Source organism: Anolis sagrei, chromosome 5, assembly GCF_037176765.1.
Source record: "Anolis sagrei isolate rAnoSag1 chromosome 5, rAnoSag1.mat, whole genome shotgun sequence".
Classification (NCBI taxonomy): Eukaryota; Metazoa; Chordata; class Lepidosauria; order Squamata; family Dactyloidae; genus Anolis; species Anolis sagrei.
The window spans coordinates 73,765,855-73,882,729 of NC_090025.1; the positions used below are offsets into that span (position 1 = coordinate 73,765,855).

The window sequence follows — 116,875 nt, forward strand, 5'->3', positions numbered from 1 at the left end:
CTGGGGAAAGTGGAAGGTAAAAGGAAGAGGGGCCGACCAAGGGCAAGATGGATGGATGGCATCCTTGAAGTGACTGGACTGACCTTGAAGGAGCTGGGGGTGGTGACGGCCGACAGAGAGCTCTGGCGTGGGTTGGTCCATGAGGTCACGAAGAATCAGAGACGGCTGAACGAATGAACAACAACATTTTGGAAACTAATGAAGGAAGAAATGCTACAGGCTTGATTCTGCTTTTTGAGCATACATAATTGCCCTTTATATAGTTGTCCTGACATTGGCAGCCCTTATAATACAATCACCAGAACTGCCCATGATGTGTCATCTTCCATGTGCTATTATTCATTTAGTAATCATGTCCTTTTCTATCTCTGCCTCATTTCCCAGCTACTATACATTGTACATCTTGACATTCTTCTCTTCTGCAACATTTCATAGGATTAGGTTGGAAATTATTTACTCTTTGCCAAAGTTAAAAGGAAATTACATGGTTTGGAGCACTGCACTATCTGTACAGGAAAAGGAAGTCTGCTCCAGCTTCCTGTAAGTGTCTCTTGGGTGATGACTTTCATGGATGCTTACATTAGAGACAATTTTCCAATGCAAAAAAGACCATTTTGAGGCCCAGATGTGGGGGGGGGGGGCAGAGGGAGGGAGAATATCTGCTGCCCCTTCCCTTCTATAACCCAAAATTCAGGGGCCTCTCCTTGACTTTTTGGGGGTCAAATCACTGTACCACACACTTACAAATTTGGCTTGCATTTAATGTCTGAAAATGCTGTAGGAACTCAAGGTCTTTGGTTTATTTGGAAAATCTACTTTATAATATTAACATCTCCCTGTTTGGTGTTATTGTCTCCATGGGAAGATAATAATAATAATAATAATAATAATAATAATAGATCACATCCTCAGCTGCTGCAAGAAGATTGCACAGAGAGACTACAAGCAGAGGCATTATACCGTTGCTCAGATGATTAATTGGAATGTGTGCCACAAATACCATCTGCCTATGACAAAGAAATGGTGGGATCACAAGCCTGAAAAAGTTACAGAAAATGAACACATCAAACTACTCTGGGACTTCTGAATTCAAACTGACAGAGTTTTGGAGCACAATACTCCTGACCTCACGATCGTGTTAAAAAACCAGGTATGGATCGTCGATGTTGCAGTCCCAGGTGACAGCAGGATTGAAGAGAAACAACTGGAAATGCAGACACAATATGAGAATTTAAAGATAGAACTGCAAAGACTGTGGCACAAGCCAGTCAAGGTGGTCCCATTGGTGATCGGCACACTGGGTGCAGTGCCTAAAGACCTTGGCCTGCACTTAAACACAAACGGTGCAGACAAAATTACTATCTGTCAGCTGCAAAAGGACACCCTACTCAGATCTGCACACATTATTTGCTGATACATCACACACTTGGGAAGTGTCCGACGTGTAATCCAATACAACAACCAGCATAGTGATCTTGTTTGATGTGGACTCATCTTGTTGTGTTTCTCATAATAATAATAATAATAATAATAATAATAATAATAATAATGATGTGTATTTATTGTTGATTAATATGAGGTTGGAGATGGACTAATTGTGGGATTTATAAACTAGGTAATACATATATTACAAAATGTAGATGTGTGATTATACCATATTTCTTAAAGGAAGTAGTCAGAGGACTAAGGACCCTTCTACACTGTCATATAATCCAGATTATTAAAGCAGACCACCCACATTATCTGCTTTGAACTGGATTATATGAGTCTACACATCCATATAATCCAGTTCAAAGCAGATAATCTGGATTTTATATGGTAGTCTACAAGAAGTTTTGAAATTTGAAAAACAGAAATGCATTACTATACCATTGCTATGTTTATTTCAACACTTTATGCCCATCTGAACAATAATAATGCAATATTTCTTGATGTTTAATCCACATAGTGTTGAAGAACAAGACTTGTATGTTTTTCTGATAAGGAGATGGAGAACATGGTGCCTCCAGATGTTGAATTTCAATTCCCATGCTCTCTCACCACTGGCAATACTAACTAGGGATCATGGGAGTTGCAGTCCAATATCCAGAATGTTACATGTTCTGTGCCCCATATCTTAAGACACCCTCAAAATAGATGTAGTTAATTAGCCAGATATGGCAATCCATCAGTAACATAAACTTTGAAGGAAAGAACCAATTTTACTAGCATTCTTTCCTGGCTAACAACAGCAAAATTAAGCCAATCCTTCCTGTAACTAAATGTGCCTCAAAAACAAAAACAGCAACAGAAAGGTAGCAATCTTTAGTAATCTTGATCCTTAGAAACCAAGATGACTAAACTGTGACTGGCGTTCTTTGGTGATATTATGAGAAAATAGGACTCGATAGAAACAATAACAATTCTTGGCAAGATAAATGCAGTAAAAAAAGAGGGAAGCCCCATTACAGGTGGATGGACTCAATCAGGAAAGACACAGCCTTGAGTGTGCATGACTTGAGCAAGGTTGTTAATGATCGGGTGGCCTGGACATCTCTCATTCATGGAGTCACCATAAATTGAAGTTGATGACAATTAACAACAACAACAACAACAAAGGAAGATCAATAGCACAGTACATATACGGAAAAGGGAACTGTTGTCCCTAAGTACTCAAGAGGCTTTTAAAAAATCAGTTGTAAATGAGAAGCCATTTATATTGCCTTCCTATTGCAGAAATTATAAGGTTGTCTATCAGAGAGGCACTTCTGCTCCAAGAGATCTTTCTTACCAGCCTGCTGTTATTTCTAACCATTAAGGAAACAAAAGGTCTGCTCTTGCCGTTGCCTCCTGCCTGCTCCGGCCAGACTCCTTCAGCCAGACTGTGTCTGTCGGTGAGGTGCCAGTGGCAGGTCTGGGGAGAGAAGTCGTGACTGACTCCGGAGGTGCCGCAGGAGGGGGAGAGGTGCCCTGGGAAATGACTGGGAGATATCAGCCTTTTTCTCAGAAGCTTTGGATCAATTTCCAAGTTCTGATACTGCCTTAATTAAGATTTTATCCAGGAAAGGAAGGAGCAGAAGAAAGATCAAAACAAGGTGTGTTGTCGAAGACTTTCATGGCTGAAATCACTGGGTTGCTGTGAGTTTTCCAGGCTGTATGGCCATGTTCTAGAAGCTTTCTCTCCTGATGTTTTGCCCGCATCCATGGCAGGTATCCTTTCCAGCATGGCTCGAGGCAGAAGTGCAGGTCCTTTATTATTATTATTATTATTATTATTATTATTATTATTATTCATTTTTAATCCAATGGAGCTCAAATTTTCTATCTCGGAAATGAATCCTTCAATGTCATTTTTTTGGTGCTACCGTACGAAGACACAAAAAGTCATTATGAGACAACTCAAAGGATGTTGCAGGTTGAGAAGTAGTAACAGTATTTTGCAAGACAAAGCTGTTTACATGTCATGTGGAATTCCTTTCCTCTTGTCCCAAGTGCAGTGAAAAATGCTATCCTATCAGTACTGTTCAACTAAAACTCAATGGGGATCTGGCCAGCCTCTGTACAGTGGAACCTTGACTTAAGAGTACCCCGACTTAAGAAAATTTTGATTTAAGAGAAGTTGTTTGGTCCAGGCCTGCTTTGACATACGAGCAGCATTTTGACTTAAAAGCTAGTGCCAGAGGGGGCCGCTAGTGCAATAATATAGGGCTTTAGGGTTTCAAGGGTGCAGCCTCTGTGCCTCATGCTCTTATCCGTTTTGGGAGATTGCTGTCCATTTTGAGGAACTTTGAGTTAGTTTGGTTTGGTTTTTATTCCTGGTATGTTTGGCTTCATGAAGAGAGGGAGAGCAAGAGAGGGAAGGAGGCTGGAATGAGTACAGCAAGAAGAAAATTATGCTTCTGGCTCTTCACTTTATGGCTTCCTTGCTACAATCTTGTGCTTCTACTGTTTTAAAGTTGAGCTTTCTCCCTTTTACTGTTCCATGTGAAAGTGCACAATTTTACTGTGCTATTATATACAATGGGATTTAAGTATCCATGGATGTTGGTGCCCATGGAGTCTTGGAACCAAACTCCAATGGACACCAAAGACCTACTCTACATGTTCACATAATATGTAAGCACTGAATGTTTTATTGTCTCCCTCCCCTTCAAAATAGCTTTTATATAGCTTCAGCAATGTGAAGAGAGAAATTGAACAAGAGCAGAATACAGCATGGTTGCATTCTTGTTGTTTCTGCTGGAGGTAGTATGTCCTTGTAACCCACACTGCAGTTAACTATATGCCATAAGCTTAAAATGCTCTAAGAGGAGCTTTTTTTTACCTGCTGTACAGTTGTTCTGTACAGGACTGGCTTTCCATAAAGCCAAGGATGGGAGTAATATGGCTCCCCAGATATTGTTACCCTGGCCAGCATAGTCAATAGAGAGACATGCTGGGAGTCATAGCCCAACAACATCTCTGCTCTTGCATTTGGCAGAAATATGACTTTTTCAACTAGAAGGTCATCAAAGACCACTAAAGGGAAGGAAATAGTACTCATATAGCAGGCTATTTTTTATTTTATTTTTAGGTTGATGTGATGTGTTTTCTTGAAATTTAGGACTGAAAATGCACACATACACATGCATAACCCTTTTCAGTCTGTGAACTGCCTTAGAGAATGAAGATAACCAAACGGGAGAACCAAACATACAATGTATTGTCGAAGGCTTTCATGGCTGGAATCACTAGGTTCTTGTGGGTTTTTTTGGGCTATAGAGCCATGTTCTAGAGGCATTTCTCCTGACGTTTCGCCTGCATCTATGGCAAGCATCCTCAGAGGTTGAGAAGGTCTGTTGGAAGTAGGAAAAATGGGTTTATATATCTGTGGAATGGCTGGGGTGGGGCAAGGAGCTCTTCCCTGCTGCAGTTAGGTGTGAATGTTTAGCTGATCACCTTCATTAGCATTTGAAGGCCTGCCTGAGTCTGGGAAAATCTGTTGCTGGGAGGTGTTAATCTGTGCCTGGTTTTTTCCTCTCTGTTGTTTAGCTGTTATAATTTTAGAGTTTTTTTAATACTGGTAGCCAGATTTTGTTCAGGCCTTACATTCACACCTAACTGCAGCAGGGAAGAGCTCCTTGCCCCACCCCAGCCATTCCACAGATATATAAACCCATTTTTCCTACTTCCAACAGACCTTCTCAACCTCTGAGGATGCTTGCCATAGATGCAGGCGAAACGTCAGGAGAAATGCCTCTAGAACATGGCTCTATAGCCCGAAAAAACCCACAAGAACCTACAAACATACAATGTCTTAAGGACTTTGAGCTAAAAATTTCACCTGATCAGTATGAAAAAGTTATTTTTGGGTGACATAGAAGAAGCAGGTTTTGTGAGAGGGTTAGGAGCTCAGTTTTGATACAGTGTTCCCAATTCACCCTGTAAACCACCCCAGTTGTGTTCCTTTCGTTGACTCTTTCAGACACACCAGTGGCAGCTCCTCCTCCTGATATCAGTTGAGCTCTGAATTTGCTCTTACCTTGAATGCTAAAGGTTCTGTCCAAGGTGCTGAACCATACCCACACATTGTTGAACATCTTGCATGGTTCCTTTGAAGTTTGGACTAAAGCACAGAGCAGATTTACCATTCTACTGATGCTGGAATCACCAGCCACCTATGGGGGTGCTGCGTGGTACTTGAATTGTTTTTAACAATGTTTACTATATTAATTTTTAATAGTTTTTACCATATTAATTGAAGTGACTGGCTTGACCTTGAAGGAGCTGGGGGTGGAGATGGCCAATAGGAAACTCTGGCGTGGACTGGTCCATGAGGTCACAAAATTTTGGAAGCAACTGAATGAATGAACAACAACAATAACACCATATTAATGAGATTTTAAATGAATCATTTTCATAATTGTAATATTTAATTATATTTTAATATTGATATTTTGTTTTTTTTATTGAATAATTTTAAGCTGATTTAGTTCTCAATCCAGAGGGAAAAGTGGGTGAAGAAGCATTAGCAGCAGCAGCTAACCCAGGCATGAACAAATTTCGGCCCTCCAGGATGTTTTGGACTTCAACTCCCAGAATTCCTAACAGCTGGTTAGGAATTGAAGTTCAAAACATGTGGAGGGCCAAAGTTTGTCCATGCCTGAGCTAGCCTGCCCATTCAGCTATCACAGATGTCACTCTCTCATCACACTACACACTACATAATACTGTTGTTCAGATGATCCACTGGAACTTGTGCCACAAATACCTGCAATCAAAAACTGGTGGGATCACAAGCCTGAAAAAGTTACACAAAATTAATATGTCAAACTTCTCTGGGACTTCCAAATTCAGACTGACAAAGTTTTGGAGCACAATACTTCTGACCTCACGATCGTGGAAAAAATCGAAATAAGGATTATCAATGTTGCAATCCCAGGTGACAGCAGAATTGATGAGAAGCAACCAGAAAAGCCAGTAAAGGTGGTCCCAGCGGTGATCAGCACACTGGGTGCAGTGCCTAGAGACCCTGGCCTGCACTTAAAAATAATTGGTGCTGACAGAATTACAATCAGCACCAATTGTAGGTGTTCAGCACCAACCTACTTGGATCTGCATGCATGAGGAACGAGGGAGAGAGCCTTCTCGGTGGTGGCTCCCCAGGTCTGGAACTCTCTCCCTAGGGAGATCAAACCGGCTCCCACCCTGTCTTCCTTTCGCAGTCAACTAAAAACCTGGATGTCCCGGTGCGCTTTTGACTAAGAAGCTCACCAGTAACTTTCTTGTCCCTACTTGAAGTTCCGCACTTTACACTGGCCTGCATTTTACACTGGCATACGTTCTACCAACAGAAAAAATTGGGAGGGTTTGATGCGCACTGACTTTGAGTTTGGGAGTTCCAGTTCGCCTACATCAAGAGTGCGCTGTGGACTCAAACAATGATGGATCTGGACCAAACTTGGCATGAACATTCCATATGCCCAAATATGAACACAGATGGAGTTTGGGAGAAATAGACCTTGACATTTGGGAGTTGTAGTTACTGGGATTTATAGTTCACTTACAATCGAAGAGCATTCTGAACCCCACGAACAACAGAATTGGGGCAAACTTCCCACACAGAACCTCCATGACCAACAGAAAATACTTAAGGCCACCCAGTCCAACTCCCTTCAACAGAGCAATAAAATGTAATCAAAGCCCTACTGATAAAGAGCCATCCAGCCATAGATATAGATAGATATATATGATTCACACATACAGAGAGAAATAAAGTATCATAGATTTGAAAGGGACCCCTCAAGAAGGACAATTATATGTTGTGTGTTCCAGAGTAGGCAAACCAAACAATCTCCACATCAACACTGAGAAAGAAATAACAAGAAATATTGTTTACACACAAGCATAAAGAAATTACATATATCAGAAACCAACACTTTCTCATTACTTTATTTTCCAGATCACCAGGATGGGCCACAGCAATGCGTGGCAGGGGACGGCTAGAACAATATATTATATTATATTATATTAGCCATCCCCTGCCACGTGTTGCTGTGGCCCAGTCTGTGTATGTGTGTTTTGTTTGTGTGAGTATATGTGTGTGTATATTTGTGTATATGTGTATATATGTGTGTCTGTGTATATACATGTGGTTTTGCACATGCGTTGTAATTTTTAATTTTTGGCTTTTAAAGTCTCTTCTGTTGTGTTTTTCAGTGTTTTTGTGAGTGATAGTCATTCGTTGGCCTGATAGGTCCCACAAACAAACATTACATTTTTATTTATATAGATAGACTAGCTGTCCTCTGCCATGTGTTGCTGTAGCCCAGTCTGAGTATATGTGTTGTGCGTGTGTGTGTGTATATTTGCATATATAAGTGGTTTTGCACATACATTGTAATTTTTTTATTTTTTGGCTTTTTAAGTCTCTTCCGCTGTGTTTTTCAATGTTTTTATGAGTGATGGCCACTCATTGGCCTGATAGGTGTATTGTGTCCAAATTTCATCCAGTGGTTTTTGAGTTATGTTAATCCCATAAACAAACATTGCATTTTTATTTATATAGACTAGCCACCCCCTGCCACGCATTGCTGTGGCCCACATGGGGGTTCTGTGTGGGAGATTTGGCCCAATTCTATCGTTGGTGGGATTCAGAATGCTCTGTGATTGTAGGTGAACTATAAATCCCAGCAACTACAACTCCCAAATGTCAAAATTCTATTTTCCCCAAACTCCACCAGTGTTCACATTTGGACATATTGAGTATTCATGTAGAGTTTGGTCCAGATCCATCATTGTTTGAGTCCACAGTGATCTCTAGATGTAGGCGAACTACAACTCCAAAACCAAAGGACACTGCCCACCAAACCCTTCCAGTATTTTCTGTTGTTCGTGGGAGTTCTGTCTGCCAAGTTTGGTTCAATTCCATCGTTGGTGGCAGGCCCGTAGCCAGGATTTTGATTCGGGGGATGCTGAGTTTGATTCAAAAAGGGGGGGGGGGGCTGAGGATCTACCCTAGCAAACCTTTTGTATCATTATCCCAATACCCCCATGCATATGGGATATATTGAGCATGGTGATCAGATCATGATATGAATAAACGTAACAGTTTAAATAATGTACCAGTAAGAATAAGAATTTCAAGGGTGGGGGGCTGAAGCCTCTCAAGCCCCCCCCCCCCCGCTACATGCCTGGTTGGTGGGGTTCAGAATGCTCTGTGATTGTAGGTGAACTATAAATCCCAGCAACTACAACTCCCAAATGTCAAAATTCTATTTTCCCCAAACTCCACCAGTGTTCACATTTGGACATATTGAGTATTCATGTAGAGTTTGGTCCAGATCCATCATTGTTTGAGTCCACAGTGATCTCTAGATGTAGGTGAACTACAACTCCAAAACCAAAGGACACTGCCCACCAAACCCTTCCAGTATTTTCTGTTGTTCGTGGGAGTTCTGTCTGCCAAGTTTGGTTCAATTCCATCGTTGGTCGCAGGCCCGTAGCCAGGATTTTGATTCGGGGGATGCTGAGTTTGATTCAAAAAGGGGGGGGGGGGCTGAGGATCTATCCTACCAAACCTTTTGTATCATTATCCCAATACCCCCATGCATATGGGATATATTGAGCATGGTGATCAGATCATGATATGAATAAACGTAACAGTTTAAATAATGTACCAGTAAGAATAAGAATTTCGAGGGTGGGGGGCTGAAGCCTCTCAAGCCCCCCCCCCCCCGCTACATGCCTGGTTGGTGGGGTTCAGAATGCTCTTTGATTGTAGGTGAACTATAAATCCCAGCAACTACAACTCCCAAATGACAAAATCAATTTTTTGAGTGATGGTAACTTCTTGGGTCAGTAGGTGTCTTGTGTCCAAATTTGGTGTCAATTCATCCAGTGGTTTTTGAGTTCTGTTAATCCCACAAACGAACATTACATTTTTATTTATATAGATTATATTTTTATATATTGTATTATAAGACACTGCAATGCCTGAAAATTGGAGCAGAATTCTAATGCTTAGTAGGTACAACACCTCCCCCCCCCCCCCCCCATAGAAAGACAAGGCTCCTACAGCTAAGTAGAGGGAACTCTCAAGGGGGGCGGGGCTTGGCAAGGCTCCTCCCCCTCGGAACGTAGAAGAAGCCCTGCGCCCTGTGATTGGTCCTCCCGGATTGGGAAAGCCCCGCCTTCCAGGCTCCTGTGGCTGGTCTGCGGGAAGGCACAGCAGTTTTCCAATTTCCATCTGCCTGAGCTTCTTCTCGGATTGAGCAGCGCTTGGATCCAAAGCCAGAGGGAGAGAAGCTGATGCCAGGGCGCTGAGACTGACCAGGATCCCTTCCTTCCCTGGACTCCTTTGGTGCTGCTCCGAGGACAGATGGAGCTGGGCGCCCCACTGGGGCTCTTCGTCCTGCTGTTGCTTCTTGCAGAGCCTTGGAGGGTCCATTCAGGTAAGGCAGGCACGAGCTGTCTGCTGTTATTGTCTTGTGAGGGGAGGCATCTATAAACACCCTAAAGGCAGCAGATCCCGTCTGAACTGGGATGCTAAGCAGGGTCGGCCTTGGATAGCACTTGGATGGGAGACCGCCAAGCCATACCAAAGATTCCAAGTGTCAATGATAACACTATGAAGTATGATTACCTTAAAGGCAGCAGATCCCCTTTGAGCTGGGATGCTAAGCAGGGCCGGCCTTGGATAGCACTTGGATGGGAGACTGCCAAGCTATACCGAAGATTCCAAGTGTCAATGATAACATTATGTAATATGATTGCCCTAAACACAGCAGATCCCCTCTGAGCTGGGATGCTAAGCAGGGTCGGCCCTGGATAGTACTTGGATGGGAGACCGCCAAGCTATACCGAAGATTCCAAGTGTCAGTGATAACACTATGTAATATGATTACCTTAAAGGAAGCAGATCCCCTCTGAGGTGGGATGCTAAGCAGGGTCTACCCTGGATAGCACTTGGATGGGAGACCGCCAAGCCATACCGAAGATGCCAAGTATAAACAATAGCACTATCTAATATGATGTTTGTTCTTGGGTTGTCGAGGCCATTTCCTGACTGGTTTTATCATAAAGGCATGGGAAAAGTTGATTAAACTGCCTAAACTTAATCCCGCAGCACAGGTTGCTCTCGCTTTTCAATGAATATCTCACAAGAAACTCAACCAATTTGACATATTTATTTACTATATTTGTATACCGCCCTTCTCAGCCTTCAGGTAACTCAGGGTGGCTTACAATGGCAATGATTCGATGCCCAAAAACATAATAAAACATTTAAAAACATTAACACATAATATAAAACCATAACAAGAATACTAAAAGCATACATCATTTGTGTCTCCTAATAAAAACATTGACATAGTTTGTAGCAGCCACAAAAAAACAAAGTTTTGGGAGTAGGACAACTCCTTTAAAAGTAAGTAAGCTGGAACGTGTCCAGAGGAGGGTGATTAAAATGATCAAGGGTCTGGAGAACAAGCCCTATGAGGAGCGGCTTAAAGACCTGGGCATGTTTAGCCTGAAGAAGAGAAGGTTTAGAGGAGACATGATGAGGACATGTATAAATATGTGAGAGGAAGTCATAGGAAGGAGGGAGCAAGCTTGTTTTCTGCTGCCTTGGAGACTAGGACGTAATTGAACAATGGCTTCAAACTACAAGAAAGGAGATTCCATCTGAACATTAGGAAGAACTTCCTGACTGTGAGAGCTGTTCAGCAGTGGAACTCTCTGCCGCGGAGTGTGGTGGAGGCTCCTTCTTTGAGTGTCTCTTGGTTTTTTTCACTCAGGGGATCCAGGGATTGGGTGGGAAGGGATCTTCCCTAGCCCTCCACAATCTATGGAGAAGGGACAAGAGAGCAATTTTTCCCTGGCAAGGAGTTTGGAGGGTTGGGAAAACCATAGGTTGTGTGCCATGCTTTGTCCTGCATAGCCCTTAGCCCAAGGCACATGAGTAGCATAGGCAGAAAAATCTCACTGTCAACATGAGTTCTTAGAGAGACCCACTAAGAAAGACCCAGAGGTTGTGAGGCCATAGGACCTCACAACCTCTGGGGGGATGCCTGCCATAGATGCAGGCAAAATGTCAGGAGAGAATGCTTCTGGAACATGGCTATACAGCTCGGAAAACTCACAACAACCCAGTCATAGGAGTGCTCTACTCCCGATGGGCAGTGTCAGTTCTCTAGCCATGGGTAAAGAGAGAGTGAAAAAAAGGAGTTTGATGTGCGTAGTGATTTGGGAAAAGTCTCCTTCTCCAAGCGATGTTGGTGCTGCTGAAAGTGACAAACTTCCTGCTGGATTTTCTCAAGGGTGGGATTCAGGGAAAGGAGGGAGATGACTCACCTCTATATCAGGGGAAACAATGTGGCCAAGGTTTAGATTACACTATATAACATGATTTTTGCTCCTGGGTTATAAATGTCATTTCCTAATGCAATCTGTTGTAGAAACTTGGAAAAAGTTAATTAAACTGCCAAAACTTTGTTTCTGTGGGTCATCCTGTGGCACATTTTGTCATAGTTTTTTTTAATAGTATTATACTACTACTACTACTACTACTACTACTACTAATAATAATAATATTATGATATAATTATATATTTATATTACATGTAATATTTCTAATAATATTACAATATAATGGTATACCACAATATAGTAATATTTAATACTGATATTGTACTATGCTAATAATATAATATATTGTATGTATATATATCTTGTAAGCCGCTCTGAGTCCTGCTCTGAGAAGGGCGGCATATAAATGTCGTAAATCAATCAATCAATTAATATAGTTTTTCAATGAATATCTCATAGAATCTCAACCAATTCAACACAGAGTTCTTCCAGACAGGCCCCATATCGCAGGATCCAGTCCCAAGTTTTCTGCTTTAAACTGAATTATATGAATCTGCACTGCCAGATAATCTGGGATAAACAAAAAACCTGGAATCAGATCCTGGGATAAATGACCTGTCTGGAATATCTTATATCCTACAAAAATGGTGTTTGTGGAGTATATAAACTACTTGCAAAGTCAGTACCACACAATTAAACAGGAAATAACACTTTCAATCCAGGATCAGATTTTTTAAAATTTTGTTACATAGTGTTATCAGCTCCTTTTGAAAGGGGAGCCTGTGAAGACCAATGAAGTGGAGGCTGTTGATCAATAACAATGTCCCACCCTTGTCAAAATATGTTGGTTTCTTCATCTTATTGTGAGTATGATCCAGAATTTAGCCTTTTTTAGACTGTCAGCAGGCGGATGATGGGAGTTGTAGTTCAAAAAAGTAATTTCCCAGTTCTAGACCATGGACAGAAGGAACATCAAGGGAAAGCATTGCCAGTTATCAAGGGAGAGAAGAATGGGCACAGATAATCTCATAATGTCCATAACATCAACACCATCATGGATGGTATTCTAGCAGAAGACATTTTATTAGATGTTGTGGTGTGCCTTTCTGATTTATGGAGACACCAAGGCAGTGTTTTTACAGGGTTTTTAAAGCAAGATGTGTTCTAAACAGTTTGGGGCTGAGAAGAGAAGGTTGAGAGGAGACTTGATAGTCATGTATAAATTTGTGAAAGGATGTCATAAGGAGGTGGGTGCAATCTTGTTTTCTGCTGCCCTGGAGACTAGGACTCTTAGCTATTGGTTCAAACTACAGGAAAGGACCTGAACATTAGGAAGAACTTCCTGACTGTGAGAGCTGTTCAGCAGTGGAACTCACTGTCTCAGAGTGTGGTGGACGCTCCTTCTTTGGAGGCTTTTAAACAGAGTCTGGATGGCCATCTGTTGGTGGTGCTTTGATTGTGCTTTTCCTACATGGCAGGGAGTTGTGCTGGATGGCCCATGCTGTTTCTTCCAACTCTATGATTCTGTGATTGTATGAGTGTGATCCTATGAGTTTGAGTGTGACTTGCTCAAGGTCCCCTAGTCGGTTTCCATGGCTGACCAGAGATTTCAACTCATGACACTAGTTGTCGTTCAGTGCTCAAACTATCACTTCCCGCTGGTCCTCTATAAATCCAGTTTATGCTACCATAAACCATGTTTTTGGATTCTGCAGTGATTAGAAATATGCTAAAGGACTGTGACTTGTTCAAGATCACTTAGGGCCCTTCCACACAGCCATATAACACAAAATATAAAGGCAGAAAAATCCCACAGTATCTGCTTTGAACTGGGTTATCTGAGTCTATACTGCCATATATTTCCATTCAAAGCAGAAAATGTGAGATTTTATTCAGCTGTCTGGAAGGTGTCTTAGTGGGTTTCTATAGAAAAGTAATTATTTGAACTCTGGATCGGGTTTTTTTTTGTACTTTATACTTTTTCTACCTACCAAGGATTGACTATATCCTGAGCTATATGGGGATAATGGGACTTAAAAGTCAATATACTTGGAAGTCACCAAGTTGAAGAAGTCTGGCTGACTCTGTTGTATGTTTATCATTCACATTGGAGTCCCCGGTGGTGCGATGGGTTAAACCAGTGGTTCTCAACCTGGGGTCCCCAGATGTTTTTGGCCTACAACTCCCAGAAATCCCAGCTAGTTTACCAGCTGTTAGGATTTTTGGGAGTTGAAGGCCAAAACATCTGGGGACCCCAGGTTGAGAACCACTGGGTTAAACCGTTGTGCAGGCAGGACTGAAGACTGACAGGTTAGAGGTTCGAATCTGGAGAGAGTGTGGATGAGCTCCCTCTGTCAGCTCCAGCTCCCCAAGCAGGGACATAGAGAAGCCTCCCACAAGGATGGTAAAACACCTGGGCATCCCCTTGGTAACGTCCTTGCAGATGGCCAATTCTCTCACACCAGAAGCGACTTGCAGTTTCTCAAGTTGCTCCCGACACACGCAAAAAAAAAAAAAAAATCACACCATCCTCTATGACTTTTAAGAAATCATCAAATACAAATGTAACTCAAATGGCAAACAACCAAAAACAAGTATTTAAAATCCAATCAATCTAACCCCGGCAAACTTTCACGTTGCTTTCAGAAAAAGTTATTGAAGAAATAATTAGAAATACAATCAGGAAATCAACACAATCAAAGTAGTGTATTTAAATATTGGATAGGGAACTCTGTGGCATAGCTTCTGGGGCAACTGGGGTAGACCGATCCATCAATGGGAATTTGGCAAATCAACTTTGAATGTAAATTCCACTGATTCAATAGGTCTACTCCTGTTAGGATGAGCAAAAGCATTTCGGTCATTATCTGTGCTAATGAGGGGGCAGGCATTGTATGGAAATAGTGGACTATTCATGCTGCCAGTGGCTTGAAGGGCGAAAAGATTCTTTCAGGCTGTTTCTCCAGCTTTATTGTTCAAGATGAATAACCCATGTTTTTCTATTGACACTGTTCTCTGTGTTAGCTAATAATGAAATAAGCAAAGCATTGTGTATGAAAAGAAAACAGCTCCTCGTTTTGGTGAGTGAAAGATCAAGAGTCCATGAAGATCTAGTTTGCAAAAGCCAAATATATTTATTCGTCTCTCTTTTGGTCCTCATCCCAAAGTTTCCCAGTTGCAAAGTGCAATGTAAGGGTTCAAGAAGTCAGGCCTGTGAGGATAAACTTGCTTTTTTCAATCAGAATCTTGAGATCCGCTAATCAGAGCATTTATAACAGGCATATTCTTAGAATGGAATGATTCAGATCCCAGGAATTTGTGTAGCAAAACTAACAGGAAAAGAAACATTCTTGGGGTTGCCCCATAGTTTAGAGTTCTAGAATACTATAAGACTTGTTTTGATGCTGCTATTGTTAAACTATTAGAAAACACAAATTCTTTCCTGATGTTCTGAAATCACAGAGAGATCTACAGTGGATCTAGATCTATTTTCTGGCCGCTATTACCTTCCCATTTTTAAATGAAATATGACCAGTGGCCTTGCCCACTGTGATTTATTTTCTTGTGTTTAAATTGTGTTTATTGTGTTTATTTATATTATTTTTTGTATTTTATTTTTATTTACACTAGCCATCCTCTGCCACGTGTTGCTGTGGCCCTCTGCCACGTGTTGCTGTGTATATGTGTGTGTGTATATTTGTGTATTTGTATATATGTGGTTTTGTGAATGCATTGTAATGTATTTTTTTTTGCCTTTTAAGTCTTTTCTGCTGTCTTTTTCAGTGTTTTTCAAGTGATGGTCACTTGTTGGCCTGATAGGCATATTGTGTCCAAATTTGGTGTCAATTCGCCAAGTGGTTTTTGAGTTATGTTAATCTCACAAATGAACATTAGATTTTTATTTATTTAGATTTTACTGTCATTGAATATTGATGTTTATTTGCATTGTTGTATTGTTGGGCTTGGCCTCATGTAAGCCGCCCTGAGTCCCTCTGGGGAGATGGTGGCGGGGTATAAATAAAGTTTATTATTATTATTATTTATTATTATAGGAAGAATTAATTTTAATGGCTTTTTAATTTGCCCTTTTTTTGTAAAAAAATTACAGTATTGTACCTATTTTATCTCTTTAACATTATCTGTGTGATTTTTACAAACTGCAAAAACTTTGTGTTGTCATAGGCTTTCATGGCCAGAATCACTGGGTTGCTGTGTATCTAGGCTGCATGGCCATGTTCCAGAAGCATTCTCTCCTGATGTTTTGCCCCACATCTATGGCAGGCATTCTCACAGCTTGTGAGGTTTGTTGGAAACCAGGCAAGTGTTTTCAACAAACCTCACATTCCACAGACATATAAACCCGACTTACCTTGTTTCCAGCAAACTTCACAACCTCTGACGATACTTGCCATAGATATGGGTGAAACATCAGGAGAGAATGCTTCTGGAACATGGCCATAATGCCTGGAAAATTTACAGCAACTCTGCAAAAACTTTATTTTTGTGGAACATCACATAGCACATTTGGCTATAGTTTTTCAATGAATATCTCATAGAGTCTCAACCAATTCAACATAGTTTGTGGCAGCCACCAAAACAAAATTTCTGGAGTATAACAACTACTTTCAAAGTAATTACCACACAATTAAAGAGAAAATAACACTTTCAAATGAGGAACAGATTTTGTTATTCAAATTTTGTTACTTTATTTGGATGGGCCATGAAGAAAACTGGTTTACATGCCTCATAAACACCCCAATCTGACATCATGCTTGAAGAACTCCTCTCCTTCCCAATTTACTTGTTTATCTGAGAATCCTCATGTCTGCAACTCGTCCATTTTTCTTCTGAATAGCCAAAAATCCAATGTAAAATAATAATAATAATAATAAACTTTAATTATACCCCACCACCATCTCTCCAAAGGGGACTCGGGATGGCTAACGTGAGGCCAAGCCCAACATTACAGCAAAATACAATACAAGTACAGCAAAATAAAATACGAAAAGCAAAAATACCATCAAAATAAATACATAACATAACAAAATAAAATAAACAGTTCCAAAATGATATGATAGAGAAATGGGACACAGTGGGCAATCACATCTGCAACACATTCAGAACCACTAAGGACTTTCAGTTCATCTTTCCTCTAGTGACTGTGCATACCTATCCACAACCGCACAAACATATCTTAATATATTATTCATTCACTATTATTCTGAGCCAAAACTGCGCTTACTGAAATGTTGGAGGAAATGATAGTACAGATCAGGATTTGAAGAATGCTATTAATTTTGGCTCAGGCTACCTTTGACTTCCCATCTTCTTTCCATTTATTCCTAGCTATACCGTGCATTTCTCTCTTTAGATCCCAATCTCAGCCTCTCACTGTCTTTCAAATTCTTCATCTGCAATAATTATTTTGTTATTCATGTATCCTCAATTGCTTCTTCAATCTCCGGTGTTCTCTTCCTCTTGTCTTTTCTCTGCATTTTCTTTATTTTTTGTGTGTCTGTCCATATGTTCAATCTTTGCTTTCAGCTCTTCTGTGTGCCCACTCCACCCTGTGTTTCCAGTCTTGTCTTTTGTGATTATCTTGTTATGCTCTTCCTCTGAATGTGTCTCTCTCTTCTCTTGGATTGTCCATTGCACATTCATTTCTCCAAAATCTCATGTTCTATACAGGGCTTTCTTTCCCCCATTTTCCTTTGCACAAGGAAAGGTATCACCGGGTTTCTCTTCCTGTTTCTCCTTTCCTCTAGTTCTTGATTGTCAACATGTTGCTCAAATCTTCAGTAAGGATAGTGGGGAGGTGGGGGAAGACTGTGAACAATGTAACAAACACATTATTTCTGGGGGAAATGCTCTAAAAACTGCATTGAATTTCATTTGGGAAAGAGTACTTTTTAATAATAATAATAATAATAATAATAGTAATAATGCATTGTCGAAGGCTTTCATGGCCAGAAAAACTGGGTTGTTGTGGGTTTTTCTGGACTATATGGCCATGGTCTAGAGGCATTCTCTCCTGACGTTTCGCCTGCATCTATGGCAAGCATCCTCAGAGGTAGTGAGGTCTACAACCCAATAATAATAATAATAATAATAATAATAATAATAATAATAATATGCAAAGATTCTGGCAAAAGCCAGTCAAGGTGGTTCCAGTGGTAATCAGCACACTGGGTGCAGTGCTTAAAGACCTTGGCCTGCACTTAAACACAATCGGCGCTGACAAAATTACCATCTGCCAGCTGCACATCACACAGTTCTAGACACTTGGGAAGTGTCCGACGTGTGATCCAATACAACAGCCAGCAGAATGTCTGCTGTGGACTCATCTTGTTGTGTTAATAATAATAATAATAATATTTCTTACCCGCCTCTCCTCATGGTTCGAGGTGAGTTTTAAGTATTTTTTAAAAAACAAAAAACGTCAGTGTTAGGATAATGAAATTCAATGTAATGTAATATCTTCACTAGCATCTGGACCGGGACTGGAGCCCATTGACCCTATTCCAACTCAAATAGAAAGATCCTACTTTTAACCTCTTTTGATACAGTTATTTTGCTGGAGTCTTCCTTTTGTTGTATAATGGCATCCTTTAGCTTTTGTGTAAGTTGGACTAGGTAACACATGAGTACCCGGCAACCTCCCAAAGCTATTTTATAACTCCTATTGTATTGCATTGTACTTCTGTCACTAAAATTAGATTATTAAGTTACAAAAAGTGCACTTTCCTGTTGCTTTATTCTTTGCTTCCTTATTCCTTTACATCACAGAAAGCCAGTGTTATAAAAAGTTCTTGTAGCGCCCTTCTACACAGCCATATAACCCAGAATATCAAGGCAGATTATCCACAATATCTGCTTTGAACTGGATTATCTGAGGCCACACTGCTATATAATCCAGTTCAGTGTGGATTTTATACAGTTGTGTGAAAGGGTCCCCAGAATATCAAGGCAGATAATCTACAATATCTGCTTTGAACTGGGTTACTTTAAACTGGGCTATCTGAGTCCGTATTGCCATATAATCCAGTTCAATGTGGATTCCATACAGCTGTGTGGAAGGAGCTGTAGTTACCTGTTGTAGTTCCTGCCAATGTTCATTTGTAATGCAATAGCATTGAATTTGTGTTGCTTTGCCAGTCTGTTTTGGAATTCTCTTACAGACAAGAGAAGTTGCCCCGCAATTTAAAATAACACAAGATACATGTATAAAATACATTTTTTTAAAAAAAAAATCACAATTGAGTTGTTTCCTAATTTTTATTTGTTTGATGATTTTCTTTCACTCTATGCAAATGTAGTTGTTTTGCAAAAAAAAAGGAATCTATAATTTAGATAGTATAATATATGATATGTGTAATATTGTGTGCTTTTAAGTCATTTCTGACTTATGCCAACTAGTTTTCTGAGGCTAAGGTCCCTTCCACAAAACTGGATTGAACTGGATTATATGGTAGTGTGGACTCAAATAACCCAGTTCAAAGCAGATAGTGCATATTATCTGCCTTGATATTCTGGGTTATATTGCTGTGTGGAAGAGCCCAAAGAGTGTACAACTTGCACAAGGTCATTCAGTCAGTTTTCATGATTGAATGGGGATTCAGATCCTTTTCTTCATAGACCTCTTCTACACCCCCTATAAACAAGGATCTCATCTCAGATTATTTGCTTATCCCAGATTATATGGCAGTGGAGACTCATATAATCCAGTTCAAAGCAGAAAATCTGGGATCAGATCCTGGTACATAAGGACAGTGTAAAAGAAGTCCTATCTAACATTCAAACCATTACATATAAAAGGAGGCATATACAAATAATTCTGAGTGATTTTGAGCAAAGGTAGTGAAACATAGGCAAAACATAGTTATGTTAAAAAAGCATTTGAAAACAAAAACCAGAAAAGATTTCAGTTGTTCCGTGTGCATGAGATCATTATGTGAAGTTAAGTTCACTTCATTTCAATGACCCATATCCTTTAGCTAGACCTTGAAGTTTGCAATGCAACAAAACAGGAACTCCACCCTAGCTGTTTGAATTGTACAACTGGCTTGCTAGCTTCTGACCATCTGCCCATTCTTCCTGTTATGACACAGCTCACAATTTCTAGTATGATATGTGAAAGGACATGTTTTGTCCTTCATAATTTAACCCATAAATGGCACAACTCCTGTGCCAGAGTAGTGTACAGTAGAATTCCACTTTACATGCACGAAATGGATGTATATGCTCACTTAAATGTACAAATAAGTTATGTATAATTTGCTATAATCCTCCCTGTTGAGCAAGTTTCCGTTAACATATTTACTGACTGATCTTTCATATTTTGCAGACTCCCCTGTTTCTCTGGATCCACCATTACTCAGCACCCAAAAATCTCTCATTACTGTCACTGAAAACGATACACTACAAATTACTTGCAGGTAAGGAAAAAGCACAGAAATGGTAGTACTTTCAAATACAGGTTTTAAATTAGTTTATTTTCTTTCTGTGACTTTCTTGACTAGTGTAGGCAAGGGGGCCCTCAGACCTTTTAAACAGAGGGGCAGGTCACAGTCCCTCAAACTGTTGGAGGGCCGGATTATAATTTGGAAAAATCGTGAATGAATTTCAATGCACACTGCACATATCTTATTTGTAGTCAAAAAACCACTTAAAACAATAAATAATTGAAATTCAGAACAATTTTAACAAATATAAACTTATAAGTATTTTAGTGGTAAGTGTGAGCCTGCTTTTGGCTGATGAGATAGGATTGCTGTTGTTGTTGTTGTTGTTGTTGTTGTTGTGTGCTTTCAAGTAGTTTCCGACTTAGGTTGACCCTGAGCGAGGGCTGGGTAAATGACCTTGGAGGGCCATATCCGGCCCCCAGGCCTTAGTTTGAGGACCCCTGCACTAGATGGTTACATATATATATATAAATTTGTTAGGGGCATCCAACGAGGAAACAAAACTCAAAAACCCCCCAACGAAACTTAACCAAAATTCCCATGCCCATAACACAACCCACAAGGTACAAACATATCTACTCAAAATGAAAAACAACACAACAACACACTCACAAAACGGCAAAACAACAAAACTCAAAAATCCCCCAACGAAACTTAACCAAAATTCCCATGCCCATAACACAACCCACAAGGTACAAACATATCTACTCAAAATGAAAAACAACACAACAACACACTCACAAAACGGCAAAAGAATAAAACTAAAAAAAAACCCAACGAAACTTAACCAAAATTCCCATGCTCATAACACAACCCACAAGGTACAAGCATATCTACTCAAAATGAAAAACAACACAACACACTCAAAATGGCAAAAAAAAAAAAACTCAAAAACCCCCCAACAAAACTTAACCAAAATTCCCATGCCCATAACACAACCCACAAGGTACAAACATATCTACTCAAAATGAAAAACAACACAACAACACACTCACAAAACGGCAAAAGGATAAAACTCTAAAAAAACCAACGAAACTTAACCAAAATTCCCATGCTCATAACACAACCCACAAGGTACAAACATATTACTCAAAATGAAAAACAACACAACAACACACTCAAAACGGCAAAAAAACAAAACTCAAAACCCCCCCAACGAAACTTAACCAAAATTCCCATGCCCATAACACAACCCACAAGGTACAAACATATCTACTCAAAATGAAAAACAACACAACAACACACTCACAAAACGGCAAAACAACTGAGCATGCGCATTGGCGCCCAGCCGCAAGTTCCCTGGCGCGCGCACATGCCCTTCCGGCCAACGTTCCCTCTGCGGAAACCATGCCCACTCCAAGCCCCGCCGCGCCGCTTCCCGCACACACACACACCCCTGCCGCACATACACACACAACCCCACACTCCATCACTCCCCCCGCCGCCGCACACACACACGCAACCCCACTCCCCCCGCCGCCGCACACACACACGCAACCCCACACTCCATCACTCCCCCCGCCGCCGCACGCACACACGCAACCCCACTCCCCCCGCCGCCGCACACACACACACAACCCCACGCTCCATCACTCCCCCCCGCCGCCGCACACACACACGCAACCCCACGCTCCATCACTCCCCCACCCCAATCTTACCTCCTTTTACTTCACGCCACCTCCAAACCCCACCCCGCCCCTTCCTGCCCTGTCAAAATCTAGGAAAGACAGGAAGGAAGGAAAGAAGGAAGAAAGAGAAAGGGAGGTAAAGAAAAAGGGGGAAGGAAGGAAAGTTAGAGAAAGAAGGAAGAAGAAAAGGAAAGAAAAGGAAAGATGGAAGGAAAGAAAAGAGAGACAGCAGAAGAGAAAGAAAAAGGGGGAAGGAAGGAAAGAGATAGAGAAAGAAGAGGAGAAGGAAAGATGGGAGGGAAGGAAGGAAGGAAGGAGGGAAAGAAGGAGAGAAAGAGGGAAGATTGGCCACAGCAACACATGGCGGGTAAAGGTTGTTATTTCTATTATTATTATTATTATTATTATTATTATTATTATTATGCTATTGTTCCTATGAGACCCTGGAGGAATGGGAGAGGTGTCAGGTCCCAGAGGCAATGCATTGCATTATTGTTATTGTTATGATGGTGGTAAAATAAAAGGAAATAAAAAGTGAAAGAAGGAAGCAAACAGGGAGGGAAGAAAGGCAAAGGAAGAAAGGGGGAGGGAATGAAGGAAAGAGAGAAGGATGAAACCAAGTAGTGAAAGAAAGAAAGAGGTAGAGAAGGAAGAAAGGAGAGAAGGGGGGAGGAAAAGGGGGAAGGAATAGGTAGGTACCTCTCTTTCATAATAGTCCAGATATCTACCTCAACTTTGATAAGTTTTACTATAGGCCACAGCAACGCATGGCAGGGCACAGCTAGTGGAAATCTAAAAATGTCAAATTGTGAATCTAGAAAACAAAAATCAGTACTGTTCCATTATCAAGGCAAAGGCCACTAGAGGGTGCTAGAGAGAGAAGGATAGTCCATTTTATGGAGGTTAAAGGAGGAAAACCATTTCCCTCTGTTTTCCTGTTATTCCCCCCACCCATGTCCCTAATTTATGATATGGGAAGGGGGGAGGGGGAACAACCAGCAAAAACAGGGGAAGTGGGTTTCCTCCTTCAACCCCTCCCACCCCATAAAATGGACTGTCCTTCTCTCTCTAGTGGCCGCTAGTGGCCTCCGCCCGGATAATGGAATAGTACCAAAAAATCATATTGTGTTTGGGCTCCTGCCAATGTTGAAATAATGGGAGATATCATTGAATCCACGTATGCATATAATATACACTTAGAATATTTTATACAACCCTATCATCAGATTTTTTTTTCTTTTGACAAGTTTTGTTCAGAAGGGATTTGTCATATCTGTCCTCCCAGGCTGAGAGAGTGACTTTTCCAAGGTCACCCAATAGGTTTTCATGGTTCAATTGGGATTCAAACTTTGGTCTCCAGAATCATAGTCCAGCACTTAAACCATACACCTCACTGGTTCACATACAATCCTTTATATATCTGTCAGAATATATATATAGAGAGAAACTTGTTTAAATATTCATTCAGTTGTATCTCCCTTGAATGCTTTCATGATGGAAGTGTCTGAAGAATTAAAAAGTTAGCTCTTTCTCATAGGAGCAGCTCTAATTTGGAGTAAACCCACCTGCACAATCCATTTGGCTCTCCCCAAAATTAGTTTTGCTACATCAATAGCCAATTATATAACTTCTGAGTGTTTGCCAAAATTTTGCAATTTTTCCACTCCAGTTCAAACAAGGCTTCTTTTTGCTTTGATATGAGCAAATGCATCAGTGATTTTTGCAATATCCATCTGATCTGCTTGCTCATTCTCTACTGAACAGCTAGTCCTTAAAGTCAGTCTGTGCTGTAAAAGTCCTAGTATGTCTTGATCATGTCAAGTTTGAACATTCTCTTTCTCCTGTGACAACAGAGACAAATAGCGACAGCATGGAGCCATAGGAGTTAAGGTCACTGCCATATAATCCACTTCAAAGTTGATAATCTGGATTTTATATGGCAGTGTAGGTGCACCTGAGTTTTCCTTTAACCACTGTCGCAACCAATTCAGAGAGCCAAATTTTCCTTCCAGGTATTCACTACAAGAGAATGAAATTCCATGTTGTAGGTGATACTTACTACTTAGGTGATCCCTTGTTGTCTGAGTACGTCCAAATGTTTTGTCTTGGTATTGGTTCGGTAGGTGATTGTGGAGCCCTATTCTTGATCTGCGTGTGAGGGCATTGGTTTCCAGATGGAAGGTGGTCCTGGTCAGGGTTAGTTTGACATACCTTCCTTTTGGCATGTTTCTCCCTTTCACCCTCCATTCGTGCCTCTTCTAATTCCACAGCACTGCTAGTCACAGCTGACCTTCAGTTAGAACACTGGGGGGCCAGGGCTTCCCAGTTCTCAGTGTCTATGGCACAGTTTTTAAGATTAGCTTTAAACTCATCTTTTCCTGCTCACCAACATTCCATTTTCCGTTCTTGATTTCGGAGTAGAGTAACTGTCTTGGGAGATGGTGATCGGCATTCGGACAACGTGGCCAGCCCAGCAGAGTTGATAGCATAGGAGCATCACTACAATGTTGGTGGTCTTTGCTTCTTCCATCACACTGACATTTGTCCACCAGTCTTCCTAGGAGATTTGCAGGATTTTTTTGGAGGCAACGGTGATGGAATTGTTCCAAGAGTTGAATGTGATGTCTATAGACAGTCCACGTTTCGCAGGCATATAACAGGGCAATAGCTTTATAAACAAGTATCCCTACGGCTGTCCTGATTCTCAAACACTCTCTGCTTCATTCAGAAAAATACTGCACTCGCAGAGCTCAGGTGGTGCTGTATTTCAGTGTCAATGTTGACTTTTGTGGAGAGGTGGCTGCCAAGGTAGCAGAAATGGTCAACATTTTCTAAGCTGTATTTACATTAAGCTGTATTTATGGCATTGCAGAGGGATTAGCTGGTGACTGCTAGAAGAGCACTTTGGTTTTGTTGATGTTCAGTGAGAGGCTGAACTTCCTGTATGCTTCTGCAAAGATATTTAGAGTGGCTTGTAGGTCTTCTAAATGTGCACAAACTACGTTATCAATGGCAGGGCTCCAAGTGGGTTTGTAGGTATGGTTTGGTATGATGCCTATAAAACCAAAAAAATATAATTACAGCCATTGTTCTTCCTCCTGAGCTTACTATAGTACAACAACCTAAGTCCCTTTGAGGAGATAGGGCAGTCTACAAATAACATTGTTGTTGTTGTTGTTGTTGTTGTTGTTGTTGTAACAACAATAGGAAAACCATTACATAATACATAATTCCAATCCTTGAGCTGCCTGTGGTTGTGTTCTTTTTTTTTTAATTATTCTTTATTGGCATTTTCAATTAAATACATACAAAGTCGGGGACACGAGGGAGGCATGGGGTGCTGGGGCAGGGCAGGGGGGGGAGGGGAGGGTCACTGGATCACTGGGAGAGTGAAGGGAGGCAGGGGAGGTATGTCAGAAGGAAAGGGAGGGGGGTGCGGGATGCTAAAAAAAGCTTGACTTCCAAAATAGTCGGCGGATGATATTCCATAGCTAATAACCTGTATTCTTCTTCTTATATTATTTATCTTCCATTACCCTACTGCTCGTAGTTTAGTAAGATATTTTTCTTATCTCTTAGGTATGACCTCATTGGTTCCCAATCCATTCTTCTTTTCTTGTTTTTGTCATATACTAGATTAGCGAGTCCATCTCCATCAGGTCTCTGGTTTTTAATAGCCAGTCTTCTACTGAGGGTATCTCTTTTTGTTTCCACTTTCTCGCTAACACTGCTCTTGCTGCTGCGGTTAGATGGTAAAGAATTTTGTCGTAATTAAGGTCCAGGTCGAAGTCTATTAGATGGAGTAGATAATATTCGGGTTTTAAATCAAATTTTGTCTGGATTATCAGTTGAATCTGTTTATGGATCTCTGTCCAGAATCTCTTTACCTTCTTACATTGCCACCAGGTGTGTAGGTATGTGCCTAGTTCAGAGCCGCACTTCCAGCAATTACTGTTTATTCCTTTGTAGTATCTTGATATTTTTTGCGGGGTGAGATGCCATCTGTAGGCCATTTTATACCAATTTTCTGTGATATCAGCCGAGGTGGCATATCTAATCTTTTTCCTCCAGATATCTTCCCATTCTCGGAGCAGGATGGAGTGTTCCAAGTCTTTGGCCCAAGCAATCATATTTTCTTTGACCAGGTCCTTTTCCGTGTCCCATTCTAATAGCTTACTGTAAATCATCTTCCTGTGGTTGTGTTCTTAATTATGGTTTCATGTGGCTTTGTTTTGATACCTAAAGCTGTTATAAAATTAAATTCAAGCGCAAAAAATGTAAATTAGATATTATTTATATGTGCAAGTGTATCACTAGATGAATGGCAGCTGACTAAGTGAACACTCTATTGAATTATACTTTATTTGAGGTCATTTTATCGGAGATGCTGTTGGTTTGTGGTGGCTTATTCAAAGAATGGTGTGGTGGTTTATCAATGAATGAACACAGCTCTGTGTATTCTTCATTCACAATGGGAGATGTCCACTTACAACTTGAGCATTGTAATTGAAGATCAGCAGTTACCAACAGTGCTATGGATTTTGAAGAGGCACAAATACAGGGTGAAAGGAAGAAACATGCCAAGAGGAAGGTGCAACAAGTAAATCCTTGTTGTGACCACCTCCCATCTGGAAATCTATATCCTCCGTATAATAGACCATATAGAACCAGAATCGTTATTCACAGTCATTTAGGATTCACTGCCAAGACTCTACCTCTGGAATACGATCATACTCGGCCACTAGTGATTGCTCATTATGATCTTTAAAGGGTTCCTTTTTTATCTTTACACCCCTGTGTTTGTCTCCTAGTGGTCAAAGAGCCTTGGAATGGTTTTGGCCCAACAACCAGACAAGTTTTGAAAACCGTGTGGCAGTGACAGACTGTACGAAAAATGTGTACTGTAAGCTCCTCACAGTTAGCAATGTAAAAGGCAATGACACTGGAGCCTACAAATGCTTTTACGAAGACAACCATACAGCAGCAAGTGTTTATGTCTATGTACAAGGTAAGGTGTTTAGTATTGTAATTCCCTTTATTTGATAATAAACAAGGAAACAAAAGATTAAAACAGTAATCCTATACAATTTTTTTCTTCTATGGAACAAAATAGGAGTTATTTCTAACTTTGCAATTGAATTCTTTTATGGTGCTGTAAAGGGCCTCTGCATATCTGTTATTTTTTTGTGAGAGAAGAAATTTCCTTGCTCATATTGGTATGGACATTTCTCTCTTATAGTGGGTACTTATTTATTTATTTACCACATTTATATATTGCCCCTCTCAGCCCAGAGGCGACTCGGAGCGGTTCACAATTGGCAACAATTTGATTCCTCAACAATTATAACAAGTAAAACAATAATAAAGTATTGTTAAAAACATTAGCATACAATATAAGAATATTAAAAAACCATACAAAGTCTTTAAAACATTATCGTGAGCATCTCCATGTCAAGTCAATATTCAACTGCGTCATCTAGTGGTTCCATGATTTCGTATAGCTATGCCGTATTTGGGAAGTCCTGCTCAAAAAGCCAGGTTTTCACCTTTCGAAAAGTCAGGAGGGAGGGAGCCAATCTTATATTCCTAGGCAGGGCTTTCCACAGTCGAAGGGCCACCACTGATAAGGCCCTGTCTCTTGTCCCCGCCAAACGCATCTGCAAGGAAGGCAGGACCGAGAGCAGGGCCTCCCCAGAAGATCTTAATGTTCTATATGGTTCATAAGGAGAGATACGTTCAGATAGGTAAGTTAGACCAAAACTGTACTTGGAGCTTTATATAGTAATATGCGTTGACTTCTTTGGTATTCAGCACCAGAAGTCAACAAAGCTGGAAGAAATGCCGCTGAATAGAATGCTGTGGTGAGATGTATTGCAAATTAAGTATATGCTCCATTTTTCTACTTAGAAACAATAACAATAAGATAGAAGGTGAAGGTTTTCAGTCTCTGATGTATGTTCTGTGATGTAGCACTTAGCAAAAACTAGTGTTGTTTATTTACATCTTGCAGATTTTACAGACCTCCCAGATTATAGATCTCCATTTTTGAAATCAGCCAGTGAAAAACCAGATGTGATCTACATAACTGAAAATAAAACTGTGGTGATTCCCTGCCTTGGGTCTACATCAAATCTGAATGTTTCGCTCTATACGGTAAGATAAACCAGAATGTTATTTTTGATAGTGTTTCAGCTCTACGCACTGACACATATTATCATATTTCCTGCTTCCCTACCTACCTTCTTTTAGAAAAAAATGATGAGTTTAACTGATTGTTATTGTGATATCCATGCAGATGTATCCAGACAAAGTGTTTGTTCCTGATGGCAAAACCAGAACCTGGGAGAGTCAGAAAGGGTTCACCATTCCCACCAGCTTGATCAGTGATGTTGGCTTCGTCTTCTGCAAAGCAAAGATAGATGGTGAAAGTTATCAGTCCCTGATGTACATCATGGTGGTTTTAGGTAAGATATATACCTGTTGTTGCTATTTTATTTCATACAATGTAAGAAAGGGCATTGCAACAGTATGGAGCCACATTGATTGAGATGACTCTGGGCCCTTCAACAGAATATCAAGACAGACAATCCCACAATACCTGCTTTGAACTGGGTTATTTGAGTCCACACTGCCATATATTCCTGTTCAAAGCAGATAATGTGGGATTTTGTTCAACTGTATGGAAGGGGCCTCTGAGAAGTCATCTCAATCAAATACTATTTTTTCTGACTAACCATTTAAAACATTTTGTATACAGATACATCAGCTTCATATTATATTATTATCCCAGATCTGATCCCAGATTATCTGCTTTAAACTGGAATATATGAGTCCCCACTGCTAGATAACCTGGGATAAACAAGAGGATGGACTGGATGGGCCATGAGGTCTCTTCCAACTCCATTATTCTAACCTGGGATCAGATCCTGGGATATAGGGACAGTGTGGAAGGCTCCTAAGACCCCTTCTGCACTGCCATATAAAAACCAGATCATCTGCTTTGAACTGGATTATATGCAGTGTAGACTTATATACGGGGGGGGGGGCACCAAGGGCAAGATGGACGGATGGCATCCTTGAAGTGACTGGCTTGACTCTGAAGGAGCTGGGGGAGGTGACAGCCGACAGAGAGCTCTGGCGTGGGCTGGTCCATGAGATCACGAAGAGTCTGAAATGACTGAATGAATAAACAACAACAACAAGAAGACTTATATAATCCAGTTCAAAGCAGATAATGTGGATTATCTGGTTTGATAATGGATTATATGGCAATGTAATTAAAGGGACCTAATTGGCCATATGAGGACTAGAGATAAAGAATAGAACAATTTCAATTCCACTAGCAACAAAAAGTAGTTTCTCCTGAAATCCAACAATTTCTGTCCTGCCTGAAGTCAGATAGCAAAATATCTTAGGCTGGATCTACACTGCCATATATTCCAGGATCTGATTCCAGGTTATCTACTTTGAACAAGAATATATGAGTCTAAATGCCAGGTAATCTAGGGTAAGCAGCTAATTTGGGATCTGATCTTGGGATATTTGGCTGTGTAGATCCAACTCCATGCAGTCATGCTGGCCACATGACCTTGGCGGTGTCTATGGACAACGCTGGCTCTTCGGCTTAGAAATGGAGATGAGCACCACACCCCAGAGTCAGACATGACTGGACTTAATGTCAGGGGACAACTTTTACCTTTACCTTAGATCCAACTTTAGGTGGTATGTCATGCGCAGCTCTATCTGCAACTTGGTCCTCAGCATCTCCTGCACAAGGCAATTACCTCATTCTGCCTCATGTAAGGCTTGCCCGGTGTTGATGCCTTCCAGCTGCAAAGTCACTAAGGTGGTAGCAACTGAAATCCAAGAAACAATAGGTGTGAGAAGGATGTTGAATACTTCCTGTGAAACCACATCCTCCAGCTGCTTTGCTTGTAGCTGGGTTTCAAGAGAGAGGCAGCCAGGACAGACAGAAAAAACACAAGCAAAGAAGTGGGCTGGTGGGTGAAGGGAAGCAGCAGGACTTCGAAGAACCTCTCACATGTAGAGATTAATATTCCAATATACAGATTTTCAGGGCATGGAGCAGTTTCTCTGTATGGGCTTCAACTCCCACAATCTATATAAATAAAAATGTAATGTTTGTTTATGGGATTAACATAACACAAAAACCACTGGATGAATTGACACCAAATTTGGACACAATACACCGATCAGGCCAACAAGTGACCATCACTCATAAAAACACTGAAAAACACAGCAGAAGGGACTTTAAAAGCCCCCCAAAAAACCCATTACAACACATTTGCAAAAACCATATATATATACACACACACACACACACACACACAACACATATACACAGACTGGGCCACAGCAACACATGGCAGTGGATAGCTAGTCCTCTATTTATTTATTTATTTATTTATTTATTTATTTACTTCATTTTTATACCGCATTTTTCAGCCCTTAGCAGGCGACTCAATGCGGTTTATAAAGTAATAGTCATCCTGATTGGAAAATTCTGGGAGTTACAGCCTCCCCACCCGCCAAAAAGAAATCAGACATTGCAAGAGTTGTTGGTCTCAAAGCATAATTGCAGAAAGTTTTTAAAACACATTTTTATTAGTTTTTGCAGAAAAAACAGCAAACATAACATACTTAAAAACTACAGATCCATATTTCTGCATTTGTCTATTCACTAAACATTCCCCCACCCCATGCACATAAGCAAAACTTGAACAAGAGAAAACTGAAAAAAAGAAACAAGCAAGCAAACAAACAAACAAAATGATCCAAAAGCAAAAACCAAAAAGAAACACGAAAACAAACACAATTGCAGAGAGTTTTTAAAGCAGAACCACAGACAAAGGGCCCTATAATCCATATTATCAAATCAGATAACCCAGATTATCTGCTTTGAACTGGATTATATGAGTCTACACTGCCATATAATATGGTTCAAAGCAGATAATCTGGATTTTATATGGCAGTGTAGAAGGGACCCAAACCTACGCTCCTATTGCATGTGCTGGCATCTATCTTCCTTGAAGCCCCATATACACTGCCATATAAAATCCAGATTATCTGCTTTGAAGTGGATTGTATGCCAGTGTAGATCTAGCCCAAAGCATCCCAGGTAGAGACACACTGGCTGGATCAACACTGCCATATAATCCAGATTATTGAAGCAAATAATCCACATTATCTATTTTGAACAGGATTATATGAGTCTACACTGCCATATGTTGTTCATTCATTCAGTCACTTCTGACTCTTTGTGACCTCATGAACCAGCCCACGCCAGAGCTCCCTGTTGGCTGTCACCACCTCCAGCTCCTTCAAGGTCAAGCCAGTCACTTCAAGGATGCCATCTGCCATATAATTCTGCCATATAATTACACTACTATATAATTCTGTTCAAAACAGATAATCTGCATTTTATATCACAGTGTAAACCCAGCTACTGTCGGCTCGTTCTAGTTCTAGATGGTTTTCTTGTTACCTTCATATATACTATTATGCATAAAACAAAGTTTATGTACATTTAGCTATCTGAAAGTGAAGATGTCATTTATCAGCCACCCATGTAGGCAATTTCTGTCTTTGGGATATTTCAGAATTTCAAGGGATGCTTAACCATTACATACTTTGGAAGTGCTTTGTTTATAAAGTTTCTTATAGAACTATCTCTCTGTGTATGTCCTGAATAATTGCACAAATGGTTCCTCTTCTCCCATAGGATACAGAATCTATGATCTTACCATGAGCCCTCCACACAATGTTGCGCTGGCAGTAGGAGATAAATTAGCTCTAAACTGTACTGCAAGGACTGAGCTGAATATGGGGGTTGTGTTCGACTGGGACTATCCAGCAAAGAAGGCAGCAGCAAACAAGGTAGTATTTCATTTTAAAAGAAAGACAACAAATTATGGGTCTTTTAAAATATCTAATTTAATTATTTTGTATCTCTAGATTTTAGTTGCCACCACCGTCAAAAGCACGGTTGGTGGGGACGAGAGAGAGGGCCTTCTCAGTGGTGGCCCCCGCCTCTGGAACGCCCTTCCTAGAGAAATAAGACAGACCTCATCCCTCCACCCCTTTCGTAAGAGCTTGAAGACCTGGTGGTTTAAACAAGCCTTTGAGATCGACTAGTTCTAGCTTAGCCCCGATATTGTTGAACATGACCATATCTTTTTCTAACAATTATCCAGGTCACTTCCTCTTATTAGACCCCGGAAATGAACAGCCATAGACTATACTTACTATTGTTGTTGCCTGCTACAGCATTGCACCTAATTTCCCGGGCCCTCTAGATATTGCACTAGCCTCGGCCCAGCCTTTTAAATTTGCCTTGAACAGGCAGGATTATTTTAAATATATATGTGCTATTGTGAATTTTATGCTTATATTGTTTTGTTAATTTTATGTTTATGTTGTTTACTCTGTATATATTGATGATGTTACTTGGTAACCAATCTGAGTCCCCTCGGGAAGATAGAACGGTATACAAATAAAGTTTTGTTGTTGTTTATTTATTTATTTACCATATTTATATACTGCCCCTCTCAGCCCGAAGGTTACTTGAGGCAGTTTACAGTTGGCAGTCAGTGCCCCCAACAACATACAATACAGTAAAAAATTTACATATAATATAAACCATATAAAAGCGATAAAACAATAAAAATCATAAAACACAATTCCTCAGCGTCTCATCACTAAAATCATTTTTCCGTCCCATCATCCAATTGTTCCATGGATCTCAATTCGTCAGTTGCACTGCATCTGCAAATGCCTGCTCAAACAACCAGGTTTTGGCTCTCTTTTGAAATGTTAGGAGGGAGGGGCCAATCTAATATCTCTGGGGAGGGCGTTCCATAGCAGAGGGGCCACCGCTGAGAAGGCCCTGTCTCTCATTTCCCCCCAATCACATCTGTGAAGGGGGTGGGACCGAGAGCAGGGCCTCTCCAGACAATCTTAATATGGTTCATAGGGAGAGATGTGTTTGGACAGGCAAACTGGGCTGGAACCGCTTAGGGCTTTAAAGCCTAAAGCCAGCACTTTGAATTGTGCCCAGTAGCAAACTTGCAATAATTGAAGCTGGCGCATCAGAGGAGTTTTGTGCTCCCTGAGTGCTGCTCCTGTTAACAACCTGGCTGCTGCCTGTTGGACCATTTGAAGCTTCTGGACAGTCTTCAAAGGCAGCCCCATGTAGAGCGCGTTGCAGTAGTCTATATGGGATGTAACCAGAGCATGGACTACCGTGGCCAAGTCAGACTTCCCAAGACTTGTTGTTGTTGCTGACCAAAAGGTTGGTGATTCAAATCCAGGGAGCAGGGTGAGCTCCCATTGTTAGACCCAGCTTCTGCCAACCTAGCAGTTAGAAAACATGCAAGTGTGAGTAGATCAATAGGAACCACTTCTGCGGGAAGGTGGAGGCACTCCATGCAGTCATACCGGCCACATGACCTTTTAGGCATCTATGGACAACACCGGCTCTTCGTCTTAGAAATTGAGATGAGCACCGCCCCCCAGAGTTGGACACGACTAGACTTAATGTCAGGGAAAACCTTTACCTTTACTATTGTAGTTGAGAAGCTATTACTTGGAGAGAAGTCTTGTCTTTTGTGCTCTGAGATCAACCTAGATTGCATCTACACTGTTGTATGGGCCCTTCCACACAGCCATATAACTCAGAATATCAAGTCAGAAAATCCCACAATATCTGCTTTGAACTGGGTTCTCTTGAGTCCACACTGCCATATATTCCAGTTCAAAGCAGAAAATGTGGGATTTTATTCAGCTGTGTGGAAGGGGCCTACATTCCAGGATCTGATCCCAGATGTTCTGCTTTGAACTGGATTATATGAGTCTGCACTGCCAAATAATCTGGGATAAGCAGATGCTGGGATATAGGGCAGTGTAGATCCAGCCTTGGTAAACAAATCCCACTGGATTTCCTATATGTAGTGGCAGGGAATCTGAAAGGGCGAGGTGGGAATGAATTATTTTTATTTCTGTATTACAGAACAAGCACGTTATAATCCGGGATGGGGTTATAACCTCGCCTAGCAATGAAGAGAAGAAGTTTGTCAGCAATCTCACCATAGACAGTGTGGACTTAAATGATGGAGGTCAATACAGGTGCACCGTCTCCAGCAGCCAAATGACTCGGAAAAGCAGCATCAATGTTATAATTTATGGTAAGGCACATCTCAGGATTTATATCTGTTGGATACTTGTGAAAAAGCATTAAGATGCTTATTAGATTGAACCCCAAGATTTCCTCGGTCTTTTAAAAATCAGATCCTGGAATATAGGGTTGTGTAAATCCTGTCGTCATTATCATATCAGATCTGCTTTGAACTGTAATATATGAGTCTACACTGCCATATAATCCAGTTCAAGACAATCTGGATTATATATGGCAGTGTAGATGTGGCCTGAGACACCAATACTTTTTGGCAGGGAAGGCTAAACACCTTGTAAAACTGCAGCTTGTATTATTCTATAGCACTGAGCCATGGTAGACAAAGTGGTATCAAACTGCATTCATTCGGCAGTGTAGATGCACCTACAGTAAGGAACTGGATGATATATAGTATCAACATGTTACCCATTTGTGAGTGGTAATACACTTGAGTCTACACTGCCATATAATCTAATTCAAAGCAGACAATCTGGATTTTACATGGCAGTGTAGAGGGAGCATTGATCTTAGCGCCCTTCCACACAGTCATATAACCCAGAATACCAAGGCAGAATACCAAGGAGTGGGGTGAGCTCCCACTGTTAGGCCCAGCTTCTGCCAAACTAGCAGTTTGAAAACATGCAAATGCGAGTCGATCAATAGGGACCACTTCTGTGGGAAGGTAATGGTGCTCCATGTAGTCATGCTGGCCACATGACCTTGGAGGTGTCTAAGGACAAGACTGGCTCTTTGGTTTAAAAATGTAGATGAGCAGCACTCCCCAGAGTCAACTGGACTTAATGTCAGGGAAAACCTTTACCTTTACTTTTACCAAGGCAGATAATGCACAATATCTGCTTTGAACTGGATTATCTGAGTCCACATTGCCATATAATCCAGTTCAATGTGGATTTTATACAGCCTTAGCTTTTTTTTGTCGTGTCAGGAGCGACTTGAGAAACTGCAAGTCGCTTCTGGTGTGAGAGAATTGGCCGTCTGCAAGGACGTTGCCCAGGGGACGCCCGGATGATTTGATGTTTTATCATCCTTGTGAGAGGCTTCTCTCATGTCTCTGCACGAGGAGCTGGAGCTGATAGAGGGAGCTCATCCGCCTCTCCCCGGATTCGAATCTGTGACCTGTCGGTCTTCAGTCCTGTCGGCACAGGGGTTTAACCCACTGCGCCACTGGGGGCTCCCTTAGCTAAAATGCCTTAGCTAAAATGCTGGGACGTGATTTCTGATAGTCCAGAGTAAAGCATAGCCTGATGATATCACCTCAACCTTTAAGAAAAATCACCGTATTTCAGCAGTCTCGATTGTTTTGGGATAGGATGCCCATTGTCTTTACAAATGAGCCACGTGACAGCATGCATTTCTGGAAAAAGAAAATATTCTGATTTGTTTGTTTTCTTTCAAATCTGAACAGAAAAGCCTTTCATCTTTTTGGGAAGAATGCCATCCTTGGTGGAGGTAAAAGTGGGCGAACTTGCTAAAATTCCAGTGCTGTTCAAAGCTTATCCATCACCGGATGTAAAATGGTAAGAATCAGAAAAGATTTTCCTTTTAAAAGTGATTCTAATTATTTCCTTTGCTACAGTTTCATTTTATTTTATTTAAAACATTTTATACCACTATCAATAAAACCACCAAAGCGGATATATAGTAAATAAAAAACAATTAAATATAAACACCATCATACAAATGAAAACACATCAAATTTTTAAAAGAAACAATTGGACAATGGTTGGATTTACTCTGCCCAGTATCTCAAGATCTGATCCCAGACTATCTGCTTTGAACTGGATTATATGAGATAAACAGATAATCTGAGGTCAGATGCTGAGATATAGGGCAGTGAAGATCCAGCTATAGGCCTCTTCTACACTGCCATATAATCCAGATTATCAAAGCGAATAATCACATCTGTTTTGAACTGGATTATCTGACTCTACATCGTCACATAATCCATTTCAAATTAGATAATCTGGATTTTATCTGGCAGTGTAGAAGGGGCCTCGGTCAATATTGCAATGATTGACACATTGTAACAACGAAAGCCTTTAAAGCAAAATGTATTCTTTGGCCACTTCCATACAGTTGTACAAAATCCACATTGAACTGGATTATATGGCAGTGTGGACTCAGATAATCCGGTTCAAACCAGATATTGTGGATTATCTACCTTGATATTATGGTTTATATGGCTGTGTGGAGGACTCTTTGATGTTTTTTTCAACAGTTTGGTGAAAGAAGCTGAAAAGTTTTTAGTTTATAATATTCTAATTATGCTGGTCACTGTAATAAGCATATAGTTTTACTCAGTAACTACTTGTTTTGAGGATCTAAAGCAGGGGTCCTCAAACTTTTTAAACAGAGGGTCAGGTCACAGTCCCTCAAACTGTTGGAGGCCCGGATTATAATTTGAAAAAAACATGAATTCCTATGCACACTGCACACAACTTATTTGTAGTGCAAAAAGTCCCACTTAAAACACAATAATTAAAATGAAGAACAATTTTAACAAATATAAACTTATTAGTATTTCAATGGGAAGTGTGGGCCTGCTTTTGGCTGATGAGATAGGATTGTTGTTGTTGTTGTGTGCTTTCAAGTCATTTCAGAGTTAGGTTGACCCTGAGCGAGGGCCGGGTAAATGACCTTGGAGGGCTGCATCTGACCCCCGGGCCTTAGTTTGAGGACCCCTGACTTAGAAGAGTCCTCCACCTTGTGCGACTGTGGAGCAGAACAAACAACTCCGCATCTGCATGCTTGCCCACAATGCCCTGCCTCATGCACAGAGGAAGAACTGTTTAAAGCTACAGACAACGCTGTCACTGTTGCCCGTTTTTGATCTAAAATTATTTAGCTGCTTGTGCTCCCTCTATTTTATTAGTTTTATACTTATTTATTTATGCAATGCTTTTGACATGAAATAAATAAAAAAGGTACAAATGGGATCCTATATCTATGTTGTATAAATGCATTGCCATTCAACCTTAACAAAGGACCAATTCTTTTTTCTGCAGGTTTAAAAATGGAAATGTCATGACTGCAAATCGTACCATTAAACTCGGTTACACCTTGACAATTACCCAAACAAATGAAAGAGATGCTGGGAATTATACTGTTGTGCTGACCAATCCCATAGACAAGGAGCAGAAAAAGCATACTTTTCATCTGGCTGTGAATGGTAAAACCTTATCCCAAAATACTTGGTTTCATCAGACTCAAATTCTGGTTAAGTAGGTTTTTTAAAATGACGGTATTGATGATGATGATGCTTTCAGTTTTCCCAGCATGTGTGTTTGTCTTTGTGTCCTGCTCTTTTCCTGTCTTCAGGGTGCTCTTTTACCAAGCCCTTCTCTGATGTCCTTGTATGCCTCTCCCATCCTTCCTGCCCTCCCGTCGCTGTCCTGTCTAGCTTCTCACTTCATGTTTCTCCTCCACTTGGCTGCTGGGGAAATTATTGTCTGCTGCTTCTACAAAAATAGCTTGTTTTGTGCGGACAGGGATGGGACAACAATATCTCTGGTTGTATGGAAGAGTGAAGGTAGCTTTGTAGGAAATTCAGGATATTAGCCTGATTAATGTTCATTTAATGGAGGAATAGAGAATGCATGGCCTGTTCTGCAGTATTTCAGGCTAGATCTATACTGCCATATAACCCAGGGCCCTTCCAGACAGGGCTATATCCCAGGAGCAACCGCGTTTAAAAAACACGGATGTTCCTGGGGCCCTGTCCATACATATCCCAGGAGTGGCCCAGGAGACTACCTGGAGACTCTACCTTCTCCCCAAAATCCCTAAACATCCCTTTTAAAAATAAAAGTGCTTTCCAGCCTCCATTGGGGAGCTGCCAAAGTGGGGGGAAGGTGTGATTTTCCTCCCCCCCCCGCCCCAGTTCTTCTGGCACATCATTTCTACGTGCTAGGAGAACTGCCGCAACTCTCCAATGGAGGTTGGTAAATACTTTTATTTTTAAATCGGGGTGGGTAGGGCTTTTGGGGAGGAGGTTGGAATTCCCACAGTTTTCCGGGCTAATTTAGTAGAAGTAGTGGGTTTATCCCATGCCTTCCAAGAAGGCGTGGAATAAACCCACTATCAAATTAATTCGCCACAAACCAGGGTTTTCCTGGTTTGTGGTGAATTAATTCAGGATTGTCCAGACATTGTCTGGAGAGCTCCCTTTTTATTGCAGAAGTCTCCACAATAAAAGGGCTGTCTAGATCCGCCCCTAGACTCTGAATTCATATTATGTGCTTTGAACTGGATGATATGTGTCTACACTTCCGTATTGTAGCCAGGTGCATCTTCAGTATAATCCAATTCAAAGCAGATACCTTATCTTTTGGGCAATAGCAGGTTCTTTCCAATCTTGTGCTTCCCGCTGGAAAAATACACACACATGAATTATCTTCTTTGCCAATTACTGTCTGATGTCTAGTGACTATCTACCTCAGTGGTTCTCAACTAGTGGTTTTTAACAGCTTGTAAACTTGCTGGGATTTCTGGGAGTTGTAGGGCAAAACACTTGGGGACCCATAGGTTGAGAATCATTGATCTACCTACTTACCTATACTTTATTTTATGACAGACCCCTTTAATAATCTGTCCGAATTTACGGACTTTCAATCTGGAAAAAGTAGCATTTTAAGGCTGGATCTATACTTCCGTATAATCCAGTTTCAGAATGTGGACTGCCAGATAATCTGGGATAAACAGAAAACATAGGATCAGATCCTGGGATATAGGTCCGCTCTGAAAGGCCTATGACAGGCCTGGGGAAAGTCCCAAGACATGCAAAAATCTTTAGGAAGCACCTATCATGGTCAACATATGCTGACAAATTATTGAGGCAATTACTCTCCACTCTATAAAATTAAGGTCCCATCTACACTGCCATATAAAATCCAGATAATCCACTTTGATTTGGATTATATGGCAGTGTAGATCCAGCCTAAAGGCCCATCTACACAATTATTGAATCCAGATTATCTGCTTTGAACTGGATGATATGGCTGTGTAGACCCATATCATCGAGTTCAAAACAGAGATTCAAAAACTTAATTAGATGGCAGTGTAGATAGGGCCCGATTGGGCTCTGAAACAGACACACATTTTGTTGCAACTCTCATTTTTTTGTACTAAATGCAGTTTAATTATAAGACTCCATTAATGAAGACATGTCTTTATCTCTTTTCCCCACCTGTAGTTGTTCCTCAGATTGGAGAGAATGCTCTTTTGGCTCCTGTGGATTCTTATAAATACGGCTCAACACAAATGTTAACGTGCACAGTCTATGCTGTTCCAGCATCGGTGAAGATTCAGTGGTACTGGCAGTTGGAAGAAGAATGTACTTTCAATCCTCAGTAAGTACAACATGATTTACCCATTGTTGTATCTTTGATCCTCTTTTTTGAGGATTGCTATTTTAGTATCCATCATTTTTCTTGTTTGAGGCCAATAATTCAAAGAAGTGGACTAAAGAGTTCACTAAAATAGCTTTTTATTATCCAACATAGCAGAATAATAAACCTGATCATAGGAGAAAGGAAGAGCGAAGTCTGTATAAAAATATTTATTTCCACCCTTTCCTGGCAGTAGACAAAACTTCCTCTTAATCTGTTGTGAATGCGAAAGCACAAGGGATTTGGTTTCAGCAAAACAGATTGGTGCACACACACAGATGTTGCAGATGATTTCCTTTGTCTCCCCCACAGCAAACCCCCTCCCCACCAGTTTTAATAGCAAAACTCTCATAAATTCATAGGTATGTCCAGTTTAGATCTTCCCTGAATAAATTTTGTCACTTGAACACACTTGAAAACAATATATTTCTCTGTGGCCTCGTCTACATAATAATAATAATAATAATCATAATCATAATAATAATAATAATAATAATAATAACAACTTTACTTGTACCCCGCTACCATCTCCCCATTACCATATAAAATCCTGATTATCTGATTTGAACTGGGTTATATGGCAATGTAATTCAAAATTAGCAATGTAATTAATAATAATAAAAAAACTTTATTTATACCTCACCACCATCTCCCTGATGGGGACTCGGGGCGGCTTACATGAGGCCAATACCAAACAACAAATTACAGCAAAATAAAGCAGAAAACACAACCAACAGACAACAACATCATAATTACATAAAACATATTAATGCATAACAATATAAAAAGTACAGTAAACATAATCACAGTGACAATGGGCAGGCTGCATGTAATGATTAAAAAAACTAATTGAAAACTGATTAAAAACTCGGGTGAGATAAAGGAGAAGCAGGTTATCCGCGGAGGAGGGCTCATTAAAAACAGAGAATTGTGAAATCAAGCTTTCCCACAATGACAAAACGTTGAGGCTAAGCAATGGTATGAGGTTGTATACCTACTCACCAAAAGCGCAACGGAAGAGCCAGGTTTTAAGGTTCCTTTTGAAGGTTTCTAGCATAGGGGCTTTCCTAATTAGCAGTTCAAAAACATGCAAATGTGAGTAGATCAATAGGTACCGCTCCGGCGGGAAGATAACAGCACTCCATGCAGTCATGCTGGCCACATGACCATGGAGGTGTCTATGGACAACATTGACTCTTCTTCTTAGAAATGGAGATGAGCACCAATCCTCAGAGACGGACACGATTGGACTTAAAATCAGGGGAAAACCTTATAGCAATGTAGCAATGTAGATTTATATAATCCAGCTCAAAGCAAATGGGTTAGTGTGAGTTTTCCAGGCTGTATGGACATGTTCCAGAAGCATGCTTCTGGAACGTGGCCATACAGCCTGGAAGGCATACAGCCTGGAAAACTCACAGCAACCCAGTGGTTCTGGCCATGAAACCTATGACAACACAATCTTTGGATCCAGCCTGCAGAAGTGAGATGTTTTCTCACTTCTGCAGGATTCAATCCTAATGCGTCAGCTTTGGATCCAGCCTGCAGAAGTGAGATGTTTTCTCACTTCTGCAGGATTCAATCCTAATGCGTCAGGATTCAAACTGGGGTGCATAGGGTTTTGTGTTTTGAGGTAGTGGCTAGTTCCGAAAGCTGTTGTCGCCTATGCTTGCAGCAGTTTGTTTGTTGCTTTCTTGCGTCAACCCACCGTCGAATTTGACACTGTCCCTTATCTGTGTGAAAGGGTATCTTGGAGGAAGTGCTATGATTGATGCCAGGGAATGATAGAATGAGCTTCCCAATGACAGTCTCTCCTCTTTCCTTATCTTTGTTTTGCATATGGACAGACTTCCTTTTAGGATTTTCTTTTTCAAAAAGAGAAAAAAGGAAGCCAAAAAGGAGCCAGCCTTCCTGTTGTTGTTTTAAAATAACTTCCTCTATCTTCTTCCTTTGGTGGGTTGGGGGGGGGGGGGGTTGAGAATGCCTGGACACTTCCTACCTACATTCCACTATCCTAGAGAAACCCATTAGGGACCTCAATGATTTTTACGTTCCTCTCTGTCTTCCTCTCGAACTAAATTAACTCAAATTGTCCATTTTATGAATGGAGGTTTGTTCTCAGAATAGCTGCTGACACCCCCTACTACCCCACTGTCAATATCCTGATTGAGTTGGCTTGTTCAGCATAATAAGGAAGGAATTTCCCTCTAGGGCCTGGGAATTTCTATTTTTATGTAGTGGCAATGTCTCAGAAATTTGGGCATGATTGATTTTAATTTTTACTAGCTGTCCCCTGCCACGCGTTGCTGTGGCCCAGTCCTGTGATCTGGAAAATAAAGTAACAAGAAAGTGTTGGTTTCTAATTTATGTAATTTCTTTATGCTTGTGCGTCAACAGTATTTCTTGCTGTTTCTTTGTTTGTGTTGATGTGGAGATTGTCTGGTTTGCCTACTCTGGAACATGCAACATATTGTCCTTCTTTAGGGGTCCCTTTCAAATCTATGATACTATATCTCTGTGTGTGTGAATCATATCTATCTATATTTATGGCTGGATGGGTCTTTGTCAGGAGGGCTTTGATTACATTTTCTTGCTCTCGTGAAGGGAGTTGGACTGCATGGCCTTGAGTATTTTCTGTTGGTCATGGGGGTTCTGTGTGGGCAGTTTGCCCCAATTCTGTCATTGGTGGGGTTCAGAACACTCTGATTATAGGTGAACTATAAATCCCATTAACTACAACTCCCAAATGTCAAGGCCTATTTCCCCCAAACTCTATCTGTGTTCATATTTGGGCATATGGAATATTCGTGCCAAGTTTGGTCCAGATCCATCATTGTTTGAGTCCATGGTGCTCTCTGGATATAGGTGAACTACAACTCCCAAACTCAAGGTCAATGCTCACCAAACCCTTCTGGTGTTGGTCATGGGAGTCCTGTATGGCCTGTTTGGTTCAATTCTATCATGCCATTTGATTGTAGATGAACTATAAATCCCAGCAACTACAACTCCCAAAAAACAAAATCAATTTTTTTGAGTGAAGGACATACATTGGGTTGATAGGTGTATGCTGTCCAAATTTGGTGTCAATTCGTCCAGTGGTTTTTGAGTTATGTTAATCCCACAAACGAACATTACATTTTTATTTATATAGGTAAGTAGTACAAAATGTTGTATTATGTCCTCATTCAAGGAATGCACTGCCACTGGATGGAATTCCAATAAACCATGCCATTTTCCAAGATACTATACATTGTAAGAGATTTTTTAAGAGTCCCATTTCTCTGTCATTCCCCTCCCCAGCATTGGAGTAATGACACATAAATATTATTGTTTTCCCAATGGCACGTAACATATTCTATCACACTTTGAGTACTCATTGAGTTCTGTTTTTTGAATTTTTGAATTTCCCATTTCTTTAGGGTAATCCATCCAAGCTGATAGCATTCCTCCTTTTTTTCTCCAGTGGCCCAGTTTTGTGGACATTAGCGAAAGTGGGCTCATAGCCCCCTTGCAGAGCTTGGAATGTTATTTTTGAAAGGCAGATAGTGTTACTGCTTCAAAGTCCCTCTTTACTGTGTTGTCGAAGGCTTTCACAGCCGGAATCAGTAGGTTGTTGTAGGTTTTTTTGGGCTGTATGGCCATGTTCTAGAAGCATTCTCTCCTGAAATTATTGTGGGAACATCTGATGCCGTGAAATATTGAAACTAATCCAAAATCTGGATGAATGCTGTTGGAATCCCTGTGTAAACTGTTGTAAAGCAACACAGCAAAGAAGCAATACATCCTCAGTAACAAAATTACCTGTAAATAAGTGTTTCTTAATTCATCCAGATTTTGGATTAGTTTCAGTATTTCACGGCATCAGATGTTCCCATACTAATTTCTGTTGTTAAGTTTACATACCCACTTTTGTCCTGTGCTTCTCTCTCTTTTGTGCACATGCCTATTTCATCATTTCCTAAGGCATACAAACTCTTGAAGTGTGATTTTTCGGTCATCTTTTCTCTTGCAGCCAAGCTGGACAGGGAAACAACCCTTATTCCTGTAAGAAATGGAAAGATATAACTGACAGAAGAGGTGGGAATCAGATTGAAATCATGAAACCTCAATCTGCTTTTATTGCTGGGAAAAGGAAGGTGAGCTTGTCATCTGTTTTCTGTCTTTGCAATGTTCTTTGAAGAAATCAAAACAGATCTAAGTTAGTGGCTTACCTGGTATTACTATGCTATTGTATATAATGGGATTTTGGTATCCTTGGGTTCCTGGAACCAAACCTCCATGGATACCAATAATCCACTGTAGAAACAACTGTGCCCACAAATAATTGGGCAGAACTCCTATATAAATGTGACATTCTCCTGTAAACACATAGAATCATAACCATGAAACAGAGAGGCATCCAGGTCAGTGATGGGCTTAAAAAACTTACAATCCTGCCCAAAGCTTGGAAGCCATGCATTACAAATAGCTTTATGAACAGCAGATAGATATGTTGTTGACGGCTTTCATGGCCAGAATCATTGCAGTGAGTTTTCCAGGCTGTATGGCCATGTTCGAGAAGCATTCTCTCCTGACAATTTGCCTACATCTATGACAGGCATCCTCAGGGGTTGTGAGGTCTGTTGGAAACTAGGCAGGTGAGGTTTATATATCTGTTGAATGTCCAAGGTGGGAGAAATAACTCTTGTCTGCTTGAGGGAAGTGTAAATATTGCAATTCTCCACCTTATTTAGCATTGAATAGCATTGCAGCTTCAAAGCTGTATTGTATTTTTTTCTCTCCATGTAATTTTGATGATGTTGCTTGTTGTTTATGTTTTGATTTTATTTTGATGTAATATGTTGTTTGGGCTTGGCCCGATGTAAGTCGCTCCGAGTCCCCATCGGGGAGATGGTGGCATGGTATAAATGAAGATTATTATTATTATTATTATTATTATTATTATTATTAGTAGTAGTAGTAGTATTATAAAGCTTGATTGTTTCCTGCCTGGGGGAAATCCTTTGTTGGGAGGCATTAGCTGGCCCTGATTGTTTCCTGTCTGGAATTCTCCTATTTTCTGAGTGTTGTTCTTTATTTACTGTACTGATTTTAGAGTTTTTAAATACTGGTAGCCAGATTTTTTTCATTTTCATGGTTTCCTCCTTTCTGTTGAAACTGCCCAGATAGAAAATTTTGAATTTCCCGGACCCTCTAGAAATTGCACTAGCCTTAGCCCAGCCTTTTTAAATTGCCTTGAATTATTTTGGGAATTATTTTAAATATATATGTGCTATTGTGATTTTTATGCTTATATTGCTTTGTTAATTTAATGTTTATGTTATTTACTCTGTATGTATTGATGATGTTACTTATAAACTGCTCTGAGTCCCCTCGGGGAGATAGAGTGGTATATAAATAAAGTTTTGTTGTTGTTGTTGTACATTTGAAAAACAATGAAACATGCAAGAACATTGATCTAGTGAGTAATAATTTCTTACTTTTTAATGCTTCCTTTGAAAGCATCCTTTACCGCATCTTACTTTCTGATCAATGGCGATCATTTTTCACACAAAAAGGAAGAAAAGAAATCAACAAAGTAGGGCAACAAATAGCATGATGAATGTAATTTCCTTACTCATGTATTGCATATTAAAATGAATTAGTTTTCAAATATTGCAATATTTATTTATATATATTTACGGTGCTTATATGCCGCCCTTCTCACCCCGAAGGGGACTCAGAGCGGCTTACAAAATATATTTTCATACAATATTATATTATTAGCAAAGTACAATATCAGTATATATTACTATATTGCACTATACCATTATATTGTAATATTATTAGTAATATTACATGTAATTAAATATATAATTATAATTATAATATTGAATTATTATTACTAGTATTATACTGTATTACATTATAATATTATAAATAGAGATTCTTGGCAAATACTCACTAATATTTGGGCAGTCTTTATTGTCCTGTACTGCTGCTCAGCTGTATGCACCTAAATCAATCCCTTATCTTATCATATCATACTTAAAATATGCAAAAGATAGAATAACAATGGTAAAACATTGAAAATTAAAGGTTTTTTTTAAAAAAAACCCCACAGTAATAGGGATTTCTAATGATTTCACTGTTTAGTACAGCTCTTGTAGCCATGGGGGATATGTTCTTGAATTTACCATAGGAAATATGAAACTGTGGGTAATAGCAAACCCTACTGAAATGAGTGATCTCTACTGGGAGTTACAATAGAGTTACTCTGGACACAACTCTGTGGCAGCTTCTGGTGGAAACATACTTTAGAATCAACTGGAGGACCTAGAAGATTTCTAGAGGACATATTTTGTCAGATGAGGATAGGTGAAACCGTGGATACTTGCCCCCATATGGATGGTGATTGTACTATATCACCTTGCATAATGGCAGATGTCATTTAAGCATTCAAAGTGCTGGTTTTGACCTATAAAGCCCTATACGGCTCCACCCAAGCTTACCTGTCCAAACGTATCTCCCTCTACGTCCCACCTCGAAGTTTAAGATCTTCTGGGGAGGCCCTGCTCTCAGCCCCGCCTTTGGTGCAAACACGCTTGGTGGGGATGAGGGACAGGGCCTTCTCGGTGGTGGCCCCCCACTAGTGGAACACACTCCCCAGCAAAATCAGGTCAACAACATCCCTCCTCGCCTTCAGGAGGAAATTGAAAACATGGTTATGGGACCAGGCCTTGGGGTAGTTGGCAGATAATTGACAATGGTAATAATGATAATGTTATGGAAAATGGACTATGGACAGGCTTCCGATTGTGTTGTGCTCACTGAATTTGTTTCTACATAAGGCTAGACAGCCAGTATTATTGCACTTTTCATTAATGTACTTTTTATTTTTAAACTAATTTTAAAATTAATTTACTGTGTTTTATATGTAATTACTGTATTATTATTTATACGTAATGGCATCGAATTGTGCCGGATGTAAGCCGCCCTGAGTCCCCCCCCCCCCCAGGGGATTGAGAAGGGTGGGGTACAAATGTTTGAAATAAATAAATAAATTTACCAAGACAAAGAACAGAATCTATGGAAATTCGTTCAGAGTTAGGTCCCAGTTTGTGTCCAGTAGGATTTGTTCACTCGTAACTGTGCTTTGGATTGCAACTGAAGACTGGATTCCTGACTGAATTATTAGAATATAAATCATGTAGCACACCATGAGATTCACTTTTGTATAAACACGCTTCAAGTTGGCCAAAAGGAATGTTGAAGAAAGTGTTCTATTTTGGGTTTTACTTAAAATGTTAAGCTCTCAGTTGGCCAAAGTGAGATCTCTTATTGACAATTGTAGCAAGATGGTTTTAGGAAAATTAAACAATTTCACTTTTGTTTGCCAGAATGGGTAAGCAGCAGGTCATGTAAGCTTCAGATGCAAACAGGATACTCAAACAATGGTAGGTTGTGTTGGGCTGGAATTTATAATAGCCTGGGTAGCTACAGCTGAGTTATTGTGTGGGATTCAGCCCCAGCATGGCCTGACATTGCATTGCCTCTTTCTCTTGTAGACGGTAAGCACTCTCGTCATTCAAGCTGCAAATGTATCTGCTCTGTATAGATGCGTGGCTAGTAATAAAGCTGGAGAAGGCGAGAGGGTGATCTCTTTTCATGTTTCAAGTAAGTATTTCACAGGGGTTTACAAATAATATCTCAACCAGTTTCATTAAATGCACTAAAATCCTTATCTGATCGTACTGGAGTAGGAACAGTGTGGCCTTCCAGATCATCCTCCTCCTTCTCCTCCTCTTTTTTGATTTCAGCAATGGCCCATTAGTAATATCATTACAGCAATCTATGAAGAGCTAATGGAAGTAGCAATCCATCAGCATCTAGACCAGTGGTTCTCAATCTTGGGTCCCCAGATGTTTTTGGCCTACAACTCCCAGAAATCCCAGCCAGTTTACCAGCTGTTAGGATTTCTGGGAGTTGAAGGCCAAAAACATCTGGGGACCCCAGGTTGAGAACCACTGATCTAGACAAAGGTCCCTTCTACACTGCCATATACTTTGAAGACTGTTCGGAAGCTCCAAATGGTCCAACGGGCAGCAGCCAGGTTACTAACAGGAATCAGGAAGGACACAACTCTTCTGCTGCGCCAACTCCACTGGCTGCCAATGTGCTACTGGGCACAATTCAAAGTGCTGGCTTTAGCCTATAAAGCCCTAAACAGTTCTGGCCCAGCTTACCTGCCCGAACGCATCTCTCCTTATGAACCTTCTAGGACCCTAAGATCTTCTGGGGAGGCCTTGCTCTCGCTCCTGCCATCTTTGCAAATGTGTTTGGTGGGGATGAGAGGCAGGGCCTTCTCAGCGGTGGCCCCTCGGCTGTGGAATGCCCTTCCTAGGGTCCTAGGGACATTAGATTGGCGCCCTCCCTCCTAACATTTCGAAAACAAGTCAAAACCTGGTTTTTCAAGCAAGCTTTTGCAAATGCAGTGTAACTGGCAAATTTAGACTGGATGATGCGATTGGAAAATGTTTTAAGTAATGAGACGCTGCGGACTTATGTTTTTACTGGTTTTATATTAAATGTTAATTGTTTATAATAGTAATTTATGTTGTTGGGGGCATCAAATTGTGCCGACTGTAAACCGCCTTCGGGCTGAGAAAGGCAGTATATAAATACGGCAAATTAATAAATAAATATACAATCCAGATTATCTGCTTTAAACTGGATTATATGGCAGTATAGACTCATATAATCCAGTTCAAAGTAGATAATGTGAATTACCTGTTTTGACAATCTGGATTATATAGTGTAGGAGCAGCAGCAAAGAATACCTTTTCCAAGCTCTAAGATGCTCATATAGTGACATACAAGGATTGAAATCCATCTGTTTTCAAAATGATTACATTGCCTGGACATTTCCATAAGAAAACCACTGGAGGTCTATGGGCATGGTGGAGATCTCTGGGCATGGTGGATGATCTCTCGATCTCTCCCAATAATTTCTTTTTTTTCCTTCACAGGAGGCCTTGAAATTAATCTTCAGCCCCAAGGCCAGCCTACTGAGAAGCAAAATGTCTCGTTGCGATGCACGGCAGACAGACTCACTTTTGAGAACCTGACCTGGTTTAAGCTGAACCCTCGGGCCTCCATGACAAGACTTGGCAGGCTTCCCATGCCTGTCTGCAAGAACCTGGATGCTCTTCAGCGGCTGAGCGCCACAGCTTCAAGTGCCAACGGGGAAAATGTCACCATGGAGCTCCTTCTCCAGAACATCTCCCTCCAAGATACCGGGGATTATGTGTGCATCGCGCAAGACAAAAAGACCAAATTGAGACATTGCCTTGTCAAACATCTCACTGTTCAAGGTATGCTCTTGCTGTTCAGTGAGAAGGGAAGCGTTGTCACAATATGATTAGGAATGGACAGAGCTTGAATTTCTTTTTTAACCACAGATCCCATATTTCTCGGCCAACAATGGATAATTTCCAAACTAGCAGGGGTTTCTGGATGTTTTCATGGGAAAATGTAACTTTTCCAGGCTTCAAGGATGGGTGGACCTAACTTCTTATGGCCACTTTAATTTTTCCTTATGTCATTGCATATTATTCATCAATACAATGTTCAGTTATTTTTAAAAACTACAAAAATCCACATTTTTGAATGCAAATTTAAAAATATCTGCTTTCTAAATAGGCACTTTTAATGCATATTTTTGAGTTAATAATTGTTGGAATATTTGGGAAGAGCAGAAGTGGTGAATTGCTGCTGTTTTAACCAGTGCACTTCTGATATTTTAAGGAACACTCTGTACGACTTGGCTGTACATGAGTATCTGGAGAATTTCATCTGAGGGCCCTTCCACACAGTCATATAACCCAGAATATCAAGGCAGAAAATCTCACAATATCTCCTTTGAACTGGGTTATCTGAGTCCACACCTCAATTTATTGCAGTTCAAAACAGCTAATATGGGATTTTATTCAGCTGCATGGAAGGGGCCTGAATTTCTAGTCCAGTGGTTCCTAACCAGTGGCCCATGGACCACCGGTGGTCCACAAGAAAAAAAAAAGGTCTGCGGCATCATCATTACTACACTGTTGCCTCAAAATCACACTGCAGCGAGAGCTACTGGTTTCACAAAACCCCTTTATTGTGCCAAGGCAATGGGGATGTTGGGACGGGAGAGGCTTACTACCCATGAAAGATTCCTACTACCACATCAGCTCTTGATTATTAAATATGGTTTTCTGTGGGGAAGTAGATGGCAACTACTGGATGGCATATGTTCTGTATCAGAAACTATAGCTGATATGGTCTATCCAGTGCAGTTTTCTGAATCAGCACCCCAAATAACCAAATGGAATCTAAAGTTGACCAAAAACTGATTCATAATCCTTTTGGTACTAATGTTGGAGAGTGGTCAGTGGACAAGTGGTCCCTGGTCAAAAAAAAAGATTGGAACCACTGTTCTAATCCAATTGGTTTGTAGACGACATGAGAGTACCGAAGCAAAACAGCTGGAGAATGAAGAGAAAAATTAAAGGAAGCACTTCTACAATATAATGACATTATGGAATTTATTGTGTAGATGTTGTGTAACTTCTCTAACTTTCGAAACTGGTCCCAGCAATGTTTTACATGATAGATACTTGGTTGCTATTCACGATACTGAAAATAGGCCATGTTAGTTAATTCAATATCTTAGGTGGAATCTGACAACTTAATGACTTAAGATTGTGATTCCAAAACTGCTATTGGAAAAAAATTTGATGATTAATTTTCTCTTTCCCAAACAGAACCAGTGGCACCTACTATTATGGGAAACCTTGAGAATCAAACAACAAATATTGGCGAAACAATACAAGTATCGTGTGTAGCACATGGAATTCCTTCCCCGCTCATCACCTGGTTTAAAAACAATGAAACTCTTGTTGAAGATTCAGGTGAGATTGAATATTGTGTCTAGCAGGTTCACTTGCCAAGTTGCTTATGTAAGATTCCCCATTGAATTTGATTATGCTTTGGGTATTTCTTGTGCAGGAAGCATCTTTCACATTACGTTGTTTCTCCTGCCTGATCATATTGTGTGTTAGCTGTTGTTCCTCTGCTTATTTAAGGAATATGGGAGCAGACGGGCAGGTGAGCAACTCCATTCCTTGCCCAGTCTGAACAGTGTATGCTGGAAGCAGTAGATTCTGTCCTCTCAATTGGGAACCCTATAGTGGTAGCTCTCATAACACTATGTAACAAAATTAGAAAATAATTCTGTTTCTGCTTTGAAAGTGTTATTTCTTGTTTCATTGTGCGGTACCTACTTTGAAAGTAGTTGTTATACTCCAGAAACTTTGTTTTTATGGCTGCCACAAACAATATTGAATTGGTTGAGACTCTGTGAGATACTCATAGAAAAATTGTAGCAAAATGTGCTGCAGAATGTCCCGCAAAAACAAAGCTTTTGCAGTTTAATAAACTTTTCCATGTTTTTTTTATGATAGAAACAATTAGGAAATTACATTTATAACCCAGGAACAAAAATTGTGTTGCATAACGTAATTTTGGGAGCAGAGCCTATAATATCTGATCCCTGTTGTATACACCCAGTTAATACATGAACATCATACCTCGAATTTACCTATTTCATTCTTCTTATGATAAAAGGAAAATTAGATGGATTCCTGGAAGTTTCCCGATGGTTGCTATTCTGTTGTTGCTTTGTACTTTTAAGTTAACTGTGGCTGACGGCAACTGTATCACTAAATTTGCTTGGCATATGTGACTTGGGTTTTGCATAAGTATAATGGTTTGCACAAAATACATTTCCAGATAGCCATATGAATTATGTGTGTGACTGCGTGCAAAATTGCTGGCTTTTTCATAAAAATCTTGAATACACATAGATATACCGATCTGGAAACTGTTTATACTACCCCCCACAATTGTTGCATAAAGAAACCATGTATTTTGGTGCAGAATAATTGCCTCAAGAATACCAGGATGTGTTAATATTAGGTAAAAAACTGTGCAAAATGCTGGCCATTGTGTAATTTTTCCATTTTCAGCCAAAAACTAATAGCAAATAGTCATTCAGTTCCAAATATGACCCAGGACAAGCTATACTGGACAACAGCTCCCAGATTCCCGCAATGATTGGGGTGAAGGGGGAGCTGGGAGTTCAAAAAAGTAACTTTTAAAAGTTGTCCATGATCAATTCTCATCTCTGATAGCAAGTTTGGGAGCTTGAGTCTGGCTCAGTCTCAGGGCTATTCCACACAACCATATAACCTAAAATATCAACACAAAAAAAATCCCACAATAACTGTTTTGAACTGGGATATCCGAGTCCACACTGCCTTATATTCCAGTGAAAAGCAGAAAATGTGAGATTTTATTCAGCCGTGTGGAAGGGGCCTAAGATGTGCATCCATTTCCCATGTTCTGTTATTTGAACAAAAGATATGGAGTAGGGTTCCTTGAATGTGCCTTACCATATTTCATATGCATTTGGAGATTTAAAAAGAAAACATACGAAATGTATCTGCTTCAATGTCTCTCGCTCAGCAACAAAATGTAATCTGGACAGACAATAGCAACAGAAGAGTAATTGTGTTGCTTCTCTTTTCTGTAAGGTATTATTTTCAAAGATGGGAACAGGAATCTAACCATTCGAAGGGTAAGGAAGGAGGATGAAGGGATCTACACCTGCCGTGCCTGCAATGTTCTGGGCTGCACAAAAGCGGCAGCAGTTTTTGAAGTGGAAGGTTGGTATCGCTGTGCAATGGGAAAGATTTCTTATGTCTTATGTTTTTATGCTTGATTTGATCCATGTTTACACTGAGGCCATTTGTACACTATCATATAATCAAGATTATCAAAGCAGATAATGCACGTTATCTGCTTTGAACTGGATTATATGATACTACACTGCCATATAATCCAGTTCAAAGCAGATAATCTGGATTTTGTATGGCAGTGTAGAAGGTGGCTGAATAATAATAATAATAATAATAATAATAATAATAATACTTTCTTTGTATTTTTATTTATCTCCCCGAGAGGACTTAGGGCAGATACAACACAAGGCAAACATTGAATACCTTTGAAACACAGATGAGGTAAAGGTTTCCCCTTCTGGCTCTTGAGGGGTGATGATCATCTCCAGCTTTGGGAGGTAGTGCTCATCTCCATTTCTAAACCAAAGAGCTTGCATTGCCCATAGACATCTCCAAGTCATGTGGCCAGTATGAGTGTATGGAGCGCCATTTATCTTCCCACCGAGGTGGTACCTATTGATCTACTCACATTTGCATGGTTTTTACACTGCTAGGTTGGCAGAAGCTGGGGCTAACAGTGGGAGCTCACCCCATCCCGCAGATTTGAACCGCCAACATTAAAGTCAGCAAATTCAGCAGCTCAGCGGGTTAGCCTGCTGCACCACTGTGGCCCCTTTTGTACTCTCTGTACCCTTTCTGTACTCTCTGGTGGATGGACTATGCCTAAGTGGCAAAATGAAATTGGGAAAGATAGAAACCAACGTTGCAAAAATAGGGTATGCGTAAGCTGTGTTGCAAGAAACAAATGCCATGGAGTGCCAAGTTCAAAGAGAAGACAGAAGGGAAAAGGCTAGGAAGTTGTAAAAGTATACAGAGAGCAGTGCTGTCAAATCTACATTGAGTAATGTCTATGTAGTCAAAACTCTTTGTTGCCTAAGCTATAGAACCATTAATGACCTCCCCCATCCCGCTGCCCACAATCCAGACCAGACAAGGTATTTGGCACCTGGGGCAGGAAAGCACACACAAATAGGTCCCAGTGAATGAATTGTTGTTGTTGTTGTTATTATTATTATTATTATTATTATTATATACAGCATTTATATTTCTATTTATTTTTATACCACTTTTTTCTTTCTCCAAAAGAGTCTCAAAGTGGTGAACAGTGGCAAAAGCTTTAAGGACTATAAACATTAAAATAGAATTAAATCTAATACTCTTTATTTGAAATGAATAATTAACAGCATTAAAAGCAATTTAAAATATTCAAACACCATGCAATACCCCATGAAACTTTATTCTACAATAAAAAATACTTTATTAACTTAGGCCCCTTCCACACAGCTGAATAAAATCCCACCTTGTCTGAGTTGAACTGGAATATATGGCAGTGTAGACTCAGATAACCCAGTTCAAAGCAGATATTGTGGGATTTCTGCCTTGATATTCTGGGTTATATGGCTGTGTGGAAAGGCATTTAGATCGAAATTTCACTGAGAACAGACATACAGAATCAATTTCTCAGTCATAAATTTATTCTTGAATAAATCTCATTGATTTAATGGAATCTAGCAATAATCCTATCAATTAAAACACTAGATTTTGCTATTGGAGGCATCTGCCTAGGTGATTTCTGCCTAATAGTTGGGATGGTCTTGCTTTTATTCTCCTGACTCAAGAAGTGTTTTGCATAAGTAAGGCCCTACGTTAACTGAAACCTCTCATCCTCTTGTCAAATAACTAAGGTCACATTTTTGTTGTAAATATTAATGTCCTCTCTCTAGATACAATTTTAAGTACTGTTCAAATAGTGAGAAAAACCTTGGCCTGGTGTGATAAATCACTGGTTTTTAAATTATTATGATCAAGCAAGCCAAAACTATATCCTGTTATTCTTATAGGTCCCCAGCAAGATACTAAAGTGAGGTGTCATGTAACATATTTTAGTTGGCTGGAAAGTGTCTGTAAATAGTCCTCCATGTAAATATATGTGTTCAGTTATCTAACAGATGTGACTTGTTTAAATATAATCTAGCATATTTTGATTTTTTTTAAAAAATGAAATGTTTTAATTTGCTGTAAGCCATCTTGGATCCTGTGTTATGAGAAAGGTGGAATCTAAATGAAATGTTTAAGAAGTAATAAGAAATGCAAGTGGCATTGTTTCAAATGGGAGAATTGAGGACTTGTCTTATCAGGTTCTGTGTAATAATGCTGAAACAATATCCCATTGTATGATACTGGCTACATGACACAAGATGAGAACCTCTGCCTGCTAAAGTAGAGTGGACGTGGTGATCAACTTGTGAAGGACAACAGGTTCTCCACTTCTGCTCTGCTTTATCAGCCAAGAGATTCTACAGGATTTCAAACAAGACTATTTCCAGTGCAATCTGGAGATGATGGGTTTGAACCGGGGACCTTCCTCATAAAAGTATTCTGCTCCTGAGCTATTCCTGTCTCTATCCAATAGCTAGATCAGGTGTAAACTCGATGGTCCCCCTTACATTAAAATTAAGACATCAGGTGGTGTTCTTGGGCTACGAGCCCATTATAATTGTCCTACTTAGTGAGGCAGTGTCCTTCTAAGCCAGTGGATCTCAACCTGTGGGTCCCCAGATGTTTTGGCCTTCAACTCCCAGAAATCCTAACAGCTGGTAAACTGGCTGGGATTTCTGGGAGTTGTAGGCCAAAACACTTGGGGATCCACAGCAGGTACGGGTCTGTGGATGCTCATTTCCAAGGCCTATTAGAGGGATTACCGGGATAATAGGTAAAAGTGCAAGGCCATATTCAACAATGTTTGGGCTGGACTAGAACTGGTCATTCTCAAAGGCTTGTTGAAACCACCAGGTCTTCAAGCTATTACGAAAGTAGGGGAGGGATGGTGGCTGTCTTATTTCCCTTGAAAGGGCATTCCAGAGTAGGGGGCCACCACTGAGAAGGTGGCCTCTCTCTCATCCCCACCAACCGTACTTGTGACGGTGGTGGGAGCAAAAGGAGGGCCTCCCCAGAAGATCTTAGAGTTTGCGCTGTTTCATAGAAGGAGATGTGTTTGTGGAGATAGGCAGGGCCCGAACCGTTTATATATGTATTTCAATAGAGAAGAGCAATCTGAGAATATATTGGCCAATCAGGTGAACAACCATGGCTTTGCTTACCTTTGATGGTGATGTGTTGCTGTTATTTAACTTCAAGTTCTTTCCAACTTGTGGCAACCCTAAAGTGACCTGTCCATGAGTTTTTCTGAGACTGATGCCCCTTTTACACTGTCATATAATCCAGATTATCAAAGTAGATAACCCACATTATCTGTTTTAAACCGGATTATATGAGTCTACACTGCCATATAATCCAGTTCAAAGCAGGTAATCTGGATTTTATATGGCAGTGAAGAAGAGCTTAAAAGTGCGTGACTTGCTTTCATGACTACACAGGACTTCGAACCTTAGTCTCCAGAGCTGTAATCCAGCACTCAAACTACTATGTCATGCTGGCTCTCTAGTGATAGTGATGGTTACATAGTGATTACGTGGTGTACAGAAGGTGCAGATAATATTTTCCCCTTTTGACATGCTTTTGTCTTCATTGGCTGCAATGTGTGAGGCTTCTCAGGTTGTCGTTCCTGAACAAGTAACTCCTTTCAGAGCTTCAACTTGTGACCTACCTCAAACAGACTCTGATATCCTCCTAGTGAACTGTTCAATTGTTTCTTCCCAGGGACTGATGAGAAAACGAACCTCGAGCTCATTATTCTGGTTGGAACTGCCGTAATTGCCATGTTCTTCTGGTTGCTCCTCGTCATCATTCTGCGGACCGTGAAGCGGGTAACGAAACCCCTTCTCCCACTGTCCCTGTCAGCCTCAATCTTGCATGACAAATGAAAAGTGATGGGCTCTCTTTTGTGTTGTTTCTTGCATTGTCTTTAAATCAACAGCTACATTTTTTCTTCTTGTGGTACCATCACATTCTTGCTGGGAAATGAGGACATAGAAAGGCTTGCCGTTTAATTGACTAGGCACTTGGTGGACAAAAAAAAAAAAATCCCCATTTTTCAGATATTATTAAAGCAAGTCATTAGCAATGATTTGTAGGCACATGCCCTGCAGTGCAGCTGGTGAAAGGAATAAGATGCTTGCATTTCTGGGAACTAAATAACAAGAATGTTCCAGACCCTGGTTTGACCAGTAAATGTGGTCAACTGCATGTTGCCTAACTGCCTGATACCTAACCAGTGAGGATATTTTTATTTAATTAGCCATGATCCTATTTTTTTCCCAGGCCAATGGTGGAGAACTAAAGACCGGTTACCTGTCCATCATCATGGATCCAGATGAAGTCCCTCTAGATGAGCAGAGTGAACGTCTTCCTTATGATGCCAACAAGTGGGAGTTTCCTAGGGAAAGACTCAAACTAGGTATGCTTACTGTTCCCTGTCCCTGAAATGTAATCTGGATACATTTCAGGGACTGCTGCTTTGTTGAATATTGACTTGCGGATCATGTGATACACATTATTATGTAAAAAAAGGAAAAAAATTATGTTCCTGATTTAAAAGTGTTATTTATTTCCTGTTTAATTGTGCAGTACTTACTTTGAAAGTAGTTCCTATACTTCAGAAACTTCATTTTTGTGGCTGCCACAAGCTGTATTGAATTGGTTGAGACTATGAGAGATTCACTGAAAAACTATAACAAAATGTGCTGCAGGATGTCCCGCAAAAACAACGTTTTTTGCAGTTTAATAAACCTTTTCCATGTTTTTATGCTAGAACCAATTACAAAATTTATAACCCAGGAACAAAAAATGTGTTACAAAGTGTAGTCAATACCCAGTGCATTCTCCTCTTGAAAACAAACCCCAACATGTATATGTTGGCACTTCCGAATCTGTAAGAAATTCCTAGATTGACTGTAGAGATAGGGCAGACTGAAAAAAGTGTCAAATAAATACATACATAAGATTGGCTTAAACTAGGTGCGATTGGATTAGTTTAGTCACTCAGCGTTGTCTCTCAAAGAGTTTAAAAATCAAATTTCCCAGTCTAAATACAGTTGCTATGTCCATAAACCAAACCTACCAAATGGATTGGATATTATCAGTGTTCATTTTTGTTGTTGTTGGATTCATCCAAGTCATTTTCAACTTACTGTGATGCATAGGAAGAACTATCACAGGGATTTCTTGGAAAGATTTGTTCAAAGAAGACTTCTTCTGAAGCTCAGATAATCTGTCTTCACAATGATCATGCAGTGGGTTTCCATGACCAACGAGTGATTTTAACCCTGGTCTGCTGGATCACTAGTCCAACACTAACACCACTACATCATGCTGGCTCTCATAACTATTCAACAATTGAGGTTGTTATGGTGTGCCTTAAAGTCATTTCTGAATTATGGTGACGCTAAGGCAGGAAGGTAACGGCGGGAAGGTAACGGCGGGAAGGTAACGGCGTTCCATGCAGTCATGCCGGCCACATGACCTTGGAGATGTCTATGGACAGCGCTGGCTCTTCGGCTTAGAAATGGAGATGAGCACCACCCCCCAGTGTCAGACATGACTGGACTTAATGTCAGGGGACAACCTTTACCTTTAAGGCAAACCTATCGGCTTTTTTTCTTGCCTTTGCCTCCCTCTGAGACTGAGAGAAATGTGAAATATCCAAGGAAATCCCGTGGGTTTGCATGATTGAGCAGGGATTCAAACCATGATTTCTGGAGTTGTAATCCAATATTCAAACCACTATATTATGTTGGGAGCCCTCAGTGGTGCAGTGGGTTAAATGGCTGAGCTGCTGAACTTGCTGACCAAAAGGTTGGTGGTGCAAATCTGGGAGCAGGGTGAGCTCCCACTGTTAGCCCCAGCTTCTGCCAACCTAGCAGTTCACAAACATGCAAATGTGAGTAAATCAATAGGTACTGCCCGGGTGGGAAGGTAATGGTGCTCCATGCAGTTATGCTGACCACACGACCTTGGAGGTCTACAGACAACGGCAGCTCTTCAGCTTAGAAATGGAAATGAGCACCACTCCACAGAGTTGGACATGACTAGACTTAATGTCAAGGAGAAACCTTTACCTTTTACACCACATTGGCTTTATTTTAACAAAGCCCTATTACTGGAACCCCACTGTCAATACAATGACTTAACTCTAATACTTTAAATAGATTGTTAATACAAGAACCCAACCCTAATATAATAATAGAAGAAATCCTGAGATGTTCCAAGATACTTTTCCATCATCAAAGAACAATCATAATATATGTGCACACTGGTGGGGCTGGCAGGCTGGGGTTTCTCATCAGAGATTCTCATTTCTAAACAAGCTTTCCTTTTCAGTGCCTCATATTTGATAAATTGTCTAGACATGATTGTTTTTAATGGGATATTTGATTTCATTTTTGTTCTGTTCCACTGAGACAGAGAAACTTGTCTAATACAAGCCATACTTTCAAAAGAACGACTTCCTTTCCCTTACAACAGATATCTCTTTTAAGAATCACATACCAGCTAGTATAACAAAGGGCAGAAGTGGTCAACGATGGCTAGTACGAAGACCAATTTTATGCCCTCCAGGACCCTCTAAAGACAACAAAAAATGGGATTTTAAAACCAGATGTTTCCAGAAGTCAGCTTTAGATATTTAAGGGTCAGAAGCAGAATTTAAAGATAATTCCATTTTAGTCTGGAATATCAGTTTGCAGAAGGATCTTGCAGCAAATCTGAGAGAAAGAAGTTGGAGGCAAGTCACCCAGGAAAAAGGTAGTCAATGGCGTCTCTGATTCCATGAAAAAGTGGTATAGTACAAGTGTCCCTGGAAGCTTGGCCATATGTATCTTTGCAGATGTTGTCATCCAGAGGTTGAAGTGGTAGGACTCTGCTTTTGTTGGTTGCTCTCCCGGTGTTCTTTCATTCTTTTTTGTTGTAGCTTACTGTTTAGGCCCGGTTTACTGAGTGGTTATTTGAATCACGGAAATATAAAAAATTACCCAGTTCTTTTCTTCTTCTTTGCATTCAGGTAAGCCACTTGGACGGGGAGCATTTGGCCAAGTCATTGAAGCCGATGCCTTTGGAATTGACAAGGCTTCTACTTGCCGAACGGTTGCTGTCAAAATGCTTAAAGGTGAGAATCAAGGATTAAGAAGCACCTCAAAAAGAGGTATTATTAGCACAAACCAATGACTGCAAAAGCTGACTAGATGGTACAGGTTGAGTATCCCTTATCCAAAGTGCGTGGAATGAGAAATGTTTGGGATTTTGGATTTTTTTTCAGATTTTCAAATATTTGCATATACATAATGAGATCTTGGAAATGGGATTCAAGTCCAAACATGAAATTTAGTTGGTTTTCATAGCTTCAATTTCTAATAATTTTGTGCATAAACTAATGGAAAGGTGTCACTATCTCAGAAACAATGTGAACAATTTTGAAATTTGAAATATTTTGGATTTCAGATTTATGCATATGGGATATGCAACCTGTAGTAATCGGATAAGGGAAAGTATGATGGTTATTGCTATTTTGTAGTTTCCAAGATTGTAGATGTTCCTTCTTCTATGTGGAACTGACTTTTTCCATCTTGAACTTAAAACCGCCAGGCATGCACAGATATTAACAACAGTGCACATTTTTAAATGAAAATGTGAAAACTTGCATAAACCAACTCCATCATTTTCCAGTCATTATGGATAGTTAGTGACATTATACATTAGCCATTTCAATATTCACTAATTATTCTATGTATTTCCAAGACAAGCAGGCATGGTTGAAATATAAAGGATGTATTTGTTGACTGACCAGTGTAGACACAGTTGATTATCCTCATCCTATTGTTTGTTGACGTCTCTTGGCAATAATGAAAGTTAGGTCTTCAGTGTATCAAACCCCCTCCTCATGGTGCCAACTTGTCCTGGAAATACATAGAATAATGAGTCAATATTGAAATGGCTAATGTATAATGTCACTAATGATCATACTGCCTTTATGAGAATAAGTATATTAACTGGCTATTGCAGGTTTTCTATTAAAGTTATACACATGCTAGAGGAAATACTGCTCCCTCTTGTGGTTTGTTTCAACAAGAAGCAGGCCTTTCTGACTTGCTCGTGGTAATGAGAAACACAGCTATTCTATTCAAAAAGTAAGTTAAGTTAAGTCAACTTTATTTATACCCTGTCCCATCTCATCATGGGAACTTGGGGCAGCTGGATTTACACTATCCTATATCCCGGAATCTGATCCCAGATTATCTGTTTATCCAAGATTATTTGGCAGTTTAGACTCATATAATCCAGATCAATAATCTAGGATCAGATCCTGGGATATAGGGCAGTGTAGATCCAGCTTCAATGAAACTGACATGTAGCTTGCTTGCTTCAAGTCAACCCTATGAGATACTTTGATGAAGTGGTTGTCATTGCAATGAGAGAGTCAAAGAGAACTCTGCAACAACTTAAATAAAATGAGGATCATGCCAACACTCAGAATACACCGTTCTACTGGCTTGGGACTTCTGGGAGTTGCAATCCTAAAAGTAAATTCCCATTATTTCAGGATTGTGTTTTAGGATGATCCTCTAAGTGCCGTACAATAAGATTATGTTTACTATTATTTCATTGCTATGATTATATGTTCTTTCTTCTCTTACTTTGATGAAAAGTGGCAGATGAAACTTTATTTCTACTCTCTGCATCTAGCAAAAACAATATACATGTTTATTTTCGTTTAACAGAGGGAGCAACACACAGTGAACACAGGGCACTGATGTCTGAGCTCAAAATCCTCATTCATATCGGTCATCATCTCAATGTGGTTAATATCCTTGGAGCCTGCACAAAACCAGGAGGTATGTGTTGGAAGACATCGGCCGTTTTGTAGAGAAAGAGCAGCTAGTTGGTAGAGGATGAGCATCATGCTTTGGTTCTGAGCATCTGCTGTTAATTGATTTCCAAAAGCTTGGCTTGCAGATATTTGTGTCTGCAGTCTGGAGATTAGCAATGAAGATAGCAAAAACTACAAAAACACCATTTCAAAGCTGAACAGCAAAATAAACAAAATATTTAAAACTGGACATTTCCCAGCATGGGTAGAGTATCTAAACTAACTCCAAAATTTAGAGAAGGGCTGAGGTTTTTTTTCTCTCAGACTATACTTTCAAATATCCTTCAGCCAAGATGAGGATCCTACATATGAAATTTTGACAGTTATAGTTCAAAAATATGTTTTCAAAGCTCTGTCGACATGGTGACAAAATGGCCTCAAAATATCACCAGATATTTTATCTAACGTCAGCCAAAATTGTGTGATCATTAAAAAGATAATGAGGATCCAGTTTCTTTTCCTTCATATACATGCTTTCTTTTGGATCTTTACAAAATATTTCAAGGGGAAAGTAAAAGAGAAATTGTAAAATAAAACATCCCTAAGGACAGTGGTGTGATGCATTCCTCTCATTTACAGAACAAAACCAAAGCTTGGAAAAGTTACTTGTTCTAGCTGCAGTTTCCAGAATTCCCCAGACAGCATGGCTAGGATTATTGCCCTTGTTGCTATTGCATTCCTTCAGGTCATTTCCAATTTATGGCAACCCTAAGAAGAAGTATCAGAAGGATTCAGGGGCTGAGTGTGTGCAACTCCCAAAGTCACCCAGTGGGTTTCCACAACTGAACTGGAAATTAAACCCTGCTCTCCAGAGCTGTTCAAACCACTATACTACACTTAGCTCTTGGCTATAACTATGGTCTCTGGGAATTCTGAGAACTGTAATCCAAACCCTGACTGAAACAGGGAACCTAGCAATATCTTCATGAATTGTGAGTTGGGTTGCCTTAGATTGTTGATCCACAATCTTTGCAGGTGTGGTAGACATTTGTTCCTGGTTTTTTGAAAAAGCTTTTTAAAAACCCATCTTGTCCATATGTCGTTTAGGTCCACTTATGGTGATTGTGGAATACTGCAAATTTGGAAATTTGTCAGTGTATTTAAGAAGCAAACGAAGTGATTTTATTCCATACAAGGTAAGATCTCTGGAAAGAGAATTTTCTGAGTGTAAGATCTTTTCTGCTGTGAGAACTGTTGGATGTCACTGGAGATTGTTGCATTGGAGTTAATATAATGGTAACCTTTTCTTTGACTTCATCTACACTGTAGAATGAATGCCGTTTGAGTTCACTGTCATTGCTCAATGTGGTGGATTCCTGGAAGTTGTAGTTTGGTAAGGCACCGGCACTCTTTGGCGGAGAAGGCAAATCTACAACTGCCATGGTTCCTTAGCATTGCATTTAAAGTGGTGTCGAATTGCATTCATTCTACAATTTAGATCAGTGGTTCCCAACATGTGGTCCCTGGACCACCAGTGGTCTGGAAGAATGAAAATATGGTCCATGGCCTCACCGTTATTACACCGTTGCCTTGAAACCACATGGCAACAAGAGTGAATGGTCTCAGGAAACCCTCTTATAGTGCCAATGCAACAGGGATGTCGGGAGGGGAGGGTAACTTGCCACAGAAGATTACTACTACCACATCAGCTCTAAATTATTAAATATGGTTTGGTTTCCTGTGGGTGAGCAGATGGCAACTACTGGATGGCATATGTTCTGTATCAGAAACTATGTGGTCTATCCAATCAAATTTTCTGAATCAGCACCCTAAGTAACCAAACCGAATCTGAAGTTGACCAAAAATCAACTCGTAACCCCTTTGGTACTAATTCTGGAAAGTGGTCCATGGTCAAAAAAAGGTTGGGAACCACTGGTGTAGATGGACCATTAGTGAGGCCTAACCTTTAACAGCCCATCTGTATTGGCTGACACTGCTTTGTACTGCCTTTCACACATTATTCTGGTTGTTGTTAACTGTAGATGTGATAAGCAGTTAAGATGTCTACAATTCTCTTGGTAGGTTAAGCATCAGATAATTTGAGAAGCGTATTGTCGAAGGCTTTCATGGCCGGAATCACTCAGTTCTTGTGGGTTTTTTCGGGCTATATGGCCATGTTCTAGAGGCATTTCTCCTGACGTTTCGCCTGCATCTATGGCAAGCATCCTCTACCTCTGAGGATGCTTGCCATAGATGCAGGCGAAACGTCAGGAGAAATGCCTCTAGAACATGGCCATATAGCCCGAAAAAACCCCACAAGAACTGAATTTGAGAAGCCTTTTTTGGATAATTGGGAGCAAGTGTGGGACCTCATTCTGTATTATAAGTGATATATGATTATTCTTTCATCATAGCTTCCTCCACACTATTACAGAAATGTGTATGGAGCAATTGTCCCAGGTATTAGAAGCTGGGAAGTAGTGGTTGAAGTCTCTTGGGCATTTCTCTCTGTTGGAGAAAGAGTTATATTGTGTATCACACATCATGTCCTGGCCTTCTAACATAGTCTTTTGCCTCAGGGGTGATGGAGGACCCCGTACTTTTGCCAGACATGAAATGTAATTCAGCGATCTGACTAGCCAGCTTTTATAGTTTAAAAAAAATGTGTCACCTTGCCCTCAGTCTCTTCAGGTGGCAAAATGTCCTGGAAGGTTCTCCTTTTATGGCTTAAGTTCAATTACATTTGTCATGGTTGAGGTTACAGTCCTACAAACTCACACCTTGGACATGAATTCACATTTCTAAGTAGGCATTCATTAGACTGTTTTGCAAGTTTCACCTGAATTATGGGACAAATTAGTCACTGTCAACTTGTTCTATTAGTGTCATGTGGATTTAGTCACCGTTTACTGGATTGGATAGGAACTTTGGACAGGAAACCATGCAACCAAGATCAGTGTTATTCCCAACTTTGTGATGGCAATGATAGCAAGAGGGAGAAAATGGGCTTATCTTATTTATTAATTGTTACATCCGTATCCTGCCTTCCCTCCAGCGAGCTCAAGGTGCTGTAAAGTCTCTTCTCTGCTCCACTTTATCTCACACTAATAGATCACTGGTGAAGAAACGAGTCATTGGTCTGCTTCAGTAATTTTCTACATAAGGAAATCACAGGAATAGTGTTAGATGGAACCATTGCTCTTATCATCTAAGAATTGGGCCTTTCTCTCTTTGATTCTATCTTTCAAGTTGTGTGGAAAGATGCCTCATGGTTCTCATGCCAGTAAGGCTATGGGTCTTAGGCCCCTCCTACACTGCCTTATAAAATCCAGAATATCTTCTTTGAACTGGATTATATGGCAGTGTAGACTCATATAATCCAGTTCAAAGCAGATAATGTGGATTATCTGCTTTGAGAATCTGTACTATATAGCAGTGTAGAGGGGGCCTGAGTCTAAATGTTAAAAGTATGCTGGATCCTAGCTTCTAAGTAACTTCTTTTAAGTTCAAATTTTAAATAGATTTACCAGCCCACAAATGTGGATGCAACTATCAGGGATCCTAATAATGTGTGGGGATAGCTTCAATACAGATATTGCCAGTGTTTTAAATCTTTGTAATTATTTCCATTTTGTACTACTTTGCCTCTTGCTAATTGAAATTATGTTTTGCTTTCACAGACTAAAAATATGAGGTTCAGGCATGAAAATGGAGAGGAATTGAAGAAACGCTTGGACAGCATCACGAGTAGCCAAAGTTCAGCAAGTTCTGGGTTTGGAGAAGAGAGATCCCTCACTGATGTGGAAGAAGAAGGTAGGGTTTCTCTTTATTTATTAGTTATACTAGCCGTCCCCTGCCACGTGTTGCTGTGGCCCAGTCTGTGTATATGTGTTTTGGGTGTGTATATGTGTGTTTGCATGTGTGAGTGTGTGTATGTTTGTGTATGTGTGTGTGTATATGTGTGTGTGTGTGTGTATCTATATGGTTTTGTGCATGTGTTGTAATTTTTGGGGGTTTTTTTTGGCTTTTTAAGTCTCTTCTGCTATGTTTTTCAGTGTTTTTTGAGCGATGGCCACTTGTTGGCCTGATAGGTGTCTTGTGTCCAAATTTGATGTCAATTTGTCCAGTGGTTTTTGAGTTATGTTAATCCCACAAACGAACATTACATTTTTATTTATATAGATGTGTACCACAACCTCCCGCCTATGACATCAAGGCAGTAAAATAGCTCTTCTTATTTTATCCTCAGAGCTTACTTTTACTTTACTTAGGCAATCCCTCGTAGCTCGAGGATGATGATCCTCCAGGTGAAATGTCTTGGTGGTGGGTCTATAGGTGGTTCAGAGCAATGGTTCCGTAATTAGATTTGTGTTTAGATTTACATTAGCTTTTTAGTACTTCTTGGAGTAAATCTCAAACAACCTCAATTAATACATTACGAGTTAATATCTGGTAAGAGACCAAGGCTCCTGATATCTTCCCTGAGCATTTTATCCTTTGAGATACTGCTGATTTTAAAGCTGACTTCAACTTACGGTGACCTTATAATGGGTTTTTCGTGGTAAGATTTGTTAGAGGAGGTTTCCATTGGTTTCCTACAGTATCTGGTATACCCTGGCAATCTCACTTCCCAGTTCTAACAGTGTCTACTCAGATAAAAAATGCATTGCATTTAGTAAAGCTTACTCACAGATAAGCAGATCCAGGGCTGAAGCTTAAATCCCTGGTGGTCTATAAAATCCTAGGAGCAAGATCTTAAGAAAGTGAATTGGATGATGGGATTTGCTACAGAATGAATTGGGTTAACCAGGATGCTTATTGTCATTGGGCATTGTTTATGAATTAATATTTCCCTTTACAGCAACTTCAGAAGATCCTTACAAAAATGCTCTAACCTTGGAGGACCTCATCTGCTACAGCTTCCAGGTGGCCCGGGGGATGGAATTCCTGGCCTCACGGAAAGTAAGGCATTTCTCTCAAGGGAAATTACATTCATTAAATGACTCCATGCTTCAGGAAACGATAGTGATAAGGATGGTGCTGAATAACAGGAAACTGTAATTCTCATGTCCGGATCTCACTCAACTTTTCTGAACACACTGAGTCTAAGCGGTCAATATTACCCAGAGCTTTGATAAGAATGTCAGCACTTGCAAATTGACCTTCAGGCATCTGGGGAGTTGGCTGCTCATTTAATCTGGAGCTCTCAAAAGTAACTTTTGGGGAGTACATTTTCTAGCAATCTCGCAGTAGCATGCTGAGGAGATTGTCCAAAAAGAGGCTTTTCCAAGGTCTGGTTATTTAGTGAAGCATGTTTTTACAATATTTGTAGAATCATAGGAATGGAAGGGACTGCATTTAGTCCATTTAGCCCATCTCCCTGCTATGCAGATTTGTACAATTAAAGCATTCTCAAAAGATTCCCATCCAACCTCTGTTTTAAGCCTTCCAAAGAAGTCTTCTGAGGATGTCTAGGGCCCCTTTTACATTGCCATATAAAATCCAGATTATCTGCTTTGAACTGGATTATACGGTAGTGTAGTCTCATATAATCCAGTTTAAAGCAGATAACGTGTATTTTCTGCTTTGATAATCTGAATTACATCGCTGTGTAGATCCAGCCTAGGTGGATGCTTAGCAGGGGTATAAGTGCTGTTGAATTATAATAGCACTTTATTTTGAGAAACATATAATATTGTTTTCACTATCCCTCACATCTATTATTAGTACTTCTGCTCATTGTTATCGTTGAGTCTCGCCTGATGGAACTCCTATGTAATTGGTTTTATATATTTATTTTTAGTGTCTTTTTATCAGGGGTTTTGTATTTTATGATGTCTTATTTTGCTATTTTGTTTATTAAGTTACTGTTAGTTTGTTCTATATTGTTTCATGTGCTTTGTCTTGATGTAAATTGTATGGTTTTTTGGGCATTGAATGTTTGCCATACTTGTTGGAAACCGCTCTGAGTCCCTTTGGGGAAATATGACTGTCCATAAATAAAGTTGTTGTTGTTATTATTTATTTATTTATTTGAAACACAACAAGATGAGTCCACAGCAGACACTCTGCCTGCTGTTGTAGGGTGTCTTCTGTGGACTCATCTTGTTGTTGTTGTTGTTGTTATTATTATTGGGTTGTAGGTTTTTTTGGGCTATATGGCTATGTTCTAGAGGCATTCTCTCCTGACGTTTTGCCTGCATCTGTGGCAAGCATCTATAGATACAGGTGAAATGTCAGGAGAGAATGCCTCTAGAACAGTGGTTCTCAACCTGGGGTCCCCAGATGTTTTTGGCCTTCAACTCCCAGAAATCCTAACAGCTGGTAAACTGGCTGGGATTTCTGGGAGTTGTAGGCCAAAAACATCTGGGGACCCCATGTTGAGAACCACTGCTCTAGAACATGGCCATATAGCTCAAAAGAACCTACAACAACCCAGTGATTCTAGCCATGAAAACCTTTGACATTATTATTATTATTATTATTATTATTATTACTACTACTACTACTATTATTATATGCTTTTGCGTTAGTAGGTTTACGCTCATTATTTGAAGTAAACTTTCATGAAAATCATTGAATACCCCAGGAAAAAAATGTAGTTGAGGTAACCATGTTGACCCTGCAACAAAATACAAAAATAAATAAATCCCCAAGTAGAGGAGTTGCCTTTATTGAGGCAACTCCTAAGGATAAAATACATTATACAATCCTCTGAATATGCCAGCCACAGATGCAGGTGAAATGTCAGGAAAAAATGCTGCTAGAACATAGTCATGCAGCCCAGAAAGCACACAACACTCCTGCGATTCCAGCCGTGAAAGCCTTCATCAATACATTATACAAGTTTTTGTAGCCTCATTGACTTCTTCACCAGGCGATGCTGTTTTAAAAATCATGCAGGAAAAGATGGCATTTATGTTAAGAGTCACAGGACTACATTGTGTCTGAGGTGTTATCAGTTAAGATAGTATTGAAAGATTTCAATGTAGACAGAAATGTGAAGCCAAGAGACAAAGAGCAATAAAAGACAGGGAATAAGCTTTCAACTCCTTTAACAACAGAAAAATAAATCCTCATGAGATCCAGATGTCCCTGTCCTGTCTGAAGCTAATTGTTCCTTTCTCGGGCAGAGAACACTGAATTTCACAAGGAGACTCTGTACTGTTATGTCTGGAAAAACTTTTAAGTGCTGTATAGATAAAACTTGCCAACTTGGAGGCACAACACAACAGCAATGTGTAACTGACATCTTGGTTATTTTGTAATGCTAACTTTTGTTGTTGTTTTAACTCTTATCAAATTTGTTTTAATTTTTAAGCTACCTGGAGTCTTGGATGAGAAAGGTGGGATATAAAGTTATGGTGATGGCAGAAAGAACAGAAATAACTGATATTCTGCTCATTTCCTTGTAGTGTATCCACCGAGACCTGGCAGCTCGGAATATCCTCTTATCAGAGAACAATGTTGTCAAAATTTGTGATTTTGGATTGGCTCGGGATATCTACAAAGATCCTGACTATGTCAGGAAAGGAGATGTAAGTTTCAATGTCTGAAATCTGGAAATGTTTAATGGGAATTGTTACTATCAGTGGCATCTCAACATATATTTAATGGTTCCTTTTGCTTAATCACCTCCTCGATATTCTCAAATTGCTTTTGTGTTTTATGGTTTGAATTTTTATTGCAAACACCCCAGATAATGTTATGTTATTGGATGCTATCAAAATGATGTAAATACAATAATAATAATGTGCTATTGTGTTTTGAAACATTTAGGCTAGGCTACCCCTGAAATGGATGGCACCAGAAACCATTTTTGACAGAGTATACACAATTCAAAGTGATGTGTGGTCCTTTGGTGTATTGCTGTGGGAGATATTTTCCTTAGGTGAGTTATATTCTGTAGCTGACTACAAGGTGAATCCATGCAAAAATACTCATATAGGATACAAATAACTTCTTCCTCACTGAAAAATAGATACCCAGTGGATCAAAACTCAAATACATACTGTACAGACATTTTAGAGAGAGAGAAAAAGAATGTTGTTCATGAAAACAGAGTTTTTATCTATGTATTTTGTAGTTCTAATATACTTGATTTTCAATGGGTCCAACATTATTATTTAAATTATTTTGTCATGGATCCATCCAATGCTAGTTAGAATTGTCTTTTGAAAATTTCTAGACCATTCTTCTTGATGTATGAATTGAAGACAGTTCCGACCTAGGTTTTCTGCATTAGATGTATTTAGATGTGATTTGCCATTGCCTTCCTCTGAGACTGAAAATGCTTGATGTGCCCAGTATCATCCAGTAGCTTCTCATGGCTAACTAGGGATTTGAACCCTGCTCTTGGAGAATCCTAGTCCAATGCTTAAATAACCACAACATTCCTTACTAAAATAATAATAATAATAATAATAATAATAATAATAATAATAATAATAGGAGCCCCCAGTGGTGCAATGGGTTAAACTTTTGTGCCGGCAGGACTGAAGACCAACAGGTCGGAGGTTCAAATCCGGGAAGAGCATGGATGAGCTCCCTCTGTCAGCTCCAGCTCCCCATACGGGGACATGAGGGAAGCCTCCCACAAGGATTGTAAAACATCAAAACATCCGGGCATCCCCTGGGCAACATCCTTGCAGATGGCCAATTCTCTCACACCAGAAGTGACTTGCAGTTTCTCAAGTTGCTCCTGACATATAATAATAATAACAACAACAACAACAACAATCTGTCAACTGCAAAAGGCCACCTTACTTGGATCTGCACGCATAATTCGAAAATACATCATACAGTCCTAGACACTTGGGAAGTGGTCAACTTGTGATTTTGTGATACAAAATCCGGCATATAGATCTCATTTGCTGTGACATACTGTGTTTCTGTGTCAGTAAAATAATAATGATAATGATAATAATGATTTCATTTCTTACCTGCCTTTCCTCATGGCTCGATGCAGGTTACAACATCAATAAAAACACGTCATCATCTTAAACATTCTATAAAATATACATATTGATACGTATTTCTATAAAATACATATTGAAATACACGGAACAAAGATTAAAACACAAGACGCGAGTTTAAAATTCATGGTTAAAACTGGTTGTGTAAGCATGCCAAAAGAAAAAAGTCTGCAAATGTGTTTTAAATTCCAACAGCACAGTTAGCTGTTTGATCTCTTCCAGTAGGTCATTCTATAAATCCCAGTTCAGGTGATAGGAAACTTTTCTAACTCTGCAGTGCAGATACCATTCTCAGTGATCTGCAGCAATTTTAGATCATTCTCATACAAACAAACAGTTATAAAGTTAAATGTAATTGCTCAGCACTTTACTAAAAAGAAACTTGCAATTTCAGGAGCCTCACCATATCCTGGCGTTAAAATTGATGAGGAATTCTGTAGAAGACTGAAAGAGGGGACACGAATGCGGCCTCCGGATTATACAACACCTGAAATGTAAGAATGTTTTCTGTTATAAATAAACCTTGTTGGATGAATTGATGGCTTGTGTAGAAATGAGCCAGATGCGATGTATGAGTAGAACATTGGTAGCAATGAGTAGTGGGAGAAACCACAAGAATACTAATCTGTCTAGCTGCTTTATTTTCTTTCCTTCCTCCGGGCAGAATGGCTTTGATTACTGCTCACTGTTTTGTTCTAATAATAGCTATTAATAATAAGTGGAAGGCTTACAGTTTCTCAAGTTGCTCCTGAAACAAACAAACAAAAAAGGTGGAAGGACACTTTATTTATTGCAGAGGTTGGAGATCACATGACTTTTCAGCAATTATTGGACTACATGTCCCAGCAGTCCTACGAAATAAAACCAATAGTGAAGAATGCTTGGAAGTGTTTTCCATCAATACCACGTTTCCTATCTCTGATTACTCCAAATGTCTCTTGTTTCTCTAGGTATCAGACCATGTTGGACTGCTGGCTTGGAGATCCCAAACAGAGACCGACGTTCTCAGATTTAGTTGAACACCTGGGAAACCTACTGCAAGCAAGCGTACGTCAGGTGTGTTTTTGCTACAAAAAATGCCATGAATTCTGCCCCCCCCCCCCCAAAGAAAAATACTTCATAATGTAAAATTATTTTGGGCTTGTCTTTTACATCAGGATGGAAAGGACTACGTTGACCTTCCCCAGACTGCGTTGCTGAATATTGAGGAAGATTCTGGACTCTCTGTGCCAACTTCACCTATTTCTTGCAGAGAAGAAGAAGTCTGTAATCCTCTATCTCATTATGATAGCACACTGGAAATGAGGTTAGTAACACAATAGGTATTTTAAACACTTCCACTTCAATCTGGTGAGATTCAGGAATGCTTTAATGTTGATCTTTATGTGTATCATACAGTGTCACAATATTCACTAAGAAGTCCCACACTTATCTTACTGATGATACACACTAGGGATGTGCACGATTTCATTTTTGTGTACTGGATTCAGATGATTTGGTGTATTTAGTTGCTGAATCCATGAAAGTGAACCTGGTACAGGGCAGTCGAAGTTGTCGCTGGTACAGATTGCAGCAGCCAGATCTTTTCAGCGAATGGCAGCTAATAATGGCAACCAATGGGACTGAGTGACACTCTACCTGAGGCAGCCGTGGCAGCATGTGGGCAGAGCAGCCTTGTAAATCAGGAAAGCTGTGGCTCCTCCTTTGCTTTCTTCCATAGCGTCCTTCTCCATCCCTTCCCAAACCCCCCACACCCACTTGATGCAAATGGGAACTCATTTTTCCAGCAGCATTTTGTGCGCCGTAAGCATTGAAAAAACTTCTGTGCTCCCTCCTGGGGCATGATGGGAGTTGAAGTTTCTCTCTGGGTGTTTCTCACTTTCTTTCTCAGCCAATCAGAGGCCTGTTTGACTGTGTCTAATCCATTCTCCTTCCCTCTTGTGGCAGGTGCTTGAGAACCTCCTCTTGTGGTTTTAAAAAATGTTATGGTAAAAACTTTTAAAAATTCCAAAAAAATAGTGGATTGGCAAAATGTTCTGAAACTTGGCAGTCTTGCAGTAGAAGATGTGGCTATAAGTACAGCAATTTTCATGCTGATAGACCTAAAATGACAGAGAAATGAGCCCCTTAAGCAGGGGTTCTCAACCTGTGGGTCCTCAGATGTTCTGGCCTTCAACTTCCAGCAATCGTAACAGCTGGTAAACTGGCTGGGGTTTCTAACATCTGGGGACCCACAGGTTGAGAAACAATGCTCTAAAGTTTCCCCATTGGCACCAATGGACTGAATCTTTCTGGCATGAAAACAGAAACCACTCCTGAATTCGGAAAGTCCCCTAAAACTGGGATGAGAAGGAGCTGAAAACCAGACATTGAAAACGGCATGGATTTTGCGGAATTGTACACAGTACAACAGACACCATGTTCAGCATGTGCCCAAAAGTGTAAGGAAATAACGCATAAAATAAGAAACAAATACAAAGAGCATAAAGCCATGCCTTCTGCAAATTACAAATTCCCCCATTCTGGGAGTTGCTGTTCACAATTGGAGTGATTCCAATCTTTATGTTTTACCTAGTACTCTTGACAAAATAAAGATGATGTTTTCCTTTCTTTTTGTTTCATCATGTGGTTTAAATTCCTGTGATCCTCATGAGACTACCATGATGGCAATGTCTACAACATGAACAAATTTGGTATATGAAACTTAGGCAGCATTTTGCCATTTGCAGTCTCCTGCTAGTTTTGCTCTCCAGCCTACTTTTTCCTGATATTCAATGATAATGAAAAAGAGGGAAAGCCATCTAGTGCTTTACCTTTTTAAAAGAAAGCTCAGACTTTTTTAAAAAATAGGAGAAATACTTTAAATAATTTATTTCTAAAGCAACTAAAATTCTAAATTGTCTTTATTCAAATATTTAGCTATTTAGCAGGAGTTTTCTGTTTCACTTGCTAGAGGGGAGTAATTCTCAGATCCCACCGGCTATGCTATGGCAACTCCAATTTTTGTTTTCTTGTCAGAAGCAATTTTCAATTTCTGATTGTCGCTGATGGTGGTTGATTCTCTTTTGGGTCATCTGTGATGATCAAAAGATACCTTTATTGTCACAGAGTTAGGACATGTTCCAGCTCAGATGGTTTTCTTTGGAGAAAAGCCTTTGGGAATGAGAGTTATGAAACAGTCTGTAAGAGTTCCAACACACTAACTGGGAGTGAAGTTTGCTGAGCTGGCGGCTGCTGTTGCCAATCCAGCAAGGGGTCTCAGAAGTAGAGTCCAAAGGAAAAGAATCATGATCTTGGCTTCTTTGTTTGTTGTACCTTAAGAAACAGTTTGCATAATAATAATAATAATAATAATAATAATAATAATAATAATAATAATGCAAAAATGGGACAACATGCTCCACTCGGAGACCAACCCAATTGTGTGTGTTCGTTTGTTTGTGTTTTTGCATAAAATGTTCTCTCTTAGGTTTCCTTCAGGAAAATAAAATTCTTTCAACATTAGGAGTTATTTATTTTTAAACACCCTCTCTTATGGTGTGCCACATTGTTACAGCCTGAATTAGGACATACTGATCACTTTAATGTCCTTGCCACAAAGATAAGCCAAAATTGTGCAAACTATAGCTCAGCACATGTTTACAAGCAGTGTGAAAATATTTGGTTCTCTGTTTATTGCATACCCAGCCCTGCCATTAAGCAAACTGAAGCATCTGCCTCAGGCAGCAGATGAATGGGGGCAGCACTTCCCCTGAGATTCCTACTCAGCCATTTTCTATGTTCCAAGCTGTTATGTTGCCAGCAGGAACCTTTGCTTGATTCCAGCCCCAAATGGCTGTCTGTCCTTCTTATGGATAGCAATAATGGGAGAGCCAGTTTTAGTGTAGTGGTTTGAGCATTGTAATATGACTCTGGATACCAAGATTCAATTCCGCCCTGAGTCACCTTCAGGCTGAAATGGGCAGGATAGAAATGGTGTAAATAAATAAATAAATAAATTCTTTGCTTGGCCGTGGAAACCTACTGGGTGACCTTGTGCAAGTCATACACTTTTAGCACCATGATAGGTTCACTTTAGGGTCATTATTCTGTCCCTTAAGCTAACTTTCAGGTGCCCAATTCTCGGCGAGAACAGAGTTTGAAATTCACAACAAAGATGTAATAATAATAATAATAATAATAATAATAATAATAATAAAAAGGAATGTACTTGTATTGAAGATCAGTACCCTAACTCCTCTCAGGATTTGTTTCTTCAATCTTTGACTTAGTTTCCTAAACCTCAGACTTAAAATTTTGACTGAGTTTCCTTAGAAACCTAATTAAGGTGTTCCTCCCACACAAAAAACTATACAAAAAGGAACTGAACCCATTCTAACTAAGAGGACAACTGAGGCTTGATAAATAAAGCCTCAGCTATGTGGGGGCATGACAGTTGGAAATGACTTGAAAAAGCACACAACAACAATATCAATAATAACAACAGACAGGAAGAGACTCTGACCAAGTAATAGAAGGTAGAACCTTACCTGACAGTTTGAGCAACAGTGACCTGGCCCTCTGTTTAAAAAGTTTGAGGACTCCTGCTATAGACAATAAAATATCTTGAGTTATAACAACAACAACAACTTTATTTTTATACCCCACTACCATCTCCCCAAGGGGACTCGGGGCGGCTTACAAGGGCACAAGCCTGATGATCACAGATAAAAACAACAGCATAAATTAGGCTGATCCTAGTAGATTGAGTCAGGCTGGACACCCAAAGCATAGATTTAGTAACGTGGGAAGTATATGTATACTGTAGCTGGTTTTCTTGATGAGAAGTTTCCTATGAAACTCACAGATATTTTGAAGCTGAGATTGGCAAGGCTGGTTATCCACCCAAGGCAATCATAACTCATACTGTATTTGTAGTCCAATGTAGGCAGCACATTTTAAAATGATAGCTTTAAATCTTTCCTTAGCATTCTGATCAACTTACATTAGCCCTCACAAAGAACATATTTTTATTTTCTAGTCAGCACAGAAAAGGCAGTAAAAGAAAAAGCCGTCCTGTGAGTGTAAAGACCTTTGAATCTGTGCCTGTCGAACCAGCAGTAAAAGTGGTTCAAGAGGTAAGTCAATACTTTATTTTATATCCCTTGTGCTCTTTGACTCTTCTTGTGATCTTCTCTGGTGAGACATGACTTTTTTGTGTTCTTTCAGGATAATCAGACAGACAGCGGGATGATTCTTGCTTCTGAGGAGCTAAAGACACTGGAAGAGAAATCTAAGCAACTGATGTTGCCATTTAGGTAAGTTGGGACAAGCAGAGTTTTTTTTCGTATCAGGAGTAACTTGAGAAATTGCAAGTCGCTTTGGGTGTGAGAAAATTGGCCATCTGCAAGGACGTTGCCCAGGGGATTCCCGGGGTATAGGGTGGCTACCTGTGTTGGACGGGGTTACACTCCCCCTGAAGCCACAGGTCCGCAGTCTGGGTGTCCTCTTGGATTCGTCGCTCACACTTGAGGCTCAGGTGTCGCCGGTATCCGGGAGGGCCTTTGCGCAATTGAGACTTGTGCGCCAGCTGCGTCCGTACCTCGCGAAGGCTGATCTGGCCGGGGTGGTCCATGCCTTGGTCACCTCTAGAATGGATTACTGCAATGCGCTCTTCGTGGGGCTGCCCTTGAAGACGGCTCGGAAACTTCAATTGGTCCAGCGGGCAGCAGCCAGGGTGCTAACCGGGGCTCATTATCAAGAGAGGTCTACCCCTCTGTTTAAGGAGCTCCACTGGCTGCCATTTATTTTCCGAGCCCAATTCAAGGTGCAGGTGCTCACCTACAAAGCCCTGAACGGTTTGGGACCACCCTACCTGCGCGCCCGCATCTCCATCTACGAACCCACACGCTCGCTCCGGTCATCTGGGGAGGCCCTGCTCGTGATCCCACCCACGTCGCAAGCGCGCTTGGTGGGGACACGGGACAGGGCCTTTTCTGTGGCGGCCCCCCGACTTTGGAATGCCCTTCCAAAAGATCTTCGACAGGCCCCTACCTTAGCAGCTTTCAGAAAGAACCTAAAAACTTGGCTGTTCCGATGTGCCTTCTCAGATTAGGAACCCCCATCCCAAGTCCTAGAAGCACTTTAGTACAATTAATATTACTGCACACCGAATTATTTCAATCCGAATTATTTCAATTGTTCACTTCTTTCTTGGCCATTCGGTCTTCTATCCCTGAAATGCAGCTATCGTAGTCAACCTCCACATAACTTCTCACAAGAACTGCATATACACATGGATGGGTTTTGAGTTGTCAATGACTGCCAACATTTCCAATAACTTTAGGTTTGTGTTGGACAGTTTTCTGAAATTGTTGACTTGTAGAAAGTGTCAGCCTTAAAAAGATATAATTTTTATCAATGTTGAGTGTAGTTAGAAAAGATTTTTTAAATAAATAATAATACTGGTCTTATATTACTCTCTGATGCTACCATAATTGTATACTGTGGGCAGTTTTAGACACAAGACAGCAGAAAAGGTATAGTAAATATAATAAGCAACTAGAACAACTCTTCTTTGAGGGAAGACTAAGGCATTTGGGACTTTTTAATTTGAGAAAAAAGCAAATAAGAGGAACACATTATGCTGGGTGCAGAAAAATTATATTTCTTTAAATGTAACTAGTAGGCTTTAAAAATAACTGGACAAATTAATGGAGGATGTAGCTAACAGTGCTTAGCTACATCCTCAATTCCATTCAAAATTGGAGGCAACATAGTTTTGCATATCAGTGGCTAGAGAGCATGAGCTATTGCATTCATGCCCTGCTTGTAGGCTGCCCAAACAAAACTGATGGTCCACTTTGTAAATTATAAAAGTATGACAGTTGATGGCAGCCCACTTTGTCTACTAATGCAGAGTTAATGGTAGCATACCAAGGCATCATCCAGTCTGGGAGTGATTTGTGGTTCCTCTGGCCAGCATGGACCTGCACACCATTTTCCATTCCTAATGGTGCCATTGCTATATTTTGGTTCCTTCCCTCCAAAACCCAAGTGGAAACAAGTTTTGGAGGGAAGGAACTAAAAGGTAGCAAGTATTTCAACCGAGCCAATTGTGTGATCTTCGCTTCTCCCCTCTCCATCTGCTGGACCCAATGGAACATCAATGAGGCAGTGCAGTGAGGCAAAATGGTGTCCTGATAAGGTTTTAAAGCAACTTTTAACATGAATGTAAGTGATTTTAATGTTTGTATATATTTATGGTTTTATGTCCCAGCATTAAATGTTTGCCATATATATGTTGTGCTTTGCCCTGAGTCCCCTGCAGGGTGAGAAGGGCGAAGTATAAATGCTTTAAATAAATAAATAAATAAATAAATAAATAAATAAATAAACATTTATTTATTTATTTATTTTGGGCACTTCTACCCGGCCCTTCTCAACCTCCTAGGGGGGACTCAGGGCGGCTTACAACCGGCACAATTCAATGCCACAATTCAACAATAAAATACATAACAACAATAACCGTAATAGTTAAAACATTCAGTTAATACAATAACAACTAGAAAGCCAATCTAGTGGCCAACGTTCACCAAGTTCTAAAATCTGTAAGTCCATTCAGCATTACCATAGTCCTTTCCACATTCTGGTCGTCATTACCTTGTCAGTCTGCCAGATTACCCAAAGGCCCATATCCATGTTTTCAGCTTCCTTCTGAAGGAGAGGAGGGATGCTGAAGACCTAATTTCCCTGGGGAGTCAGTTCCACAAGCGAGGGTCCACCACTGAGAAGGCCCTGTCCCTTGTCCCTACCAGCCTCACTTGTGATAGAGGTGGGGCTGAGAGCAGGGCCTCCCCATAAGATCTTAAACTCCGAGGTGGGACATAGAAGGAGATACGTTCGGACAGTTACGCTGGGCCAGAGCCATATAGGGGTTTATAGGTCAAAACCAGCACTTTGAATTGTGCTCGGAAATGGATCGGCAGCCAGTGGAGCTGACACAACAGAGGAGTGGTATGTTCCCTGTATGACATCGATCTGTGTTTTTTCTGCAACACAGAAGAGTAAATAAAAAGAAATATTCAAACCATGCTGTGATGTAATTAATATTTACTTTTATTTTGCAGTGGGCTTGTCTCCAGTAAAAGTAAGGAGTCTGTCATGTCCGAAGCTTCAAATCCAACAAGTGGCTACCAATCGGGCTATCACTCCGATGACATGGACACTACCATTTATTCTGCTGAAGAAGTGGAACTTTTACCTCTCAGGGAAGATGTTTCTCAGACTTGCTGCTCTCTGGCACATGGCCCTGCGGTCCCTCTTAACTCACGCTCTGTTTAAGACACGTCGGTCATAACTGGAACTTGCACCAACCACTGCCTTTATTTAAAAACTAACACTGAACCCAATGGCTAGAACGCCCGTATTCCTGGGATTGGGAAAAGTATGTGTTTTCCTACATCTTTGACAAGATGGACCCAAAATGCAACGTGGATCCATATCCTAGTACTAGAAAACCTATTGAACATTCTCCAGAACTGTTCACAGGAATGTGACTATGACTACTGATGTGGTTTGATGACAAAGAGAGTGTTACAGACTAAAGAGACATACATGAAATGTTATGCTGACAACATATTTTGAAGTTGGAAGACTGTTCTGTGAGATGCCTTTGGCCTTTTTGGTTATGTCAGCAATTGAGTTTCAGCTGTGCCTTTATAGTCCCTGACCATCACTTTTCCAAAAGATGCTGTCAGTTCACTTTGCTGGCCTTGCAGAATTCCCTCTCATGTAAATCTCTTCCATGAAAGGAACTTTTCATCTCAGTTTGCCAGATGAAGCAAATGGATGAATCATGTTGAACTATGCATGTAAATACTGGTGAAAAGCAGAGTGACTTATCCCTCTTTTGAAAAGAGGTGTGTTTTGGCTGTGTGAGCTTTCGTCGCCTTTAGTTGATATTTTTTCACTGAAATGAATCAGTAAGTCTTGGTTTGGTCCATACACACGCAATCAGCTGAAGGATCCAGAGTTTTACTGTGTTTTCAGATATCTTCCATTACAAGATGCTCATTTTAAGCTTTGCAGCTTCTTAGAACTTGGAACTTCTCAGAGCTTGGAACTAGTTACAAACGACTTGTACTGAATTGCTTCTAACGGATTACTTTTTCACCGTAACTAAGGCCTCTCTAAGTTAAGTTATGGCTGTAACATAAGGAGGAGTGATTTTACTACTTTAAATTGTACTTTTGTTTTTGTTTCTTTTATAGTTACTGAAGTATGTGGCTTCACTATTTAGGTATGTTTTTACTACAGGCCAAGCTTGTGGTATTTAGATTTTAAAAACAACTAAAAGTAGCTACTTTAGTTATTTTTAAATATCAGATAATTTCTGATAGTGGATCTAACTTTCCCTGTCTCCAACTTGTATGTAGTGACAATACAAACCCTGACTTCTCTGGAAATGCAAGTGTCTTCGTAGGAAAAAAAACAACTACTCGGATATACTGTTTATATAAGCTTACAAACAATTTTGTCCATTAACTGCATGACAAAGTTGTATAAAAAGCTGCTGAGTTTTTATGGCTGATGTTTTCAGTGTAGGAATTGTGAGGCCATTTTCTCTGTTTTTCTTGCTCAAATGTCTAACTATCTGCAATGTATATATATTTTTAAAAAGATTGTAGAATTATTTTGATGGCCATTCATTTTGTATTTTTGTGGAGTTTTTTATTCATTGTTTTGTATACTACGTTAAGAACCGGGAATTGATGAATTAACAAAAATGGCACATATAGTATTTATAGTGTGGTTGTGTAGAATAAATGTAATATATTATTACAAATAAATTTATATATATTATATATAAAGAAAACTAGTGAATCAACATGTGTGGACTCACATCTTTTTGATGGTAATAATAATAATAATAATAATAATAATAATAATAATTGCAAAGCCTCTGGCACGAACCAGTCAAGGTGGTCCCAGTGGTGATCGGTACACTGGGCACAGTGCCTAAAGACCTTGGCCTGCACTTAAACACAATCAGCGCTGACAAAATTACCATCTGCAAGCTGCAAAACGCCACCCTACTGGGATCTGCACACATTATTTGCTCATACATCACATAGTCCTAGACACTTGGGAAGTGTCCAACGTGTGATCCAATACAACAGCCAGCAGAATGATCTTGTTTGCTGTGAACTCATCTTGTTGTGTTTATAATAATAATAATAATAATAATAATAATAATAATAATACACTTTATTTGTATTCCGCTTTATCTCCCTGGAGGGACTCATAGCAGATTACTACACATATGAGGAAAACATTCAATGCCTTTTAGACACAGTGAACAACAACATACAACACAAACAAAGGTAAAGTCCCTTCCCCTTTTTTCCATCTCTGGCATCTGGAGGCGATGATCAACTCTGGCCATGGGGAGGTGCTCTTGCTCTATTTTTTCCATGCCGAGGAGCCTTGTTGTCCATAGACATCTCCAACTGTATTGCCAGTTTGTCTGTATATCTGCATGGGTGACCTTTACCTTCCCGCCAAGGGAGTACCTGTTGATCTACTCTCATTGCATGCTTTCAAACTGCTAGGTTGGCAGAAAGCTAGAGCTAACAGTAGGGAGCTCACCCCAACTCATGGCTTCAAATTGCCAATATTCCGGTCAGCAGATTTCCTGCAGCTTAGTGGTTTAACCCACTGTGCTATCGTAGCCCCTAAGTTATTCAATAAAATGTGGGGGAGGGAGGAGAAAGGACAGGCTCAAAACCTCAGACTGAAACATTTTCAACATATGGTAACTACAGTTGGCAAGTAAATGTTTCCGTTTATCACTTCCAGTAGGGCAGTCATAATCCTTGAGCTATGTTACCAGTGAATTTCCCATATTCCTCCAAAATGAGTCAATAAATCAATTTTGCATCATTACAAATGATTTCAGATATTTTGATCTTATTGAACAATCCATTTTCCTCCAAAATATTTTAGAAGTAATTCAGATATGCTAATGGACAACTGCACAGCTGGTTTTGAAAGGAAGTTTTATTTACTTCCCCAACCCCTCGGTATATATTTCAGGAATAAGTCAGAAATCTGTTACTTCATTTAGCACTCAACTACAGGTCTTATTTTCCACGGAAAGGCACCTGGTCTTTCAAAACATGTATTCTCAGTGCGCTATTCTTGGCAATGCACCAGCTGGAAAACATCTGGCTCAGCAGATGTCAGACTGTACAATATTTTAATTAATAGATGTATGGTAACTAAAACGCAATCCAAAGTTGTAGCTCCCCGCCGATCTCTGTCACTTCATTTATATACTTTAGTTCTGGGGATATGAATGGAACCATGTACGTGCTTTGTTCAGCTGTTTTAGAACATAGGTTGTGGATTATTATTGTTGATTACCATTCTTATACATTTTTAATGGGAAGTAAATCATACAGATTTCAATATTACTTAGTATAAAAGAATTGTGCATAGTATTACAACTTCAGCTGGTGGCCATGATGCCTGATCAGGTAAAACTCATAATAATAATAATAATAATAATTATTATTATTATTATTATTATTTACTTCATTTATATACCACTTTTCTCACCCCTGCCGGGGGGTCTCAATGCACTTTCCAACATATTCACAGCAAATTTCAATGCCCTACAAAACAGAAAAACCGAATATAAAACAGCAGTAACATAAAACAATCAAATCATAAAACATTTATTTATTTATTTCAAGTACTTCTACCCCGCCCTTCTCAACCCCATAGGGGGGACTCAGGGCGGCTTACAACCGGCACAATTCGATGCCAACAATTCAACAAAATACAAAGCAGCAGTAATCACAAATAGTTAAAAACAATCAATTAATACAATAACAACTAAAAGAAAAACCAATCTAGTGGCTAACATTCACCGAGTTCTGAAAATCCATAAGTCCATTCAGCATTATCATAATCCTTTCCAAACTCTGGTCGTCATTACCTTGTCAGTCTGCCAGATTACCCAAAGGCCTGGTCCCATATCCATGTTTTCAACTTCCTTCTGAAGGAAAGGAGGGATGTCGATGACCTAATTTCGCCAGGGAGTGAATTCCACAGGCTGGTGGAGGGGGCACCATTGAGAAGGCTCTGTCCCTCGTCCCCACCAGTCTCACTTGTGATAAGGGTGGGGCCGAGAGCAGGGCCTCCTCAGAAGATCTTAAACTCCGAGGTGGGACATAGAAGGAGATACGTTGGTACAGGTACATAGCTACATTTAAACATTAAAACATGATTTATTATTTATTTATTTACTTTGCTTATATACCGCTGTTCTCAGCCCGGGGGCGACTCACAGCGGTGTACAACATAGCAAGAACAAGTTCAAAATTCAAGACACAGTCTAAAATAACCAAAAACATCATCATCAAAAACATCAACAATATCAATAATACAAAAAGCCATTCCACGTCGTCTCATCGTTTAAACCACAATCCAGTATCATTTTCCGTTGTTCCATTCCTGTTGTCATTACCAGTTATTGCACTACTTGTTCGAACACCTCCTTGAACAGCCAAGTCTTTAATTTCCTGTGGAATATCATCAAGGAAGGAGCCAGTTTGATGTCCACGGGGAGGGTGTTCCATAGCCAAGGAGCCACCACCGTGAAGGCCCTGTCTCTCGTCCCCGCCAGGCGTGCCTGTGAGGCAGGCGGGATTGAGAGCAGGGCCTCCCTGGACGATCTCAAAGTCCTGGTGGGCTCGTAGGTCGAGATGCGGTCAGATAGGTATCTTGGGCCAGAACCGTTTAGGGCTTTATAGGCCAGCGCCAGCACCTTCAATTGAGCCCTGTAGCAAATCGGCAGCCAGTGGAACTGGTACAACAAGGGTGTTGTATGCTCCCTGCGTCCCGCTCCTGTTAGTAACATGGCTGCCGCACGTTGGACCAATTGAAGCTTCCGGGCCGCCTTCAAGGGTAACCCCACGTAGAGAGCATTGCAGTAGTCTAAACGGGATGTAACCAGAGCGTGGACTACCGTGGCCAAGTCAGACTTCCCGAGGTACGGGCGCAGCTGGCACACGAGCCTAAGCTGTGCAAATGCTCCCCTGGTCACCGCCGAGACCTGGGCCTCCAGGCTCAGCGATGAGTCCAGGATCACACCCAAGCTGCGAACCTGCGCCTTCAAGGGGAGTGCGACCCCATCCAGCACAGGTTGTAACCCTAAACCCTGTTCGGCCTTGCGACTGACCAGGAGTACCTCTGTCTTGTCTGGATTCAATTTCAATTTGTTCGCCCTCATCCAGACCATTACAGCGGCCAGGCACCGGTTCAGAACCTCGACAGCCTCCTTAGTAGCAGGTGGAAAGGAGTGACAGAGTTGGACATCATCTGCGTACAGATGACACCGTACCCCGAAACTCCGGATGATCTCTCCCAGCGGCTTCATGTAGATATTAAACAGCATGGGGGACAGTACTGAGCCCTGTGGAACCCCACAAGGCAAAGGTTGTGGAGTTGAACAGGTGTCCCCCAGTAACACCTTCTGGGAGCAGCCCTCCAGGAATGACCGGAGCCACTGTAAAACAGTGCCCCTGAGACCCATCCCTGCAAGGCGCCCCAGAAGGATATCATGGTTGACGGTATCGAAGGCCGCTGAGAGGTCCAGCAGCACCAACAGGGACACACACCCCCTGTCGAGCTCCCGGCGCAGGTCATCCACTAAGGCGACCAAGACTGTCTCAGTTCCATGTCCCGATCTGAAACCAGACTGTGCCGAATCCAGATAATCCGTGTCTCCCAAGAATACCTGGAGTTGTGAGGCTACCACGCGTTCCAGGACTTTGCCCAAAAAGGGGAGATTGGAAACTGGCCGAAAGTTGTCAAATTTAGTGGGGTCCAGTGATGGTTTTTTCAACAGCGGTTTTATTATAGCTTGTTTTAAGCTCGCTGGAATCTTGCCTTCCCGAAGGGAGGCGTTAACCACCACCTCCATCCACTCAGCCAATCCCCCTCTGGCCTCCTTTAGAAGCCAGGATGGGCAGGGGTCTAGGATGGATGTAGTAGGCCTCATTCCTCCAAGTATCTAGTCCTCATCCTCAGGTTTCACCAAATGAAATGAATCCATCAAAATAGGACAAGCAGGTGCTCGTGTTACATCCACAGAGACTGCATTTAACATGGTGTCCAGACCAGAACGGATCAAAGCGACTTTGTCTGTAAAGAACTAAGCAAAAGCTTCACAGCGAGAGGCCGAATTGTCAGGGTTCCCACCTGGAGTGGCGGGATTTAAAAGGCCTCTGATAATCCAGAACAACTCAGCCGGATGGTTCTTTGCAGACGCAACATAGGATTAAAAACATATTAATATAAACATTAAAATCACATGGTCCAGAAGCATGGCTCAGCCCATTCCAGTATAAAATAACAATTGCGCATAATCCGTATTCATTTCTTGTTCTGTTTACTGCCCAAATGCTTGATGATGATGATGATGATGATGATGATGGTGATAATGTTTATTTATATCCCACCCTCTCTCTCCAGGGGACTTGGGGCAGCTTACAACATCATAATACAATACAAAAAAGTGCAATACAGAAAATTACATAGAATGGAATAAGTAACTAAAACCCATCCAATCGGTATAAACATACAATATGACACCACAAATAATGAAATAAAATTATGAACATTAGAATAAAACCACAATTATTTCCTATGAGCTAAAGGGGTTTGCTACCCCAATCAAGGTAAATCCATATCATAGAGATGAACGAATCACTGCCAAAAGCCTGTTTAAATAACCAGATCTTCAAGTCCCTCCTAAATGCTGTAAGGATGGATGCTTGTCTGATCTCCCTGGGAGGTCGTTCCAGAGTTGGGGGATCACTACTGAGAAGGCCCTCTCCCTCATCCCTACCAACTTCACTCGTGATGGAGACAGGATCGAGGGGTTGGACTCTCCAGTGAAACGTAAGGCCCAAACAGGTTCATAAGAGGGGATACAGTCGTGTAAATACCTGTGCAGAGCTTTATAGGTAATAACCTGCACTTTGAATTGGGCCAAATAGGCAACCCAATGAAGCTGCTTGCGAGGGCGGGGTGTGTGTGTCGTATGATCTCTATAACCTGTCCCTGTCAGCAGCCTGGCTACTGATCTTTGTACTAACTGAAGCTTCTCAGCCATCTTCAGGGACAGCCTTATGTAATAATAATAATAATAATAATAATAATAATAATAATAATCCTTTATTTGTACCCCGCTACCGTCTCCCAAAGGACTCGGTGCGGCTTACAAGAGGCCGAGCCCAAATACAACAATAAAAACAGCAGCAACAACAACACAATAATTCAAAAAACAAAAACCAAAGCAATAACATTAACAATACCCAATGACGCAATTAAAAACAATGGCCGGGCCAAATGTAATAATTAAAATTAAAAGTGCTGGGCATGACAGGGTGGGGTGTTTGGAGGAGGGATGGGCATGCAGATATCATGGATCTCTGATAAAGTGCGTTGGGACATAATGCTAGGAGTTTCCTTATTCTGGAAAGGCACACTGGAACAACCATGTTTTCAAGCTCCTCCTAAAGATTGCTAGCGACAGGGCCTGCCTGATGTCCTTAGGGAAAGAGTTCCAGAGTCGAGGGGCCACCACCGAGAAAGCCCTATCCCTCGTCCCCATCAATCGTGCTTGCAATGCAGGTGGGATCGTGAGCAGTGCCTCTCCAGATGAACGAAGAGATTGTGTGGGTTCGTACACAGAGATGCGGTCATGCAGGTAGGCGGGTCCCAAACCGTTTAGAGCAGTGGTTCTCAACCTGGGGTCCGCAGATGTTTTTGACCTAGAACTCCCAGAAATCCCAGCCAGTTTACCAGCTGTTAGGATTTCTGGGAGTTGAAGGCCAAAAACATCTGAGGACCCCAGGTTGAGAACCACTGGTTTAGAGCTTTGTAGGTAAACACCTGCACCTTGAATTGGGACCGGAAAATGAATGACAGCCAGTGGAGCTCATTAAACAGGAGGGTTGATCTCTTCCTGTAAGGAGCACCAGTTAACAATCTGGCCAACGCCCGTTGGACCAATTGAAATTTCTGGGCCGTTTTCAAGGGCAGCCCCATGTAGAGTGCATTACAGTAGTCCAATCTGGAGAGTGAATTGCAGTATTCCATACAAGATGTATCTAAGGCGTGGACCACTCTGGTCAGATCCGGCTTTTTTAGTTAAACAGTGCCTGCAAGCCATGAGTCACCATCCTCCTCATAAAAGATTTGGATCCAAAGGAGCAACAACATTTCATCCGTCTGCTCTATTTAAAAAGATACTCCATCTGAAGAGTGCTTGGATGATTTATTTATTTATTTATTTATTTATTTATTTATTTATTTGGAGTGCTTCTACCCCGCCCTTCTCAACCCCCTAGGGGGGACTCAGGGTGGCTTACAAAAGGCACAATTCATTGCCTAACAATTCACAAAATACAATACAAAATACAATACACAAATTTATCATATAATGTCAACAGTATAACTATTCTGGAAAGTGTGGGAGAAATGCCAAAAACAAGGGATCTTTTGTGAAAGCAATACAACAAGCAGTGAACAATTATATCTTTTAGTTGGGGAAGTTGTGAAAGAATCCACATTGCCACTAAATGTGTCTCTATTGTGCAAATAAAGTCTTAGCAACAACAGCTTATTGTTTAACCTGGAAACTTTGCACACCTACGGTCTTATTTATGTGTGCAGTTGGTTACAGATAGGCTGCGATAGCACTTCCTCACCATGCTGAGCCTTTTAGGCCTGGGTGTTTACTGGGCTTGGAACTGTGACTTTAATTCACACTTATCTCTTTTAACATTTCAGACTGATTAAATTCTTAGAAAGCCTCTGTGGGGTCCTTTGGGAAAGAGCAGGAGCTCTTTCACATATGGTGTCGATATGCATCTCAGCATTTGAGATAAGAAGGAGTTTAATAAGATTTGGGAAAGCTTGGCTTTTGTTACTATAAAGTTATGTAGTGCTAAAGCATAATCCTTTTAACAAACCTAATTAGATGCTTTCCCTACTGGGTTCATGATGAGTAACTCATAGCTTCTAACTCATACAATTGTAGTCCATTATTTTCACCGATGGGTTTAGCAGAAGATTACAAACCAGCAACTTACTGGAGGCACAATGGTGTCCACAAGGGAGGGAGGCTTAAGTGGCAGACTGAAGTGGATTGAATGAATATTCATTGCTCATTGACATTGGTGTCATGGAGCCACAACTCATAGGGTCATGGCACTGTTTGATTAAAAATGATGTTGTCAACTGTCATCCAGTTCAATGAGGCTAATCTGCATTTTGAAGCTGGCTATACGGCAGTAACCTTTACTAAGGTTATTAGATGAAATAAGGGACAGGACTCCTTTACCGTTAAGTGTGGTGTTGCAGAGGACACTTCAGCAGGTGTTGCTTCTTGTGTGAGCAGTACCTATTCTGGCCTTCTATACTAACAGTAAAGGTACAGCAACTGTATCCCTTGTTTCACCCGGCAACTTTATTCTTCAGAGTAGTTGGAAATGGAGTGGATTTCTCTCAGCAACAATATTGTGTTATGAGTTGTCCTTACTATAATGTGAAGAAACTGGAGGTAGCTTTGTGGAATAGTGTAGTGAATTCCCTACCTGTTAGGCTAGGAAAAGCCTAGAAAAGTAGGCCCAGGAAGCTCGGCAGTCAGTTTGGAAAGGGTGCTGAGGAAAACCCTGTTAGGAGATTGAACCTGGGTGCCAAAGGAAGAGGGTGATAGGAGTTTGGAGTGGTGTAGAGGGTTAATAAAAGAGGCCTGAGATTTGGTCTGTTGGCTAGCAGAGTTAGCTAGTGGAAAGAATTCTACAGCTATTACGGAAATAGCTGGTAGAGGAGGGAAGAGATAGATCCAGGATAGGACTATCTGTGCTGGTGTAGATTTACTGTCAGAGAAGCAATCCTGTTGGTATTTCTGTGGAGGGAGAGAGAAGAGTTTCTGTGTAACTAAGTCTGAACTTCTTTATGTAACCACACACTTTTAAAGACAGTATTTTGAAACAGCTAAGCTTTATACCTGAATTGTTCCTGTTCTCTTAAATAAACATTGTTTTGTTGTTCACAACAACTGCCTCACGTATGCCTCTGTGGCTGAACTTTTAGAAGCAGATTCCTGCAGTAATCAAGAGCTTAATGGTGGCAGCATATATTCTAAAGAACAAACTTTAGTGTTACCTCAGAAACACAAGCCTGAGGGCTAAATCCAACACACTCTTGCTTAAGAATACTTTCAGTAAGCCAAGGGCTTATCAGTGTTTTTAATTTTGGTGGGTGCCAGAGAGTTCTTTCAAAAGGGTTTTTTTTTGGCCAGTAGAAAGTTCCAGCTTTCTTACAGCTTTTTGGTTTTGGGGCTTGTAAACACAGAAGTCACATTCAATCTAAGTGGTGTTCTGCTGGTTTTTTGGGGGGCGGGGGAATTTTTATTATCAAATAAATCTCTATCCCTTTGTATTTTGGTGAAACAGCGTTGGGATTTTTATTTCCCGAATAAAGTCGCAGCCTATTATAAATGGCTATCTGCTTTGCTAAAGACTGGGCGGAAGTGAAAACAGTTAATGGACCTTGTGAGTTGTTTATGGACTATGTACTAGCTTTCCAGTATGTATGTAATAGGCTTGTGCATGGATTTGATTTGACCGGTTCCCTTCGGCTAACCCGGCTGGTCCAGCTTATTTAGATGGCTGTAACAGCAAGGGCTCAGTCTCCATGTTTTTTTCCCCAGCTGCAACAGAACAGTGGTTGTCGAAAACCATCTGCCTTCAGTTACAAGTAGAGTGCAGGAGGGAGGCAGCAGCTACAATAAAAAGCGAGAGGAGGAAAAGGATGCCACTGCAGGGCCTGCAAATCAAGAGAAAAGAGAAGGCTTTTTAAAGGAAGTCCAGTCCAGTGGGGAAACTTCCTTAAAATGCTTTGAAAACTATGTACTGCAGGGAGAGAGTTAGGGTTGCAGCACCTGTCTCCTCTAGAGTAGAAACAGCTTTAACTAAGTATTAAACCTGGTCTCCTCCACAGACAGAAGGGAAAGGATCCCAGACAGAGTGGTATCTTAACTTTGATGCTTTTAATCCAGGTCTTAATGAAAGACATAAGGACAAACGATGCTTAAAATGACAGGAAGGGGAGCCTGGGAAGCCCCCCGCCCCAATAATGGGCCAGATAAAAAATGAATCTTTTGGCTTCCCAGATGGAAAACAGATTACTGTTCTCCCGAATTTGGGATACTCCTGAAAAATTGATTGGGACCCCACTGAAATCTGGGTCACTGAAATAGATCACAGTTTACCCAGATTGCACAAGACTAGTATGTAAACTCTGAACCTTAATCTGCATATGGAGGTGATTCACATCAACTATAAACAGCAAAGATCATTCGGGGGGGGGGGGGGGGGGGGTAAGAGAAACAGTTCCAGAATATGGTCCTGGAAGACTTTTATTAATTAATTAATTTATTATTTATTTATTTACAGTATTTATATTCCGCCCTTCTCATCCTGCAGGGGTCTCAGGGCGTATTACAATGTACATATACATGGCAAACATTCAATGCCGTAGACACACAACATATACAGACAGACACTCAGAGGCTATTTAACATTCCAGCTTCCGGCTACCAGGGGAGCTGCTGCTTCCTCATTTTTTGCATACTTTCTGGAGATTTTTATGGCCTCATAAATCGGTTAAATTAGCCTCCCCACATAAGTGGTACCTAAATTTCCTGCTTGACAGATGCAACTGTCTTTCGGGCTGCAAAGGTCGACAACAAATTACACAATTTTGGTCGGAAACTCACTCTGACCTGGGCTGGCTTTGAACTCATGATATTTCGGTCAGTAGTAATCTTAATGCAGCTGACTCCCAGCCAGCTGTGCCACAGTCCTGTTGATGCCTTGACTGTTGGCATGTGTAGTTAGTGCTATAAAGGTTCATCCCATGCTTTTTGATATGTACAATCAGGGATCTGGAATTCAATGCCAACGGTGATACTACTTAGATGATACTACTTAGCTTGTCTTCTTATAATCTCTTTCCAGAGAGACTGCAATAGTCCTGAATCAATGCTTTGGGATAGTAGTGAACTGGATATGAACACTGAATCTAAATTCAGAAGTTTTCTTGGTTGAAAACACTATGGTAGGATAAGTGTTCAGTCAGTGTTATGTGGGATTATACAGGTTTCTTTTCTTTGGTTTTATAACACTTTGTTGACTATTTCAAAAGCACTGGAAAGTACTTATAGTTTTGTCTATAGTGTAGCAATAGCCTACTGCAAAATTGACCTCATGATGGCCCAAAACTGGGAAGTAGAAACCATTAGGATGGTGAAATATAGCCAGTAGGTTGCACTGAGGGTTATTTAATCAGCTTTGCTGCATGGCATAAAATGTAATGTGTTGGCTACATGGGAGCCTTCAGGAGATAATTCTACAATAATAGCTTAAATGTTTAGTTTTAAATTATAACCACCAAGACTTCTATAGTTTTTCTGATAAACCTATTAAACTGCCAATGGCAGTTTAGTGTCACAGCTTGGTTAAGTACTAAACCAGCATGGCTCATGGAGATAAGGCAAATGCAATTATAAACACAAAGACTGGTCATATTATTAAATCAATTGCCTTTTCAACCACGTCCTCACATTAACTCTGCTATTTCCTTGATGAAGATAATTAGGTCTTATTAGCAATTTCCAGTTCACATTAATTTTATGGATATTGTAGAGATAGCACTGCTATATAATAATGGTGATTTGTCCCAAAGATTATAGCTTTTGTTGGCGCCATCTTACATGTGTAGACAGATGCAGGAATATTGGTACTCTGCTAGAGAAGAATCTGTGATAAGAATATATGCCCTATTAAGTTATATATAGAGGCACACTGCTTCTGCTAGTGAAGAGAATATATACCCATCTTGGCTCATAGCTACTGACAGCCCAATTATACATCAATATCTCAAATTCCCTTTTGGCAGCCCACATTACTACCACATTTCACAGATGAAAACTAGAGCATACATAGTCAAGCATGATTAGAGTGTAGTCAGGTGGTCATATTTATGAATGAAGAAGAAAACAGCATCTAGGATAGAAAGTAGCAGTTTGCTTTTCATAGAATCATAGAATCATAAGGTTGGAAGAGATGTCATGGGCCATCCAGTCCAACCCCCTGCCAAGAAGCAGGAATATTGCATTCAAAGCACCCCTGACAGATGGCCATCCAGCCTCTGTTTAAAAACTTCCAAAGAAGGAGCCTCCACCACACTCCGGGGCAGTGAGTTCCACTGCTGAACAGCTCTCACAGTCAGGAAGTTCTTCCTAATGTTTGAAGCCATTGTTCCGTGTCCTAGTCTCCAGGGCAGCGGAAAACAAACTTGCTCCCTCCTCCCTGTGACTTCCCCTCACATATTTATATATGGCTATCATATCTCCTCTCAGCCTTCTCTTCTTCAGGCTAAACATGCCCAGCTCTTTAAGCCGCTCTTCATAGGGCTTGTCCTCCAGACCCTTGATCATTTTAGTCACCCTCCTCTGGACACATTCCAGCTTGTCAATATCTCTCTTCAATTGTGGTGCCCAGAATTGGACACAATATTCCAGGTGTGGTCTAACCAAGGCAAAATAGAAGGGTAGCATGGCTTCCCTGGATCTAGACACTATGCTCCTATTGATGTAGGCCAAAATCCCATTGGCTTTTTGCTTCATCCTACAGGGAAGTGCAAGATTCTGTCCTCTCTATTACAAATGCTTCTCAGACGTGGCCCCAAAAAAGACTCACAAGTCAAATAGAAAGAACAAGCAAGATTAGGACACTATTGTTGTTCATTCGTTCAGTCGCTTCTGACTCTTTGTGACCTCATGGACCAGCCCATGCCAGAGCTCCCTGTCAGCTGTCACCACCCCAGCTCCTTCAAGGTCAAGCCAGTCACTTCAAGGATGCCATCCATCCATCTTGCCCTTGGTCGACCCCTCTTCCTTATATCTTCAAATCATGGATGGTGGAATTCATAGATGTGAAATCCATGGATATGAAGTGCCTTTTTATGGTCATTGCAGAAGGATGAATTCATTTACTTCTCTCATACAATGACTCTCATCCCTTCAAGGCTATATATAATGGATATAATAGAGAGGGGAGGGTGAAGGAGAAAGGTAAGTCTTCTGGGGTTGGGGAGAGAGGAGATGGACCAGATTTCCACCTCAGTAAACATTTTCTCTTTTTTTTTCATGTCAGGAGCGACTTTGAGAAACTGCAAGCTTCTGCTGTGAGAAAATTGGCTGTCTGCAAGGATGTTGCCTTGGGGATGCCTGGACATTTTACCATCCTGTGGGAGTCTTCTCTCATGTCCCCACATGTGAAGCTGGAGCTGACAGACAGGAGCTCATTCTGCTACCGGGATTTGAACTGCTGACCTTTTGGTCAACAGTCCTGCTGTCTTTTCTTTATTATAATTGTTGTTTGGGCTTGGCCTCATGTAAGCCGCTCTGAGTCCCAATCGGGGAGATGGTACGGGGTATAAATAAAGATTATTATTATTATTATTATTATTATTATTATTATTATTATTGCTGCCACAAGAGTTTAACCCATTGCACTCTGCTTAAGTAGGCTATACTACCTTAATCAGAAAGCAAATCCATGTCAAAAAGCATCCTTCAGGAAAGGAAATTTGGAAATATCCTGACTTCCCAAAGGCTGTGTTAATTTGAAATACTAGTATGCAAAGGGATCTTGTAGCACCCTAGAGACTGAGAGGATATTGGTAGCATACACTTTCGTATTCTATTTATCTCTACTTCCTCAGATGTATACATGAAGTGCCTAGGAACAGACCTTCAGAGTGCGTAAACAGCCATAGAAATGCAAAACTTGTGGGTATGTTGATGAGGTGATGCTTGTTAGGTGACAAAGGCAGCAGGAAAGGTGTCACCTAATGCCAAGATGAGTAGATAATCAAATGAATGGAGGAGGGAGTATTGGAATGTAATGTGATTTCTAGCTTTCCACAACATTTTTCATCTGTCTCACACTCTCTGCTCCGTTCCATAACATAGAGGCATAAATCAGAGGCACCAAGGAAGAATGAAAAGTCATTCCTCATACGAAGTAATCATTTTTCTCAATTCCTTTTGCCTGTTGGTCTATGGACCTGCCTCTCTTTGACTGGGGCATGCCTATTAAATCCTGAAAAATGATTTAGCATTTGCTTTCTAGTCTTTTAGCGGAGATGAACAATGCATTCTTAACATTTCAAAGATGCAGCATGGACGTCAAGACATCAGCAACCTTCAACAAGTTGTGTAAACGGAAGCCTACTAAAGATTCAGGAACCACGAAGTTTCCCATGGACTATAAACAAGCTGATTTTAATTATAGATATCCTGTAAATGTCTACAATCTTGGTAGGGCTATCTATGAGAGAGGGGGAGATAGAGTAAAGATTGCAGAGCAAAGTGATTTTCATGGGTAGATTTTAAACATTAAACAATATTTGCACATCGTTTTAAGGGAATTGCGTTATTGCCATGAAAAGTATTTTTGTGTTATGGCTGGCATTTCAGAGACAAATTCCTTTTAGACTGATAAAAACCCATAATAGGATCTTATAATTTTACATCTTAGATGATACATATGGAGGATATAACAGACAGAAAATACTGTGGATGTATCTATATCTATACAAAGTTCCAATACAAAGACAGCAACTGAGGGAAACCTAGAGAACTGCTGCCAGATTGTACTGACAATATGGGGTTAGGTGGATCAACAACATGACTCTGCACATGAGAGTTTTATATCATCTAAAGCTTCATGGACTTTTTATTTAGAAGGGCTCAAGTGGTTTCTCAGTCTCTACTGCAAGAGAGACCTTCAAAATGCCTACCCATCATAGGAGAAGACCCTGGGCTACATCCAGAGTTTGAAAAGCATGAAAGTTGTAATTCATGAAAGTAATATTTCCAAACTGTGCAGTGAGACAAATATGTATGCATACAAGACAGTTTCCCATGTGTGAATCATCCTGTTGGAAAGTTCTATATGGTTCTGGCCCATCTTACTTGTCCGAACGCATCCACCCCTATGTCCCACCTCGTAATCTAAGATCATCCGGGGAGGCCCTGCTCTTGCTCCCGTCAACAGCACAAATGCATCTGGCGGGCACGAGAGACAGGGCCTTCTCGGCTGTGGCCCCCCACCTATGGAACACACTCCCAAATGAGGTAAGATCCGCTCCCTCCTTCCTGGGTTTTAGAAAAAATATTAAAATCATGGTTCTGGGACCAGGCCTTTGTACAGTAGATGCATGTAGCATTTTAGAGGGACATTGACTGGAACGGCGATTTGACTGACGAGACTGTTTTATTGTTTTAATGCTTGTTGGTGTATTGTTTTAAATATGATTTATATGATTTATATTTATATTTAATTGTGGTTTTTACTATTGTAATTGTTTGTATTGGCATCATATCGGTGCCCAATGTAAGGCATTGAATTTTGCCATTACTTATATGCTTTGAGTCCCCCCAGGAGTGAGAAAGACGGTATATAAATACTGTAAATAAATAAATAAATAAGTAAATAAAGTCTGTAGCCCTTTCTATTATTTGAACATAAGAGAAAGGATATTGCTTTGAGGTCCTTTTCAGATCATGCCGTTATGTCATTATACTGCTCGAAAACTACTTCAGTTGTACTTGTAATAATAGCTGACTAAATCATATTCATTAATGCCACCATCATCACCACATTTGTCCCTGTTAGTGTTTCATGATGGGTCGGTCAGTCCGTCAGTCCATCCATCCATCTATCCATAATAATGAAATTATGGCACAATATCATTATGGCACACCCATCACTATTCAAATCTCTCATCATGAGAGGTAGCACAGGAAGAATAGCAGACCATACGACTCCCCGCTATTTTTGATACCTCTCTCCTGTGGGAAACAGTGTTTTTCACACTAGCTAACGTTTCAGGCTGCTCTGTTCAAACTGACTCACTTGTTCTGGCCCAGACTATTTGAAAGACCGCATCTCCATATACAAACCAACATGAGAGTTGCGGTTGGTTGAGGGGACCCTTCTCTCGATCCCACCCCTGTCTAAAGTGCAGCTGGTGGGAACAAGAGAGAGGGCCTTCTCCATGATGACTCCCCACCTCTAGAATTCCCTCCCTATAGAATTAAAAATGGCCTCTTCCCTCCTCTCCTTAAAAAAGCTACATCTGTGTAATTTAGCCTATGGAGAGGAGGAGGATTAAGTACATCTGTATGCACTAGCTGCTAATATCTGCCCTGTTAATCTGTGGTTTACCAACAATTTTAGCCTAATTCTATAGATATTTTAATGAGATTTAAGGATTTAATATGTTTGTAATTACATGTATTGTATCATATTTGGTTTACTTGAATTGTTCTGTTGTTTATCTGTTATTTATTAATAATATGTATTTGTTTGCATATTATTGTTTGTCATTGAGTTTGCCACTGTTTATTTGTTGTAAGTCACCCTGAGTCCCTTCAAGGAGATAGGGCGGGCTATAAATGAAGTTTCATTCATTCAGTCATTATTACAGCATAGCAATAATATCATACGATATCATATTACAGCATAGAAAGAATATCATATGAAAGCTGACTGCCACAACCTGGGGATCACAACCAGACACAGTGAAGACATCTGCCCTTGCACTATGCTACTCTGCTATCAAAAACAAGGAGTTTCAGCTTGTCCTGTTTTAACCCCCCCCCCCCACTTCATTTATACTAATTGAGTTGCAATAACACTGTTACCATGTGACATTACAGGATTATTGCACTAATATCTTAAGTAATTTTTGAATGTGATGGTGACAATATTGTGAGATGCCAAAGGAGAGCAACTGAGAAATCTTAGGAACACACCCTTAAGCAGCAAAGACATCTGAATGCAGCCTTCAAATGTTAACTGCTCAGCACTGCAGTATTATTGCACTGGGGAGTGGGAGAGAATAAAAGGGTTTCACGAGTGTAGACCACCAAAAGCACAACTATTCTTTCTAAGTTTTGTCCTCCCTGCCCAAGCATTGGAAGTAGTTGGCAGTTTTCCTGCCGAAAATCTCTTTAGATATCCCCATGGGAAGGGACAACCAATGAATCTGCAATGAATTGGAAAAAGAAATCCACACTTCAACTGGCTACTCATAGCAGGAAAGGGATGTATTAATGGATTGTTTCAGCATAAAAAATGTTCCCAATGACAATTCATCACAACAGCATTGGGAGAACCACAACATCATGCAATAGGGCTAAAACAAAAGATGGTATAATATCTTGGTGTGACCAAGACCTAAGTTTGAAACATGGCTACAGATTCTGCAGAATACAGTTGTTTTTGTTTTCTTTTTTCGTTTGCCTCCAAATCCCTTGAGACAGTAAAACCAACAATGAGGGCTGGAAAACAATACATCTCATTTATTGGCAACAAAACAACACTGCACTTCCCTATCTTGTTAAAGGAAGTTACAGGCAAGATGAAGAAGGTAAACTTAGGAGAGAAAGGAAGAAGACTTCTGGTATTTATAAAAGACGGCTGTTCACACGGAAACCAAAGCACTACACTATTGAAGGATGCATAGCAGTCTGTCAGTTTTCACGTAGCAGATTTATTCTGGGGCGGTTTGGTAATATCCTTTGGCACCTTCATAATTCTTTTTAAAAAATGGTCACCAATGACCACTTCATTCATCTTAAGCACAAATGAGAAAAACATATGGAGCTGCTTTTTCTAAAGAGTGATGTTTGTATGACAGACAATGATTGAGATGTTCTGAGTGACTCTTTTGCTTTCTAATGGTTTAATGCACACAACTTTAGTCATGCATAAAATTGTAAAAATCATATGCACAAAACCACCTTCAGATTTTGTGAATAAGAAAAATAAATGAATTTCATATTTATACTTTTTGGAAATGGAAATCTCTATAACTTTTTGGAAAATGGCATTCACAATCTTTTGGGAAAACCAGGAATCTTTTGTTAGAGATTATAAACTTTTATAAAGTACTAGCTGTTCCCTGCCACGCATTGCTGTGGCCCAATCTGTTGATCTGGAAAATAAAGTAATGAGAAAGTCTTGGTTTCTAATATATATAATTTCTTTATGCTTGTGGGTAAACAGTATTTCTTGCTGTTTCTTTGTCAGTGTTGATGTGGGGAGTGTCTGGTTTGCCCACCCTGGAACATGCAACATATCATTGTCCTTCTTTAGCGGTCCCTTTTGAATCTATGATACTATATCTCTCTCTGTGTGTGAATCATCTCTCTCTCTCTCTCTATATATATATATCTATGGCTGGATGGCTCTTTGTCAGGAGGACTTTGATTACGTTTTCTTGCCCTGATGAAGGGAGTTGGATTGGATGGCCTTAAGTATTTTCTGTTAGTCATGGGGGTTCTGTGTGGGAAGTTTGCCCCAATTCTGTCGTTCATGGGTTTCAGAATTCTCTTTGATTGTAGGTGAACTGTGAATCCCAGTGACTACAACTCCCAAATGTCAAGGTCTATTTTCCCCAAACTCCATCTGTATTCATATTTGGGCATATTGAATGCTTGTGCCAAGTTTGGTCCAGATCCATCATTTTTTGAGTCCACAGTTCTCTTTGGATGTAGGTGAACTACAACTCCCAAACTCAAGATCAATGCCCACCAAACCCTTCCAATATTTTCTGTTGGTCATGGGAGTTCTGTGTGCCAAGTTTGGTTCAATTCCATTGTTGATGGAGTTCAGAATGCTCTTTGATTGTAGGTGAACTATAAATCCCAGCAACTACAACTCCCAAATAACAAAATCATATTTTTTTGAGTGCTGGTCACTTCTTGTGTTGTGAGACGTTTTGTTGCCAAATTTGGTGTGATTTCGTTCATTGGTTCTTTTGTTTTTAAGGTACTCATTATGAACAGAGCATATATATATATATATATATATATATATATATATATATATATATATGATCTTCCTGAGAAGAGTAACAAATAACATATCTCGTTTGCTCACAAACTTCATGTATTCAGCATACAGGTTTATTTCTTATCAATCTAGTTACATATATGATTTGAAGTAGTTTTTCTGTGTAGGTAACACAGGGCATCTTTCTTATAATCAACAGTCCAAAGTCTAAAGCATCTCTCTGGTCTGAGAGTCTAATAGAATCTCTTCTCTAAAGCATACTGTTTCTACTGGTGTTGCAATCCAGACCAGGAAAAGCCCTCTGACTTTAAACACTTTAAACACCACAGTAGTACAAATGCAATCCATTTATTGAAGAAAATTAAAAAAGCAATAAAGTAAAAAAGTACTTTAGAAGAAGAGGTAAATCTAATTAGGTAGGAAGATAAGCTGGAACAAAATAGTCCAGGGAATTAGTCCATCAAAGTCCATGAAAAACCAAGGCAGAAACTTCTATAACAATATCCAAGAAACCAGGAAATATGAATCCAAGGCAAGTGAATACAAAATCATAGAATCCAAGAATCAAAACCATGAAACACAGGCACTTAAACAAGAATCTTTTCCAAGCAAAGTTTCCAAGAAACAGGAAGGAGGTCTTGACTTGAATCCAAACAATGCTTCATCTGACTACAGATCCTGTACTTGGGACTTTTATCTCCTCATTAGCTATGTCCCAAGCACTCAGAAATTGGTTTCACTTTAGCTTTGAATATCTTATCTTTTTTTCTCTGAGCCTGGAAGAACGCCAAAGCCTTCTCTTCTGTTTAGATTAATCACCTCCTGTCTATCTATTTGCTCATTAATTTCTGCAGCTAGGCCAGTTGCTGAGCTGTTCTCAAGCTCCAAATGATGGGAATTTTCTGGTAGCAATTCAGAGAGCATACCATCATCCCCATACCCTTCAGGGACATTCTCATGAGAAACTACACTTTGAACAGGGATCTCCTGGTCATTCTCTGCATCAGTATCATTGACCAGACCATTACCTTCTTGAAACTCATTGTCATCACTCCCCACATCTAAAGCACCCTGGTTCTTAAACACAATTAAAGGCTGAGCTCCAACAACTGGCTTCTAAAAGCATACTGTTTCTAAAATGGGGTCTGAGTTCTGCATAGTCCCAGATCTGGTCACATGGTCTGCAGCCTCTATCACATCATAGAGTTAAGGAAAACTTCATACCAATACGCACATATACAATACAGTAAGCAATCTGAGTTATATACATAACAAATAACTAGTATAGGAGGCTTCTAGAACAGTGATTCTCAACCTGGGGGTCGGGACCGCTGGGGGAGGGGTCACGAGGGGGTGTCAGAGGGGTCGCCAAAGACCATCAGAAAACACTGTATTTTCTGTTGGTCATGCGGGTTCTGTGTGGGAAGTTTGGGCCGATTCTATCCTTGGTGGGATTCAGAATGCTCTTTGATTGTAGGTGAACTATAAATCCGAGCAATGACAACTCCCAAATGTCAAGGTCTATTTCCCCCAAACACCATCAGTGTACACATTTGGGCATATTGAGTATTCGTACCAAGTTTGGTCCAGATCCATCATTGTTTGAGTCCACAGTGCTCTCTGGATGTAGGTGAACTACAACTTCCAAACTCAAGGTCAGTGCCCACCAAACCCTTCCAGTATTTTCTGTTGGTCATGGGAGTTCCTATAAATCCCAGAAACTACAACTCCCAATTGACAAAATCAACCCCCTGCTCAACCCCACTAGTATTCAAATTTGGGTGTATCGGGTATTTGTGCCAAATTTGGTCCAGTGAATGGAAATACATCCTGCATATTGGATATTTACATGGCAATTCATAACAGTAGCAAAATTACAGTTGTGAAGCGACAACGAAAATAATGTTATGGTTGGGGATCACCACAACATGAGGAACTGTGTTAAGGGGTCACAGCATTAGAAAGGTTGAGAACCACTGTTCTAGAAGGTTGCTGTTTCCAACATATAATTTTCCAAAAGGTTTCATTATGTCCATATATGCAAATACAGTTATTTTGCAATCCCCCCAAATCCAAAACACTTCTAGTCCCAAACATTTCAGAGGAGGAATGCTCTACATGTAGTGCTACTCTGACTCATCCCCTACTCTTAATGTCTTAACTAAAGTGATTATTTCTATATTCACTTCTAGCAATGCAATCATTGTATGGGAAAATATTCACTGAAAAGATCCAATGTATCCTTCTAGTTGTACGGATTTCTCCTTGTCTGCAAGACTATTTTGAACCTGTTGGCAATGGTTACACTTATCCATCAACATCTGAAGAAAGAGAAGCTGTAGAGATCACTGTGCAGTAAGTCTTAGTTCATTTGGGAGGCTTTAGCCTCTGTCCTGCACACGTCTCAAGAGACTTCATTTTGGCCTGTTTCGTGATCACTGATTGTTTGTTTAGAAAACAAACTTGTCAGGATCGGCTCTTCAACAATAAAGCTATATAAATTAATTGTGGTGCTATGTGGTCATCTGATATTACAGCCCAAATGGGTAAGTTTGTTGGTGTTAACTGAGGTCAGCTTGAAAAGTGTTTTATAGTTTTCAGGTCACGACCATTACAGCTGCTGCTTCTACTGCTGCTGCATGGGTAGTGCAACCTTAATTCAGTTCTAGCACGTCAAAACATTTTTCTCCATGCTGTAAAACGCCCCCCAAACACTTCTTTATTTTGCCTATGATCCTCCTGTTGACATTGAAAGAGGCAGGCTGTTTGCATCTGGTGGGTTGGCATCCTAGTTGTTATTTGTTCCTCAAACATCTGGAGTTGCATTCCATTCCACTTTGTTGGGAGAGAAGGATTATTATTATTATTATTATTATTATTATTATTATTATTAGGAACACAAAAAGATTAGTACACAGCAAATAAGGTCACTCTGCTGGCTGTTGTATTGGATCACACATCGGACACTTCCCAAGTGTCTAGGACTGTGTGATGTATCGGTTAATAATAATAATAATAATAATAATAATAATAATAATAATAATAATAATGCCATGTCTCCATGCTGTGCAGCCCTGGGAGTTATAGTATCCCAAGGTCTATACCCTTCTCTGGGTGAATTTACACTATGGAATAAATGCTCTTTGTCCCCACTTTAAATACTATAGCTCCCTACTATGTGGTCCTGGGAGTTAGAGTTTCCCAAGGTCCATACCCTTCTCTGGGTGCATCTACTACACTGGAATGAATGCATTTGGAACTAAATTTTAGATACCATGTCTCCATGATATGGTCATAGGAACTGCAGTTTCCCAATGTCCATGAACCTTCTCTGAATGCATCCACACTGTGAAATGAATGCAGCTGGACATTAGTTTAAATACCATAGCTCCACCATATGCAGTCCTGGGAATAATAGTTTCCCAATTTATTTAGAGGATTTCTATACCGGCCTTCTCAACCTCAACGAGGGACTCAGGTCGGTTTACAAAACATATCAAATACAATCAGATAAAACAGATAAAACAACAAATACAACTCATTACATATTAAAATCGTATAACTCAGTACAATAAAATCATCATTACAGCATCACAGTTTCCTATGCCAAATCGTCAATCCAGTCATGGTCATAATCATATTCATAGTCGCAGTTCATCATAATCCATCACAGGGAAGGTTCCAGGTTCAGTCTTTGAATGCCGCATCCCAGAGCCATGTTTTTAACGATTTCCTGAACGTCAGGAGGGAGGGGGCAGATCTAACCTCTAATGGGAGGGAGTTCCAAAGCCGGGGAGCCACCACCGAGAAGGCCCTGTCTCTCGTCCCCACCAACCGTGATTGTGAGGGTGGTGGGACCGAGAGCAGGGCCCCCCCGGAAGATCTTAGTAGCCTTGATGGCTCATAGGGGAGAATCCGTTCGGACAGGTAAACTGGGCCAGAGCCGTTTAGGGCTTTATAGGTCAACACCAGCACTTTGAATTGTGCCCGGAAGCTGATCGGCAGCCAGTGGAGCTGGCGTAACAGAGGGGTCGTGTGGTCTCTGTACCCTGCTCCTGTTAACAATCTGGCTGCCGCACGTTGGACTGATTGAAGCTTCCGGGCAGTCTTCAGAGGCAGCCCCACGTAGAGAGCGTTGCAGTAGTCTAAACGGGATGTAACCAGAGCGTGGACTACCGTGGCCAAGTCAGACTTCCCAAGGTACGGGCGCAGCTGGCGCACGAGTTTTAGTTGTGCAAAAGCTCCCCTGACCACCGCCGAGACCTGGGGTTCCAGGCTCAGCGATGAGTCCAGGGTCACTCCCAAGCTGCGAACCTGCGCCTTCAGGGGGAGTGTAACCCCGTCCAGCACAGGCTGTAACCCTATACCCTGTTCGGCCTTTCGACTGACCAGGAGTACCTCTGTCTTGTCTGGATTTAGTTTCAATCTGTTGTCCCTCATCCAGTCCGTTACAGCGGCCAAGCACCGGTTCAGGACTTCAACAGCCTCCTTAGTAGCAGGTGGAAAGGAGTGACAGAGTTGGACATCATCTGCGTACAGGTGACACCGTACCCCGAAACTCCGGATGATCTCTCCCAACGGCTTCATGTATATGTTGAATAACATAGGGGACAGTACAGACCCCTGTGGGACCCCACAGTACAATGGCCGCGGAGTCGAGCAGGTGTCCCCTAATGACACCATCTGGGAACGCCCCTCGAGAAAGGACTGGAGCCACTGCAGAGCAGTACCCCCAAGGCCCATTCCCGCGAGACGACCCAGAAGGATACCGTGATCGACGGTATCGAAGGCCGAAGAGAGGTCCAGCAGAACCAACAGGGACACACTCCCCCTGTCCAGTTCCCTGCGCAGATCATCCACTAAGGCGACCAAGGCTGTCTCCGTACCATGCCCCGGCCTAAAACCAGACTGTGCAGGATCTAGATAATCCGTGTCTACCAGGAACTCCTGGAGTTGCGAGGCCACCACACGTTCCAGGACTTTGCCCAAATAGGGGAGATTGGATACTGGCCGATAGTTGACGAATTGAGTGGGGTCCAGTGATGGTTTTTTCAACAGCGGTTTTATAACAGCTTGTTTTAAGCTGGCTGGAATGATGCCTTCCCGAAGGGAGGCATTAACCACCACCTTTACCCACTCTGCCAAACCCCCTCTGGCTTCCTTTACCAGCCAGGATGGGCAGGGGTCTAGGATGCATGTGGTTGGCCTCGCTTCCCCAAGAATCCTGTCGACATCCTCGAGTTGAACAGATTGAAACGAATCCATCAAAATTGGACAAGCAGGTGCTCGTGTTACATCCTCAGAGACTGCCGTTAATATGGTGTCAAAGCCCGAACGGATCAAAGCGACTTTGTCCGTAAAGTACTGAGCAAAAGCTTCACAGCGCGCTGCCGAATCGTCAGGAGACCCACTCGAGGTGGGATTCAACAACCCTCTGACTACTCGAAACAGCTCTGCCGGACGGTTCTTTGCGGACGCAATATTGGCTGAATAGAAAGACTTTTGAGCAGCCTCTATTGCCACGCCATATGCCCTTAAATAAAGGCATAGGCGTGTTCGGTTTGACTCGTTAGGCTCTTTCCGCCACACGCTCTCTAGCCACCTCTTCATTCGCTTCCTTGCCGCCAACTCCTCGGTGAACCAAGGGGATGGTTTAGCTCGGTTGCTTAGGAGGGGGCGCTCCGGAGCGATCGTGTCTATTGCCCTAGTCAGCTCACTATTCCAATGAGCGACCAGAGCATCGACAGAATCACCTACCAAGGTAGCGGGAAACTCCCCAAGAGCCGTCAGGAATCCATCTGGATCCATAAGCCTCCTGGGGCGGACCATCCTAGTGGGTCCACCACCCCTGCGAAGGTTAGGAGTTGCAGAAAGTCTAAACCTGATCAGGTGGTGGTCGGTCCATGGCAAAGGAGCGATGGACAGCTCCTCCACACCGCCACTATCTTCCCATCCCTGACAGAAAACCAGGTCAAGTGTGTGTCCAGCACAGTGGGTAGGGCCAGATACTCGTTGGGACAGCCCCATGTTTGCCATGGTGGCCATGAAGTCCTGAGCCGCTCCTGAAAGAGTGGTCTCTGCATGGACATTGAAGTCCCCCAGCACTATGAGCCGCTGGGACTCCAATGCCAGGCCTGAGACCAACCCTGCTAGCTCAGGTAAGGCATCTGCGGTGCAGCGGGGTGGTCGGTACACCAACAGAATCCCTATCCTGTCCCGGTCTCCTAGCCTCAGGTGGACACATTCGAACAAGGTTGACTGTAGGGCAGGGCACCTGACCAAGGAGATGGAATCTTTATAGACTACTGCAACTCCGCCTCCCCGCCCTCCTGATCTCGGCTGGTGCTGCACAGAGTAGCCTGGCGGGCAAAGCTGGGTGAGGTTGACCCCTCCCGCCTCGTCCAACCAGGTCTCTGTAATGCATGCCAGGTCTGCCTGGCATGCAAGGTCCACACTCTTCTCTGTAGGGCACTTTCCCTCCCTCCCTACATTCTTGCTTCCATTGAAGCAAGAATTGAAGATACATAACAGCTGACATTTCAAAGAGATGAGTTTTTCCCCTACAAAGAACACGGGGGAGGATTTGTGGGTGTTGACACATCTTCTAAAAGAATGCTGAGTACAACTGAGTAACACTAATACAGTGTGATGAAGGTAGGGAAATAATCCGTTTCATTTCAAAACTGAGTAAGACTGATCTCTACTCTACCAAACACTTCCCTACTTCAATATAATGAAGTCCTTAGAAATGGTGCAATGTTTGTGCTATCAACAAAGTGCCTCCATCATCATTTTGTGTACATTGAATATTTAGTTTTACTCTTCAAGGAGCCAAAGAACTCTTTACTTTTGTTTTCTACAACCTATTGGAGCATATAGCACCTTGAAAATGTATCGAACATACACACAAAAATCCTGTGCATAGCTGCTCTCAAGTAAGTTCCTCAAATATGTTTGTGTAGCAGTGAGCAACTACCAGAGATCTGGAGGGAGTGTCTAGCTACTCCCCACTTTCATTTACAGTTTTCCCAGCCCATTTTAGCTTTTTCCCCAAATAAAAAAATCCAGAAGTGATCTCTCTGTTGGTAGAGTTGTGAACATGCATCACGCAAGTGGAGGAAATGCAGTGATATGGCCAATTTATAAGGCACAATTGGCTGTATTAGAGCAAAACTGGGGGAGCAATCTTGGGGCATGCGAGGGTTGGTTGGAATGGAGATGCAGCTGTAATCCTATTAATTTACCCTAGTGATAGGATTACAATCTTAATTAAATTGGGCTTTATTCTGAGTAAATATGCATTGGATTGCTACACTCATGCCCCCATCCATTGTTCCCAATATGTCCATTGCCAACTGATTTTGGCTGAGTTGAATTTTCTGATTGTCTTCAGACACTTCAAACGTAACTTTAGAAGCAAACTCCCACCCTGTGGATGCTTAAGCCATTTTTTGTTGTGTACATACTTAAGAAAAATAACAGATTGTGTTCTGACATCTGCTTGCAGGACTAATAATATTTTCTGAGAAAATATTTTGACTTGGGAAAGGGTGAACTCATGGCAACCGACCAATGATTCTTCTGCAAGCTAAGCTTGAAACTTTCAAGAATTGTTCCTTTAACCTCAACGTGTTGAAAGTCCCTTTTAAAAGAAGATCACTTTTTGTCTTTAATGTTGCCCTTCTGTTGACTGGGGTTACTTTAAGGATTGTCTTTCTATAGATAAACAGTTGTAGCTTATGAACTGCTTTAGCTGGTGTTTATCCAGACTAAAGCGTGAGGGCCACAGTTTAGGTAATGATCAGCAGCTGATTTCATGGGATATTAGCCTGTGGTCCCATAAACTAACAAAGTAGTAAGTACTATGTACTTCAAACTGCCACAGAAACTTGGGCTAGTAGCAGGAATTCTATGGCATGATAAACACAAGGGACCTTGCAATGCTAAATAATGTTTGATTTAGTTTTCTAGACAAATAGCAGTGTATTAGAACTCCAAGGCAATCTTATTCAAACTGTCTCTTATCATTAAATCATTTGAAAGAGGTTATACATGGGGGAATTGGCAGAAGATACCACTCTTCACCCTGAAATCAGGCAGCCCTTTGCGCTTTGTTCATTGCAGACTAGTAAGTTTCCCATTCTCTTGCTTCCAATGGGATTCATTTAGATGGAATCCAATGGGATTCATTTAGATGGAATCATCATCAAATGTTCAGTGGTCTTAAGTCCCTTTGTGATTTTCATATTTAAGTGCTTTGACTTTACCTTTATAATTAATCTGTCTTACTTACTTAGGCAATCCCTCGTTGTCTGAGTAGGAATGTCTTCCAAGATCGGTGTACTGGCGGTGGGTCCGTAGGTGACTGTGGAGCTCTATTCTTGATCTGCATCTTCTCCCACAGTGAGGGCATTGGTTTCCAGGTGGAAGGCGGTCCCGATCGGGGTTGGCTTGACACGCCTTCATCTTGGCACGTTTCTCTCTTTCGCCTTCATTCGTGCCTCTGCAAATTATACAGCACTGCTGGTCACAGCTGACCTCCAGCTGGAGCACTCAAGGGCCAGGGCTTCCCAGTTCTCACTGTCTATGCCAGAGTTTTTAAGGTTGGCTTTGAGCCCATCATTAAATCTCTTTTCCTGCCCACCAATATTCTGTTTTCCGTTCTTAAGTTCAGAGTAGAGCAACTGCTTTGGGAGATGGTGGTTGGGCATCCAGAGGACCATTGCTTCAATGCTGGTGGTCGTTGCTTCTTCCAGCATGCTGACATTTGTCCGCCTGTCTTCCCAAGAGATTTGCAGGATTTTTTGGAGGCAACGCTAATGGAATCGTTCTAGGACTTGCATGCTATCTGCCCACCATGCACCTAATAATCATAGATTTACTGGTTTTAATGAAAGCATTTTAGGTTTAGATTTGTGCCGCATCTCCAAGATATCTCATTATGTATGCATCTCCAAATACAGGTATTCCAAAATATTCCAAAACATTTCTGGTCCCAAAAGTTCAGAAACTGTATTTTATTCCTGCCTAGAGGCTGGCTTCTTTTTTGTCCTTTTTAATCCAGGTCCACTTTTTAGTCCACTTTAAATCCAGTTGCTGCCTCCTGCCGAATTCTGGGCTTCGTAGTTTAGTGAGGGCCAGGACATCTCTGACTGAGCAGTTCAAAAGGCCCTCCCTAAACTACAAACCCCAGAATTCTGTAAGAGGCAGCAACTGGATTTAGTGGATAGATGCTCTAGCGCAGGGGTCCTCAAACTTTTTAAACAGAGGGCCAGGTCAAAGTCCCTCAAACTGTTGGAGGGCTGGATTAGAATTTGAAAAAGACAGTGAGAGCCGAAATGGTGTAGTGGTCATGTTTTAGATTAGAACCTCTTCACTCTCCCCATTTTGCTGTTTTGCAGCAGCACCTCATGCACCCTCCCTCCTTCCCCCATCACATCTGGAGAATGGGACAAGGCACATTAGTGCCCTATCCCCATAAGATGGGGGAAAGGGCAGTAATATGCGTTGCAACCAGAAGCGGCCCTAGGTAATTTTCAATGGTAAGCAAACAGTATCCCCCCCCCCCCCCCAACCAATCACTGATGTATATTTTCTGTTTGTCGGAGTTCTGTGTGCCATATTTGGTTCAATTCCATCATTGATGGAGTTCAGAATGCTCTTTGATTGTAGGTGAACTATACATCCCAGTAACTACAACTCACATATGTCAAGGTCTATTTTCCCCCAAGAGCGCCTCAAGAGTGCCCCTGGGCAAAATCAATTCTACTGCAAATGTATTGTCGAAGTCTTTCATGGCCGGAATCACTGGGCTGTTGTAGTTTTTTGGGGGCTATATGGCCATGGTCTAGAGGCATTCTCTCCTGACGTTTCGCCTGCATCTATGGCAAGCATCCTCAGAGGTAGTGAGGTGCAAATGGTTACATTGCATAATGGGTTGAGCTGCCCCTGGTTGCAACATTGCCCTTTCTCCCATCAAATGGGGGAAAGGGGAGAAAAATGTAGGTAGCTCTGTTGGAGGTACCCAAAACATAACTTACCTTGCATCATTAGCAAGGGAGCACCTTGCAACGCTTCCTTGCCACTTCAGGGATCAAAGAGGCAGTTCCAAGCCAGCAAAGTCTGATGGCACTCAGCAGGCCTCATCCCCAAAGAGAAGGGGGCCAAAAGCCCCAAGTGTGATAAGGTCCTAGGACACTCAGAAACCAGTTCCTGAACTCAAGCTCAGTCATGGAAATCTACTAAGTGACTCTGTGCAAGTCACACACTGTTAGTTTTAGAGGAAGATAATGGTAAACCCCCTTTAAATAAATCTTGCCAGGAAAACTCCATGACAGGATGGACATAGATTGGGATGACTTGAATGCATATAACAACAACACACTGTATACACTCCCTTTCACAGTAAGATATTATATTCACATGTTTATTTGTGTGCATAGTTTCATGGAGGCATTGAGCCATGCAAACTGATGTGTCACACAGCTTGTTTTTGTGCTTCTGCCATATTGTATTCTTCGTAAGTGAATTCCTTGAGTACTTGGATTTTTTTCATAAAATACCCTCTCAACCTTGGCTACCTTCATACAATAAACTGCCCATGGCCTTGCGTGCCTTTCATTTTGTCATAAGCGCTAGCCTTAATTGCATTTTTCTGCTTTACTTCACTCTGATGAACGGCATCAAAGCTATTTTTAATTAAACTTCTTTTACTTAGCTGTAAGAGGTAGCTAAACTACAGTAAAAGGTAGCTCTGCCTGTGTAGAGTTTTTGACAATAATTAATTACGTGTATCATAACTGGAATATTTCCCCCATTCAGTAAGCTCTTGGTCCTCAGATGCAAGTAACCATGACAGACCGCCGGGGGGGGGGGGGGGGGAGCAGGGCAGTGGACTTCAATTACAAACCATAGTTTCAGAGAAAAGCTATTTACTGCTTCTGCTATTTTTTTAGATTCTAAGCTTTCCAGAAAAAGAGATTCTTTGGGAAAAGAGCAGATATTCCATCTGGACCAGAGATGGACAAAGTGTGATTCTGGGGCTATACAGAACCTGTCAGGTTTTTTTTTTTTTTGGCCTTTGACCCTTCCGGATTCCACAGCCAATTCTATTTTCTTGACAAAATGGGTGAATTGCCTGTTCTAAAAGACTCCACTAATAATTTATCTCTTTTTAATTAGACCTCTAGATCTCTCTGCATTTTTTTTCAAAATCAGAAATATGCTTGTTTGTCAGGATTTCTAAACACTTCCATTTGAAAATAGTGAAATGTTTTGGCTTTTTTGGCACTGGCCCTTTTTCTTCCCTGTGGCATGATCCTTTAGTTATTCATAATTTTGGTCCTCAAACCTGCCCTCGATTAATACATGAGGTCAACTTAAACAAAAGTATTTGGGGAAAAGGAAGTGGTCCCAAGAGCCTGTCCACTTAACCAGCCCTAACCCATTGGTGCCTGGAGAGGGGGAAGCTAATGAGAAAAGGATTGTGCATTTAGTTATAACCTGATTTTGTTTTTAAATGTATAATTAAAATAAAGAAGTAGAGAAAGTACACTAGGGACCTCATTACACACACCAATTTAATCGTCCTAGGACCCATCACATGCAGCCCATCACATGACGTTCCTCAATTTCCAGCCTCTTAGGACACTTCCTTGTCAACATAGGAAGGCCTATGTGTTATGCTGACTCCAATGGAGCCAGTACACTTCTGCCCCGGTTGGGTGATGCTTCCCCCGTGTGAGGGGAGACATGTTGCCATGCCGGAGTGGTGCACAGAGCACCGGAGTCATCCCACGCACCTGCTGTTTTGCCACACTTGCTGGTGAAACATTACCATGGGGGTGTGTGATAAGGTCCTTACTATGTTTATGTTGAATTGCTATTTACTGTATGTGCTCATGTATAATTCTAGACATTTTAGTAAAAATAATGATTCTTAAAATCTGGGTTGACTTATCCACTTACTGTACCTTAACTCCTATTAAAAAAGAACCACCCTATTCTCTGAGTAGAGTGGTGAAAGGAAAGAACTTAGTCTGTCTGGGGAGAACCCAAATGAAGCACTGACCTTCTTCTCTTTCTCCACCACAATGCCTTTTTGAATGTCTGGGTGGGAAATGGCTGTGGCTTATGTGGACAACATGCCTCTCAAGGCAGCACTGACCCTTTTCCCTCTTTGTGGAATGAGCCTTGAATTATCCATAGCTTTGGCTCCCAAAATTTTCCTTGATTAATGCATGAGGTTGACTTAAACAGAAGTATATACAATAAGGTTAAGTCAGGCATGTAGCTGGGGGAGGGGGGTGCTTTGGGGGCTTTAGCCCCCAAAGGGTGGTCCACGAAAAGGCCTTACTGGTGCATTATTTAAATGTTATGTTTATTCATATCATGATCTGATCACCATGCTCAATATATCCCATATGCATGGGGGTATTGGGGTAACGATACAAAAGGTTTGCTAGGGTAGACCCTCTTTCACTCAGACTCAGCCCCCCCCCCCCCGAATCAAAATCCTGGCTACGGGCCTGGATTAAGTTAAAAGCCTACTCCAAAAGCCTGATCAGAATGAAGCTGAAAATGTTGTTGATTGCTTTATTCATTCTGCCACTATCTCTATCCTGAGTTTGGAAGAGAAGAAATCAACCACATTAATGTCCGAAAATCCCATTTTTCATTCACCCCACCAAAAACCCTACTCTTGTTTTCTTTTTTCCCATACCATATTTTATTTCATTGCCTTAAACTCCCTGTTTCTTTAAGATACTAATTTCTGTGTGAATCCCAACAAAACTTTAAAAAATCAGTTCCTAGAACAGAACAAGTGCATCCACGTAGTTTGGTGCAGAACTCAAGTTGACCACCTGGATACAAAAACCACCACCACTTCCAATGTCTGAAATCTTTTGCCTCTGTAATTACTTAAATTGTAAAAAAAATAACTAAGGACCCTTGTAGCTATTTGCATCGATTAAAGAGCAAGCTGGAAATGGAAAATTTGTAGTCTTCTAGCAGTGTCTCATTTAATAATTAGTAACTAAATTATCAATTTATTTCTGGAATTAAGGCGATGAGAAAAGTCAAACAAAACTGGTGAATCAATTACAATTTGAATTTTTTGGGGGAGTATAACGGTGCAGTCTTGGTCAATCTCTTACCACATATCTGGACAGTTTTTGCTTTTAAAGTAACGAAATGTTGAGATGGATTTGGCAGGAGACCTAATAGGAATCTTTGCATTCACTGATTAAGGGTTTCCTTATTTTTTCTTCTTGCTTGATTTATCAGCTGTTTGATAGCATTAAAGTACTATTTTACTGTTTTCAGATTGCTTCCTGCTCCTGCTGGTGGTCATTGTTATTTTAATGCAAGAGATTTTTTTTCATAATTTTATAAAATAAAATTTCATAAATTTTATAACTTTATAAAAAATTATGAAAAAAAAAGAAAAAAAATCCTCTATGAGTCAGCAAAATTGATACTGACAGAACCTGCCAATATTGAGACTCACCTTAAAATTGTTCTGGAGTCCATTCAAGAGATCTTGAGTGGATGTTTATGGGAAAGATAACTTGTGGCAAAATTGCAAATGTTACAAGGAACATGATTTAGTCTGGAACTTTGTATTGTTGAAGGCTTTCATGGCTGGGAGCACTGGACCTCACAACCTCTGAGGATGATTGCCATAGATGCAGGTGTAACGTCAGGAGAGAATGTTTCTAGAACATGGCCATATAGCCCTAAAAACCTACAATAACTCTGTTCATAACTTTGTACTGGTTAACATGAAAGAAAAGGTGACAAGGGAGTCTTTTTAGAAATGAATCTAATAGTCTTACTTTCTCCCAGTTGTTTTTCTGATAAACAGAATTCAGTGGGATGTAGGGGAAAGTGGCATACTCACAACATGGGAGTATGGGGGAATATTAGAGCCCCAGGAGACTAACTGAACTCTGGGATAATAGAGACCTCTAGTGTTTGAAAAGAAAATCTAGTTGAATTCCACAGCACTAAGCTCCCCAATCCACCCTAGTTTGATGTATCCCTGCAGTGTTAATCCTGATGATAGGAGATCAAATAAATCAAGTGTGACCATTATGGATTACTCTGTGAACTCATTAGAATCCCAGTTTACAGCATGTTACAATAAGGTTTCAGTTTTCAGTTAGGGTTTGAGGCACACTTCTTGTATTTGCTGACCCTGTGCGGATTTCAACATCTCCATTATGGAAGGAATTTCAACACACTGTCAATAAGAGCTGCCACTTCTGCTTTACTGCATCATAGTGCATGTAGAGACAGCATGGGATAATTTGTTTCTTCATTGTTTATAAATAATCAATGTGTTGTTGTCATCCCCTAAAGACAAAATACAAGAGAGAAATACAGTATGGTGTTGTGGTGTGAGTATTGGACTAAAACTCCAGGACATTAGAGTTTGAATCCCAACTCAGCCATTGAAGCCTACCAGTCATCTTAAGCAAGTCACACTCTCTCAGCCTCAAAGGAAGGCAATGACAAACCTCCTTTGAAGACATCTTGCCAATCATCATCATCATCATCATCATCATCATCATCTTTATTTATACCCTGCCACTATCTCCCCAAAGGGAACTCGGGGCGGTTAACATGAGGCCAAGCCCAAAATACAATACAGCAAATTAAAATACAGAATGTAAACAACAAAAAATTACATCAGAATAAAATGCAGTAGCAAAATAAAATAAAGCAAATTAACACATTATAGAATCAAACAAAATGGGCAGGCCAAATGGACGAGGTAAAATGATGAAATCCTGGATGAGGTATGAAAGAAAATATATAATTGATGGGAGCCCAAAAAGAGTAAACAGTGGGGTAGGCTTTCAGTATAGGACGAGAGAAAGTGCTTCATGGGGGCAACACTATAAATGGAACAAACAGAAATTGGATAAATGGTCACTCTCCAAAGGCACATCGGAAGAGCCAAGTTTTCAAATTTTTCTGGAAGGCTGCTAAGGTGGGGGCTTGTTTAATCTCGCCAGGTGGTGAGTTCCAAAGTTGGGGAGCCACAGCAGAGAAGGCTTTCTCCCTCGTTCCCACAAGTCTTGCCTGTGATAGTGGAAGAGGTGAAAGGATCAGAGGGATCATGCAGGTTGGTGGTAGGAGATGCGGTCACGAAGGTAGGTGGGTCCCAAACCGTTTAGGGCTTTATAGGTAATAACGTGCACCTTGAATTGGGACCAGAAAATGAACGGCAGCCAGTGGAGCTCCTTAAACAGGGGGGTTGACCGCTCCCTGTAATTTGCCCCAGTTATTAGACTGGCCGTCAAACGTTGGACCAATTGAAGTTTTTGGGCCATCTTCAAGGGAAGCCCCACGTAGAGTACATTGTAATAGAGTGCATTGCCAAGAATACTCTATAGTAGGATCACCATCAGTTGGACCTGACATAACAGTAACAGCAAAAATACAACATTCTTGGAACATCCTCCCTTCACTGTTGTTTGTCAAAACAAACTTGCACAAAGTAATTGTTTGCAAAGTGTGCAGGTGAACAATGCCATAGAATGTTACATTGTATGGTTGGCTCTGTATAGATTCAAGAAATATGGCCTCTAGGGTGCCAATGAATACTGAAATTTGAATTCCTTGCCCTCCATTTCTATTCTGCTATTATGGTTGATACATTAATATTCACTCTGCTTTGTCACAGGCAGAGCTTAATTTGTCTTAACTCCATGTGTTTTAAAATAATTGGGGCTACCTATATAGTCCATCATTTCTTCAAGAATTATAGCAATTATTTTCTATTCCTAACAACCTTTTGAGAAAGGTTTGGGAGTTATACATGCCCAGGTTTTTCCTGCATCTGTGGCTGGCATCATGAAGATGCCAACCATGGATGCAGGTGAAAGGGCAGGAGAAAATGCTGCTAGAACACAGCCATACAGCACGGAAACCGCACAACACCTCAGTGATTCCAGTCGACAATAATCTAATAATTTTATGCATAAAACAAAGTTTGTGTAAATTGAACCATCAGAAAGGAAATGCATCACTAACAGCCAGCCAAGGATGATGATGATGATGATTATTATTATTATTATTTTGGAGGATTGTGGATTTCAGAATTCCAGATAAGGGCCACTGATCCTGTATTATAGTCGGGTTTTCCCGAACGAAGAAATTACAGGATTCTTTGTTTTTGCCTTTTGTGTCCACTGGAGGGCTCTGTTTGCTGTACAAACCAAAGGAGAATTTGGCAACCTACAATCCACACAGCATCCAATTTTCCTTATTATATCTCACAATAGAAATTCTTCTCAAGAAATGTTTGTCTTAGCTACTTTGAGCTTGCTTTTGTACCAACATGCTCAAGGACTCTAAAATCAGGACAGTAAATAACGAACAACACTCAGAAAACAGGAGGAGTTCAGACATGAAACAATCAAGGCCAGCTAACACCTCCCATTTCCCCAGGATGGAAGCTTTCTTAACAGTCTATAGGCTCTTGCAATCTTGTTCACTGGGAACAGGCACTATCTTCATAACTATATAATAACTAATGGGGAAATCCTTAACTTCCAATCTGGGCAGTCTGTACTTGCCTCTGTTGGCGTGGAGCCCCTGCACCTGGTACCAACTGCGTCTGGCTTCCGCGAGAGACCCTTACCAAGCAGAACTTTGTAGACTTCCAGGGGAAAAGAAGGAATTCAGGTTGCCGTGATGGCTGGCTGAAGTCCCTCAGTAAAGGAGATGTAAGGCTGCAAAATCCATAGCCAAGCTGTGGGGCCTTTTCTCCCAGGCCAAGCTGTAGGCTGTATATCTCCGGCCAAGCCATAGAAGACGAAGCTTTCTACAGGAGCTCTTCGTTTTATGTCCTGTGCGAAAGGCTTCTCTGTGAGAACTGACTCAAAAAGGCTCCTATTCCCTCCAAAACTCAAAAAGGGGCGGGACCAGGGAACCTAATGATAATTGACAGGTGGCTTGCCCTATGATTGCAAACTATAACAGGAAGCCACCCTGCTGCAAAATCCCAAGCCTGGAATTGCAAACAAACATTTAATGCAAAAGCAAACAGAATTGGAGCTCCTGGTACAGCTGTGCCAGCACAGTTTTTAACAGAATTTCTTGATTGTTTTTACTTGTTATAATTGTTAAGGCATTGAATTGTTGCCAATTTGTGAACCACTCCAAGTTGTCTCTGGGCTGAAAGGGGCGGTATATAAATATAATGAATAAATAAATAAAACTTAGGAGTTCTGTCAATCCCATTCTAATGGACAAGAGAGTCTGTGCCTCTTAATAGTGGAATAGGAAGCTAAAATTAAGAGATAAATAATTCTATAACTGCATATCTCTGCTATGAAAAGCTTCACCTGCTGAATTTTTGTTTGCCAGGCATTTGTTAAAGATAGAGAAGGAGCCTCAGTGAAATAAAGAATGCACAGAATATAGCAGGTATAAAACAAAAGGACATTCCCTCCCTATTCCCACAAGCTGCATTTTTTTTAAAAAAAGAAAAAAAAGCCTGTATATATTTCATTTGCAAGTAATTTAATTGAGTTTTAAAAGGTCTAGAGAAATTGAACAAAGGCAGAACTATGGCAAATGTTAACTGCTACTAGCTAAGTTAGTTGGGTGGATATGCAAAGACAAGACATCTCTAATATTAAAAAGTTTTTATAAGAGTTCATTAAAGCATAAAAAAAGGTAAAGGTAGTCCCCTGACATTATGTCCAGTCATGTCTGACTCTGGGGTGTGGTGCTCATCTCCATTTCTAAGCCGAAGAGCCAGCGTTGTCCGTAGACACCTCCAAGGTCATGTGGCCGGCATGACTGCATGGAGCGCCGTTACCTTCCCGCTGGAGCGGTACCTATTGATCTACTCACATTTGCATGTTTTCGAACTACTAGGTTGGCATTGAAGCATAGCATACTTTATACTAAGCCATACTGAAATCTGTAAGATTTGCTTCTCATTAAAATACATAAGAACAGTAAATTAACAAAAATAATAATCCAAAATCTATGTTCGAAAGCAATTGAACAAAGCAAGTGCATGGTAACATTCAGATCCCAAGCTTCAACATATAAATGAAGCGACAGAGAGAGATCTATAAACTTTGAACTGAGTTTATTATACAGCTGCTAAGCCAGATGTTTTCCAGCTGGTGCTTTGCCAAGAATAGAAAAAAAATATTTTGAAAGACCAGGTGCCTTTCTGTGGAAAGTTATACTGTAGTTATACTGTAGTTAACTGTAGTTGAGTGCAAAATAGGATAACGGATTTCTGACTTATTCCTGAAATAAAATATGTGCATTTTATTGAATAACCATCAGAAAGATGCAAATCCACACAAGGCTCCTTGGCATGGAAAAATGGAACATGAGCAACTCTCCATGGCCGGAGTTGAGCATCGCCTCCAGATGCCAGAGATGGAAAAAAGGGGAAGGGCCTTTACCTTTGTTTGTGTTGTATGTCATTGTTCACTGCGTGTAAAAGGCATTGAATGTTTGCCTCATATGTGTGTTGTAATCCTCTCTGAGTCCCTTCAGGGAGATAAAGCAGAATATAAAGTATATTATTATTATTATTATTATTATTATTATTATTATTACCATCAAAAAGATGAGTCCACATATGTTGATTCACTAGTAAATCCTACTGCATTTTCTTTATATATAATATGTATATTTATTTGTAGTAATATATTTTATTTATTCTACACAACCAAGCTATAAATAGTATAAGTGCCATTTTTGTTATTTCTTTGGTTCCTAGTTCTTAATGTAGTATACAAAATACAAAACAATGAATAAAAACC

General features: G+C 40.7%; 1 protein-coding gene across 1 annotated transcript; it reads left to right on the forward strand.

Moving 5' to 3' along the window:
- Positions 1 to 9,678: 9,678 nt before the first annotated feature.
- KDR (kinase insert domain receptor) lies at positions 9,679 to 78,538 on the forward strand. The gene is made up of 30 exons (XM_060778534.2): positions 9,679 to 9,911; positions 20,171 to 20,261; positions 26,728 to 26,924; positions 27,927 to 28,069; positions 28,212 to 28,380; positions 31,659 to 31,813; positions 33,945 to 34,119; positions 35,533 to 35,644; positions 37,133 to 37,296; positions 39,319 to 39,475; positions 43,527 to 43,650; positions 47,062 to 47,170; positions 48,523 to 48,867; positions 50,299 to 50,445; positions 52,129 to 52,260; positions 55,993 to 56,099; positions 56,554 to 56,689; positions 59,291 to 59,395; positions 61,005 to 61,118; positions 62,201 to 62,289; positions 64,774 to 64,906; positions 65,955 to 66,055; positions 68,509 to 68,631; positions 68,873 to 68,984; positions 70,463 to 70,562; positions 71,019 to 71,124; positions 71,226 to 71,374; positions 75,089 to 75,185; positions 75,277 to 75,365; positions 78,177 to 78,538. The coding sequence occupies exons 1-30, from the start codon at positions 9,839 to 9,841 to the stop codon at positions 78,388 to 78,390; spliced, it is 4,068 nt and encodes a 1,355-aa protein (XP_060634517.2). The 5' UTR covers positions 9,679 to 9,838; the 3' UTR covers positions 78,391 to 78,538.
- Positions 78,539 to 116,875: the final 38,337 nt, after the last annotated feature.

Excerpts from the sequence above, each read along its gene's own strand:
- KDR (XM_060778534.2), top strand. The coding sequence starts at position 9,839 with ATGGAGCTGGGCGCCCCACTGGGGCTCTTCGTCCTGCTGTTGCTTCTT. Across the intron at positions 48,868-50,298 it reads CAAACATCTCACTGTTCAAG|AACCAGTGGCACCTACTATT; the intron begins GTATGCTCTTGC and ends TTTCCCAAACAG. Across the intron at positions 56,100-56,553 it reads TTCTGCGGACCGTGAAGCGG|GCCAATGGTGGAGAACTAAA; the intron begins GTAACGAAACCC and ends TTTTTTTCCCAG.